Below are 140,478 nucleotides of genomic sequence, written 5' to 3'. Positions count from 1 at the left end.
ATAAGTATTTAATCTTCTCTGAGAAGCTATTAATTCTTTAGGCCAATATTTGTCCAATAACATGGCTGTCGGCTGACAGAATATTTTACTCCTAATTCATGGACTCATTTTCTCGCCCAAAATGAATTCAGTGGCATTTTTGTGATTATCAACACAACTGTCACTTTAGATATTGATAGATATAGCCTTTTATGAACTCTTCTTGATAATATTATCAAAGCGGTTTAGACATCACACAATTTAGGCCATGATTGGTTGCCAGAATTCTGTCTAGGAAAATAATCTGATTCCTTACATTTTGAATTCCCTTGTTTGTTTCAGTTTTTAATCAGACTAGGGGTGGCAAAATGGGTAGCGGGTAACGGGTAATTCCCATCTCGACCCACTACCCGCTGGGTATCGGATACCCGCTACCCGATGATAACGGGAAACGGGACGGGATTGGATAGTGTATTTTAGAGTTTTGCGGGTAATGGGTATACCCGCTATCCGCGCGGATATACTCGTTAGTCCGATAATACCAGTCTTTTAATACTTTATACAATCTTATCTCCTGACAAACAAAGCTTACCATCAAAGATTTAAAATTAATACGGTAAATAAGGGAATATTGCTATTAGGTTTTTAATTTTCTATTTTAGTTGATTAATATTAGCAATATTTAATGTCCCGAATTATTCTCTTATAAAAATTCTTTAACCTCTCTCCAAATTTTGCACGAAGAATTGAAGATTGAAGAGCAAATAAAAAAAGTAAAAATCTAAAATCATAGTGCAACAAGACAACAACAATGCAGAATTCATTCACTTAGTATAAAATTGCAATAGTAAATGACTTGCATTGATGATAATTACTAATGAAAACTTATTAGTTTTATGAACTCATATTTTGGTTTGAAGCACTTTGTGCACGATTATAGTTAGAAGCATCGGTTTCGGGTTGGGTACGGGTATCCGCAATATCGGGTATGGGATACCCAACATGGGTATCGGGTAATCCCGTTATGTTGCGGGCCGGGTATTGGGACTACAAATTTAGTCAAAATCGGGTGGGGGTACCCGACTTGTCGGGTGCGGTTACCCACGGGTTACCCGTTTCGCCACCCTAATCAAAGTAATCAGAATCCCGGAACAAGGAAAATTAGTACAACTTTCCAGGATTCAGAATCCTAACTTTTCTTAGGTACTCTCTTTCCCAGTTTTAGGATTCGTACATATTTAATGCAATATATTATTATTATTATTATTATTATTATTATTATTATTATTATTATTATTATTATTATTATTATTATTATTATTATTTATTATTATTAAATAAAATATTTTAAAATAATTTAAATTATAAATCATATTTAATTTCAGTATAATAAATAACTATAATTAAATTTATCGTAATTATAACTGTATTATTATAATATTTATATATAATCGTTATTATCATAATAGTAATTAATAATTTATTAAATAATTATAATATAGTTATAATATAAATGATATAATAATAATAAATAATAAATACTATTATTTTATAAATTAATGATTAATCAATAAAATCATAGTAAAATTTAAATTATAAAATTTATTTAATTATAATATCTTCAAATATAATAATAATAATAATAATAATAATAATAATAATAATAATAATAATAATAATAATATTTATTATTATAATTATTTATGATTATAATACTCCATGTAACTATAATGACATTTATATTACTATTATATATTATGATGGATGATGCATATTTAAACTATCTATCGCAATAATAAATATAATAATATAATTATTATTATTTATAATTAATAATTTATTAAAAAATTTATATTATTATTTCTTTTATAAATAAAAAATAATATAAAAAATAATAAGTACCATATATATAGTTTGGTGTTTAAATCAAATATAAAATATAAAATCTTGATATTTTCTAAACACTGGAAAGTAAAGTTATTAGGAATCATATTTCCGAGATTCATTTTTCCTGGAATCATTTTCTTTTCCAACTTTATTTTTTCGTCAACCAAACATGGTCTTATTAGTGCAATAACATTCCTAGCACTGCCAAATTTTAATTACCATGTCCAAGATATCAGGATAAATTTGGGTTACGAAAAATCAGTACCTATTAATAAGTCAAATTAATAAAATCAATATCATATGCTTAATGTTATCTACAAAGATTCAGAAATATCAATTTTCTGAGATTGCGTTTTTCGATACACTGCACCAAAGACTTATCTAAGATTGCTATTATATCACACAAATGTTTGTTAAATTTTCGAAGTAAGAAAACTTTATCACACAAATGTTTGTTACTTTTTCAAAGTAAGAAAACTTTATACGACATTGCAATTATGTAATAGGTAGTCAAAGTCTATCGCTATGAAATATCTTTCGCTCAAGGTTGTGAAATGGAACACTATTTATCTTTTGCAAGGAACCAACTGAAACACCTACTATGGTAACATGTTCCACGACCCGCCTACAAGTGGCTATAATGCAAAAGACATTGACTCCTTTGCTCTACGACATAAATACAATGTATTTAATGAATGAACAAAGACAATATGGTAATATTACTTCTTAAATCACGTTTAAGTGAGGTTGGAGTATATATTGTGTATATTTAATATTTAAAATTTTATTTTGTTAAAAATCTATTTATTAGTAATTCATTTGTTTAGCTTTTACATTCAACTTCAATTTCGTCGTGGAGTTCCCTTATTATATATAACAAAAGAGTAAGCGAAATAAGATCTTATGATTTAGAAAGAAAAAAATAATTCTATATAATGATTTAGTTCACATTTTGTAATCCATTTTTTCTCTATTTATCTGACATGCATACCAACAATCTTCCAATGAGTTCATCGTGATTCTTAAGAAATATTCTCTGTAATGTAAGTATGATGGAGTTGTGAATTTGTCATTAGTTTCATTTCAATAGTTTTTTGGGGTAAATATTCTGTTTTTCTCATCATATGAATTTTCTTTGAACTTGTTATGAAATTGTGTAATTTGACTTGACATTGATCATTTGGTTCCCTACATGATTGACAAACTCATGTTTTTATCGGTTTAATTGGTTTGTTGAGGTGCTTAATGTCGAGTTTATTGCTTGAATTGTTTATTTCCAGCCAATTATTCCATTACTTGGAGTTTTATTGTTTGTTGAGTGTTTTAGGCAAAAACAGATGAAAAGAATGTGAAAATTCGGTTGATGAAGCTTTTGAAGGCAGATAGGCCTCAAAACACTACACCCGGCTAGGTGGATTTTTTAGCTAAGAAATCCTACCCGGCCGGGTACTGTTCCGCAACTTCAAATGGCCAGAGAGGGTCCGAAAAGTGACACCCGGCCGGGTCCGTGAAGTCAGCGAGCGTTTTTGCTGTTACGATTTTCGAACGAAGAAAAGGAGAAAAGGGGATCTAGGTTTTGGCATTCTACATTCCACCGCCTACCACACACTCTACACTTCTCCAAGAACAATTTGAAGAGAGAATTGAAGATTGAAGACTACAAATCGAGAGATTGGAGTCTCTAATCCATAGAATCATTCCACAGGAGTATTTATTTGCTTTCTTTGATGTATTTGATTGAATCCATTGTTTTGGTTTTCATGAAGAACATGAGTAGCTAAATTTATTGTGGAGTTTTGGTGAAGACTACAATAGATGTTTGTGATTAATTCAAGGACTTCTTTTGATTGCTTAGCTCTTGTGATTCCTTTGTTCATTCTTGTGCCTTTTCAATTCAATTGCTTAGCTACCAATTGAGTTTGTTTACCTTTATAGTTATAATCGAGACCTATCTAGGTTTGATAAAAGAGTGAGCATCACTTTGATAATCTACACTCGAGAGAGGGGAACCTTAGTGAGGGCTTGAGTCTTTTGTTCTATGGAGTTAATCTAAACATATTAGAATGAGACTTCGATATTAAGGGTTAATCAACGGGGTGAGTACACTCGCGAGGGGGCTCAACCTAAACTAGCGACTTTCCTAATAATCCTAGAGACATAAAATGGGTAATCGAAGTTGTTGAATCAATCACAATACAATTCCATTGTAGTTGGATCCAAAACTCTACTCTCCTCTTTGTGGTATCTTTTCACTTGTGTTTATTTCCTCTCGTTTTTATTAATTACTTGTTCTTGTTATATGCTTATAGTAGTTTTAGAACAAAACCAATTCTCTTTCGATTGTCTAGATAGTAGTCGAAGTTTGTTCGTGGTACTTGAGTTGATACAATCTTGTCTCTGTGGGATACGATACTCTTGCTTGCTAATTGCTACACTAGCCCCATACACTTGCGGGTATTATTTGTGTAAGTCGGGTCAATGATTTCAAAGAATTGACGGACTTTAGCTTGTTGTTGTTTTTGAGAGCTAAACCCTAAACCCAAATCTTCTAGCCGTTCTTAATCATTCAAAGTCAAGGATTCTGAGGCATCTTAAATGTATTTGTCGTAGATGAAACTGGATATTTATCGTATCGAGGGTTTTTTTAGCTGATTTTAAAGTTGTGGGAAAATTTTTTGACCAAACTTCATTTTTTTTTTCAATTTCACTTTGAAAATAATTATATGAAACATAATGCCATGTCATAATTATTTTGTATATGTTCAAAAATATTTAGATAATATATATTGTTGGTATTATGGAGAATAATGTACCATTTCTAATAATAGAAATTAGTGAAATCTATATGCAGATGTATTATTTTTTTCTATCAAGCACAATATTGGTTTGTCAAATTCACAAGAATCAATTAAACAAGAAAAAGACGAAAAAAAGAAGAAAGTTCTGTATACCCAATTTTTAATTCATTTTTTATTTTATTTATCATTGTAATCATCAACTTTTATGTTAATATCAACAATTAAACATGCTATTATGAACTTCAACTAGATGAGAGGCAAGATGTACTATTGAAATAAACGTATGATTTGATTGTAGATTTCTCTTAAGTTGAGTATTATTTGGTGTATCAATTTATGTATAGAGCAAAATCAAATTTTTATTTCTTTAAACCATGCAATTAATGAGTACCATTTTTTAATACCTCAAAAGTAAATGTTCATGCAAGTTAAGAATTAGAGACTATGTAAATCTAATCATGTTTGAATTAGAGACAATGTAAATCCAATCTTGTTAAGAGCTGAGTTTTGCAAAGTTGGACATATCCATGCGGCATATGAGTTCTTGTAAGATTAAAATTTGATTGGAAGCCCAAAGTTAAACTTATAAAGTGATTTTCTCATTAAACATAAAATATTAGCAGTTTAATTATACTAAAAGTTCAATCTTAAATTTATGATCTAAAAAAAAAGTGCGAGTAACATTGGACGGAGGAAGCATGAGATTCTATTATACAGTACATAACTTTAAGTATAAGATTTGATGCATAGATAAGCTAGACTATTACGACCATTGAAATAGTGTAACCACCGGTGAAATCTCATTATTCCAACTCACCGGACAAGTAACACCATTAATCCTGCAAAATAAGTACAATATGACATCATTAGTAAAATAAATCATCATATACTCTGAAAACATATGTGGATTAGAGTAAATTTTAATACTAAATTCAACAAAATTCAATACTCTTTTGTGGATTACAACAAATTTGTCAACAAAGTTCCACAATAAATTACCCTAAGGGTGTGTTTGGTAGAATTGATGAGGTTTTACAAAGTTTACAGATAAAAGCTTTTCCCATATTGTGGGATAGTCTTTTCCAGATTGTACATTATTTGGTACAAATTGCCCACATTAAGAAAACTCATTAACATGTGTTTGGTACAAGCCTTTGTACAAATTGCCACATGTGTAAAATGATAGAAAATGGCAATGCTGACCCTAAATTCAATAGTGAAATGTCCATCTGCCTTTGTTCATACTTCATCCGAAAAAAATGGCGGCTACAGCCTTCTCTTTCGCGCCATCGCTTCTCTCGACCTCCATGATCGGCGGTGAGCAAATGGATCAATATAAGCTCCAATATTGCTCGTTACAATCATGGCAACACATTCTTCTCGTCCTCCTTCATCACCTCCACTAGGCTGTCGAGTACCTTGTGGTTCACCTCCAAAAGGGCCTATCTGGAGGCGGGTGTGGAACTCCTTCAAATTGCCATCGACTGCAGCCTCCGGTCCTGCACAACTACTCGTTGCAGCAGACGGGAACGACACCTCCCCTAGCACTCCCCCCCCCCCTCGCGTCTTGATCAACAGCCCACAATCCTGAAGATTCAAGTTACCGCATCAAGATCATTTGCATCCGAAGCTTCCCCTCGTATTTCTCCGTCACACACAAATCTGTCAATTGAATCAATAAAGAAGAGATCCTCACAACTACCTGACCCACAACATCAAAACACACAAGCAGAAAAGAAAACAAGAATCTGAGAAAGTTTCTACCTTTGTTCTTTGCACAAAACAATAGTGTCTGAGAAAGTTTCTCTCCTCATCACCCCTTGAATACTGCAATTCCTAACTTTCTCTCTCGCAGTCGTATTGCTGCTATCTCCTGCCATGTGTTTGAAGAAAGGGATGATAACATTTCTGCTTCACAAGTAGCATTGTTGGTCAAAGAAGAGGAAATCGCAAAGATGGAAGAGGAACTGATGAAGAAGACTAATGTAGCTGCTAATGCTGAATCATAACTCTGTTTCAAGTCCGGCTCCTGGATGAAGCAAACAAAGTTGTGGAAAAGTAAGCACTTGAGCTCCAGCAACTTCAGATAGCTTAAAAAGATCTTTTGTTGGAAAAACAACTCGTTGCTGAGCTACAGACAACGTTAGTTAAAGGGAGGTCAGCTTTGAAACAAGCAGTTTCAGAACTCTCAGCTCTCTGCGAAGCAAAATCCTCTCCAAAATTCTGGTGCAAATCCTCTCCAAAGCACAACACTTCACTGAAGAAGAAAATCACATTAATCAACACTAAGCACACACTACTTGGATAATTCTTAACCAAACAATGAGTCAATATGTAGTTGAAACTAATTAGAACGTTAAGACATCAAGTTACAAATCCAAAATTCTCAAATTTGATCGATTTATTTTCAGATATAACATTCACCACAATGATTCCAATTTCTGATCATCAATTGATTCACAAATCCATGTGCATGTTTCAGAAATTAAACAAAAATTCAAAAGAGAGAGAGGGAGAGGACCTCTGATTCCGAGCAACGAGGTTGAGCAGCGCGAAGAGAGCAACCTCCTGTGCAGCGAGCGGCCGTGAGCTATGGAGTATCGAAACAAGTGGCGGACTTGGAATTCGAGCTGGACGACTTCCTCCGATCTTTCGCCGCCTTGATTTTCGCTCTGAGATCTCCAATCTTCCGCCTCCGCACCGTCTCCTCCACCATCATCTTCCGACTCCACGAATGAGTGCCATTTGGTGATGGGTATGTGCTTGTAGAGGTGGAAAACTGGCAGGGCAATTTGGGCATAAAGCTCGAAATCAGGAAGTCAGAGAATCCGAGAAAAAATTATACCACCAATTTGCTCAGATAGTGAAATGCCAGAATCACCGTTTCTATTCTTTATTTCACTGAGATCCGGAAAATTTGTGTTGGGTCCTCCGATAAAATTGAGCTCTACCAAACGGTGGAGATGAAGGGATAAGAGAGCCTTTTATGGGCTTTTATGGTCTTTCATTAGTTTTTATGGGCTATCGAACAAGCCCTAATGCTATAACCAACAATTATAAAGCCTATATATCTATATACAACAAAATTATACTCAAAATAGCAATAACAATTGAAATTAAGGTCAAATATTACCTAACAACACTTAATAGGAATGGGAGCTGCTGGAGGGTTCGATTGTGGTCGATTTTCACCAGCAGGAAAGTGAAGAAATGAAGGCAGGTTCTAGGATGTAGGGTTTCTATATCTGAAAATGAGACGTGTTAGGCTCATGCGTCATTCTCTTAGTTGGAACGTTTTAATATCTGGGTACATTTGGCAGATACTTAGCCCAACCAGGTTCATATATGGAAAAAAGTCGTCGTCCTACGCCTTCCAAATGTTTGACGAGATACGTTAGATGGGTGTCCCGATCAATATCTTTACATCTGCCCGCGCTATCAAATCTCGCATCGCTATGGGTCGTATAGATACTGTATTTCTAGTGATGGGTCTTTTCATAAAGATCGGGCATCGACCCAATACAGTGACCTTAATTGCTCTAGTTGACGTTCTCTTCAAAGCTAAAAAGGGTTCTGACACAATGTTCGTGCGGATCGTACAGTTGAGACTTATCAGCCAGATCACATCTTGATCCTTATTGTGATAGATGGGCTTTGCAAAGATGGGCAAGTCTATCAGGCGTTTGATTTGGTTAGAAGTTTAAAAATCACTCAATTGGAATCCGATGTCAGGTCGTACAATGCCTTGATTAATGGGCTGTGCAGGGCTGAAAATGTTGGGGGCGCTTTGGATCTTCAGTCAGACATGATCCGCAAGGGTGTATTACCCAATGTGGTAACTTATACCAAATTGAGTAAGGGGTTGCGTGATGCTAAATTGATGGATGATGCTTGCATTTTGTTGAAGATCTGAAGTCTGTGAATACTACGACATTAAACATACTAATTAGTGTCTACTCCAAAGATAGAAACACCGAAAAGCCCTGTATATTGTTTAAGGATATGCTGGAGTGAAAAATACCGCATTTTCGGTGTTTCCATCTTTGGAGTAGACACTGATTAATATGTTGAATATCGTGGTATTCACAAATTTCATTTTTTTCAACAAAATGCAAGCATCATCCATCAATTTAGCATCACACAACCCTTGACTCAATTCGGTATAAGTTAACACATCGGGTGATACACCCTTGCAGATATGTCTGACTGAAGATCCAAAGCGCCCCCAACATTTTCAACCTTGCACAGTCTATTAATCAAGGCATTGTACGATTTGACATCGGGTTCAAAGTTGAGTCAGATCTTATGACGTTTAACACTTTGATCAACAAATATTGCAAGAAGGGCCTATTGGATTGGACATTTCTTCTCTTTGGCAAGCTTCCTTCTCACAAATTGGCGGCCAACACAACCACTTCTACTACCCTCATATATGGACTCTTCAGCACAAACAAATAAGTGGATGCCTTGACATTTTTCAATGAAATGAGATATAAAGGAGTATGCCCTGATAGGATGACATACAACGTCATTGTGAGAAGTCTACTAAGGATACTTGAGTTGATCAAGTTTGTATCGGTCCTCGATGATATGCACCGAAGAGCAATCCATGTGGACATTTCTACTTTGTCGATGCTAGATCGATTGGGAGGAAGAAGATATGATTTGGCATCGTGGATCAAGTTTTTTTTTTTTTTTACAATCATCAAAAGATGCGATGTGATTAGAGTTCAAAATAGACTAATTACAATCATCAAAAGATGATTTCAAAATAGACTAATTACAATCATCAAAAGATGATTCAAAACGTGATATAGAAATGAAAATACCTACTTAGATAACTACTACTTAAATGAGTTACTGGGAAGTAAGAAAAACCATTAACTCAATCTTCACCCACCACCGAGCCATCATCACCTTCATCCAAAACAGGACTCCCGTCACCTTCACCCATGACCGAGTTGTCATCACCTTCATCCACGATGAAGTTGTCGTCGCCTCCAGAGCTACCATCAACCACATCCACCAAAGCTCTATGATCATCTTCATTCGCATCTTCTTCAGGACTCCCATCTACTACTTTCACCACATGACTATCATCAACATCATTCACAACAAAGCTAGCATCACTTCCAGCCACATCAACTTCATTCACCACAGAACTATCATCAACATCAGTCACAACGAAGCTACCATCAGCCCCATCCACCACAAGGTATCCATCACCTCCAGCCACCCCATGATTAGAAACAACTTCATTCACAACAAGTCCATCATTCTCACCTTCAACCAAAGCCAAAGGACCAACAATACCTTCATCAACCACAAGGTTAACCATCACTCCTCCATCAACCACAAGATCTTTATTCCCTCCTTTAACCACCACAGGAACATCATTCCCACCTTCAACCAAAGGATCTGCAATCCCTCCATCAACCAAAAGATTTGCAACCACTCCTCCATCATCAACCAAAGGATCAACATTTTCTCCATCAACCAAAGGATCGGCAATCCCTCCTTCAATCGCAATCACTCCCCCATCAACCACAAGAGGATCATCATCCCCACCTTCATCAACCACTGGAATAACAATCGCCTCATTCAAAACAGGATGTTCATTCTCTCCACCATCCACAAGAATTGCATCAACCTCAACCCCAACCAGATTAGCATTACCTTGATTGAAAGCAAGATAAGCTTGGAGTGCAGCCATGTGTTTCTGCCCCCTCCTTGGTACCGGAAACCCCCATCCGTTAAGTTGCAGCTACCACCATTTGAATAAGTGCTTCTACCTCTACGACAAAAGAAAAAACAAGAAATGCATATAACAGTTTGATTTCCTGCTTCATCCACCGTTGGATGGCTCCAGGGATGACGAACAGCCAAGGTCTCATCCCAGCCTGAAACAGGGATTATCTCTAGAAAACAAGTGGATTAAGTTGCTGAAGAAAGTGATGCATGAGGAAAGAGATTGAGTTAACATCATGAAATACAATTGACAAGAGTTACTAAATTGAAATATTGTAAGAAAATAATTGATTTTATCTTGGATTTTAATATTTTGAATATTTTTTAATAATAAAAATTTTGAAGATTTCTTTATGGATGGATGAGGCTTTTTGCTGGAGCTTCTCATCCATGATCTACTTTCTTAATTTCTTAGCTACTATTGTTAGATGCCACTAACTGTTTACAATATGGATATGTTGTTAACTATGTCGAACGGTAGTGGGTATTTGTGCTCCAAGTTATCAACGTTGCAAAAAATTTAATTATGTTTCATTAGTATGTTGATGCGTTGTTTTGGGCTGCTACTCTCATGACAAAGCCAAAAAATTTATGTTGGGGGGCCCAAAACTTAGGTATTTTTTAATGTTGGCATCGCCGAAAATTTTGTAACATAAGCAATGGGAAATTGCAAAACATATAGTAGGTGAATGATGAGAGAAAAAAATAGAGAATGAATACTAGAAATTAGAAATATATATGCCTGTTATCGTTAAAAAATAAGGTGCAAGTAAATTAGAATATAAGACTAAAAGTCGGATATATGTAAATAAAATAGCAGTGGTAGTAAAACTATTGGACATAAAAGTGCAAGAAACTAAAACAAGAATTTTTCTTTTTTGGATATATAAATTCAAGGATTTGAACTTGGGAAAATAAAAATAAAAGAAGAAAAGAACAAGTACATGGAAGTAAAAGTGTAAGAAAATAAAATGAAAAAAACTGATTTATAAGCTGAATGAATTGAGCTTTGGGAACCTATAACAAACTCCTGAATACTCTATATAAAAGTGTAAGAAAATAAAGCACGGGAAAAATTGATTTTTAGGCTCAAGAGGAGTCCAACTTGAGAACATAGAGATGTAAGAAAATTAAACTTAAACAAAGGATAAAAAAATAGATTTGGGACTAACTTAGCTTGAAACCAACTGCGCTACTCACAATCTTTTTCTTTGAAGCATGATATATATAGTAATAATTTCATTAGCTGAGGCCCTAGTAGCCCTCAATCCCCATAGTGACTTCGCCACTGGCTTCTCTAATCCTTGTGTAATGTTGATTCCACTGTATTCTGATGTGCCAGCAACAAGAATAATATCTCCATGTTCTAATTTCTCTTCCCACATTCCTTTCATTCTTTCATTATTGAACAATTGGTTTTGTTGGCTTTGGTTTAATTTAAACTAGTTAATTGGTTTTGAGATTTTTTCAATCAGGATTTTTGAACTGCTTTAATATTCTATCATGCTTTGGACAGTGACCAATCCCGGAGATCGACATTATTGTTAAATTAGAGAATATGAGAGGGATAATTGTATTTCATTGCTAGATGATTTCTTAACTACTCATGTTCCCCTAGTAGATAAGTAAGTGTCTATGCTCTATCGAATCTTTAGAGAATCCCCATCCGTGCTCTTAGCTAGGAGTACGGAAGTGGGCCCGGACCCACTTTTACTCCTTATCCTTAGCTAAGAGCACGACACCCACATCCGTGCTCTTAGCTAAGGACAAGCTCAAGGGTCCCACCATTCTATTATTCAATTTAAATAAAAACATTTCCACAATATTAAAATGCATTAAAAATTTAAAATTACATAATTAAAATCCTAAAAAATAAAAATTACATAACTAAAATCTTAAAAAATAAAAATACATAATTAAAATCCTAGAAAATAAAAAAATACATAATTAAAATCCTACAACCGCGATTGCCGGAGGGGTGATCATCGGAGCCGGACATTATGTAGTGTGGTGGGAATTTAGATGAGAGAATATGAGAAAAAAAATGAGAGAATGTAGATGATAGAATAGATGAGAGTGTGATTTTTTTTGTGTTGAAGGAAGGGTATTTATAGATGAAAATGTGAATTTTGAGGAAAAAAAATTAAAAAATAAATTAAAAGTGAGTAGAAAACGAATATAATTTTTTGGGAAGTGGGAAAATATTTTTTTTATTTAAAAATATTTTTTTAAATAAATTTCGAATTTAAAAAAAAAATAAAAATAAAAATCGAATTTAGCTAAGAGCAGCGCCGTGCAACTGGCACGGACGGACGAGCTGCAGCGGCGGACGGACGCCGCCTGCTCAGCGGCACGGACCGACGGACAGCTCTAAGAGCACCGCTGCGGATGCTCTTAAAAAATGCTCTCTACATGCATAACTGCATTACCAAGAATTTAGATATTGTGCAGGGAGGTGAAGAGAATGTGTTTATTTACAGTGGAAAATCTTAAATAAGGTTGCATTGTAGTAGTAATAACTAAATAATTAAGTTTCTGCAAATTCAACGAGCTAAATTAGTCGATTTATGAAAGAAAAAAAAAAGCAAGTAGACTAGTACACATATAGTCAAATAAAAAAAAAAAAAATAATCCCTCTCACAAACATAGCAGACATATATACAGTATTTAGACTTTAATATCAAAGCTCCAAAACCTCTACCAATGGCGAAATCGGCGTTGGTGGACCCGGTATACTCGTCGGCAATTACGCTACTGATTATAGTCATGACTTGCGTGGAGCTCTGTGACGCCGTCGCCGTCGTAGACGTCTACCGCCTCGTCCAGTACGATCTGGCTGGCGTGCCGTTTGGATCCAGACTAGCCGCCCTCAATCACCACGCCGCATCTTCTCTCTTCTCCTCATCCTCACCAGCTTCCGATCTCTCCCGCACCGTCCTAATACTCCCCCTCCGCGATTTGAATCTCACTTTCATCAGAGGTCGCTAATTCCTTCATTTCCTGCTTTCTACTTGTTTTTTACTCGATGCTCCAAGTTATGGAATTCAGAGCTTTTGTTATCGGTGAAGTTATGCGCGTTGCTGTTTTGGATACTTAAGTTGACTGAATACTTGAACAATCAAGAGGGAAAGGCTAGGCGTTATTTATGAATAAATTCGTGTTTCAGTTGAATTCATTTTTTTGTTTTCTGACTTTACTAAATCTACTTCAATTCTTCAATTCCTAAAAGACAGTGTGCTTTAGTATTGGTTGTGATAAGCTCACCAACAATTTATATCATATTACCTATTCCTTTGTTGGTACCATATCATTGCAGAATATATAGAGGAGAAGAAGAAGCCATTAGGTGGTTTATTGCTTCTACTCCCCCAGGTTTTCAATCCACAGAACATAGATAGCGAGGATGAAGCAGGTTATGATTCTTCGGCAGGCATCAACAAAGTGTTGCTTGAACTTGAACGGTTGCTTATACATGCAAACATCCCTGTGAGTGAAATAGATTATTCCCTTGATAAGCTATGCTAAGCTATAAAAAACTGATATTTAATGTACTTATGAACCCTGTGTTTATATGAGAAGGCGACGGACATTGTCTATCTTGTGCTTACTTTCTGGCTAACATGTTCATAGCTTATTTGTTATTTGATTCTACAATTGGACAAGTTAATTTCTATTTTTCAGCAATTAACTGTTAGTGTTCGTTACCGGATTATAATTTTCCCACTTTTCAGTATCCTGTGTACTTTGGTTTTGAGGATGACCATGTCAATGCTGTCCTAGCTGATGTCAAGAAGAATGATGCTACTGGTCAGCTGGCGACTGCCACAACTGGCGGGTTAGTGGATATATTTGTTTGGGATTCATTTTCAACTAATCAATTTGTAGCTGATTCCATCATAAACATGTTTCAGATACAAGCTTGTTGTTGCTGTTCCTGAACCTAAGAAAATTGTGTCTCCAACTATATCAAATATTCAGGTTCTAGTTTTCCTTCTATTTTCTATTGTGATATCTAGGATATGTGAATTTGGTGGCTAGTTCAATGTGTCTTTGAGCTCTACATCTATGAATTGATTAGCATATACACTAGGGAACCCTAACTTAACCAAAACCATGATCAAGGGTAAAGTGTTGGCTATCATTTATATGTCATTCCGCACTTTCATGTGGAACTGATATGGGACTCATATCAATCCCACCATCCATCTTTTGAACCGGATGGCACGCATTGGGTGGATAACCCAAAGTAAGGCCCACCATTCATTTGTTTCCCCTTGGGCTCACATCTTCAATGGCAACCCCCCGTGGTCACACCTTCGGGTAGGATTTCACATCATTCCATCCAATATTACATACCAAAATGGAGAACTCATGCCAAAAGACTAGCATATCAGGAGAGAGTGTTCATTTGGTCTATAAACCCTACATTTGTTCTCTTGCACAAGCGCTGTGGGATATTACTGGAGTCTGTAACAGATTTCAACTTATTTGTAAGCTTTATTCATGTTTTCAGGGTTGGCTGCCAGGATTGAGAGCTGAGGGAGATTCAACTCAACTTCCTACCATAGCTGTAGTGGCATCATATGATACATTCGGGGCTGCACCAGTAAATCTCTTTCCTACTTACATCTAATTATTGTTGGCCTGGCATCTTATTACGCATCTCAATGCTAACAGGGATTATCTGTGGGAAGTGACAGCAATGGAAGTGGTGTTGTGGCACTCCTAGAAATAGCTAGATTGTTCTCAATTTTATATTCAAATCCTAAGACAAGAGGAAGGTATAATTTACTCTTTGTTCTGACATCTGGAGGACCCTATAACTACAATGGGACTCATAAGGTGCTTATTCTTCAAAGGACTTATACACTTGGATCATTGTTATATATTCTGACATCTTACCTCTGTTATAGTGGCTTCATAGTTTGGATCAACGCTTGCGTGAGACTATTGATTATTCCATTTGCTTGAATAGCATTGGTTCAATCCGCGATGAGTTATATATCCATGTGTCCAAGCCTCCAGAGAATGCCTACATTAAACAAATCTTTGAGGTAAATCCCTAAGAAAAAGACAGGATTGTCTTCAGACAGCTGTTTATTCCTCAAGTGCTTCCTGCAGTGTTTACAAATGGACTGTTGCAGGGTTTCTCTAGTGTGTCTAAAGAACTTGGGCTTAAAGTTGGGCTGAAGCACAAGAAGATTAATATTTCTAATCCTCGGGTAGGTAACATTAGATCCAAAATGTGAGATTTTGAATCTGCTTACTTCTTGTCCTTTGTTGCACTATAGAATTTCATAAATGGTGTAGTTCCTCACCATTTCTAAGGTACTATAAATGTTATAAGACTGTTATATGTGCATTATATTTTTACTAGTGTTTAATTTATTAGGACAATGATCTAAAAATTAGTTTATAGTAGTATTTTAAGATAAAGTATGATTCTTCTTTTTGTCATGGCTGCTTGAGGATTCCTGAAATTGTGGTATGGCCGTTCATATCACTTGCGCCTTTAGAACTCTTATGTTTTTTGGTATAGTGGGTCTATATTAGTTATTCTGTGCTATCTTATGAGTTAAACTGATATGTTTTAGTGAGCAGTATTACACTAGAGGCTCGTTTTCATCTGTAAAAGACGAAATATTTCTCTGATATGTTTCATTGTTTTACTCTATTCATCAAGTTTTGAGGTTTTATATGCTCAAGATGTATATGACTCTAGGTTGCATGGGAGCATGAACAATTTTCGAGACTGAGAGTAACTGCAGCAACACTGTCTGAGCTTTCTGTCGCACCTGATTTTTTAGAAAGTGCTGGAAGTCTGTCAGATAGCAGGTTGTAACTCGAGGAATGAGACTCACTTATTTTTCTTTTGAATTTGAAACTCTTTTCTTTCTTATATGAATCATTCTTTAGTCAACCCTTGTCACCTCTGCAGGCAATTTGTTGATGAAGATTCAATAACCAGAAGTGCAAAATTAGTTGCTGAAACTCTTGCTGTAAGACCTCAGAGCCAGTTTTTTCTTAAATTTCATTTTAACATGGAGGTGATTATATTATATTATTAGTTTTCTAACAAAAGTTTCTCTCATAAACAGAGGCATATTTATGGCCAAGAGGGGAAAAACATTGATATATTTGCAGATGATAGTAGCTTATCTGTAAATCCTTCTTATATACGTTCATGGTTACAATTCTTGTCAACAACACCTCGAGTGGCTCCGTTTCTTTCCAAGAATGATCCTCTTATCATGGCACTGAAAAAGGTATCTCTATCTAATCTAATTTAAGTCCAATCCTTGTCAAATACTATACAGGAGCTGTTTTTTCTGTTATTCCTGTACTATCTGGAATGAGATTCATATTGACGAGGTATTCAGGCCTTGTGATGAGCTAATGTTTCTAATCAGATTTGTTTCAATAGGTAATCAGAACTAGTGGTATATAGTTCTTCTACTTCAAAGAGCAGTTCATTGTTACATTGTTCCTTCCCAGATTGTAGTTTGTACTTTGTTGGTAGTGTCCTTTGTAATTGGAAATGATCTCACGTGATCAATATTTTGAGATTTTCCCACTTTTAACTGGTCAAAATTTTCACTGATAGGAACTGGAAGATCACACTGCTGATGTGAGAGTGCAACATGAAGTACTTGATGGGATGTTTACTTTTTATGACTCAACAAGCGGCAGATTACACATCTATCAGGTCCAAACCTAAAATTCTGAAATCTGATTTGATCTGCCGGCCAGTTTGGAAATTTGTTCTCTAGATTCTTTTTCTTCTATTCTCTTTAGGCTATGTCATCAATCCTAGATTGATTGTTAATGCCAGCAAAAGAACATTTGTTGCCATCTCTGTGTCCCTAATTTGATATAAGACCATTGTATTTTACCTTGCGTAGAAATTAATCCTTCAGTGAAATCAACACAGACCCTAACCACTCTCCTCGTTGCAGGTCGCAAGTGTGACATTTGACTTACTTCTGCTTCTGGTTCTCGGGTCTTACCTTATTACTCTATTCAGTTTTTTGGTTATAACTACAAGGGTAGGCCACCCTCTTCATTCTCCACCCAAATTTTATGAAATCTTTATAGTGGAAGACATCTGATACAAAAAGGACTCAAATCTGACATGAATTTAACAATGATAAGAAATGAGGATTCTGTGTCTTAAATTTGGAATCTTGATTTGATTTTATATATTTCCACAGGGTCTAGATGATCTGATAAGCCTATTTCGTCGGCCCACCTCCCGCAGAGTCAAGACAGCCTAACTCTCAGAGCACTTGGTTAGATTCATTAATGCGGCATCATATAGATCTTGGATGGGAGCTGCAGTGCTCAATCCCATGGTTGGCATTTTGGGTCAATTCAGCCCTCCCTCGTACCCTAAAGGGGATAGACTAATGTAGAAAAAATTTTGTTTAAAGCATCATACTTAACAGAGCTCACCACGTAATTGTATGCTGAGTATTTTGTTTAGACTAGTTTGATGTTGATGGAGCTGACAATTTTCCTGCTTATTCTTCTTTTCAGAATTTTTAAGTGAATTTACTTTAACCCATTACAAGCACCAAATTATCTGTGTCTTACAAATATTCCAGTTTTATGGCTTCAACTCAACATAGGCGAAATTGATTTCTGGTGCTAAGAAAGGTAATAACCATAATGTGAAAAATGAAACAATATACTATTGAGGAAGTGACGAAATATAAATCAACTATGAGTTAATGCAAACTCTATACAAGGATTGCATAGGAACATTTATGGTTCGTAGAAAACTACATAATGAACAATGACTTGTACAATTTCCACCTAATGAGGATTAAGGCAGGATATGGAAACTTGACCAGCAACCTCTGATGACTTATCACGATTGTTGGTTTGCACTAAGCATTGCTCGGTAAACCATGTCGATGAATTGATTGTCCTGCGAGTAAAATTATAAGACCATGAGCATAAGAATAATACCAATGTTATTTTTATAACAATGCAAAAATCACATATTTTGATGCACAGTTTAAGATTTTACGAATTGTAATACATACCTGAACAAGCAATTGAAGTGCATCCCGAACTTTTTCTCTGCTGATAGGTGGCCCATAATTTGGTGTAGGAGCAGTTGGAGTGAGTGATGGTGGGGGTGTTGGTGGCGGAAATGGCTGAAGTAATGGTGCACCATATGGTCTCTGTAGATTTCCTGGAGTATTTAATGGAGGTGCAGTTGGAATTGCTGATGATACGGGTGGTAAAGCCAGTCCAGCAGAGGAAGGAGGAGGCCCAAAAAAAGTCGATGGTTTCACAAGATCAGCTGAACGCTGTGCTGTGGTACGTTCTGTGTTTTCAAGAATGGACATTTTAGGGGTAGAAGCAGATAAATTAGATGGTGGTTGAGCAGTTGTCAAAGTTGGCAGAGAAACAATCTGTGGATGGGATGCAGGAATAACAGTTGCAGAGGGGTTGAAAGGTTGTCCAGACATTGTTGTATTTGGAGCAGCTCCTATGTTCAAAGCATTCTGCAAATTTATAATTTCCACATTCAAATTTATCCCAATATGTTTCACAACATGAATAATTTCAATAGCCATTGGATAAGCAATTACTAATACAGAAACAAATAAATAATTAGAGCATTAGTCTCTACATTAAATGCAGACTTAACTCTATTTTCATATCATATCACTGCAGAGTGATTCTTGATCCTAAGTTAGGTTGACCAAAGAAAGCACAATAATCTAAAGGGAAATTGGAAATCCCAGCAGCAATGTATTTCACCTTTCCCTAACTCAGCTACACCACATCGATAAGTTTATGGATACTAACAAAAGGAAAATCTGTATAAAATGCTTACTCATCAAGTCTAACCTTCTACGTAATACTTAAAAGTCAAAACTCAGCAAACATCATGAATTTAAAAGGACAAAAAAACGTACACTGAAGAAGTTCATAAAAGAAGGATCATCAGAAACCTCTGTTGCATTAGCAATGGAAGATGTTGGCTCTAGGGGACCATCCATTACTGCCAGTGTTGGAACTGCTTCTAGTTCTTCAAATTCACTGAGAAGATAAAAAAGTAGAATTAAGGAGGGATTTTCAGCATAGAAATCCACTGTATTTGTTAGTTGAAATTAATAAGCTAAACCTAACAGCATGATTGATTGTTGTGAGATGAGACTATGAGAGCTGTCTGACTGATCATGATGTAGCCAAGGTATAACTCAAATCTCACAATATCAACTTAGTGAATTCACGTCAATGAGAATTAAATAGATACAAACTAGAATTACCTTTTCACAGAAGATACTTTGGACTTTGTAGGCACCTTAGAATATGCATTAAGTATCCTAGAAAAAGGAAACAGGGCATTAACATGATGAAGCAGACATAGATAAGAAAAAGAAGTATCAAGCCTACTCTATAAATGATTACAAAAGATCTCAAGAGCACTGGACGGTCTGAAAAGGGAAAGATGTGAAGGAAAGGTTAATTAGTTTTTACAAGTATACAACTAAGCTTTAGGAATGTCCATTTGATGCATGCTTTGTTTTATTATCAAATCTAAACGATGGAAAGGTCATCCTAAGCACTGGGCAACATGAGCCCAGATAACTTTGTAGTTTTTCCTGACAAAACACAACGCAGCAACACTACAATGTATTTCTCATGCAAATGAATAAACAAAATGCAAACCTTCCACAGTAAAGAGCCAACAAAATTTGAAAAGACATCTTCCAATAAGATGTTCCTAAATCAATACCTCGTCTAATACTTTCTCATTTTGTCCATGTAAATTACTTAACTATCCAAACAACTGTAGGCAGAATAAAAGCTATTGTTTCAATACCATTAAGAAAGTACACGCATGAACGCATGAGACTTAGTGCCACTGAACTCCAAGTTAGTGATGAGGCATTATCACAAGACAATTCATAATCACCATACAACTACAAACAAACAATTAGACTGATTTCCAAGACAACCACATAGCACCCCCGGTAATATAAGCAATTAAGTATATAACCTGATTAAACCTTTACAAATTAGCACCTTGACCACACTCTGATGGACCTACACACTAACAGGTGCAAACAAAAATAATAGTAAAAATATTTGACCCCACACCTGCTAAATAGATTTGCAACCTCTTCACATTCCCGGGCATTGTAAAACCATATCCCATTAACTTCTTGCGAAGCATTTCGGTATAAGAGATATGGAACCTGGACTTCATACTCAAAATCTCCCAAGAGATTCTCCACCAAATTATCTGCTTGAAACAGCAAATACATTATACATGCCTTAAATATCCAAAGACAGTAATGACATGCTCAAAACAATTGCATATTTTATTAAAGATTATTTAGAAGAACTGTATAGGGCCAGTGAATCTCCCATTTACTTATGCCTAGCATGAAATTGAGAGCTCTTATAAAGAAAAACCAAACGGTCATGCCAAGAGATTAGGGTCTATATTCATAGTAGTCCAATTTATTATTCATTCAAAAAGTTGGCAATATCTAAGCATACAAATCTAAAAGCAAGATTAAAGATAATTTTGGAAGAGTGGAACCCAAAAACCCCCCATCAGTACCCCAAGTAATTAAACAGAACGAAAGGAAATGAGTGACTAACCAGTATTTCGGCGGTTCATTACTATAAACTGGAACCTTGGCTGGGTATTCCTGAACAAAGAAAAACCTCAGATATCAGATCACGCAGAAATAAATTCACAAAATTCCCCAGCCAACATCGAAAAGAGGAGTAAAGCAATGAAAGCCTGACCTTTTGACGACAAAAAGCGAGCCTTCCACATCCTTTCGACTCTGCCAACCAATATCCAGAATCAACAAAATTAACAACACAAAACCCCTAAACTGAATTGCCGGTGGAGTGATGTGTTACCCATTGGCTAGTGTCGATGTTGAATTCGTAGAAGGTGACGTGGGCAGCGGTGATGAGAATCTCCTCAACGAATGGATCGATCCGCTGCAGCACCGTGAGATTGAGGACTTTGGTGGTCTTCTCGTCGAGATTGGGCATCAATTTCCCGTTCTGCGACATCGTTTCAGGCTCTATCTCACTCCTCACCGTCTGTAGAGAGAGAGCCCCCAAATAAAATCAATTTTAAGCACAGCACAAAATAGTTTATCTCAACTCGCCGCGAGCCCTCCGGCTTTGCTTTAATTATGTCGGGCTAGGGGCATATTTGTTATTCCTCACATCGTTCATTCCTCTGTAAATCCTAGTTTTGTGGTGTTGAATTAATTTTATACAAATTGTGAGTGATAAATTAGGGCATATTAATTTTAGAGTGAATTACATTTTTAGGCTCTATATTTTCAGCGACAAACATTTGCGGTCCCTATACTTACAAAATATTATTTGTGGTCTCCATACTATACCAATTGCTCGTTTCAGGTGCTTTTTCACTTTTTGACCAAATTTTAGGACAAAACACCCCCAAAAGTCTAAAGAACATTTTTGTACACTCACCTCCAAAAATAGGTACTTATTTTGATATTTATGTTAATTTAGATACTTTAACTGTGATTTACATTTTATTCAAATATTTTTTGTTTGGATTGGTTATAGTATAAAATATATGCGTAGTTTTAATCTTGGATTTTAACTTAATAAATTCGATTTATCATAAAGCACATATTCTATTTCATCAAACTAAGATGAATCAATTAAAATGAAATTTATAAAAAAAATGATTCACATTTTAAAAATATTTAGAAATCTTTAAAATATTGTGGCTTTTAAGCACAACTAATTTAATAATATATTAATATTTCAAAAGTATAGAGTAATAGCAATTAAAAATAACATTATATTGGTGTTTTTTTATTGCCTACTAGGTTGCTTCTTCCTGAAGCTCAAAATCTTTTTAATTTTTGTCGGTTACTCTCACAGATTCAGCCCTTCTCATTCATTCAACAATGACCATTTACTCTCCTGTAGAATTTCTACAAGGGCTAAACATAATTTGTAAAATTTGAAAAAAAATTGAAGAAGAAAAACTGGAAAAAATAAAATAAAATTGGGTAGGCGCTTAAGCCACACCCTTCTTTTTTGCTAGTTCTGCTCATAACCAATCCAAACAAAAATTATTCGAATAAAACACAAATCATAGTTAAAGTACCCAAACTAACATAAATATCAAAATAAATACCTACTTTTAGAGTGTACAAAAATGCCCTATAGGTTTTTGGGGGCGTTTTTGTCCAAAAATATGGTCAAAAAGTGAAAAAGCACCTGAAATGAGCAAGTGGTATAGTATGGTGACCGCAAATGATATTTTGTAAGTGTAGGGACTGCAAATGTTCGTCGCTGAAAGTATAGAGCCTAAAAATGTAATTCACTCTTAATTTTATACAAATCGCGTGTGAAATAAATTAGGGCGCATCTACCCGAAAAGAGTTAAGGTGAAATTTGACATTTAACAAGAATTAGATAGAAAAAAATTGCAAAATAGATAATTAGGCCATGTTTGGTTGACGGGAAAGTAAAGTTGGCAAGGAAAATGAGGTTCATTGATATCCAAACTAATGGCACAACTGACCACAATCTAGATTGTGACTAAACGTATGAGGTTCTGTGTTAATGGATTATGGAGTCTACGTCCTAAAATCTAAAGATTCAAAAGTTTTTATTTTTAAAGGATAACCTAAAATAAATATAGTTTCTTACTCCCTCCGTTCTATAGGAGTGGACGCGTTTCTTTTTAGCATGGAATTTAAGAAAAATTGTGTTAAGTGGGTTAGGTAAAGGAATAATAAATTAGAAAATGAAAAAAGTAGAAAGATAAAGATAGAATAAAGTAAGAGAGAGTAAATTAATGGGTTGTCTTTTACTAAAAATGAAAATGACTCTACTATTATGTAACATACCAAGATGACAAAATGACTCTACTACTATGAAACGGAGATAGTAGTATTTAAATTAAATGGCTAGGTCCTTGGACCAATGTAGGGCTGCCACTGGCACCAGTATCTAAAATCACCACAATCTATAGATTCTAAACCATTTCCACATAAACATAATAAAATACTAGGCCTCAAGAACAACGTACATGACTCTTTATTAATGGCAAGAGGGTTTGTGATATGTTTGTGTCACAGTTGTTGAAAAAAAAAACAGATTCTCATATGAAAACAACATAAAAACAGAGCAGATTCAAAATTCTACAAGTTGTTGGCAAATGATATTCTTATTCCTCGTATGTAAACAATATAAAAATAAAACAGCGTCTTGACTAAGGCTCCGATAATTCTTATTTCTCGGTTGCCTTGCCTTTATTTCTACCACTACTGCTCGTTTCAATCAGGTAACAGATCATGGAATCTATGTGTCTCCAAAAAATGCTATTCGCCTCGATCACCTGCATATAGCTGAACCCCATAGACAGCAGCTGCTGCATGCTGCCATTCAGAACTGAACCGGCCGGCCCTTGATCATGACATCCTTCCTGTCTGGCATCGCTTCCTGGTGATCATGACAAATTGACAAGTCAATAGGGTTTACATGTTCAACTTCTGGCAAAGAATTCAATAATTGTCATAGGCTTCTCAGTATAATCGTGGTAATGTAATCACTCACTTGCTGCAGAAGACGAGGGCTCAACTCCAGAAGTTGAAGACTCCATAGGACCTACTTGTTGCTTGAACTTGTAATCGGCTAAATACTCTGCCCTTGAAGCTTCCATCACCATGCGTTCAATTTCTTTCTCAGTCAGCTTAAGGTCCTCCGAGTAGAAGCGCCCCTTAGCAAGAAGTGCCTACAAAATGGAACAAATCTATTAGTACTATTAAGTTTTGGAGTACAGGGGATTAATAAATACTACTTACATTATCGATTTGTTGATCCCGTTGAGCTTTAATTGCTGCTTTTACCTTACCCTTATCAATGTCCATATGTCAAATTAACCCAAATATGGCGAGGGTGAGAACTTTGGACATGGCATATGAAGGAATGTTCATACACAGATACACTTACCCCTTGAAGGGAGCTAAATCCAAGCCTAACACCAATGGTTAGCCTATGTGGATCAATAAGAGAGTTGTTGTGATTTCCGTGGTGGTAGCTTATGTTAGGATTGGTATACTAAAAAGCATATTTTGAGCATGTTGCACGGATAGAATTGCTTGTATATAATAAGTTCTACAATCCACTTTTAATCCAAGGCGAGAAGAAGTAATTTTATCGCATTGATGTTTGCTTGTGCATTTATAAGATGTTTCTCAAACATTAAAATGTATAAGAAGCAAACAAGTCTAATTCTTCTGAAATAGTAGACTGGTCGTGAACGACGTTCACAGAAGGTGACACAATCGGTTCTTTGTAGAAGAGAAATAGAATTTCACAACCTAGATAGGCTTTGGCTACATATCGTGAAAGGTTGCAGTGTTAGTCCGCATATTTCCTTACCTTAGGAAATAAACAACACTGGTGTGGTATAACACTGAAGGATCTAACAACTGAGATAAGTCTTTCTTGCTATTTACTGAAAGACGAGGTCTCGGTGATTGTTATTTCTTAATCATTGTTGACATAACATTGAGCATACGATATTGATTATGCACTACTTTGATTTATCAAATGGTGCGGATTTTTCGCAATCCAAGAATCCTGATATCTTGGATAGAGGTGATCAATGTCTAGATGTGCTAGTATTGTTATTGCAATGAATCGTTGATAAGGATAATTTCATGCATTGGATAAATTTTGTAATTTCCTGGGTCTAACAAGGTTTTATAAGCCAGGTGTGTAGAGAAATCGTCAGCCCCAGGAAGAAGAAAAAGATTGCCTGGAGGAAGAAGCTGGCAGGAAAAGTGAGCGGAAGAAGGAGGAGTTACTAGACTGAGGAGCATCCGATTGGAGGGCAAAATGGGAATCACAGGAACAGTCTAGAAGCTCTATCCACTATAAATAAGAGCATGCGATCAACGTGAAATCATCTCTCTCATTCCGTTCGGCTCTTAGCTTAGTTTTCCACTTTTCTCTACACACACTTGAGGGGAAACATTCTGGGGAGGGCACTTTCAGATCTAGTTGTGGTGTAACACCGTCTCTGCGGAGGCGAAGATACAATCATTTACTGTTTTTCGTTTTACATTCCGTATTTCCCCGAGTCTTCGCTGTTCAAAGCTCGGTTATGCTTTGTTATTGTTCGCTAGACACTTCGCATTTTGCTATGGATATTTCTATTTGGGTTTCAGTTATGATATTGTCTTTTTATTTGTTTGCTTTGGTGGAGATTGTTGGTTGATTTGAGTTTGGAGTTTGAATTGCTTGGAGATTGTGGTTGATCGGTTGCATCTAGTTGAATCTGTGAAGATCGGAGATGAAAATGGTGTTTTATTGTTGTGGATGGCTTGGATCCAGAGTGGATGAAGCATCCGACGTATAGATCTGTTCGCATTTGCATGGTTATGATGTTTTGAATTCTGTTTACTTGTTTGTCTCGTCTAGTAGTCATGGATCTGTGCTAGTTTTAGTCATTTTTTATGTCAATCGGTTTAATTTCGTTAGCCCATGTTTCAATCTTTATTTGCTCTATTTTTCATCGGTTGTTTCGTGATAAAAATTAGAGAAGATGATGTCGCTGTTAATTAGTCCTTAGGTTAGTTAATTTGCAGCTTATTCAGTCGTACTATGCCGTTTTGGGAAAATGGTCACCACGTTTCGCTTTTCGTCTGTCTAGGCTAGCTCAGGAAGTCGTTTACCCAGTCAAGTAATCCTTTCAATTGCTTTTAGTCATTATGCATGTCCCTGCCTAGATCTAGCTGTTAGAGTAGAATATTTCATTTACCCAGTCTAGGAATTAAAGCTCAACCCCAAAAATTGCGTGCCAGCAGCCAAAAATAGTTTCCAGGTCTTCGAACATGTTTTCTTACACATCTGTCTCTGTGGATTCGATTCCTACTTCATTGTACTAATCTTTTTAGCTATAGCGGGTTGAGGGTTTTGAAGGGCGAAGGAAGTGATTGTGTGCCCAACGACAAGTTACCCAAGATTCTCTGAGTTCCTAGACCCGGTGTCTAGTGGATTCTCTGGATCGGGAGATTTTATTTTAAACACATCTCGCTTACTCTTCGACTCACTCTTCAAATGGCGTCGTTGCCTGAGATGGATGGCGTAGTTTGTTTACGTGTTTGAAGATTTGGTGTATATAGTTTTAATTTCTGTTATTTAATATTTTCTTGACAGTTTATGAGCAAGGGCTCACGATTTGGGAACTGGAGTAACCCGTCTGGGTCGAGGGACGTTCAAGTCAGGTGGCAGGTTAAGGAATCAACATCCACAGTCACCACCAGATCAGGGTTTACGACAGTAGATCGATTTCCATTGGAATCAGAAAGTGAGAAGGAGTGGAACTCGTTGGGAGGAGAGGACCCGAAGTCGTCTACAGAAACAGAGCACTCTGAAACTGAGGAGGAGGAAGACATAGATATGGCACACCTGGAGGATCCCGACCTGGAGATAGGTTCACTCACCGCGCATCTGGACGGTGAACCCGCCCATGCCATAGTTTCGAACCAGCGTCAGAGGTCTATTGATATTAAGACAAATGTGTTGGGTGTTTTACCTACACTCTCTGGACGGAGGAATGAATGTCCTTACGAAATTCTGAACGAGTTCAGTAAGCTGTGCAGCATCCAAAAGCGACCCAACGATGCCACTGAGGAGGACTACCGCCTGCGTGCAATCCCATTTGCCCTTAAAGGGGAGGCTAATACTTGGCTGCTGAGGCTTCCACCTGACTCGATCAACACATGGAAGGATTTCAAACTAGAATTCCTAGACTATTTCTTCCCGTCCAACAAAACAAATGCCCTAAAGAAGGAGATTCAGGAATGCAAGCAGGATTACGATGAGTCCTTGAGTCAGTACTTGTCTCGTTTTAAGGGCCTGCTCGACGCCTGTCCCAATCATAGGATGATGGAGGCTGAGACTTTTTACTTGTTCTATGAAGGAGCTAATCCTGAGTCTAAGGACTTAATGAATTCCTCGAGCGGGGGGAATTTTACTAAGAACAAGGCAAGTGAAGCACGAGAGATTTTGGGAAGGCTGATTGACGCCAAGAAGGCATACGACCACCCACGTATCATGAGGAGAGGTTTAGCTAACGCAATTAAGGAACAAGAAGGAGAAGGAGTTGGGGACAGGATAGATTGGTTGGAGAAGGCACTTCTGAGTGCAATTGAGAAAAAGAATTCCCCGACCTAGCAGGAGAAATAGAAACCGCCAGGTTCAGAGGAAAATCAACTCCAGCTCTATTATGGTCCACCGCCCGATGGAGAGTTCCAAGCCCAGGTGAATGCAGTGGGGAATTGGAATCAAAATAATCAGAATACAAGCTAGAATAAGTGGAAGATTAAGGAGGCACCATGGAGAGACAACCCTTGTTTTAGGTGGGCAGATGGAAACCAACAGCTCCAGCTACAGTACCCAGGTCCAGCAGAGGTCCAGCAGAACTGGCCTAACCGTAGTCAGGACGGACCTCAGTATAATTCAAACTGGTCAGGGAAAAATCAGGAAGGGCCAAACAACTGGGGTTATCGCAATCAAGGGGATCAGCCCAGTTGGAACAACAGGAACCAGGGTAATCAAGGGAGTTCTTATGTACCACCTGAAGAGGCCTTATGAGATCTTCCTTTCTTTTCGGGTTTTCGTATGCAAATTGGAGTGCATCCAACTGATCAGGAAGAGATTCCCGACTCAGCTGAGTCGTTGGTACGATAATCGGGACCTGGCTTCAAACAAGTTTCCTCAACCCACTTCTACTGGCTAGTATAATGGAGGTAAGGGTCGAATCCCACGAGGATGGACACGTTTTGATAAATGTGGTGACTTTCCTGGGTGTTATGGTTAGCTACCACGCTTGGGTTGAGATTTTACCTAGACAGGAAATAAAGGTGGTACTCTACTGACTAGTAGGCGAGAAAATAACAGACATGTGGGAGTGTTCGTGAAAATAGGGGACAAGGTGTACCAGAGGCGTATGAAAAGTAGACAGTTACTAAAAGAGGAAAATTAGACAACAAGGTATATCTGATGGCTGGGGGGCTTTCTGACAGATTTGGGCAGTACATCTGAAAAGTAGGGAACAAAAGCAAAAGTAACTTAAAAGTAAAAGTGGTCCAAACTAAAGTTGATTTTGACATTTTCTTCTTCACCAAGTATTAACAGAATTCAGATAAACACAAACACCATGACTGAACTTCAGATTCACAAATTCAAACTTAAGATCCATCAATTTAAATGCTCAAAGTTAAATTAAACAGTGAAACTGCAACTTAACTTCTACTGACTGACATGCAAGGCAGTAATCACAACGCAGAAAAGAACTCATGCACGAAAACTTGATTAAACACAGCTACCACTTTGAATCAACAACTCCCGATAAGAAAACACTTAGAAATTGAAAGCAATAACTAAATCTAACTTTCCTAGGCAGAATGAAGCAAACTCGAACCAAAGCGACATGCGAAATAAAAACTTCATAACGTGAATGTTGGAAAATAACAAGGTACTTCAAAAGTGCAACAGCGATGAGTGTTTGCAAATAACCAACGATGAAAACAAGTAAACTTTAAACTAAGAAAGCGATTAAGATTGTTCGTGCCACTCCGGGCGATGATACTACTACACTACTACGTTAACTGGCTGGAACGGCGGACTGATGACTTCTCCGGCAGACTCTTGGACGTCAAGTGACCATGGCTGTGGCGAGGAACGAGAGGTAGGATAATGCTAAAGGATTGATCTTCTAGAGAGAATTCTACTAAGTGTGATTGTCGAACTCCTTTTTCCTCTCTCTCCAAGTGGCTTCTTTTATAGGGAGGCTTGCCCTTGCTTTTAGCGTAGACTTCTCCTGCATTTTGACCTTCTTGCCCTCGTCAATGATCATCCCAGCTATCCTCCTTCTCCATCTCGAGCCTTTTATCTGGCATGCATCCTGGTCAGTATCGCACCCTTCTGACTCCCTTTTCACTTGCGTCACCTGAATCGTCTCTTACTGACTTGGATCCTTCAATCCTGCACACTTAAGCAACTGTTTTGCAGATAATACGTGCATTTCACTACATACTGACCAGTAACCAAGGCTTAGAATACGACTTATCACCACCACACCAGAGGAACGCCACTGGAAACAATCAAAATTTCCAGCATACACACCAGGGAAACCAAGGGTCAGGGAGCCAGTTCGGCAACAATCAAGGAGGTCAAGGAAATTATCGCCCAAATCAGGGGAGTGGACCGAGCCATAATTAGGGGTCAAGTTCAAATCAATTGAACTATAAGCCTCCGAGGAATCTGGATGATATGGTACACGACCTAGTCAGCTCTCAACAACACATGCAGAACAATATGCAGGTAAACAATGATGTGGTACACAAAATTCAAGATGCACAACAAGAGCATAAGTCTGCTATGGATATGTTAGCCAAGCAAATGTCGCAATTGGCCACTTCGTTGAATGAGATGAGGGGACACGAGGGAAGGATACCAGCTTCAGTGAAACCACCTGACCGGGCAAATATCAGTCAGATCACTCTAAGGTGGTCCAGTAATGAGAGAAGATGAGAGTACACCTCCTATGACAAGCCGGGGAGACGGAAAACTGACCATCGATAAAGGGGATGTTGAGATAAGGGACACCAGAGTAGAAGATGGACTTCAAAAGGGTGATCTGGAGAAACCACTACCTCGTATGGCTGATCCATTTTTCTTAGACCCAGAGCCTGGAGTGGAGATTGAGGAAGGAAGGAAAGAAGTCGGAGAATCATCCGTCCTGGGTCCAGCAGGAACGTTGAAGCGCATGAAGCCATTTCCTCACCGAGCGGAAGCTAAGAAGAAGAGGGATGACACGGAGGACTTCATGGAAATCTTCGGCAAACTGGAAATCAACCTGCCCTTCCTACAAGCTTTGAAGCTACCTACATTCAGTAAATTCATTAAGGAGTTCATAGCGGGGAAAACCAAGCCCGACGGGAAGATAGTAATTGGAGAAAATGTGTCGGCTGTGATACAGAAGAGGAGAATATCATCAAAATGCACAGAGCCAGGTATGTTCACTTTGCCCATTTCTCTGGGTGACATAAAAATTGAGCATGTGATGTGTGATCTAGGAGCCTCGATAAATGTGTTACCACTTTCGAAATATAAGAAGTTGATAGGGGTAAGTCTGGTTGATACGAAAATAGTAATTCAGTTAGCCGATAGAACATGCATTTCACTCGAAGGTGTACTGTAGAATGTGATAGTAAAAGTGCATGATTTCTTGTACCCAGCTGATTTCCATGTAATAAAAATGAGTGATAATGAATCTGCTGAGTCTAGCGGAATGCTTTTAGGAAGGCCATTCTTACGCACCGCTAAGACTATTATTGATGTGTTTGACAGTACTATATGCCTAGACTACCATGGGGAGAAATACACCTTTAACATTGATGAAGCTGTGAAAAAACCATTGGATGTGGAAAATTTGCATGTTGTTGATGTTATTAACCCCCTGGTCCAGAAGTACCTTGAGACCGAATTAATGCAGGAACAGTTTAACAATTCGGAGCTGAGTCAGTCTGTTGACAAGGAGGTAGCAGGATGGTGTGAAACCCTATTAACTCGAAACCTGACAGACGAACAGATCAATGAAGCGATCATGGCATTTTGCCACCAACCACTGTCATTCGAATCTACGGGGTCTGTTCAAGTGAGGGGCCCAGACGAGGGAACTGACTTGGGTGAAATGGCAACAGGAGGTCTGGAGAAAAACCCCCTGCCCCAGGAAGCTATCACACCAAAGAAGGAGTTGAAGAAACTACCTGAGACCCTAAAGTATGCCTACCTTGGGGAAGATCAAACATTCCCAGTGATAATCAACAGCCAGTTGACAGCGGAACAGGAGAATGATCTACTGGAAGTAATCCGGAGGAACAAGAAGGCCATAGGGTGGACGCTCTCCAACCTGGTGGGAATCAACCCCGACCTTTGCATGCACCACATCCGACTGGAAGAGGGGCCAAAGGCTCGTAGAGACCCGCAGCGTAAGCTAAACCCAAATATAAGGGAAGAGGTTCTGAAGGAAGTTTTGAAGCTGCTATCCTTGGGGATTATTTACTCCATTCCAGACAACGAATGGGTCAGCCCAGTTCACATGGTGCCAAAGAAGTCGGGAATGTAAGTTATTGAAAATGACAAGAATGAGTTGGTACCTACTAGATTGGTGACTGGATGGAGGATGTGCATTGATTACCGGAAGTATAATGAAGCCACCAAAAAGGATCACTTTCATTTACCTTTCATTGACCAGATGTTGGAAAGATTGGCTGGAAAACAATATTTTTGCTTCCTAGACGGATACAGTGGATAGTTCCAGATATATGTGGATCCTGAAGACCAGGAGAAGACAATCTTTACCTGTCCGTTTGGCACTTATGCGTATAGAAGAATGTCGTTTGGATTATGCAATGCACCGGGCACATTCCAGCGTTGTATGATGAGCATCTTCTCAGATTTTTGGAGGTGTGTATTGAGATCTTTATGGACGATTTCACGGTGTATGGAAATTCTTTCGATGCGTGCTTGGCCAATTTGGATCTGGTATTGAGAAGGTCGAATTTAGTCCTAAACTTCGAGAAATGCCATTTCATGGTACCAGAAGGAATAGTCCTAGGTCATGTGGTTTCTGAAAGAGGGATTCAAGTGGATAAAGCCAAGGTAGATGTGATCTCGAAGCTACCCTACCCCACAAATCATAAGGAAGTTAGAGGGTTCCTGGGTCATGCAGGGTTTTATAGGAGATTCATCAAGGATTTCGCAAAAATTGCTCAGCCACTTACACATCTTTTGCACAATGATGTGGAGTTTGATTTTGATGAAGGCTGCAAGAAGGCTTTCCAATTGTTGAATGATAGACTTATCTCTGCCCCGATAATCAGGGCACCTGATTGGAACTACCCTTTTGAGGTGATGTGCGATGCAAGTGATTTTGCGGTAGGAGCGGTTCTAGGCCAGAAGATCGACGGGAAGAGCTATGTCATTTTCTATGCCTCGAAGACCCTAAACTAGGCTCAAATGAATTATGATACCACAGAAAAAGAGATGAATATGAAGGCGTCGGCCTGTGAAGAAGAACGGAAACTGCAGCTATAGGAATTGGAGGAACTAAGACTGGAGGCATTCAACTCGGCCATGTGGTATAAAGAAAGAACAAAGTTCTGGCACGATAAGAGCCTCCGGGTCAAGAAACTTCGAGTAGGGCAGAAAGTACTTTTTTTTCAATCTCGGCTGAAGCTAATGCCTGGCAAGTTAAAATCCAAGTGGATAGGGCCATACACAATCGTTGGCCTTCGAGCAAATGGAGCAGTAGAGATTCAAGGAAGCGCCCCAAACTCAGTTCCTTTCCTAGTCAATGGGCACAGGGTGAAGGTATACAGAGATAATACAGATCTGCATGTGGTAGAAGAGACGTCACTACATGCATCTGCTATTATTTCTTAAATTGGTCAGGCAAGTGGATATCCTCAATGAATTCCTAGGTCAGGTAAAATGGTAACGGAAGTTTATTTGTACACTGACCCAGGAAATCTTGAGGATACTCATTTGCTATGTAAATAGTTTAGTTGCTTTCTAATACAAGAAATACAAACAAATTTAAAATTTTTAATCTTCCAAAAACATTTTTTTCGAAGCACCAAACTCTCTGGGGAAATTGTTTTGTCACTCATGATCTCCGATACGGGAATTTGGTATTTCATTTCATTTGTTTTGTGAGTTGCTAGGGGAAGGAAGAGTTTTTGCAAACAGGAGGGAATACGTTCTTTTTTTTGGAATTTCAAATTCTCCTTTTCGAGGAACGTACTATTGCTTGCATAATATCGCAACCGTTCGCAAATCAGGAACCAACCGGTCACTTCTCTCTCTACTCTCACAAATTATCTCTCTTTCTCAATAATTTTTCCCCAAAATTGTTTCAAACCCTAACCAAATCTACCCAGAAACTGTGAGTTTTGCAGAAACACCATGAAGAAAGCACAAGATACCACCGTGAAGAAGGGAGACCCCGCCGCCAAACCACCGTCCGGCAAGTCGTCCAGACAACCGCCGGCTCAGCCGATTTTCTCTGCGCTCGATATACGCTCAGAGTGGAACCCGACTTCTGTTCCAGACTCCTCTGCCGTCAAAAATCCCGAGGAGGAAGCATTCTTAAAAGAGTTGGAGGAGAAGTTCGAAAGTAAAGAGGAGGCTGAGAGACTTTTCTCCCAATTTTCGATGTTCCGCCAACAACCGCAGGCGATTCCTGAAGAATCAGCGGCGCAACCACCGAGTTCAAACCCAGAGGGTTCCAAAACCCTAGATTCGACACTTGCAGAAACTAGGCCGAGCCCAGACATTGTAGAACAGGGAAAGGGTGGCAGAGGAAGCGAAGAGGAAAGCGTCAATGGTTTTGCAGACGAAATCGACAAGATGACAGTAGAGCACTCTGTGGATGAAGCCATGAGGAGAGGTAACACATCTACATTACATTCTGTGGGAGGGGGAAACCCATGTTGCTAAGTTTGTGGAGGGGGAAACCCTTGTTTCTAAAATTGTAGAGGGGGAGACCCCGATTTTTTATATCGAGGAGGGAACCCCGTTTGATTTTGAGGGGGCAACCCCGACTTGTTTGCTGAGGGGAAAACCCCAATTGTGTCTGAGGGAGAAATCCCTAACAAACCTGAGGAGGAGACTCCGAATAAATCTACGGGGGAAACCCAATTATGTGTGCTGAGGGAGAAATCCCTGGGAATTCTGGAGGGGATGAGATCCCCGTTACTGCTTCAGGACAGAGGCCCAAGGAGGACGGGCCGTTAGAAGTTGTAGATCTGGACACCGTGCCAGAGGACTCGCCGGTTAATTTGAGGGAATCAAGGAGAATGGCTATGAGAAGTGTTTTGGACGAGGTCGATGAAGGAGAGCGAGATGGGGGATCAGGCTTCCTGGCCCCAGGAGTGACAAGCGTGCAGGAGGGAGAAACTCCGTCTGAGGAGGAGGTGGACGCCGCAAAGGAGCGTCGAGTGGCCAGGGAGCGCAAGAGGAAAGGGAAGAAAGCTGTTATCCCTCGGCCTAGGAAATCACAGAGGCTCATCTCAGTCAGGGAGTCTCCCCGCACGCTACCCAAGGCTTCTGGACCGGGAAATGTGGACAGCGAGACGGAGGAAGAGTCAGAGGGAGAGGAAGAAGTCCCTAATTATGAGCGAGAGGAGATCTGGATCACGAAGAAGCTTTTGGGAACTATGGCTAAGTTCAATGACTCCAGGAGGGCACAAACGCATAAGGATCGAAGTGCAGTGGGAAAGCTAGCCAAATCAGGAAAGCGATATCACAGAGACTCTCTGAGACAGATCGAGTCAGATGAGGAATTCCTTGGTCATATCAAGGAAATAGGTTTCGAGTGGCTACTTAACCACAATGAACAGGAGGTGCCAGTGGAAGCAGCCAGGAAATTTTTCTCTACCTTTCGTTTCAAGACAACTACCGATCCGGATGCGAACTCCATCTCTTTCCGTCTTTTTACCATCGAATATACAATGAGTTTAAGGGAATGGTATCTCAGAATGGGGCTATTTACAAATGCTGAGGATGACGAGGGCATTTGGGATGATAGAGTATACGGGCCACCAAGAGACACCCCTGGATTCTCGCCACAAACAGCTTGGGAGTATTTAACACACGCAAGGAGTGTGACTTTTAAAACCAGTGTGTCGAAGAGGATCCACATCACTGACCATCTTCTCCAATTTGCCCAGAAATTTATTGGTTACAATTTGATGGGCACGGCCAGTTCCAGCATCACCACCACCGAGCTCTACTTTACATGGTGCATGTCCAAATGCATCAAAGTTCACCTTGGGTATTGGTTAGCCCAGGCCTTCTATCAGATGACGGCCAACCCTTCCCGCCACATGTACACCTGCCACCTTCTAGGCGCTTACATGAGCGCAACTTCGTGATGAAAATTGGGAAGGCAGAGCCGAGTGTTACAATGTACTGAGGTATGTTTGTTTGTAGGGTATCCCGAACAAAAGGCTATGAATTCTATAGTCTACGAGATAAGAAGGTATTTGTTAGCACAAATGCTAAGTTCTTAGAAGAAGACTATGTGATGAATCATAAGCCCAGCAGTGAAGTAGCTCTTGAGGAACTAAGAGATACTTCAGTTTCCACAAGCAAAGATCCAATAACACAAGTACAATCTATACCTGAGATATCAACTTCTGTACCACAAATTGTAGAGCCTCGTCGTAGTGGGAGGGTTCCTCGTGAACCAGAAAGGTACATTGGTTTGGGTGAGTCTTCTGACTTAGACCCGGACGACAATGTATTAGACCCATGGAACTTCAAAGAGGCGATGGCAGATTCAGATAGTCATTCCTGGAAAGAAGGAATGGATTCTGAACTACAATCAATGATAGACAAAGACGTTTATGATTTGTTAGTCCTACCTGAAGGTTGTACTGCCATTGGGAGCAAATGGATTTACAAACGTAAACGAGGACCTGACGGACGAGTTAAAGTCTTCAAAGCAAGACTAGTAGCTAAGGGTTATACCCAGAGAGAAGGTATCGATTACGATGAGACCTTTTCGCCAGTAGCTATGCTCAAGTCAATCCGAATTCTTTTGTCTATTGCAGCCTACATGGATTGGGAGGTATGGCAGATGGACGTCAAGACAGCTTTCCTAAATGGAAGTCTTGAGGAGACCATCTACATGGAACAACCCGAGGGATATGTAGTCAAGGGCAAAGAACACATGGTGTGGAAGCTTAAGAAGGCCATTTATGGCCTCAAGCAAGCATCTCGATCATGGAACATGTGTTTTGACCAAACTGTTAAGTCTTTTGGCTTTGAGCAGTGCCCAGATGAGAGCTGCGTGTACAAGAAAGTTGAAGGTAAGAATGTAGTGTTTATGGTACTCTACGTAGATGACATACTGTTGATTGGAAACAGTAAGAAAATGTTGTCAGATGTGAGAGATTGGCTATCAAGTCAATTTGAGATGAAAGATATGGGAGAAGCTGGACACATCCTAGGCATTAAAGTTCTTAGGAACCGCCAGAAAAGGATGTTGTGCCTATCTCAAGAATCTTACATCGATACGATAGTTAAGCGTTTTAGCATGCAAGATTCCAAGAAAGGTTTTCTACCTTTTAGCCATGGAATCACTCTGTCTCAGGATATGTGTCCCAAAACACCTATTGAGATAGAAGCTATGAGAAGGACCCCTTATGCATCAGCAGTTGGGAGTCTCATGTATGTTATGTTATGCACAAGGCCCGATATTTGCTTTGCCGTTGGCATGGTAGCAAGGTATCAGTCTAACCCTGGTCAAGGACACTGGATTGCGGTAAAGAAAATACTCAAGTATCTAAGAAGAACTAAGGAGTATTCTCTAGTTTACCAGGCATCCGAGATGTATCCTTTGGGTTACACTGATTCAGATTTTCAGTCTGATCGGGATTCGAGGAAATCAACCTCTGGATATGTGTTTACATTAGGAGGTGGAGCCGTAATTTGGAAGAGTGTGAAGCAGAAATGCATCGCGGACTCTACCATGGAAGCTGAATATGTGGCAGCATCAGAAGCCGCAAAGGAAGCAGTATGGTTCAGAAACTTTCTTACTGATTTGAATGTGATTCCGAGTATGCCCAAGAGCATCACTGTTTATTGTGACAACTCTGGTGCTGTGGCAAACTCAAGGGAACCACGTGCCCACAAGGCAAGCAAACACATAGAGAGGAAATATCACATCATTCGTGATATAGTGCGGAGAGGAGACATTGAAGTGGTCAAGATCGCATCAGAAAACAACATGGCAGATCCATTGACAAAGGCACTTCCAGCCAGGACGTTTGAACGTCATGTGAAAGGATTAGGTGTTCGACTGACCTAGACCCGCTTTCAGTATAAGTGGGAGGATTTTGCAGTTTTGGTATACTCGAAAGCTGTTTTTGAGTATAAGTGGGAGATTGTTTGAGTTTAGTATACTGGAAAAGCATCTTTCGTATGCTTGTATATGTAATAACTCTTCTATCCATTTTTACCATTTAATGAGAAAGAATATTTTGTTACAATGTGTTTTGCTTATGGGTTACTTATGTATTTATGAGATGTTGAAATATGTTTTCCATTTAAATACATAGTTTAAGCAAAATGAGTCTAAGTCTTCTGCACAGTAGACGAGTTGTGAGCGGCGTTCACAGTAGGTAACTTGTCGGTTCTTGCAGTAAGAAAAATGTTTCACAACCTAGATAGACTTTGACTACCTATCGTGAAAGGTTGCGACGTCAGTCCGAAAATTTTCTTACCTAAGGAAATGAACGACGTCGGTGTGGTATAGCACTGAAAGGATCAAACAGTGAGATAAGTCTTTCTTGGCTATTTACTGAAAGACGAGGTCTCGGTGATTGTCATTTCTTAATCATTGTTGACATAACATTGAGCATACGATATTAATTGAAAACGACTTTGACTTATCAAATGGTGAGGGTATTTCGTTGCCCAAGAATCCTGATAGATTGGGTAGTGATCATTAATGTCTAAGTGGTGCTAGTATTGTTATTGCAATGAATCGTGTGCTGGGAGAGGTCAGTCTGATAATATCCTCAAGAGGTGTTTAGAAAAAGGTTTTATTATTCAGAAAACTGGCCAGTTGGAATTTATTCCATGAATAATAAATAATGTTTCTAAACTAGACCACTCTTGGAAAAAGAAATTAATTAATAAAAGTCAGATAGCAGACTTGATATTAATTAATGGATATTTATATCTTTAACACAGGAAATGATTTAATTAAAGAGGAAGTCCCGGAATACTCGTAATTTCGGTTTGGACGGGCAGTCAATATTATATCTATAGTGGATGATAATAATATTTAAGTTTGGGCTTGAATTAAATTAGTTTTAATTTAATTAGTGAAAGCCTGAATTGTGGCCCAATCCAATCCTCCATAGATCCCTGGTCTGGCCCAAAATAATTAACTTAATATAAAAGGGAGAAGAAGAGAAGACAGAATTAATTCTACCGATATTTTTAGTTCTCTGCAATCTCAAATATCGATTTCTAGGGTTCTTCTACCTTAGAGATTTCTGTCTCCAATTCTTCTCCGGCTTTTGAGGATTTGACAAGCTTTGCCCACACAAAGGTCAATTCCAAGTTAAAGGGAACAGATCAGAAGATCCGTGGTAGAGATCGATTGAAGAAGGAGTTCGAATTCAATTGCTTGAATTCATACGGTAAATCGTTCTATGTAATTGCATATATATTCAGTATGATCTTGATTATATGCTTATGAACATGTTTCTAGTTTACAATCAGATAAAAGCATGTTTAGATGTAAATCATTCAATCAAACTAAATAGATTTCCGCTGCAAAACCAACACTAAGTGTGAGAAGTTTTTCTTTGTTATTTGTTTTGATTGTGTGCACCAACTCCCTTAGTTTCCCTCTTCACCAAGACAGCTTGGAGACAAGTTGGAGTGAAGTGGGAGGGGGTAGGAGAGTTAGTGCAATGTGTGCTCAGCATGTGTTAGGTCTAGGAGTTAGTCAATTTTTTTAGGTTATGTGTTTTAAGCAAGAATTAGCAAGGATAATAAGGCAAGATTCCCTTAGGGAGAGTAATTGAAAATAGGATACATTACAACTTTGATGCCTTTTTCCTTGATAAGCAAAAATCGGTTTGGAAGAAGTGAGGAAGATAGAAGATGCCTTAGCAGACCTAGTTGTGAAACCCCATAAACGTCAGTGAGGTATAAGTCTTAACATTGAGTGCTAACAATCTAAAAGGGGAACTGCCACCCGATGCTTAGGGAGAAGAATATAGAAGGGAGAATAAAAGAAAAAATATATATATCTGGAGGGATAAGCTGGACAAAGTCCAGGGGAGGAAAAAAATAATATTAATAATAATATATTCTGGAGGTATAAGCTAAACGAAGTCCAGGAATAGGAGGTATAAGCTGGACGAAGTCCAGAGAAAAATATATATATATATATATATATATATATATATATATATATGTGTGTGTGTGTGTGTGTGTGTGTGTGTGTGTGTGTGTGTGGGATCAAATACTAACTAAGTTACGGTAATAACTAATAACTAATATCAATTTTGTATGTTAAAAACATCAACACAAAGACATAAATTTATCAAGCTTCTTGTGTTGATAAAATTATATTTTTGTGTTGACATTTTAAATTTACATGTTGTATTGATATAATTATGTCTTTGTGTTGATAATTTTAACATACAATATTGAAAGTTATTAGTTATTATTGTAAATTAGTTAGCACACTAACACAACCCTATGTATATATATATATATAGGGATGTATTCATATACTTTTCCCATCTTTTGTTCTTTTTCCTTCTTAATCTTGGCAATTCAATTTAAAGATCTAATGGCTAAAAATAGATCCTGATTAATATTATTTTATTCCTTAATAAAATCGATAAGGGCCTTTATGGTATAGGATTATGATTCTGTTATGGTAGTTTCCATGATTTCCTCCCTTAATCTTCAACGAAAATACGTTTTAAAATTACAGAAATCTTTCTGGTCTTTCACCGTTTATTCTCCCATCATTCTCCATTGCAGACTTTCGTTGTCATACAATTCCTGGCGAATTTTTTTTTGGTTTTTTCTTCTCGTTCTCTCGATTTCTCTTTTATTATCGTTTGCGGCTTCTTCAACAATGGAAGAAGGTAATCTAATTTGCTTTTATGTTGATGATTAAACTGTTTAGAGAACTTGAAAACCGTTTGGGTGGACTTGTCGTTCATTGCTAAAAGGTTTTCTTTGTTGATTATTATCCTTTTTTTCTTATTTTTGATATTAGGGTTTTATTTACGTTTTGTCTTGTTTGATTATTTTGCCCACGTTTTTATTTTTTCCCAAAGGGTTTAGCAATCATTCGGGCTAGGGTGTAGTACGTAGTTAGTGCCACAACCGATTCCAAATTGAACAATTGTAGCTAAGGTCTCAGTGGGTTTAGATATGGACGCGGCTAGGGAGTATTTTTTTAACAGATAAACGTAATGTACATATAATACTGTGTAATGGTAATTATTGACTAATTAATGCACGATTTCTTATGTGTAATGTATCTGTTTGCTGAAATCCGTTTGTGGGGAGTTTTAGGTTATTGCACTAAGGTTTTCTTAGACTATTTGTTTATTGTTTTTATACAATATCAGGGTTTAGTTGACGAGTTGTCCTGTTTGCTTGTTTGGCTCATGTTTCAGTTATTCCCCAAGGGTTTAGCAATCCTTGGGGCTAGGGTGTACTACGTATTTAGTACCACAACCGTCTCCAAAGTGAGCGAGTTTGGATATAGTCTCAGCTAGGGTTTAGATATCGACGCGGCTAGGGAGTAGTTTTAACAGATAAACATAATGTACATATATTACTGTGCAATGGTAATTATTGACTGATTAATGCGCGATTTTTTTGTTTGTGCTTTTATACAATGGTGGTTGTACCTGAATGTTCTCCAGAATTGAAGCCCGTAGTTGGTCAGAAGTTCCAATCACTAGATTTTGCTTCTGCGTTTTACGATGTATATGTCCGTGATGAGATGGGCCATCACAAATCTAGAAATTGCCCACTACTTAAAGAGATGGCGAACGAGAAAGAGCTTCGTAAGGGCAAGAGGAAATGTTGATGTATTTTGTACCTAAAAAACTTTATTAGTTTTGGTTTTCGGTTTAGTCTTAGTATTCATTTCATTGTCTTAGTGTTATTAATCCTACCACTGTCAACAGTTTATGCATAATAATGTTACATTTTTAGTCTGTTAATGTAAATTATTAGTAACGAAGTTGTACATTATTGTTTACAAGCAATTAACTTTCTGTACGTAATTATTCGAGTACAGTTCATTATTAGACACATTTTGTACATTACACATAATAACATTACATTATTAAACTGTTGACGTACATTATTGTACGCAATGACTTAACTTGGTGTACATTATAATTCTGGGACAGTTCATTAATAAGCACATCCAGTACATTATCCATTTAATTTCATCCATTATACAATTTCTATTCTTTTTGTTTTACATTAATAGTAAAATTCAGTTAAGGTCTTCTACATTATTTTCTTCATTTTTTCACATTATTAAGCAGTACATTGACATTACTCGGTTCATTACATGCATTATATGTTTTGTGTCTATGACATCATACACTAGTACCAAAATATGCTTATATTAGCAAGAAGTTCCGCATACTATGTATGGTTCAAAACAGACCAAGCAACAAGTCGCCTTTTTTCCCTACCAACATGAGTTATCAAAAAAAAAACCCATAAATGTTTAAAGTAATATAAATAGCGTATCCAATGATTATCCATACGATCACTCCAGCGCCGAAACCCAGTTCATGCACGGCTTCCTTCTGCCGTGGAGTTAGGTTTTTTAAACAGGTAAGGAACTTGGTTGTGGTCCGTCGACAGTAGAGGTGGTCGACTTTCTTTCCCCTTGGCTTCCTAACCTCTGCGTCTTCACGAGAGGTACTAGTCTCGGCCCTTTGCTGCTCAGCCAACCTCTCCCTGAACATTCTAGTATCGCAAGTGGAAGAACATCATCCATCGTTTCGTCAATGTCTAACCTAGGCTGCTTCGCTGCTGCCCAAAAATCAATAATGTATTGCATTAATGCACGATACAAACTGTATAATGTACAAAAGAAAGCACATAATGCACCAATGAATATTACATTCTATCAACCATTGACATTTTATAAAACCGATGCATTTAAAGTAAAACAATAAACATAATGTAGACCACTCCCTACAATAATGTACAAATGCAGCAAATAATGTACAAACTGAATAATGCATAGTATTATCCAAATAATGTAAATAGTAGATGCTGTCTATTTCCTGCTACTAATCCATATATAGAATGAAGAAATAATGCATCAATTCCATTGAAATCATCCATTTAGATTACACACAACCAACAAATAATGATTTCTCTCATTGTGCACCAATCGTTTCATATGCACACCAATTCATGAAACACACAACAGTGACAATAATGCATCCTTTATCCATGGATACAGAGTTACAATGCACGATTTCTCATCAATAATGTAGCAAACACAACGAAAAATGCATCAGAACATGAGAAACAATTATTAAACCTTCTGACTGTGTTGGTTGACTTTTGAATGGTCTTCCTCGCTTCATCATTGATGTTTTGCAGTACACAGCAACGAAATCAGTTCAATTCCTACATCCAGTTAGACCAAAATAAGAGATATTACACAATAATCAACCAAATCGTCAATAATGGAAAGAATCGACCACACACTTAACACAAATTCGAAAATTGCAAGAAACCAAAACAAACATAATCGGACATTTACCACATACAACTCAACAATAAACTATAAAATTAACTAATTGACCGAACCCTAGTTCACACGCATACGATTTCATTTTTTTACCCAAAAAATTGATCCAAAAAATTCGTGCATTATTCGAAGAACGAAGTCAATCAATGACTATGCGGTCCAGAAATTGTCAAAAATCGACGCTTACAAGTGTTTTTACCCAAAAATCGAAACATCAAAAATCGAAACTTTAGAAACACGCCTGGTTGTCGAATGCGACGATCACCTTACTTTGGCGGACGAAACCCTCTTTTTGGAGATGACCGGTGATTTTTAATGGACGATTGCATTACTTCAGCGGATGGAGCCCTCGATTTGGAGATGACCGATGATTCTACCATGTTGTTACGGCGACAGACGATGGCGGAAGTTTCTTCTCGACATCAATTTGGGGCGGCTAGGGTTTTTTGTGGAGAGAAGAATTGAGGGAACGTGATTGATGAGAGAGAGTAGAATGATGGAATGAGAATGGTATGTCAATTAGTTTTTCCAATAAATCCCATAATTATTGTAATCCAGTGTCTTTTTACTCTTATACCCTCATAATGCACAAAATATGACCAATAATGCAACACGGGTTCAGTTCTTAATCTTGATCTTGACCGTCCAAATCTCTAATCTAATGCTTGATATTATGAAGGAAATAGTATCTAAAGGGGTAAAAGGAGTTTAATGTTCCCCTATATATATATATATATATATATATATATATATATATATATATATATATATATATATATATATATATATATATATGAGTAGTGATAAAATGCAAACTTATATATTTTACAAACTCAAAACTCTTCAACACAGCTTCAACACAGTTTCAATACAATATCAACACAGTGTAAAATTTCAAGATTTTAATGTCAACACAGTATCAACACAACATCAATCATTGACTACCATTGAAATTCTGTTGACATTATCCTGTTGAAGCTTTTTTGTGATCTGTTGACATTTTTCAATGGTCCAGATCATAGTTTTGAGTTTGTACAATACTTAGAGTTTTCATTTGATCACATCCCTATATATATATATATATATATATATATATATATATATTCATCACCCGAAAGAGAAAGAAAGGAGGTTAGAAGGAGAAATTTTCATCACCCGAAGCATCGGTGGCAGAAAATAACTTAGAGCGTTTGATCCTAACATCCCTGGTGAGGAATGAGTGATCGAGCGAATTCAACAACTGGTGAAGCTAATGGCTATCTGGACAAACAGACATGCCGACTAGGTGGAAGAAGGGAAGGGGAGGATTTGGAGAGTGTAGACTATTGGATTGACCTTAAACTTGTGGGGACAGATGCTTAAAAATCTGAACTAATTCATGCCTATGTGTTTTATTCTATTAAGTGTTTGTTTCTTTTGTATGTCTGTCTAGGTCTAGGAGTTTTTTTTTAGTGTGTCGGTCAGGGAATAACCATGCATTATTTGTCTTATTTCTCTTTTTCTTGTCTTTATACTTGAGGACAAGTATGGTTTAAGTGTGAGTAGTTTGATAAGGCTAATTTCATGCATTGGTTATAGGATAAATTTTGTAATTTCCTGGGTCTAACAAGGTTTTATAAGCCAGGTGTGTAGAGAAATCGTCAGCCCCAGGAAGAAGACAAAGATTGCCTGGAGGAAGAAGCTGGCAGGAAAAGTGAGCGGAAGAAGGAGGAGTTACTAGACTGAGGAGCATCCGATTGGAGGGCAAAATGGGAATCACAGGAACAGTCTAGAAGCTCTATCCACTATAAATAAGAGCATGCGATCAACGTGAAATCATCTCTCTCATTCCGTTCGGCTCTTAGCTTAGTTTTCCACTTTTCTCTACACACACTTGAGGGGAAACATTCTGGGGAGGGCACTTTCAGATCTAGTTGTGGTGTAACACCGTCTCTGCGGAGGCGAAGATACAATCATTTACTGTTTTTCGTTTTACATTCCGTATTTCCCCGAGTCTTCGCTGTTCAAAGCTCGGTTATGCTTTGTTATTGTTCGCTAGACACTTCGCATTTTGCTATGGATATTTCTATTTGGGTTTCAGTTATGATATTGTCTTTTTATTTGTTTGCTTTGGTGGAGATTGTTGGTTGATTTGAGTTTGGAGTTTGAATTGCTTGGAGATTGTGGTTGATCGGTTGCATCTAGTTGAATCTGTGAAGATCGGAGATGAAAATGGTGTTTTATTGTTGTGGATGGCTTGGATCCGGAGTGGATGAAGCATCCGACGTATAGATCTGTTCGCATTTGCATGGTTATGATGTTTTGAATTCTGTTTACTTGTTTGTCTCGTCTAGTAGTCATGGATCTGTGCTAGTTTTAGTCGTTTTTTATGTCCATCGGTTTAATTTCGTTAGCCCATGTTTCAATCTTTATTTGCTCTGTTTTTCATCGGTTGTTTCGTGATAAAAATTAGAGAAGATGATGTCGCTGTTAGTTAGTCCTTAGGTTAGTTAATTTGCAGCTTTTTCAGTCGTACTATGCCGTTTTGGGGAAATGGTCCCCACGTTTCGCTTTTCGTCTGTCTAGGCTAGCTCAGGAAGTCGTTTACCCAGTTAAGTAATCCTTTTAATTGCTTTTAGTCATTATTCATGTCCCTGCCTAGATCTAGCTGTTAGAGTAGAATATTTCATTTACCCAGTCTAGGAATTAAAGCTCAACCCCAAAAATTGCGTGGCAGCAGCCAAAAATAGTTTCCAGGTCTTTGAACATGTTTTCTTACACATCTGTCTCTGTGGATTCGATCTTTGCTTCCCTGTACTAATCTCTTTAGCTATAGCGGGTTGAGGGTTTTGAAGGGCGAAGGAAGTGATTTTGAACTAGACAACTCTTGGAAAAAGATATTAATTAATTAAAGTCAAATAGCAGACTTAAATTAATTAATGGATATATATATCTTAAACACGGGAAATAATAAATTAAAGAGGTAAAGCTCGGGATTACTCGTAATTTGGGATTGGACGGGCAGTCAATATTATTATTCTATAGTGGATGATAATAATATTCTTTTTGGGCTTATATTAAATTGGGTCTTAATTTAATTAGTAAGAGACCAACAGGTTTGGCCCAAGTCCAACCTCCATGGATCTCTAATCTGGCCCATAATAACTCTATATAAAAGGAGAATAAATAGAAGACTAATTCAATTGATTTTAATCATAAAATTTGGTGCTCCCTCTTTGGGAGTGGACGAAAAATCTGTTTTTCACGTGACCGATATTCTGTCTTCTTTCTAGTCAAGTCCTTTTGATTCTAACAAGCTTTTCTGATCAGATTCTGAGTTCGGGATACAGATTAAAAGGTTCGTGGTTGAGTACGTAGAACATCACGTGGAGAAGACGCAAGCAATCGATGATTCTTTGGAGAATCAGATCGGTAATTCTAAACCGTAGAAATTCATGAATTAGGGTTTTGATTCCTTATTTGTGAATTATATGTGTTCTAGCATGCAATTCAATGTTTAGCATGTGATCAATTAATCCCATAATATGTCAAATAGATCCATATGTATGATTTATTTGTGAATGCATGACTTCCGTTGTGCAAGGGGTACCAAAACCCAGCAGCTTAGCTGTATCGGAGGCGTGTAAGTATTATAATTTCCATGGAATATATTGATAGGTTCTACATCACATAAATAGTGATTTAATTAGCAGACTGACAAGAGAAGGGATTTCATTATAACATAGAAAATCCGACTCAATAATCATCATATGCAAATACTACACTTGTGCTGCAAGAATGTATATGTAGGCCGGCATTTTTTATAGAGCCTGAATCTCCACATTATTTCTATAGACCTGCAAAAGAAGAAAAAACAACCATAAGTTATGAAGAATCACAACCACTCAAACTCGGGTCCTCTTTTACGCTGTTCGTTTTCATTGGAGTTGAGTAAAAAAATTATTAATATATACACAAGAAACAAAATGACTTGGTTCCTTACCATTTCAAATAATAACCTAAAAAGCAAGTTCCTCCTCAATAGAGACTCATGTAATCCCTATGTTCTAGCAACTTGCTCATGCTTAAAAAACGAAGGACAAGTAGGGACTTTGTTAAGTAAAATTGTCTATATTGACTTCAAATTTTAGAATAACAAACCAACATATCCTTCCTCTTTCTCCTTTCCTTGGCTTTTCATGGTTTTCTGTTGCGCATCTAAGGCCTGTCTTCCTCCATTGTCTCAACCAATTTTTGTAAATAAAAAAATGGATGTTACAGTTAATAGAAAAGTAGTATACAAAATTAATTTTGAGTGGCAGAACCTAGGCCCCGATTCACTCTTTTCCCAGTCACACACTCCAACTCTACTAGCACTTCTCCCACCCCCACCGATCACCTCCTGACCTCCTCCCAGCTCCCTCTGCACAAGCACCGCAAATTATAGCCTATCAGCCACCTGTTCGACGAAATGTCACTCACGTGACGTCATCCGGTACATAAATGAAAAGGGATAAGTTAAGTGAAATGACGTCGTTTTAAGGCTCAAAATACGATGCCGTTTCACTACTTGCCTTTCATGCCACATCGATATCTCGGCGTGTCAAGTCAGCTTAAATTTCATCCAATTCGGACAGATGGGACAATTGCGAATTTTCTAAACTTCGTGATTTGTCATTCAGAACAAACTTCGTAATTTTTCAGAAAATTACCCATTTAGATTTTTATTATTAGTGAGTGAAAATATTAGGACTTGGAACTTAACTTTTTCATATACTCCATTGTATATGAGCAAGTTCTGCCGCTACTAGTACTAGTAGCTATTTGTGAGGAAGAAACTTGCACAAATGTACCTTATCTCTTCTCTTCCTCTTGCAATAGGAAGTAAAACCTTCTGTTATGAACCGTGAGAAATGATCTCTTTCCCGCTCCTACAACTAAAGAATTGACATCATATAGTTAATGCATGAACATGGCATCTGGAAAAGATGCCTGGGAAATTAAACCTTTTCTTATGATAGAAAAAAAAAGTAATTATAAAATATTATATATAAGGTATATAAGCTTGTAACCTAAGTATTTTTTTTCTTTTTCTTACTTTACTTTCTCTTACTTTATTTTGTCTACTTTATTCATTCTCTACTTTTTTCTCTCTCTTATTTTTTTTATCTATTTAGTTATCACACTCAATATCCATTTCTTAAACTCCGTGCCAAAAAGTTCAGCCTCAATTATGAGGGAACAGAGGGAGTACTTTGTAGTCCTTTCATCCTACACCATAAGCGAGCCACTTCTTTTGACACAAGATTTATAGCTTATTTATTATGAAACATCCCAAAAAAAAAATGTGACTCAATGAAGCGGAAAGAGTATTTTATTTTTTAGAATTATTTTTCTGGATATGAAGTGGAGTACTGCTTTTTATTAAGACTAGAATAGGACTCTTAATTTTGTCTATATAAATAGAGTTTCTCTGTAATTGTAAATTAACCCATGAATTATATAGAGAAATTAGTGATTTGGTATTGTTTCCCATTTCCATGTAGATATATATCTTGCTTTATTAAACTGTATAAAAGATTTTTGCAATAATAACTTTTATATTTGTAATTGTCTGTATTTTTTTAAGATAGAAATAAAATTACTCTACAGTCTACCTAAGTAATTTATGTTTCAACATATCTTCATTTTCAAAATTATTGACAACTGTATATCGATTTGATTCTAAAACTTGTATTCAAATTCATATTCAAATTCAATTACAAACCAGCCGACCACTTCGATAAAATTGCGAGATTTTATATTTGTATCTTAATCCATACTAAAATAAATTACACCTAAACCAACATTAAAAAATGATTAAAAAGAGATTTTAACTCATACTATTAAAAATGATTACACCTAAAGCAGCCAACATTTAAAAATGCCTCCTCTGTCTAATGCACCAGTATCAAGCACGGACTAAGAGCTAGTTTCATAACAGCTAATTTTGCAAGTTGTAAAATTCAACAGATATACCTATGAAGATTTTATTAACTCACCTTGTCATTTATCTATCCAATTTCTATTTTATGGTTCCACTCCTCAATGACAAAACTCAACTGGCAATTAAATTAACACTATCTACATAGAACAAAACAAATTGTAAATTTCACACAACAAAATTCTGACTTTCTTGCAAGCATATATCACAAAACATTTGTATTAATTCAAAAACAAAAAACAAGTATAACCATAAGAGTTAGATGGCCTCAAGGGCCAACTTTCCGACCATTTTAGCCATGGGAACAGGGCATTTTGTGACCATGTCCAACTTAGTAGGAGCTGAAGCATGTCCAAAGAGTGACAACCCCAACGTAACAAGCTCACCAAGAGAGAGTCTTGAGGAAAGAAAACCATGCCACAAGTGAGGATCAAGCTCAAAGAAAGCATCAAAAAAGCTCCTAGTCCCATTCAAATCAAGCTTCAACAATGTCTCCATCCCAAAATTGTAGAATTCCCTCTGACACCTCCTCTCCAGAGGCCACAGCCCATCCCAAGCCCTCTGATAAAGGGCAGTTCCTCGGATCATCCTGGTGGAGCCGAGGCACTCAGCAATGGCCCTCGCAACCAGAGGGGCGAGCGCCATTGTCTGAGCAACCGTGTAGCCAGTTGCAGGATGCACAACCCCGGAGTTGCCCCCAATTGCCATCACACTCTGGGGCATCCGCGGGAGGGGCCCTCCCATCGGGATCAAGCACTTCTCATCCTCAATCACGGCCCTCACATGTATCCCCAACTGCCTCAGCCTCGCCACCATCCTACTCTTCACCTCTGCATACGACAGCACCGGCCTGCTCACCAGCGACGTCTCCTCAAGAAACACCAACTTGGAATCAAAAGGCATCGCATACAAGAAAGTCGGGAGTTTTGAATTGCTAGCGCGTAGCTGCGGCTCGTTTCCAAGATGAGAGTCCCTCCAATCCATCAACACCATCTTGTCCAAATCAAAGGGGTGTTCATCAACCTCAGCCAAGATGCCATGAGCAATCTGAAACCCGGGATTCCTCAGCTTGTCATACTCGGTAAAAGTACTACCAAAACCACTAGCATCGACAATCAAACTAGCCCTCAATTCAGTGCCATCGTCACACAAAACTGACGACTCAAACTCCTCGTGATTCACCTGCCAAACCTTGGCCGTGTGGAATCTCACACCATGTGTTGCACAATCAGACAACAACCTCAATTTCAAGTCTTTCCTATTGACTCTGCCATAAGCACGGTCCAAATACTTGGTTTTTCGTTCATCGATGTGAACACAAGTCATAGGCCACTTTGCATCCAAACAATCCTCTAATCCCAAGCTCTCAAACTCATCAATCCACACACCGTAATTGTTTGGCCACATGGAAAGAGGGGAAGGGTCGAGGCAGCATACCTTGATCCCGCGGCGGGAAACTTGCTCGGCTAGGCGGAGACCGGCCGGACCGGCGCCGATGACGATGACATCGAATTGGGGGCGATCAGCTTGGTTGAACCAGGGAATGTCGAAATCCAAAGACTCCGGTTTTGATTGGGGCTCCAGATCAAGAAAGCTGTTGAATTTGCTGCTTTGAGCGATTTGGCGATCTTTTGTGCGAAGGGTGTGAGGAATTGGATGCCAAGTCGGAGTCTTTGCTGGAAATGAACATGGGTTTGAAGTGGAGAGCAAGGGAGATGGGGTGAGCTTGAGAAGAGATGCCATTAGAGAGAGAGATGAGATGTCAGGCAAATGAAAAAGGTTCCTCGCCTAAAATCTAAATGCAACAGAATCACAAGAAATGAATGCTGCCAAAATGAACAGAAAGGATCCCACAAATTGACTAAAATTTGGGTTAAAATGGATTCTTAAGTTTGGCTATCCAACGAAATGGTGGGCCATCTTCTATACACCAACCCACATTTAATTATAATAAACATTGTATGCTTCGTCGGTATTTAGTGAACAAATGATGTAGCGATTAGGATCTCAAGTTTTTTATTCTGTGACTATAAATAAATTATATAAATAGCATACAAGGTTATTTGTAAATTCTTTTTTTAAACTAAAACACCCAACTTTAAAGAATCGTTTGCATTGTTGCCGTTTTTTTTTTTCAATATTGAAGAGTAGTTACTCGAATTCAATTCAATATGGGGAAATGAAATTGAAAATTGTTAGTCTCCATAGATACTTGGGAATCGTATATAATTTTGGAATCTACCCATTTAATATGATATTTATGTCACATGTATGACTTTTTTATATGAGTAGAGCTTAATAGGCACATTAGCCCGTCATAATATTAAAAAATTATTAAAATTGTGCATAATTAATGCCAAATCATTGAAATTTATGCGGCCTAAGAGTAACAATTTTTTAAAAACTAATATGCCCTCAATTCTAAAATAGTTATGTAGAATATCTATTTAGTACTTAGTAGTAGTATCTATTTGTATCCGACCAATAATCCTTCTCCATTTTTTATATGATGGGAAAATTAATAGAACCAACTCAAAGGCACGATGAAAAAAAAAAAGACTTTCTCCTAATCATTTTCCAATGCCGGCATTTGAAAAACATTGAACCATACACTTTCGTTGTGTAATTTAATTATTTTGATCAATTTTAACTATACTAATCTTTAATTATTAGTATAAGATTATTTAGTTACCAAACGTGCACTTATTTCTAATCAAACACGTATTTTAATAATTCGAAATGAGGTACTAAAAATTATTCAAATTATTTAATATGTATTGCAAAGTTAATTTTGAAGTCATAAAAAATATGCTCCTGATATTTCATTTCTATTACTCCATTAGTGATTATTTATGTTTAGCTTCCCCTTCACTTGTTTAAACTAATTTAAATTGTAAAATAACTTGGAATAAAATACATATAAATATAACAATATATTGATACAAACACAATTCAATTTTAATTATACTACATATTAATTTATGGTTTAGTTATAGTGAATAATATAGTTATAACCAAAACACATACTAAAATATAATATTAATAATAAGTCAAAATAATTCAGATTTTGATTATTTATTAAATTTTAAATTTTATAACTATTCTTCAATATAAAATATATTTAACCTTGGTATTATATCACAACATACTCACTACTAAGGAAATGTAATGCCACGTGATATCTAAAAATATCTAAAAAGTAATTTTACTTAAACCATTTACATAATTTTTGAGCATGTGTGTCACCAATTTTTTGCAATAGCTTCATATCTGACATTGTTATGTAGAAAAGCAAAAAAATTGAATTTGAGTTTGAAGTATGCTTGGAGAAATTTTCTACAACAACAGTAAGATTTGGTGTAAGATTAGAGATGGTCTAAGTTTAAAAACATAATAAATATATAAGTTATAATTTTATAAGTTCAAAAAAACTCACAAGGTATAAAATGATGTCTGAACAAGTTTTAAAATATTTTGAAAATAAATAAATTGTAGGAGTATGAAATAATATGATTAATAATTTTATAAGTGTGAGACATTATATTTATAGATATTAAAAAGCGTGACACATTAAACTTCTACAAAATTGCAAGGAAGTGTTATAGTTATAAACAAATTCTCAATTTGAGTACTTATGTCCCACAAAATTAAATAATCTTTTATAATCTGTTTAGAGGTGGGATTCAATATCTACTAACAATATTTAATTTTTTTTTTCTTTTTACCTTTCTGTTACCTTATCAATTGTACATTAAAAATTGTGTCCAACTAAAAGTGCATACTCTTGTGGGGTATGTAGGGTGACTATTATATAAAGAAACTTTCCTTTTTTTTCAATTTACTATTCTTTGTTGAATTATGCTGCAATTAATTTGAACTTAAGTTAACTGGATTAATCCCAAATGATAATTACGAAAAATAATTTTATAATTATAATCAATTTTAAGGGAAATTGGTCTCTAAAACCATGAACTTTGTCCACAATTTGGTATTTCCCATGAACTTTGAAATTGGTATATAATATCACGAACTTTGCATTTTGTTTGGTATTTCCCAAACTCACTCAAATAAGATATTTTCATCAAAAATCTTATTTAACATAGGCAACCGTGATATGTTTTATAATATTTGAAACTACTTTTTAAGTTCATAACATGTAGCATAAAAAGTCACGTTGAAAACCACGTTGATTTAATTGTGTCAAGTATAATAAAAGCCTCGTAAGTTAGTCAAATATAGTAATAAACATGCCATGGGAAATACCAAACAAAATGCAAAGTTCGTGATATTATATACCAATTTCAAAGTTCATGGGAAATACCAAATTTTGGGCAAAGTTCATGGTTTTAGAGACCAATTTCCCCAATTTTAACTATACTACTACTACTATTTAATTCTATCAACAGAACTTTTTGTAATTAAAGACATGCAATGCAGTAAGCCGCAACAATCATTTAATCTGCCCATAATTAGATAAATGCTATTAATTTATTAATTAAAATTTTAATTTTAACTAATTCTTGGTTCAAAATACAGTTATTCATAATAACATAAGTTACAAATATTATAATTAATAAAATTATTATTTTAATATTTTCAAAGAAGATTATTTCAATATTAAAAATATAATATCATATTTTGATATTATCAATTAATTATGTATATATATGCATAATATTGTAATATTATTTCATATATAAAAATAATTATTAATTATATGTATACTGATTAGTGTATACATTGTAGTATTATGTCACTGTTACTAGAAGTATATTCTATACCGTACATACAAATATTGTTTTGTTTTATATTCATTTATTAAGTTACTAAAAAAATTGGACAAAATGAATTTTGATTTTTAAGCAAATTAGTGGAGTATAAAATTAATGAGTCCTTAATTTTTATTAATTCCATCTTTCTTTCACTCGATTATTTTTTTACTATTCTCTTATTAAGTAAATTGATATTCATTTAAATTTTATAATTAATTTAATAATCATGAAATTTAATAAATTTTATATTTAAGTGAACAATTTGATATTCAAATGGTAGATCCATACATAGTTGAAATAATTGGATGTTTTATTGATTTTATATTGAACTGATAATTTCAATTAACCTTAAAGTTGTTTGAAAAAGTACAACTTTTAAAAATAAAATTAAAAACACTATTATTAAGATTATATAATAAAGTATAATATAAATAGAAATAAAGGAATAGTAGTAGTAAAAAAAATAGAGTAACAAATTACGTCTAAAAAAGAATGAAATAAGTGAATTAAAAAGAAGTTACAATTAAAGAGAAAGGGTAATATTGCCAAATGAATTAAGCATTAAATGAGATAAATATTTTATTAATATCTAAAAACACCTATATTTACGGAAGCCAGCCACATTATGGTCACATAGACTTATCTTTTTTTATATTTCTCATTCACTACATCGACTGAAATTTGGAGTCTCTAATATGGATACTTTTTAATTAAATAGTACTATATTTAAATATTATAGCTTTCAAAATTTATTATCATATTGGAGATATTCAAAAAAATTATTTTCATATGATATTTGTAATTATTTATAAATTTATTGATATCTAACTTTATTAAGATTTAACTTTTAGTTCAATAATATCAGGTCAGACAATTGATTTAATCGGCCCAAACAATTGAACCGTGGAGCAATAGCATTGTTGATTTGCTTACCAAACCAATTTTTAAAAAGTTGTTTAAAACTATAGGAATAGATTTATCCGCTATGAATTTTAAAATAGATGTTGCATTAAATAAACAAGAGAAGATATAATAAACACGCCGCACTATCCATTAAAACCTCATGAGGCTCAACTAGACGAATAGTCAATTCAAATTTTAGTGTATGATCTGATGATAATTCATTATTATAATAATAAGAGTAAGTTTTCAAAAATACATAAACATGATACAAACGCAAAGGCCTACCTACTAATGTAAACCGTTGGATTGTCTTTCTGAAAGCTAAAATTCTGAAACCACAGTTTGCTACGGTGTTTTGCTCAAAAGCTTTCTATTTTGATTTTTTTTTATTACTAACTATACCCAGTAACAAATCTTCCACCCAATATTCAAGCATGCTCTCTCTACCTACAGTCTATAAGCATTGCCTATGCAAACATGCACTTGTCCATCTTCATCTATAGCTGACATTAAAAATTAGCTGCATATAAAACTCCCCTATAAAATTATTTGCACATACAATTGAAAGCCTTATATTTCAAACGTTAAAACACATGCATAGCTGATTCCCCAATTATGAAACTCCGCTAAGATATATTTCAACAAGTTCAGTTCCACCATATTCACAAACATGTAGACCTTTTACACTTCATTATGTTCTCTGTTATTTTATAAATACACGCAGCTGAAACGGAAAGAAAAAGGCCACCATTTTATGTAGACACGTGAAAGAGGAAGTAAACTGCATCACTGATATTACCATGCTTGTGCATCACACCACTTTACAGCCACAGCAGCAGAAATCAATTAAAATTATCTGGAAACGGCAGTTTCCATTTGCATTCCGACAGAAGCAATCATAAGGCACATGGAGTTTTTGCTGCCATGGTTTGGATATCAAACAGGAGCACCCAATGTAGAACACAACTGTTCATTTTGATCGGCAAGAAGGTAAAGTGATGCCTCCACATGCAACCGCAATTATGAAGTATAGAAGCAGAACAATCAAACACGTCAGCAAGGCCCTGTGAAGCACACAAGATTTTGAGTCAATAGCCATTGGCCACAGAGTTCAACGATCAATGATACATTTCCAATTTGCTTTTAAACAATTTTAACAATTCAGTCTGCACCTAAAACCTAAAAAAGAAGCGTGTAAATTTTTCAGATGATGGCACCGCAAACTTACAATAGCTTGGCATTCTTCATCCATAGAGCTCTACGAAGGCGCTTTGATTGTTTCCTGAAGTGGAATGCACTATCTTGCATTGTTGCTGTTTTGTCAACAAGAAGTTCAATCTTGTCACCTCTCTCTAGAATCTTCTCAATGTTGTCCACTGTGATTGTACGTACCTGAACCAAAATTAAGGTGTCATGTAAAGAAGTGCAAGAACAAGGATGAGGAGGACTGACGTACGGAACAGAACTAGAAGCATATAAGAATATATCTGTGTCGAACTGGCACATTGTATCGAACTGGGTTCACAAAATTAAGGTGCCATGAGAAGAAGTGCAATAACACGGATGAGGAAGATAAACATGCAGAACTTGAAGCATATAAGAGCTCTTTGGATTCATACGTATATAAATAGAAGCATAATGGAACTTCTCTGAATTCATATATCACTCCTAGAATCCTAGATCACAAACTATTAATATTGGATGACCATAGAAAAAATGCAAACAACATGGTATAGAAAAGAAATTGGGTTATCATTTAGACTAGATAAGTATAGAAGATTAGAAGCTAAATTTCAAACAGCTTGGACATCTGTTTATGTATATTTGACAAGTATTTAGAAATTTTGTGGATCTACCTTGACTACTCCAGCTAATTGTTCTGGATGAACTAACACTTATTTCCCATTAAGAACTTAAAAGAATGAAATCATTTTGCATTGACAACAGACATCTATAGAATTTATACATTCAACCACAAACTATCTAGAAAATGATCGATGAAGAAAGATAAAAAATTGAAGACATAAGTGTAAAAAGAAAACAAAGAAACAAAAACCAATGGTGTTGCTAAACAACTATTAGAAATGGGCCACTCACCCCTTAAAAGGCCTTATAAGGAGGAGGGTTATCCATACTTATATAGATGAGCTAGGATCATCACCAAGTCGATGTGGGACAAGATTTAAGAGTTTTATTAACAACTTTCCACATATAGGCACAAGTACATTTTTTTGCAGAAAAGGAGGAAAAATCGTACTCCATCACAAATATTGTTCTTCCCTAACTGTTTTTTCAGCTAGCAATATAAATTACTTACTGATTCTATATTATGCAGTACAAGATCAAAAAAATCAAATCCATAGCTGGGAAGGAATTAGCAGCAAAGCTACTATCTTTTGAAGCAATTTTATCAATCCAAAAACATCGTAATACCATCACCCATTTTTCTCCATGGCAGGTAGTAGAAATAAGGGCACATAATCATAATTGACTTGAAACAAGGACAACTGGAATATCCAAGTCAAAACAGAACACACTTCAGGACATATCTATCAGAATATACTAGGTGTAGACATATGAATCAAAACCTAAACCTGAATACTTAACGCAGTTAACATTCATAACAAAAATGCAGCTGGCTTTTCTACAACATATTCAAAACACACAAACACCTCATTTACATGGCAATTCAATAACGAAATACAGATACAGAATCTTTGCATATTTTCTTTTATTTATGAAGATAAATACTTGCCTCACTAACTTCTGCTCTAACACGGTTGAGCGTATCCGCACTCGGATTACTGGAGAAAAACTCCATTTGCTGGTGCAACACTCTTGAGAATTCATCATTCATAGCATATGCAGGCGCATAAGGAGCCACTCTCCCATAATTCTTCATAAACCTCATGTGAATATCCTCCAAATATGAGAACGGTATCCTTCCTGGATCAAAGCATTACAATAAGCAACCACCTCTCAAATTAACACAGAATTATAGATGCACATAAACCTCCTCATCACTCCATCGCATACTAAAAATTCAACTAATTCAACGCATCAATTTCATTGATCTACATACAGAAAATCATATAGCCCTGTGCAAATCTACAATACGTCATGACCTAGTGTAGTTCACAAAATTCAGCATCTACAAAACCTTAAAATCGATATGGAAGCCTAATTCACGACCTTAGCAGAGCCAGCGGCGCATTAAACTATGAACCAAAAAAAAAAATCACTCGATTTAGAAACAGAGGCTTACTCCCGAAGGTGTCGTTGGCCATACAGAGAAACGTGATGCCATCAGAGCGGAGGATGTGGAAGATGTAGCGATCCTGAGAGAAGCACAGCCGCGACTCGGCCGAATCGGTCTCGCTGAGCTTCTCGAGTATCCGCCGTACCACAGCGCCAGTGTTCCCCGTCACAGCGCTGAACTCCGCCAGCACCGTCGTCCCACGAGCTACCACGCCATACAGAATCGCCATCGCCAAATTCCGACGGAACTCTTAAGTTACGCGTTACTCTACTGATTGCTGCGCTCCGACGCAGAAGCGATGAGGATTTCGATCGAGTCAAAAGAGGAAGAAGGTGCGGAGGGTTTGATACAGTTACAGAGGGCTGTGACGGAGAAATTTTGTTATTTTATTATTTAGATTTAAGATTTTAACCACATTGATTTATGCCATATTTGTAATGAAAAATAATCACTTAAATAAAATGATTAAGCCCGATACAATAAACAATAGGATTGGATAATATTGATGGGCCTCAGTGAAAAGCCCAACAATTCTATTTATTAGCAATACGAACTTTCATTTCCAGTATAATTTGTGAAAAGGTAATTCAAATTTAATGAAGTACATGTAGTTTTAATATATATATAATTAAAATATATAAATATATATTGTCGTTATGGGTCATATTCTAATGCTTATAGCACCCTAATCCAAAATCAAGACCAAATCTCAAAATCCTTAGATTTTAAAATGAGTAGATGAGATTAAATGTTACGAATCTAAATAAATAGTGGATAAAATATCAACAAAAGGGTAATATCGTCATTATGTTATCATATGATAATTTTCTTGAATGTTTTTTATATCAACATAAGAATATCAACACTAGTACAAGAAAATATCAACACATATTTATTGAGATTTTTACATGGTTTTATTGAGATTTTTTGATGTATTTGTTGATAAAAATCTGGTTATCAACATTTACGAAAACTAAAATAAAAAAATATCAAATTTCATCATTCGAACGTCGTCGGAACATATGCAATTGAAATCTCGTTGGGATCCTTATAAAATTATCTTTAATTTGATATATTTTTTAGCGAAAAAATAATTTAAATCGAGAGAGTTACGTAAATTTAAAGTTTTAAGATGATTTTAATGAGAGGGAATTGACATTAATACCCTCTAATTTTATTTATTAATTTTCTTAATTAAAAATATAATCCATGTGGCATTATTTCAACCACTAGATCTTCTAATCTAATGGCTAAAATTTAGTCTTAGTTTGGGATTGCTAATTAGTTAACAATTGATCACTCCCCTTGTCGTTATATACCGGATATGCGGTATATATCCGATGTTAGGTACATACCTCATTTTCGGTATACACCGTATGTTCGATATATCGCGGAATACGAAAATCTATACATTTATCGTATCAAAATCTAACGTTGAGGTATCATACTATAAAAAAAATTGTGGTTACCAAAAATTTGATATTTTTTTTTTTTTTTTTTTGGTAAGGTAAGTGAATATTTCATTATTTTTACCCAGTTGTATTCAAGACCGTGGATTCCCTAATACTCTAGCTAATTTTTGTCTTCGAATTATGATCGGAATTTGTTTCATTGCTTTCAATATCATGGTTTTTGTGGTACTATTTAGAGTGTTATGTTTCTCAAAAAGTTGGAAATATGTAAACCTTATTTTTATTTGTTCCATATCCATATAAACAAATATAGATAGCACTTTCCCTTTCATAGTTGAATTATTATTTTTTATTTGTGATGTTTGTAATAGTTTAATAGTCCCTATGTTTATAAAAAATAGTCTAATTTTGCTATTTTGGAATGTCTATAAAAATATTTCCTCCATTCCTAAATAATATGCAAATTGGGTTCGGCATGAGTTTTAACGCAAAATTGATAAAGTAAGAGAAAAGTAATTAAAGTATTATTAATGGGAAATAAGTCTCATCTCATTAGAGAGAAAAGAATTTTCAAAATTGGTGTATTTTCTTGTGGGACTAACTAAAAAGGAAAGAGTGCATATTCTTGTGAGACGAAAGGAGTAGTTCCATTTCTATAAATGGAAAGTCTTTGTCTCATACTTTACTCACTCTTTCTCCTCTCTCGTATACTTTATCTACTTTTTCTTTATATCTCTCTTACTTAATTTACTTTTTCTCCCAATATCTCTTACTCTACAAAATTTTGGTGATAGTTTTTTTTACATAGATAGAGTTTGGATGACAAATTTTCGGATGAACAAAATGTTGGATGTTGGTGGTAATACTTTTATGTAAAAAGATTGAGCTTTTATAAAATAGAAATCCAACTTTAAAATACTCCTCCATATCTAATAATTTAATGTCTTAACCTACTTTATTCCCATCTATTTTACATACTAACAGCATCCCCATCCGTGCTCTTAGCTAAGAGTACGGAAGTAGGTCCGGACCCACTTTTACTCCTTATCCTTAGCTAAGAGCACAACATCCACATTCGTGCTCTTAGCTAAGGACAAGCTCAAGGGTCCCACCATTCTATTATTTAATTTAAATAAAAACATTTCTACAATATTAAATTGCATTAAAAATTAAAAATTACATAATTAAAATCCCAAAAAATAAAAATTACATAATTAAAATCTTAAAAAATAAAAATACATAATTAAAATCCTAGAAAATAAAAAAATGCATAATTAAAATCCTACAAATTAAAAATTACACACGTGGAAGACTAGTCCTCTGTCCCCAATTGCCTCTTGAGACCCCGGATCATTTGCTCATGTGTTGCAAGTTGATCCGGAGTCATCTTAGACGTATCGTCCAAATAGAGTTGACCCAAGAGGGTCCACAACGTGTTGTTCGGGGGTGGAGGAGGCATAAAGGGAGCGGGGGCGGGGGCGGATGGAGTCGAGGCGCGGCGGCGGGTGGTCGCCTTCTTCTTTCCTTGCGGACGGCGGGAACTGCTCGGGCCAGCGTCGGGGCTACCCAAGTTAGTTCCGGCAAGTTGGGTAGCCACATCATCGAAGGCGCCGTCGGATAGGGCTACCGACCTCGACCGTTTGCTGGAGGAGCTGGAGGAGGATGCTACTATGTTGCCTCTATACTTCGGATGTAGTCGCCCCTCCTGCCAACAATCGAGGTACTTGAACGCTTTGAACTCCATGCGTTGGTAGGTCGCCAAGGCGGCAGTGATGATGTGGAGCTCGCTCGTGCCGCTCCCCGCCGACCGTTCTTCCTGGAGGTAATACCCCTGGAACTTACCGATTGTCTCGTTGCATCTGAAGAGGCAATTGCGCACCATACTATCATTGCGATAGATGGTTCCCCCGGGCCAAGTTTCATTGTAAAGACGAGTGATGCGCCACCAATACGTTTCTCCGGTTTGGTTCGTGCCAACTTCCGGATCTTCGGAGACTGTCAAGTAGGCTTTGAACATCGCCATCATCTCACCTGGAGTGTACGGGGTGCGGGTGCCACGAACAGGAGGAGAAGGAGTAGGAGTAGAGCTGTCGCTCCCTCCCGATCCGTTCGGGTGCCCACCCGACCCGGAGGCGTTTTGGCCGTGCACCGGGTACGGACGGTAGCCACCCGGAGCTTGCGAACCTTAGGTTTGAGGAGGGGCCGTAAATTGCATTTCCGGACTAGGGAATGAGTCGAAGTCGAACCAATCGTGGTTCCAACCGCGATTGCCGAAGGGGTGATCGCCGGAGCCGGACATTGTGTAGTGTGGTGGGAATTTAGATGAGAGAATATGAGAAAAAAGATGAGAGAATGTAGATGATAGAATAGATGAGAATGTGATTTTTTTGTGTTGAAGTGGGGGTATTTATAGATGAAAATGTGAATTTTGGGGAAAAAAATTTGAAAAATAAATTAAAAGTGGGTAGAAAACGGATATAATTTTTTGGGAAGTGGGAAAATATTTTTTTTTATTTAAAAACATTTTTTTAAATAAATTTTGAATTTAAAAAAATAAATAAATAAAAAAGCGAATCTACCAACGGCTATGTCGTTGGCCAATAAGAAGACGTCACGTAGGGCTGCTCAGCGGCACGGACGGATGGACGCCGTTTTGAGCACCGCTGTGGATACTCTAAACATCTCATTCTTAAATTTCGTGTTGAATTTACACACTAAGGCTGTGTTTGGTAGCTATGTTTCGCCTAGTTAAGAAAATAATTTGGGTTTATTTGTGTGTTTGGTAGTTATGTTACCAAACATAGTAGCCCTGTTTTGTATCCGGCCCGCACAAAGCCCAACCAAAATCATATGTTTTAATCATATTTGTAACTACCCAAAATCCTATGTTATTTATCATGGAAGCCTAGTTAATTGAGCAAAATACAATTATACCCATCAAAATGTATAATCCTAAATCAAAACTACGCAGACACCATTCTCTCTTCACAACAATAGCGATAGAGAATTCTTCCTCAATCTGCCTCCCTCCACTTCTTCCGGCGACTCGAATTCTTCCGGCGACTCAAAAGCTTTCGACGACTACATCTCTCCCGTCGGCAGGAATTTCTGAATCAAGGTTAGGATTTTTGTATAAACAATAATGGACAGCCACTGCATCAACAGTTTCTTCATTCCTAAAACTAACTAAACCAAAGAGCATTTGAATACATAAAGCCTACACTGCATTTGAATACATAAATCAGCAAATTAAATTGGAGAAGAATTTCTGAACAAATAATTAATGTTCAACAAGTTTAAAGCAGTATTTCAATACATAATATTGCATAGTTTGATGACGTGAAGCTATAAATCCAATTAACGCAGGGGTTTGTGATTTGGAAGCAGTAAATCGATAATTTAAAAAATGAAATAAGCCATACTTGTTTTAGACACATATGAACAAAATAACGAAGGGTTTGTGAAATGGAAGAAGCAATCTATAAAACTGCTTAGGGGAGCATTAAATCGACAATTGAAAAATGAAATTAGCACACTTGTTTTAGACGGAAATGAGAAAACTCACCGGGTTCTTTGTGATTAAGAATGAACGATATAATACTGCTCAGAAGCAAAGAACTTGTGGTGATAATCTGGGAGCGGCTAGGGAAACATGGGATAGTTTAGTAATTAAATTATATTAATGAGGATAATTTTGGCAATCATAATTTTAATCCTTGCTTATGACTTGTTGTACCAAAGACTACAATAAGATAACTCAAAATTATCTTAATCTACCAAACACCCAATATATGTAAATTAACTAATCGAAACTATGATTACTATCATAATGGTATCATGTGTAGTCGAAACATGACATAGCTACCGAACAAGCCCTAAATATCTCATTCTTAAATTCTTGAACGATTTGAACATTAAATATTCTTATACATTAAACATTAAAAAAAAATTATCTACATAAACTAATAATTCTTTTAATGTTATATTCTTTACTATAATTGTTAATTATAATTATATAATTTTATCATTCTCTAAATTTTAATAATACTTTACTTGTCACTAATATTTTTATTTCCATATAAAGTTCATTATTTACTATAAATAATTATTTTTATAGTATATATTTAATTTATATACTCTATTAATATTAATGAATATTCTTATCTAAAACTAAGTAATGATTCGTATTTAATTATAATATTATTTTATCACATAAATATTTTTGAATTAATATGAACTTTATTTATTTTAACAAATGAAATATTAGTTTTTTTATCCACACTAATTAATAATTTATATATTTGATATTTACTGAATTTATATTATTATATAGAACTAATTATCTATAAGGTTTAATGTTTTGTGATATATTATTAAGTGTATTTTATAATTTACTAAATTTAATAATCCATCCGTTCTTTTATAGTTGAGTCATTTTTCTATTTCGAAAAGTTCCTTCATAGTTGAGGCATTTCCATATATAGTAACATTTTTCTCTTTCTTAGTTTACTCTAGCTCTTACTTTATTATCTCTACTGTATTCACTTTTTACTTTATTCTCTCTCTTAATATTTTATCTATTTGTTTAACACACTCAACATCCCTTCTTAAACCCCCTGCCGAAAAGTTTAACCCCAACTGTGAGGGAACAGAGAGAGTATATTTTTTGTATTATACTCCCTCCGTCCCATAAAAATAAGTGCAATGGGTATGACACGAGAATTTAAAAAAAATGGTAAAATAAGAGAGAGGAGAAGAATGGTAGTTGAAATAGTGTTAGTGGATAGTGGGACCTATATTATTAAATTGATATAATTTTCCAAAAATGGAATGCACTTTTTTGTGTGGGACAGACAAAAATGGAAAGTGCACATATTTTATGGGACGAAGAGAGTATATATTTAATTATGTATATTTGTAACAGTAAAATGGTTCAACTAATTGGTTTAGAACATCTCCAATGCCGGCTAGCCGATTCGCGTCGCTAGCCGAACCATTGCAGCAGGCCAACCCGAAATCGGCGAAAAAAGCGGCGTGGGCTAACCGATCGCGATGCGCTGGCCGCCATTGTGGCGTGCCGATCGGCCAGCGCTATTTTTTAATTTTTTTTAAAAAAAATTTTGATGTATTTTTTAAATGTATTTTTTTATGCATTTTTTTTATTTATTGCATTTTTAATGTACTTTTTTATGAATTTTTTTTAATTATGTAATTTTTAAATAGGCACACAGACGACAGGCTAGACCCAATACAAAATTAAGACCCCCGTTCGGCTAGCGGCAAACTATAACGGATTCAAGGCATACTAACATTTTTTAATGTATTTTTTTAATAAATTAGTGAGGAGTAGAGTGAGGCGGTGGCTCGTGTGTGGAAGTCCCGATTTTTTTTTCTTATGTAATTTTTTTGATTTTTAGTTAATGTACTTTTTTTATTTAAATAAAATTAACGAATTTTTCCCGTATATATGTCGTAAATTTAATTCCGTAATTTAATCGTAATTTTAATTCCGCAATTTAATCGTAATTTTAATTCCGTAAATGTAGTATTTTTTGAATTATTTTTATTGCGGCTGGCCTAAATCTGATGTGACAGATGGATTTTTAGTGCTGCTGACGTGGCAGGGAGAGAGAGTGACTGGCCTATGGCTAGCCTATTTGCATTGGAGATGCTCTTAATTGATCCAACCGGTTGAACTATAAACCAGTAGATTTATCGTTTTGCTTGCCGGTCCAGTTTTTAAAACATTGGTTTTTACGACGATGCGTTGCCCAATTAGACGATGTGTTGCCCAATTATTGGAACAGATGGAATGATAAATTGACTTTAAAAACCTAGTCTATACAAGTCTATATAGCGACAGCTGTACTACAGAAAATGACAAATGGATTCTTTAGTGCGATTTAATATGCAATCTTCAACAAATATTTTTCTTTTTAAAATTAAAAACAAATTAGTGTTGACCGAATGCAACATAAAGCCAATTACTTATTGTAATGAGAAATGCTGAATAAACGGTAGTTGGTTAACTGACAATTACTACTACATTGTAATCTTATTCCAACAATCCTCTAATATTTAATACCATAGCAGGGTTTAGTCAAACCAATTTATATCACTAAACACTTCAATCTATACTCCATTTCATTAAACCTCAACTCATCTCCACAGCGGCCACACTAGTAGGCCGGCGATCAAACGCCCTTGAGCTCCCTGATACAACGTAAACCCGACACAAACACATTTCGTGCCTCAACTGTAAATAAAAATAATATTGTTTGCATTAGTGTTGTAGACAAAAATATAATATGAAAAAAATAAATCTTTCAAAAATTTGGTGATATTAAGCGCTAATGCCCATAAAAAAATGAGTAAGGGAAGAGTTGATACCATGGGCATGGAAGTAGTGAGATCTTCTTTAATAGCTCTATATTCATTCATTTTCCACTTAGTCTTTCTTCCGGTGGGCGCCTTCCCCTTGTAGAACACCATGCTCTTCTTCACGCCGATCACCTTGTTCTCCGACGAGTACACATAGCTCGGCGACCCTGTCGCTTTCCAGTAGCCGGAGGCGGTGGTGCGGCTGGGACGCCCCCCACGCACCTCCCTCTCCTGTCGTGGCATGAAGAAGAACCACTGCTCCATGTCACCATGGCATAGCTCCCCGCAATGTGCTGCAAAATTAACAATAGTACAATTTTTTTAAAAAAAATAACGAAATGTTGCGATGATGTCATTGAATTAAATGTACATGGGAGTTGCCACGGATCAAGGCGGTAGATGTCGAGGATTGGTATGACGCGGTGAATGTTGCTGGTTTCATCATCTTCTAATTTGAGCTTGTGGTGAAGATAGAATGAGATGAGCTCTTCTTCTGTTGGGAAAAATCGAAATCCTGTGGCCAATTCTTCCATATTTGTGTTTTATTTTTTATTTTTTTTGCTGATTTGGTATGTTGGGAGTTGCCTGTATGAGAATGAGATGGTTATTAAATAGGTGAGATTATTACCGTGTTAAATTGGAAAATAAGGTGATAGTGAATCTTGCCACGCGGTGTGGGAGAGAAAATATAGATACTGCTGTCCCATCATATTTTTAGATTTAAATTTGCAAGAATTTGGTTTTGGTAAATAATGAATCGGTCAACTGAAGAAGTTATTACTGCTGTACCCTCTAAACGATGGGGAAAATGCCTTAACCGCTAAAAAAATGTTTTACTGCAACAGCCAATATCAATGACAGGCCTTCAAACTGGGTACCCGCGGATACCCGATCCAAAAATTTCAGGTACCCGATCCCGAATTTCCCAAAATCTAATACCCGATACCCGATCCGAAAATAATTTCGGGTACCCAAATACCCGACTCGGATATCCAGTCCCAAAAAATCGGGTATCCAGTCCCGATTGTGGATTTTTAAAATATTTTTTAAAGAAAATTAACTACAAAATTTTAGAAATATAAACTTTTAGTTTGAATTTAATACAAACTTGAAGTAGTTCGAGTTTTAAGATGAAAAAAAAACTACTACAAATTATTAGAAATAAAAAAATTCATAAGTTATAATTTCATAATATAACAATAAAACGATTTCATTTTGGACAAATAAACTTAATTATATTTTGAATATTGATCTAAACGACGTTAACTTATTCAAAATGTATTTTTATTGTCTTACTATCACACTTGATTTTGTCATATTAATTTCAGTTTTAATCATCATAGGACAGATGCCAAAGGTTGAAAAATTACTACTCCGCATTTTTATTCTAATTCGGAAGGTTATGAATTAATCAGAAGACAATAAAAAAAAAATACTTAAATGACAACTATTACTTTATAAATCATGTTGCTTATTACAATATTATTGAGATGAGAAATTATAGGAGTCTGTATCAATATAGTCAAGCAGAAATTCAAATTTACATTTTTTCAAATAATAATAAAATAGATACATAATTTTTTAAATTTAAAAGAAATTAAAAAAAATCGGATAATTCGGATAATTTGGATATACCCGATCGGATATCGGGTTACCCGATACCCAATAATCCAAAAATCCTATACCCGAACCCGATCCCGAAACTCGAAAAATCGGGTATCGGGTATCCAATTACCTGATATTTCGGGTTTGGATATCGGGTATCCAATTCCCGATATCCATTTCGACACCCCTAATCAATGTTATTTATTTGGAATATTGGCATATAATATCACGAAACTTTTAAAAAATTGGATTTTTCCCATAAACTTTAAAATTGGCAAATAATATCACAAACTTTACCCCTAGTTTGTTTTTTCCCACCAATGAAAAAATTCTCACAAATAATATTATGATACGAATTTGTTTTCGTAATTTCTCGACAACAATTTTGAGAGCTTCAAGTTTTTCAATCTTTGAAGATAGTTTTTCTTGAAGCACACCCTACAAAATTGTTCTTCAATCTATTAAAATAACATGAATTTTTTCATTCATGGGAAAAAACAAACTGGGGGTAAAGTTCGTGATATTATTTGTCAATTTTAAAGTTCGTGAGAAAAACCCAACTTTTTGAAAGTTTCGTGATATTACATGCCAATGTCCCTATTTATTTTTATGGAATATTGGTCTCTAAAATTATAAATTTTGATCAAATTCTGGTATTTATCATAAATTTGAAAATTGGACTAAAATATCACAAACTTTACTTTCCGTCTGTTATTTTCAAAACTGATCCAAATAAGATATTTTCGGTAAAAACTTAATCTACGTCGGCAACCACGCAACGTTTATGATATTTTATATACCACTTATTAAGTCCGTGACAAGTAGGATAAAAAACCACGTAGAAAGATACATTAATTTAGTTGTGCCACGTATGATTAAAAAAAAAGGCACATACATTAGTAGGATATGAAGATTGATGACCAAAATATGTAAAGTTTGTAATATTTTAAATCAATTTCAAAATTTGTTAATGCCAAAATTTAGCCAAAGCTTATAATTTTAAAGATCAATACACTATTTATTTTTTGTATGATTGAATTTTTTGCCAACAGTTATATACTAGTTATATATATAAAAAACAATAGGGCTATATTTGTTGCATAATTTTTTGTCAAATTCTCATCAAAATTATACTACTCAATATTAAATCAACAAATATCCATTTATCAAAGTTTCTTTCATCCGGGTAATATTTTTTCCTTATTTTCATTAGACGATGTTTTTAAGCGATGAAAAAGATGAACTGATGTGCTAAGGAATGTATGTAGTGCATATATATATATATATATATTAAGGGATATTGGCATCTAATATCACGAAATTTTCAAAAGATTAGATTTTTCTCACGAATTTTAAAATTGGCAAATAATATCACGAACTTTACCTCCAGTTTGTTTTTTCCCATGAATAAAAAAATTCCCCCAAATAATATTATGATACGGATTTGTTTTCGTAATTTCTCGACAACAATTTTGAGAGCTTCAAGTTTTTCAATCTTTGAAGATAGTTTTTCTTGAAGCATACGCTCTAAAATTGTTCTTTAATCTATTAAAATAACATGAATTTTTTTATTTGTGGGAAAAAAACAAACTGAGGGTAAAGTTCGTGATATTATTTGTCAATTTTAAAGTTCGTGAGAAAAATCCAACTTTTTGAAAGTTTTGTCATATTAGAGGTCAATATCTCATATATTAAACATATGTAAACTTTTCTTTATAATATCACTTTTTCAATGGGTTTAGAGTTTAGACTAATTGTCACTTTCTATTTGCGAAGAAAATAAGTACACGACGAAACACACAAACACAGCATTTATGTTAATTAATTGTATATTTAATTAGACTTTTTTCAGATCCAGTAGTTGGACTGTTGGACTTATAAAACGAGAATTGATTATCCAAGGTTACTAATTAGTCATCATTGCAGGATAAGTTTAGTTCAAAATCCACTCGTTTGTAGCTACTTAATCGATTGTCAACCATTATGGTTGAACTTGGTGAGGTCCGCAATGACGAGTACATCACATAATCGCAAAATTTGATTTAGAGAAGCATGCAATTTACGTAAACCTAAGGGATCATTTATTTATCGAGAAAATTATGTTATTGGGAATTATAATTCTTGGGAATAAAATCTAAGAAATGGAGTATGATTTATGATAAATTAAATTTTTATGTTTGGAAATATTATGAAAAAATTAAGGATTTTAAACTTATATTAATTTATTAAACTTAATTAATTGATTGACATAATAATTGAATTAACTAATTAACATAATAATAGAAATAAGATTTTTCAATTTAAAAATAAATTAATAAAATACAAATTAAATTAGTCGAACTATAACTTTTATATTATTTTAAAATTTGGTTAATAAGTTACCGATCGATAATCATACGGTATTGTGATTCATAATTTTAATATTTACATTAATATTTATTTAATAATTTATCAATTGATGATAAATAATAAATATAGTAACTATTATTACAATTATAGTTACAGTTATTTATTTTTATTATCACTATTAAGTAGTATCAAAAAAATTAAATTATAGATTTTCTTAATTAATAGTGGTAGTAATTTATAACAAATTAATAATAATAATAATAATAATAATAATTTTTATTCAGTATTCATAATTATTATAATTACATTTTTTTATCTTAATAAATTATTAAAACAATAATAACAATTAAATTCCGCATATGATCATGATGTCAATATAGTATACTAAATATATCAACATAAGGATATGTATGTCAATATAATTTAATATTAACATTACATATGTATTATATTAATTTATTATGCTTGAATTATTGATATCAACTGTATCGTCGAAATATGTGAAAACGACTCAATATGCAATTAGGATATCATTTTCGGATGATTACCTTTAGTTTAATACTCCATGTGTTAAGTGAATTTTTTAAATCGAGATAGTTATATGAATTCAAAATTTTAAGATATTTTTAGTATGCCTTGAATCTGTATAGTTTGCCGCTAGCCAAACGGAGGGTTCGATGCTATGCTACGTTTCTATTTTAGGCCCTAATTGTCTTATTGGGCTTAGCCCGTCGTCTGTGTACCTATTTATATAGAAGTAGGGCGCAACTCTTTAATTCGAAAAACAATCTGAAAACAATATGTTCTCCGTTTTCTATCCGTGGACGTAGCCAACACAACGTTTGTTAACCACGTAAATCTTTGTCTATTTACGTTTCTGTTTGTCTTGATTACACAATTGTTTTATTCTGTTATAACATTTTTTAAGACAAAGAAAATGGTTAGTAATTACTAATGAGTTCTTAGTTGACATTCATTTATAGAAAATACAATGCCCAAAATCAACAAAAAATGGTGAGCAAGAGAGTTCCACAAATAACCAAAACCGGCAACAACCAACAAGCAAAATACAAGAAACCATAATTTAATAACAAAACCAACAAGCCGACAACCAAGAAACCATAACTAGAATGTAAAAAAAACAACTAACAAAAAAGACCAAACATAGGTGAATGCTTGACTAACGACTAATTGTCAATTGTCTCGGTGAGGATGAGAAGTTTGAACACCATCATTTCATCCAATATTTTAAACATCATAAAAGCCTTCTCTTTTCTCAGCTCTTAATTCGGGTGAAGCTCTTGAAATATTATCGTACAGCAGCAGATGTCCCAAATAGACCATTAAATAATGCAAAACATAGAGGTATAAATTTTTTGTCAAGATTTTGAAAAGGCTTTTCAAGCCAACTTAAAAAGCAAGCCAGTTAACATTCATATCTCTGCAATAATATTTTGTTCTTCGTTTTGATACTCTGGGGAATAGCTACGTAGATAGTAAATATTTTAGGTTGAAATTATCCAAATAGTTAAAGATCATGTTAAATTATTTAGTTTTGGATAGCTAAATTATAACTAATTAGTTAGTATTTTTTTAGGTGTATATATTAGATCAGGGGTGTGGTCAATTGCTAACTTTCTTAAGTTGCTAACTTGTTAACCCATCAACGCAATGTATTAAAAATGTCAACACATGATTTTATTGAACTTCAATATAATGTGTTGATATTATGTGTTGACATTTTAATGTCACCGTATTGACTTTTTAATACACTGCATTGATGAGTTAGCAGAGTTAGCAACTTAAATAGGTAGCAATATAACGCACACGATCAGATCAATTATGTAAATAACTTAATTTTTTGTTTGATAAAATATTAATTTGTATTTATGTTTTAATTGTGAATGGATAATATTAATTAATAGAAAATCAATAATTACCAAATTATTACCTATGAATATGAGAGAAGGATTTTCTTTATTTAGAAGTTAAAATATTAAAATTGCTGCTCCACAATTCGCTTTAGATGAGGGTAAATGTTTGAGTTAGGTAATCTAGTTTTATTTAGTGCTTAATTATTTAATTGAAGATAATTAGGTAAACTATTTATTTAAAGTCGTGTTTTTGTAGATTTGAACTCAAGATCTTGGTCTTGGAATTAACCACTTTACTAATAGGTCAACTCACATAATAACTCTTTCTCTTCGCTGTATTTCCTAAATAAACATGTTCAACTTTGTGGTTGATTAGGTTCACTAATTAACTTGTTATAGATTAAAAACTCTTTTAGTTTAGTAATTTTATATTCATACTTACTGATGACTGGACGACTTGATCGGTTGATCCAACATATCATGTATATTAACATGCACTGAATACCAAAATTACGTAAATAAATCTTTATATAGATTAAATAATAAAAGATGTGCATTTCAAAATATGAAGAATAGAAAATAAGTGCTATGATGTGATTGTATTTAATTTTAATTATTTGAATATTATAGTTTAATTTTTATAATATTGTTTATATTTAAATAGTATATTATTTTTAAAAGTTCTTTTTTTCAATTTTAAAATTTAAAATCTTAGCTGGAGTGCTGGACGTCCAAATAATTTACCGTTAAATATATACCGTCTTCGTTCTAATTCAAAACATCAAGAAATAAAAAAAACACATACGAATATTAAGTCAAGTAGTCAATAGAAAGAGTCATGCTGCAGTCTATAGATAAGTTAAAGAGTCATGTATATAACTTCAATATTGGTTCATAAAATTAATAAGAAAAATTTAAAAAAAAAAGGAAATTGAATGCCACAACTATAATAAAACCAATTGAAAAGAGGGATAATAAGACGCGACTTATTCAACGACGACAGTCATAAAGTACACCTTTCGTTGCATAAAGTACATGCTCCACACTATTGCTTGTGATTCATTATTGTGGCTCCCATTTTCTCATAGAATTGATAATTGTTTGTTCAGAGACTAACATGCATGAAATAAGATGTTTTCCATTTACCGACATCATAATCCTACATATCACACAAGCCACACCATATCACACGTACGTACTACCACTTCTTCAAATCCTTGACTATTGGTTGAAATAAAGATAACTTGCCAATTAAGATTGTAGAAGGAATGTAATAATAGTAGTCTTCGTCCTAAGTTATTTACATTGTATTTTATTTTAGGTCATTCCATTTTACCACTTTGGATTATCCACAATTAAAGAACCATGTACTTTTTTCATGACTCAATAGACTCCACTTTCCACTAATTTTTACACATATAATCCATTATAAAACTAATAGGAGTATTAAAAATGGATCCAATTATTTACTTTTCTTCACAAAATTAAACAATTTCTTAAAATCTATGTCAAGTCAAAATGACTATTTAAATGATGGACGAAGTGACTATTAACACTGAGGATACACAAATGAATGGTTTGATCACTTGATGGATGCGAGTGATATGGGATAACGTAGGATTGAATTATTTGGATTATTATTGTTGAATATTTGTGGACCTTTGCATATTGGACTTACATATTAATTAATTGGGTTGGCCCTAATCCAATTAATATCTGAGCCCAAGTTAAGTGTAACCGGCCCAATGCGTTGCAGGCCCGTTACTTACCTGATTGTCCCGATGGCCGCCACGTAAGCAGCTCCACGCGGATCCTGAGCCTCTACCATTGGATCTGGAGTGTGTTTGTTAAGTGAGAGGCTGACCTCTCACTTCTCTCATTCTGCTAAAACGCTAGACTTTTTTTTTTCTCTCTCTCTCTCTTCGAACGCGCTCTGACTTCTCTCTAGGTTTCCGGCGTCTCTAGCCGGAGTTTTTCTTCAAGCTTGTGTTTCCACCGATGATTCTCAGTTTTTAAGAGATCTATCGGTTTAGTTTGAGTGTTAGGAAACTTCTTCGGTTTCCTTCTCAAACCCTAGGGTTCGGTCTTCTTTCTTCTTTCTGTGACCGATCTCCTGAGCTTGGAGGTGGTGTGCGAGGGTTTCTTGAGTGCGTGACTGTGTTCTGAGAGACCTGTGGTGATTCGCGTGTTGAGGAGGCTTACTGTGGTGGTAACCGGTGAAACCTAGGGTTTCTGGTGTCCTTGTTCAGTGATTCTCTCTTGTGACGGTTGGTTGTAGCTTTGGGGAGGTTCTTGGCCCGTTGTAGTCGCCTATTGCGACCTGAGCCATATTCCAGTGCTTGTAACCGTGACTTGTGCAGTTTCTTTGTGTTTTAGATCCTTCGGGATCATTTCTTGTGTTACTAACAACGCTTCTTTAAGTGTGCAGGATTATTGAAGAAGATGAAGACTCAAGTTCTGTGTTGCACTTGAATTTAGTCTAGGATTCTTCAATTGTAACCTCTTGTACAAGATTAGTGTGTAATTTTAGTATCACTCTTGTATTGGCTTGTACCTCTGAGATTAGCCATCTCAGACCCAATTAATAAAAAGAGGTCCCGGTAATTAGTGAATCCTAAGTGATCTGATCCCTACCATTATTATAATTTTGTATTTGTAATGATTGATTATTGTAGGATGAAGTGTGGGATTATAACTTAAACACAAATGATATAGTTTTTTTCTTCTTATTATTATACAAAAAATGCACAAAATTAAATATAAAAACATCAATTACTATAGTTTTAATGGGTATGTTTGAAATATGATATTGTAGATTGAAGTTTGATAAAAAAAAAATAAAATCAACCCAATTTTAAGGTCGTAAAATAAATCTGATATCACGTCCCTAATAGTGTAAGTTAAATATTTAATTAAATTAAATTATTGATTTTAATCATGCCTTATTAGTTATTAATTCAACTAAAAGCGTCCAAATTATAGGACACTCAATGTAGCATGTCATTTCATTGTAAATGTGTATAATCTGGGCCTTATTTATTTTCAGTAGGAGAAGCAGCATTTGAATTAGCAGTTTATTTGGGCCTCTCCAAAAGAGTATACTTCAATACCCGGCAATTTGGCCCATACTATGTAAAAAACTAGATATAAATAAAACTTCCACTATAGTCTATCCCTTATAATTTGTAACTATTTGATTCGACACAGATTTTAAGAAATGTAATAGAAAATAGGTTTTAAAAGTTAATGACATGTGGGTAGTACTTTTATATAGTTTTATAATAAAATGTGGATGAGAATAAGTTAGTAGAATATGGAGTTCACTACCAAAAATGATAAAAGTGAAAGGTGATAAATTTTTAGGGACAAACGAAAATGGAAATAAGTGATAAATTTTCAGGGACGGAGGAAGTACATCGTAATGTTATTTGTGGTTTAGTCCGGAGTGGACATTAAAGTAAATCGAACCCTTCTATGATTTTCGTTTTATTTTATTTTTTTCTGAAACTTGGGTTGTAATTTTTACTATATAATTATAAATAACCATTGAACTACAATTTTCAATTTTCTATTTATTTTTATCTTAATTTTACTAATTTGTCATTAGCCACAATTTAAAGCTAAGGTTGGAGATAATATCGAGAAACAACATAAAAAATTGTAGTAGAAGAAAGAATTGAAGAAGCAAACCACTTTATAAAAGCAGCTACAAACGTCCTACCAGCACAGAAACTTATTGATCATATCTATAACACACAATTAAACACACTCAAGCACTTAAACAATCAAACATATGAAAACAACAAACAAACCTGTGTTTCCTTGTCTTAATTATGACAAACACACTAATAATAGTAATTAATTAAGGAATCCCAATTATTGGGATAAATGGGACGTAATAGCTAGATGGTGCTAGACCCCACTCTCTTGGCAAGGGCACATCCACAGTCTTGGAGGAATCAAATCCATTGTCTTTGCCTCCACACCTCCCCTTTGCAGGGCATGCTTTGTAGAAGGTGAGGGGTGTGGCGGTAGTGAAATGGCCTCCCTTTTCCTTGGCACTGGTAATTGCAACGACGGAGTCCTTATTAGATATGTAGAGCTGGTGGGGCCCTCCCATGATCTTGGCCATGCAGTTGGAGGGAGTTGCGGTGGCCGTCTCTGTCCCGTCCGATGGAAGGTCCGTCGTGAAGACGCCGTCTTCCTCGGTGTAGGCCATGGCCAGCTTCTTCACTTTGTCACATTTCACCAAAACTTGAAGTCCTAGTTAATTAGACCAAGAGAGAAAAATAATTACTAAAATGTATGGTTAGTTAATTAACAATAACATAGTTGGTGTTGTCATGTGAAATATAAGAAGTCGCACATCAATCAAGTATAATGACCGTTTTAGTATATTTGTGCCCACTTTAAGCACTTTTTTTATGATGATAGGAATTAGGAGTGTGATAGTAGTAAATTTCATTGTTTATAGAAAACGAAATAAAAATAGATGAACGAATGAATATTAGCAGAAAATTAATGAAGAACCTGAGAGATCGGAGTTGAGAGGGCAGTCGAGACAACGGACCGAGCCCTGGAGGGGTTGAGGTTTGACGAGAGCAACAGCGAGGAAGAATGTGAGTAGAAAAGCAAAAGCTGGAGTGATCGACATTGTTGAAGGAGAAGTGTTATAATGTGAGTAGTAAACAGAAGTGGAAATAGGGTTCATATAAATATAGGAAAGCACACTAAATGAAGGGGCCAAGTGCATGAGTAGGTTGTTGATATCAATAAATATATGCAGTACACCACAACCAGTCATTCCCTTCCCCAATTTATTGTACCATCCATTTTTTCAACTCTCCTGTGCATATCATGTGTGTTGCTTTTTCTTTCTAATTTCACTTCAAATTACATAACACTCTATTTTTCTCCCATCTATTTTCATATACACACATGCAACATCCACTAAAAATTACTCCTTATTGCATATAATTACAAATTATGCATGCATAAACATGTTAAATTCCGTAGAATAAACGAATAATTCACCACCAATGGCATTTTCTTAAATATGAAATCTATTATGTTTATGCTTATGCATGCATATACATTAGTAATACAAAATGTTTGATGCCTACATGAATTATAAAAAATGTTTTATTCGTGTTTAATTTAATACATTTTGTCATATGTGTTTGGATACCGTTAACTCTTTACTTACATGTTGTACAAAACATGAAACAATAATGAAATTTTTTGGTACTAATATAAAGTAATGAAAAACTTTTTGTACAAACTTGAAACAATAGTAAAGCGTTTTGTACTATACATAGACAAATTAAGAGTTAACGATATCCAAACAAAAATAACGGAACATACGAAAATAAATATGAATGAAATTTATAATTAAACTTTAAACATTTTGTATCAATATGAAACAAATGTGAAATACACTAAATTATTATCATGGTTAATATTTACATGCATAGGTAGCTCGATTTATCGTCGAAATTCGATTGTTATCTTTCAAGGTTTATTTTAAACTTTATTGATGTACATATATATGCTGGTAATGTGTACATGAAGGTAGTGGGAGTGATTAATTGCTAACTGATCATTTAATTGCTAAGTACAACTAATTTAAGGCCATAGGATTTTAGAAAACGTGTGGTCTACAATTTGTCACGTGTAATTTTTATTTTTATTAATTAAATCGAAAAAGATAAAAAAAAAACTCCAAATTAGGGTTTTGGATGAAAATGTCAATATAGTGTTCCGAAAATATCAACTCAATGCTTTGAGAATGTCAACACAATGCTTTAAGAATGTTAACCCGTTGCTTATATTGACATTCTACCTGTATTATATTGACATATTTTATATAGTATGTTGACATTTCTGCTTGTACGAAAAAATTAAAAAAATTTGAATTTTTTTTTTCAAATTTTGACGTCGGAACATATGCATGTATGATATCGTTGGAATCCTTATGAAATTATCTTTAATTTGATATATGTTATATGAATTTAAAGTTTTGGGATTTCTTTTAAAAGTTAGTTATAACTAAACATGTAGTTAATTGACATTAATACCCCTATTGATATTTTTTGGAACTAATCCTATGGTCTTATTGACATTTTTCGTATTGACATTTAGAGATTAATGCTCTAAGCCCTTAATTTAAATATCTAATGGTTATTATTTAGTTAACACTCCCCTAAAATAGTACTCCCTCCGTTTCGCCATAGTTGAGGCGAAACTTTTCGGCACGGAGTTTTAAAAAGGAATATTGGGTGTGTTAAATAAATAGATAAAAAAGTAAGAGAAAGATAAAGGTAGAGAGAATAAAATATAAAGTGAATAAAGTAGAGAGAATAAAGTAAGAGAGAGTAAAGTAAGAAAGATAAAAAAAAGTTAATACCAAATATAGAAATGACTCAACTATGAAGAAACTTTTCAAAATGAAAAAATGACTCAATTATGAAGAAACGGAGGGAGTAATATCTACTCCTATCTAACATTGCGTGGTTTTCATGAGTTTTAGTTACTCCATTATTTATTTCCACGAATATTGCTTTGCACTACATGTCTACGTACAATTTCGTTTGCGAATTATGAGTCATGACTGTTGACGTTATTTGAATTCAATAGGTAGTAAAGTGAAAGGAGAAAAAACGTTACATTTATGATTTATCAACCCCCTTTAATTGGGTTTTGATTACTATTCACCCCAATTTTTATTATTTGATGTACTGTGTTCTTTGAATTTATTATATATAAAACAGTAACTACTTGTACTGGACCCATAACACGTCTAGCAAACACCAAATCTTTTCTAAATTAAAACCAATCCTATACACGTTGATTTTCAGTCGTTTTCGATTACTTCATTAAATAAAAATGCAACAACAATAGCGATTTTATTAAGTGCACTTAATGTGCCGAAATTAGCAGTGACAAAAAACATAAAAGGAAATAAACTTTTTGCGAAAAAATAGTTATTTGTTTGATTAAAGATCAATAAAATAATATGGTTGTCCAATTATAATTATTTGATTTGATGAATATCGATATGAATTTTCCAACAATTTCAACAGTCAATGAATGTTCATAAACCCCAACGCCATACCCTGTCCATCACGCCATAACTTTTTTTACTCAGAGGTTGATGCAGTAATTATTATATACGAGATTTATAAAAAAAAAATTGATAGTATGAATTTCACAATGATATTCACACAAAATGCTATAGTAATTTTTTTTTAATTAGAAAAATGCTTGTGAGACTAACAATTCCAGTGTTTTTTATTCAGTCTGGAATTAAAACAAAAATGTAGATAAGAGCTCACAATTATGCTCACTAACAATTCTCACTATCAAACTTGTGACACTCAGATTCGATTCGATTAAATTTGTTAACAAAACTAGGTTGCAGAAGATCCACCTAATGGCATTAAAGTGACTATCTGGTAAAACAAATAATGTGTAAGAAGATGGACCATGGGATTTCCAAGTTCCAACAACCTAGATTTATCAGTGTAATTTTTCATCAGAGATCCTTCAAATCCAGCATTGCATTAAATTCTTTGGTAGTTGGCCACCTATTTTATCTTCCAGGACACCATTCATTTCATCTTCTTGTCTTCTTCAAAGATAAGAGAAGGCCAAGTAACACGACACCAAAATTCGATTTTGTAAATTAAATCTGTGTAAGAAATGAATGTCGTTACCTACACATAAATGTCTGTAGCACAGTACTTGCATCAGCTCAAGACCATCAAGGATTTTGTATTATTTGTCTCATAATTCTATATATTGAAATTGAACCCCTATTGTATAAAACACTGCCTCAGAAACTTATGCGCCCTACACGGGTATTTATCGAACACGAACAGAAACACAATCAGCAATGAAGCAGAAGAGTGAAATTGATACAAAGTTAAACACTTACATTTTCATTGCCACGTCGGTCCAGAAAGGATGTCTAGTTCCAGCTGGGAAATGCCAACCATCTTAGATATATGTTGCCTTCATCCTTGGAAACTAAATTGAAGTGGCAGTTTTTCTAGCTGAAACTTCTATCTTGCTAATTAGTGCTTTCAAACTCACCAAACTATTAATGAGTACTATAGAAGTAAATAGGATCAGAATGAAAGCTAAATCTATGTTCAGATTAAAAAAGTAGAGACAGTTAAATATGTGCTCTGTTGCAACCTGAAATAGTGAAAGTTCAAACACTGGGCTCTGTTGCAACCTGAAATAGTGAAAGTTCAAACACTGGTAAAGTCTTGAATTCAACACTTGAATCGAGTAAGAGTTGTAGAGGGTCATTTCTAACCACACCACCACTACTCTGCTCATCATGAAACAAGGTGTGATTCTCTAATTGAGCAGCGAAAACTAATTGGGCTCCTCTCCTGTTAAAACAATTATTAAATCAAACATACCAAGCCCACATTTGGACAATTTCTTTCAATGCATTCATTGTGATTTCAACTCAAACCAAAGATTATGGCTCATTTAATAAAGTAGATTGATCATACAGTGACTAGCAATCACATATACAATTAGAAGTACTTCACTTATGTACGAAGCTCGAATATCGGTCACATACCATTCAAGGGAATTTTTGTCAAGCTTACCACTAAAAGAATATAGCTCAAGTTTTAGTTTTTGAATTGACATCATACCAACAAAAAACAATTCTTTCCAGTTATAAGATATATCCAATAACAATCAACAATTTCTAGCAAGTCAATGTAGTTCTGCTAAATTTATACTGATTAACCTTAGACTATTGAGATATCTGATAAATCTGTCTCATTGATATGAAACAAAGGCCAAGACAGCAGGGCAGATATTATTTTCTTGCTTTCTATTGTTTTTTTTTGTGCAAGATTGCTGATCTGGCCAAGTTGCTACCATATGTATTTTTCAGCTCAACCCAAAACTATGGGAATCATCATTAGCAAAACACCTTATCTGTTCCCTGATGGCGTCTGTGGGTACTAGTGGAGAAGGATTGTCGACTTATTTGTTATGCAGAGTAGACGGGAAATAATCAAAGTAAAAAGGAGAGGAAAAACAGAGTTTAATAGTAATCTTATCTGTGCTTTCCAGTTGCAGAAAGCAATCAAGGCCTATAAAATTTCAGCAACAATTACAAATAAACGTGCAATCTCCTCAGGCCTAACCATGGTCCACAAGTATCAACAACTTCTTAAGGCAAATTAAGACAAGTCTATTGTATAATTTGTATTGCTTCCCTGTCTAATAAAACATGGTCGCTGAAATCATAATTAAGACCAAATTTTGGTATTTTCCTTGGAACTTAAAAAATGGTAAAAAAAACGTGAGTTATGACCTTGTAGCCAATTTCCATGCTTATTATTACAGCCAAATCGAAACTAACGTGACAAATTAAATCTTACGTGCCAATTCATTCTATCAAAAAGACGTTGTTTTGTATATTAAAATAGAAAAAGAATCCAACCAACCCTCCCTCCTCCACCTCACCCTTCTTTCTCTCTCTCCTACTTCTCTCATCCCTTCTTGCACTCCTACATCTCTCGTCCCTTCTTGCAATCCTACAGACACCAACAACAGCAACGTCCCTTCTTGCAATCCTACAGACACCAACAACAGCAACGCAATGATGAGCATGAGCCCTAGCATAGCTCCACCTCACAAGCCATCACTTTCCCTCTCTCCCAAAACCCACTATAATCCGGTGGTTAAGCTCTCCATCGCTGCCAACCTTTGCCAGCAACTGTCTCGCCGTGGCTGTAGATGTTAGTGTTTCACGATAGTCTTTCTACCAAAATAATGTCTGATTTCAACACAAACACAATGAAAGCATAAATCAGTGCTGCAAATTCCGGAATGGTCTGACCTTCAAATTAACCATAGCTACCAAATGCCATCTAATTTTCCACTTAAGCATGATCCCACTCTTCCTTGTCACCACTCTCCTCTTCTTCCTCATCACACTGCAATTCAAAACTACCCCTCCCTGCTTGCACCGATCACCAAATGCTCCCCAACACTACAGTGTCTGATGACCTATTCAATTACTCAACTCACCATTTCTGCTTCTTTGGCGGAAATCCATCTCTCTCACGTCCGTTCCTCATCCTCATTCTGCTGCTACAGTTCTACATCTTAGTGATAACCGCCCAAGATCGCTTCTCCATAGTAAGAAACTGGCTACACGGTCAATTTTCGTGATTTTTTTGGCCACATTTTTAGATTGTGAGAGATACCAAGAATTCGGTCATAATTTGTAATTTTAGTGACCAATAGCCCAGAAATCATCAATGATTTGGCATACCTCTACAATGTTTACTCATTAGACAACAAGGCGATTTGCACTTTTTATCCTAATTTTATGGAGAAGAATTGTTTTACTACCAGAAAGAAATAAACATGGATAGGGTGGGTGCCCCTAAACGAAAGGTCCACCGGCAAACTTAAAAAATCATAAGTCCCATCAGTATAAAACTCATGCATGTCTATGGAAACCATGCAGGACACAGTGTTGTTATAGTCGATGATTCAAGAAAATCAGGAAATAAGTCGTGATACCATCAGTATTTATCACTTTTAATTCGACAGATTAAACCTTCAACCAGCTGGACAAGACAAACTTCTTCTATAGGCACAGAACAATAAAACAAACTGAGCAAATTATTGAAATAAACAAACTTAACCTTTCATCAAGAAACAAGTTCAGTTTTCAAGCAAAACATGTAGCAATTGAGTAAGTAAACAAACAAAAAAAGGCCTGCAATGTTAGTGATGAAACATGATTCCAAAGTATAGTGTAATTAAGAGAATTAAATTAACAAAAAAAACATTATTTTTCCACGGGAAAGGATATATATGCATCTAAAAAGTGAGTTGAAGATGGGTAGTATGTACAAGTGAGCCCTAATTATATACAATGAAATCACATGATCCACTTTCAACTAATGAACCAATCAATCAATGAAACCAGTCTTTCGCCAAATAGCATTGCGCACCTGCCGGAGATCCCTCCCTTTCAAAGTCCGTCCAGTCCCCTCCAGCACTGAGCACGCAAGCATCGGCGAATCCCTAGAATTCACCACTTCGTGCGGCGGTAATCTAACTCTGCCATCGTCTTCCTCCTCTCCATCAGAAACGGCGTCGTCCAGCTCATCCGCCCTCCTCCGCAACGCCTCCGGCATCACCGGAATGTTCACCGGCGCCGATTGATGGTAAACCCTCACCCTATCCACTTGCGGCGGCGGCGGCCGTGGAATCATCATCCGAGACGAGGGCGCAATCGAGGCCTTGTGGTTGAAGACGGGGTGGACGTCGTGTTCGGATCTGGATCGGATCTTGATGGTGCCGTTGAGAGCCGACAGGATGCCGTAGTGGTTCCGATGAGTTGGCGGAGGAGGCGAAGAATAGCCCGACGGAGTGCTAAAGATATCGTGCTCGGAGAGCTCAATAGGCGGCGCGGAGGAGGGGGATTGGGGTTGAAGCACCCCGAGGAATCTCTCGGCCGGCTTGTGGTGGCGGCGGAAGGGTGTGGCGCCGCCAATTGGTTCCATTGCAGCGGTTGTGGAATTGGGGGCAGGGCAGGGCAGTATAATTATGTTCCAGGGGGGAATCCGCTGTGTCAGAACTCACCACTATGTTCCGTACGGTCGGTAATTACTGGTTGATTAAAGTCAAAGAATGGAATAATTCTACCACCTATGTATAATCACTCCATTTATGTTATCACAAATTTAAAAGATACTACTCCCTATGAAATATGGAATAGTCAATAGTCATGCATGGAAAGAATAATTATTTCCAATCACTAATTATGGAAAATTCATGCATGAAAAGAATTAATTATGGCTAATTTTCATTAATTAAAAATTAATTAACACAAAATGCACAATTTTGGCGCCGTGCACCACAGTGGGCGTCGCCACCGCACTGGCAACGCTCCCACGGAGTCTCCTGTCGTCGGCTCTGCCCCTCCCACCTACAATGCACAGTAAGTAGTGAATAACTTTTTTTTTTTTTTTTTTATATCTAAAATGATCATGAAATATTTATTACAGATTTTTTAATAGATAAATCTAATACACTTTAATTTAATTATGAATTTATTAAATTACTTTTATTAGTATTATGGAATATGGAATATTCATGCATGGAAAGAATAATTATTTCCAATCACTAATTGAGACTATGACGTGGAGATGATGCATCTCGGCCAGTTTTACATGTTAAAGAATTAGGCATAATAATTGATGATATTCCTATTCTTGGTCTTTCCTTATGTTCTTTCCATCTCAGTAGGTTGAAAACTACATTTGCAAACTTTTGATTGAATACATGTGTGTTCACACTTCACACTCCTTAGTCTGAACTTGCTAAGTTGCATGTGTTCTTTATGTAAAAGCTATTTTCTCCATTACATTTAAAATGACCATTTTATTGAATGATGCAAACAAACTAAAAAATGGTTGAGTATTTTAATCATGAGAAGATATAAACCTTTTTACTACGCTACAGTAAATAACAAGAATGAACATTACAGACTAAAATGATAAAGTAGTTATCTTGAAAGAGACGTATGGAGTACTTATTAGTTTAGATAATATACCTACATCTTGATTGAAAGATTTAATTTGAGGTCTAAGCTTGCCGAATCAGGGGTGAACAACGACAACAATAAGCATGAATTTCGACAATCGTGAATCACATGTGATGGAATGAGAGCAAGAAACACTACATCGATACTCAAATACTAAATTCGACAAATTGAAGGACGAAATTGAATCCCAGATGGAGGCATGGGCTTATAATGAACAGCGGTGTCAGTGAACGTTGTTGGGGATACATTGAAGATATTCATTTTCGAGAATCTCATAGGATAATTTCTGTAAATTTATCAAGAATAATTCCAAATAATATCTAATTTTAGAACGCAAATCGACATTATATTAGGTGCAGTTCTATTACATCTAGTATTTTACTACTTTATTAATATTGGCTCCGAGTATGAAGCTATTGGGATTTATATGTAACAGATCATCAAACGAATACAACAGAGAGCGCAGCACAGTACAGGGTTTAAGGACAGAAATAAAAATAATAGCTCCATTTATTCCACAATAAAAATCAACAAACACACTAGTTTGAACTGGTTCTATCCGTGCAAGCCAGCTTTGAGTTTCTGAATGGTGGCAACATCAGTCTTGAACGACAGAGCCAAAACAGTGTCATCAATGGTGGTGTTAAACAGAGTGTTTGGCAGCGAAACAGTTCCCGCATTCGCACTCCCGAAGGCGGAGATGGCTACGGCCGGATTCTTCGCGTCTGCGTTGTACTGGAAGTGCACCAGTCCTTTCGGAAACACGAAAACATCCCCTTGCTGAAGGTTCTGCGTGTACAGCTTGTTGGTGGAGTCGACGAACCCCACCTCCAGGGAGCCCTGCACGAGGAAGAGGAGCTCAGCCGACCGCGGGTGCGTGTGGACCGGGTTCACCGTGCCCGAGGGGTACATCAGCACCGCGTAGGAGACGCTTTGCCCGTTCAGCGCGGGGAACTGCTCCATGCCGGCCTTGAACACCTTGAATGTCGGAGGGAATGGGGCTGTCACAAGGGGCCGGAACCCGGTGAAGGTGAAGAATCCCCCGTCGGCCGGGGGTGGCGTGTTTAGTGGGAGGATGAAGTCGGTGAGGATGTCGGGATCCCCTGCCGTGGAGCTCTGGATGAGGGCAAGGGCAAGGGCAGCTATGATCAGGAGGATGTTTTTATTCATTGTTGTTTGTTTTGTGTTTCCAAGTTTTGGTTGTTAATTTTGTGTATATTGGTTAGATGAAATAGTAGATTTTATATGTGTGAGGATGAACTTGTGCTATCCGCCGTGGAGATGAATGTGACAAAAATTAGTATTGAGATTATTACAATGTGGAGAGATGGCCTCGGCCAGTCGATGTATTGTGTTTGTAAGAGATTAATTTTGGCATGTGATTTTAAATTATTAATTCTTGAAATTTTTATTTTTTGCTGTTGTCTCCTGACGATGTTTGTAACGTTCAAATATCAAAACAAGTTCAAACTGAAGCCAGTCCAATCAGAGCATTGCTCTCAACGGAGGATTTATAAAACAAATTAAAAGGTACACTACATATCTGAAATCTCAATGGGTTCATTGTGTTGTCAACATTAGCATTCCGAGGGCACCACGCCCTCAGTGTCGCTAGCAGTCGTTGGATCGGGCTGCCCGGTGTCTCGGAAGTTATAGAGGCTGTCCCAGATGAGGGAGCATTGAGTAATCCGGATGGTGTGCTTTCGCTAATAAGAAAATATACACAGTATTTTAGAAGCTACAGTTGAGTGAGATTAGTAAGTAGTATATATGCCTCTATTGCAACATTGTATCTGTGACTCAGTGGCAGATCCAGGTGGGGGCAGTCGCCCCCACCATGCGACTAATTTTCTCTTATCCCGGATGTATATTTTCCACATCCGCCCCCACCGTTGCCTCCGACGTCGGCCTGTTGACCGAAAAAAATAACCATTATCGCCTTATTCATTTACTAAATTAGAATCATCTTGGTATTTAATCTTTCTTGTGTCAATTAGGTCATCGACTTACTTGCACAAGAGATGGAAAATCGTTTCTATGAGGCATCCGCATCCACATACTTGCTAAGTTGTATGGCATGCCTTGATCCAAAAAATGATTTCGCTGCTTTTAATGTTAATAAGCTTGTTTATCTTGCTACTCTTTACCCAAAGGACTTCACATCGACTGAACATACTCAATTGTTTAAACAACTTGAAAATTTTGTTGATGTTGTGAGAAGAGATGCACGATTGAATGGTATTGAAGATTTGGGTACCCTATCTCAGAAGATTGTTGAACCAAGAAAGATAAAGTTTTTTCGTTGGTTATCGTCTGATTGAGTTGGTATTGATTTTACCCGTAGTGACTGCATCTGTTGAAAGAGTATTTTCAGCAATGAAATTTGTCAAGACTGACTTGCGGAATAGGATGGGAGATGAGTGGTTGAATGACAGTTTGGTAGTATACAATGAAAGATCCATTTTTGCTAGTGTTTCTAATGAAAGAATCTTGAAACGTTTTCAAGATATGGATACCCGTAGAAATCAGTTGTCTCGGTTAACAGATGCTAGAGTTACTTGAATTGTAATAGACTTTCATCTTGCTAAAAAAACAAAACATATTGAAGTATTATATTTAATATTTTACTATTTTATTATTTTATTCCGCCCCCACCATTTTTTAATCCTAGATCCGCCACTGTTGTGACTGTTGTTGGTCCTTACGTAGAAGATAGGTGGCATTATGCTTGGATAGAATTGGCCGGAAACTGATATAGAGGGATTTTGTTCCGTGCCTTCTCCACTCCATACATGAATATTTACGATGACATCCGATATATATTAATAATACTACTAGCTAGTTAAATTAATAGATATGAAATTGGACGTGAAAATGTAGCAGAAACATCATACCAAAGCACCTCGACTCGTGTTGTTGCAGCCTGCACCGCAGCTTGAGCTCTGCTTTCTCATTATTATTTCTACATCCAACAGAACTGATGCTCTTGAGACGAAAAATTTGTATGATCTAATAGCCTAGAACATAATCTAAGCATGCACTTATTTTACTACTTATGTTCTATAATTAAGAGTTTTCTTTTATCATTTTCATCTATTCCATAATAATAGTCTTCTTTCATTTGAATTTTAAATAAAAATACACTTCGCATCCCACCAACTGATTTATATATTATTATAAAATTGATAATTATATTACAACTAATACTACTACCACTTACTCGTCATTTTAACTAACTTAAAGTTATTCAATGCAAAAGAAAATCATAGCTTATCAAAATATGTTCTTTGTTTCAAGAATTTCTTAGGAAGTATAGTCCTCTTTTCTTAAGAAATACAACCATATTATTAGGTGGCAAATTATATATTTCTTAATTCCAGTATATCAAGATATTTTTGGAAGGGAGCTAAATATATCTAGATTTAATGATAAAAAGACACTGTTAAAAAATGCAAGTATAACAATATGAGCTTGATGCCGACATCTGTCTCCAAGATCAGTGGAATCAAGCAGAAAGGTTGATTCTTTATCGTGGAGAAAGATGATATTCCCACAGAAAGTAAGCTCAAAATATAAATCTTGTGATGGAATCGATGCACGCAACCTGTCTGTGCAAAGTCCTAGGTGAATACCGCATCCACTTTAACTGTACAGTTTCTGTTCTCACTGCATCAATTAACTAGAACGTATGGACAATTTTAACCCTCCCTACTCCGTATAGAGTGAAAATGATGAAAGGAGACGATTTGTTCTGAAAATAAGGGTATAAATGAGAAGTTTATGAAATTCTAAAATATGACACTGATTCCAGGATAAAATTCAGTTTTCAAATGGGAGACTTGTTCAGAACCTAATGCATAATCATCATCATCTATTTTTTCATTTTTTTCAATCATCATTCATTTTGTTATGTGTTGTGGACTTGTAGTGGATGTGGCCTTTCCAAATCGTATAGGTTGATGTAGAGAAACCCTAGCTAGGCTAGTTGTGGTTGAGTCTATTTAGTACACCTGGCAAAAACTAAAAAAGAGTGTAGATCACCTTGAATTCATACTTGTCAACCACTTGTCAGTGTTTCTAAAGGCCGGAAATTGTTTAAACATATTTTCTGAAGATTTTTATTTTGGATAAGCATCAACTTTCAGTATTAACTACATTAAATTAATTTAAACATACTACTAGCATTCACTAGCTAGATTCGTGGGGAGCTATGGTCGAAAATCGAGTATATATATTAATACATCTAAAAGCAAAAGACAATTAGCTAAAAATATGCGTCCATCAATTCATGTTATCGAGTTTGAATAACAATTTGATTCTATTTCATTTTAGATTCAAATTTGAGAGTGGAGGATCATGGGAGGCAAGCATGTTCAAAAAATTAAATGCAAAATGAGCAGAAAGATGTGTATAATTGTAGTCAGTAATACACCATCTTATTAATATAAATACTCCATAAAAGAGGCAAAATTGAAAAACAGTTGCATATCTTAATTTGTACTAGAAACTATGGTTGATTATGGTTTCCCTGATGAGTTGAGTGGACATGTCGATGGTGTCCCTGAAAGTGCAGCTGCAGACGGCCATGTTGACGGCATGCATGCAGATGCAGGAATGCTAACCTGTTTAAGAATGAACCTCCCATCTTCCCTACACGACTTGAACCACACTCCCGGCTTCCCGTTCCGCCCTATACTAGAAATAGGCTCGCCTCGCCCCGTTCATTCCTCTCTCCATCTATATAACATACATCGTCGTGGCTCCTCAACGTCGTCCAAGCTCTCGAATCCTAATCTCTCCGTGCATAGGGAGAGACTGTCGGAGGAGAAGCTTTTCTTATGGATGTATTGAGAAGAAGGGGTTTCCTTGAAATGCACTGAGTCATCGATATTCTTGTGCTTCAACGGCGAAAGGTCTTCTAGAATGTTCGGACTCTCCCACAATGGCTTCTCCAAGATGTGCTCTATTCCACCGCAGGCTGCCATGCTTTGATACTTTATCTTCTCTCTTCTCTCTCTGTTTTGATTTATATGTTCAACAACTATAAGGTGTGCACAAGAAGGGCATGAGATTGTTGGTGATAAAGTGATTAAATTGACGTTGGAAACAGGATAGGTTCCTTTTCGGATTCTTTAGTGCTCACAACTAATCAAATTCACCATCACCATCTTATCTTCTTTTTTTTTTCTCAACAAAAAATACACTCATTTTTCTAGAAGCTACATCACATGTACTAATATACGCCCTCTCTCCCCTATAAATCCAGAAATTGGTTATTAGTTGTTAGCTTTCTTGCAATTTCCTAATCGCATGACTTGTCCGAAGATTGATTGTGATTGGTTTAGGAAGATAAGCCTGCACACCATTATCACCTCATGATGTTGCTATAAATTTACCAACTTTGGCATGATTTAAACTTGCAGGAAACTGGTATATTTGAAGAGGACCTTTAAACTGCATTACAAGATTTGCATATTATGTAATAATAAAATAATTAGATCTCAGCTTTGGAAATGAAGAAAATATTGGGAATATTCGTGGATAATCCTTCTTGGCTGTTACATGGAGTATATTTTTGGAAAATGATGGCACCAAAAACCAAACCCATTTAATTAAATTTTGCGTGATGTAGCAAAAGTATTTTTAAAGCAAATGGGAGATGTGGATTGCTCTCGGAGAATTGCCAGCAATTAACAGCTAGTGGCTTGGATTGTGGACCAGAATCAAGTAATAGTATTTTTCACACTGGGCACCTTTTGCTTCTAGTCAAGGAACACACATTTCAATTGCGGTTAAAATAGTTAATTTCTACTAACAATAGATACATGGAACAAGTGAAAATCAAAGGGAAGTGTACTAAACAGAAAGACACACATATGACATAACCACAGAGGAGAAAGATTTGAGAATCTAAGTCATGAGATGTTATAGAAACCACCTTCCCTTTCGTTCAACGCCATGCTTCGCATCTTTCCTTTATCGAATTTATCTGGCTCAGATTGCTGGCGCCCTTGCTCAGGTAGTCGGTTTTGCTGGCTGCAGCTTGCTGCTGGATGTTGACGTTGTTCCTTGATTTGGGTGCCGTCTGGCTAGAGTTGTTCGATTGGCTTGGTTTGCTCGCCTTCTTCTCTTCAAGCTGATCCTCTACGACGTTTACTGCAGCACCTGCTTTGTGTTCTTGGGCAGGAGTTTCACAAGACTCACTTCCATCAGATTCTTCACCACACGTTGAGTAGCTGAAATAGTCCTCATCCATTGTGTTTCCGATTTTGTTGGATCTGGGACAACGCTTTGAACGTGCATCATCCGTAACAAAGGCCACGCTCTTCTCTTTATATGACTCGGGAGGGTTTTCATGACCAATCGGATGGCCATTGTCGTCAGAAGGCTTCGTGTGGGGCGTGGAGGCGTGCTGGACGACACGGTCGCCTCTTTCTCGTAGAGTCTTCTCAATAAGAGTCTTGAGGAAGTTCATAACTTGTACAGCATACATCAATGCCGTCAATGGATCGACCATCTGCTTGAGAAAACACCAAGAATGTTACAAATACGCCACCAGATATGAATTAAGATGAATCTTGACCCATGAGATAGTCTTGATATTTGCAGTAGTTGAAAATCAGTATGAAGTGATCACCTGAGTCATGTTGGGGGCAAACACCATTGCGATGTTGCGTGAGTTCATCTTGTTCCGAAGCTCCTCTTGGACGACGTCGGCCATTAGGTTGATCGACCAGTCCAACAGAGCAGCTTCAGTCGGGGGTAGAAGCCTGGCTAGTTCATCGCAGGCCTCTTCTGACTGGCATTGCATCACTTGCTCGGGAGAAAGAGAATCCAATACCCCACGGGGGAGTTCCCGGAACCAAGCCTGCAAGGATCAGATGAAGCATAAGCCTAACACAAGCCAGAAAATAAATTCACTCTACAACATGACACTTCCAGCATACGAATGAGAAACTTTTAACATTTCTACTCTTCTTGCATTCATGAAAGATCATGCTGCTCTAATTCCAACCAACAAGAATCGAAGAAACAAAATCAATCAAGAGGCACCGTCTTCTAGGTAAAGTTAGGTACCTTGATCAAGCCAGCCAAACAGTGCACGTCGATGCCTTCAGGGATAACTCCTCGATTTAATTGGTCCCTAACATACTCCTCTTGGCTGTTTCCTGCAGTTATTCTGAAAATTCCTTCAGCCTGCACATAGGTTCATCGAATAAGAAAGAAGGGCGGTCGTATACATTATAGATACAACCATCAAACTAATTTTTGCCAGCATTTACTCAAGTCGTTGGTGGATAAATACTCTATGAGGTCATTCAATGAAGTACTCATAAACACCAACTGAAACGCAACGGACGCACCTGCAAGCCACCTTGGGAATACATATGCCTCTGCAGAAGCAAGAGGATAGTTGGAATGCTGTTGCCTCGTGGATCATAAGACAGCTGCATTGATTCGGTAGAAACTCCAAAAACAGTGGCACTATCAATGGATTTTTTTACCACAGGAAACTCATTAAGTGTGGATTTCCACAAAAAAACATAGTTTCAAGTGGAACGTAGAGAAAGTGAAGCAACAAGTCGACTAGAATCCATAGGTAGCAGACAGAAGAGAGCATGGTTAAGAATAGAAATAGAGTGTTTTTTTCGAGAAAGTGATAATTTGCTAAATAGAGCATAGGTTTGCATTAAAGGCGACAGGAAGAATGACAACAGCAATCAAACAGTGAAATTACAAAGTCTTTAATTGAACTTTTATACGAAGCTCAAATTGCATATTCTATCGCGATACTTCAAATTTAATTCATTACAATTCCATGCAATAATGAAATATCTAATCTAGCTGTAGATACATTTAATGAACTGCATTATGAGGATTTGTCCATATAATTTATGTATCTTTTCCAACAGCATTGCATACATTCAACAAACTTATTGAGATGGTGACTGTCGCACAACAGACTGCCTTAAAAGGTAAGAAGCAAGACCACCTCTCAAGCTCATTAGGTAGTTTAGAAATAAATGAGACCTAAATGTTGGAAAGTACTTTCAACAGATACATCAATAGTTCCTAGAATAGAAGAACGCTAACCAACCACACACCGATTAATTAAGCAAATCAACTCAACTTCATGAAACCACCCAAAACCAAACTCTATGCAGGGAAGAATGGAATAATCTTTTTTGCCAATATCACCAAAGAGCACAAGCCTATATGGTCCAATTTTTTAGAATACAATATCACAGAGAACTACTCCACAAAGCAACCTCTCATCAAACTTTACATGTCAAATCATAAATCAAGAACTCAAAAAGAACCTTATCATCTTATCACATACTACAAATCAAGCATCCAATTTAAGAAATGGTTATCACACATTGAATTCAACACGAACATAACTGGAAAAAAAAACTATTGGATTCAAGAAAAAGAAGAACCGAACCTTATCCATTACGACCAATCCATCATATAGAAATGGAACCAAACATCAAGATTCAAGATAAGAGACAATTATCACACCTTCACACAAGCATAATTAAAAAATCCACACAAAATTCAAGGGAGGTAAGGACCTCTTATCATATCATATAGTGCCAAGACATCAAGAAAAGAAAAGATCAACATCATTCCGATTCAAGAACATTAAAAACACTATCATATCACATTGGTAGAATCCACACATCAAGATAAGAAAAGATTATCACACATTGACACAAGCAAGATCGGCCTAAGAATGTACCTAGCACTAGGAGCCCTCCTTGGAACCTCAGGCTCAAACTCAACAGGCAAGCCCAAGAAGCCATCAAACCTATCAAAGGTGACATGGTTAACATGCTGCACATCGGTAGGCCAACCTATCTCCATAACCCCACCCCCACCGCTGGAGAAATTGTCTCTGTCCGTTTTGCAAGCCATCCGAAACCTCTTCCTAATGAGGGTCAGCAGGAGTGCTAGAAGAGACAATTGATCTCTCCTATCTTTCTCTCTCACTTTTATTTCTGCCTCCTCTCTCTCTAACTCGTCAGCATATGCCTCCTCTTCCCCAGCATACAACGTGGCATTGTGGGTGGGCGTAGATATTGAAGTGGGGGAGGAGGAAGAAGGGGAATGGAACACCTCTGTCATGGCAACAAGAGTTGAATAGATCAACTAAAAATTGAATCTTTTCAGAAACCCTCTCGTTTTTTTTTTAATTCAAGCAATCGAGTGCTTGCGGTTATTGCAGAATCTACAGGTGGCGGGATTGGATTAAAGAAAGTTTGGGTCTTGGTGGGAATTGGGGGTGAGTTTGGAGGGAAAAAAATTGTTATTTATTTATTTATTATTTAATGTGCAGAGTGGAGTGAGTGGAGTTGGATTGAAGTAATGGTAAAGAAAATGAAGAAGACGTGGGAATCATGAACTGATTTATTTATTCAGCTGGCTGTTTCTGGTTACACTGTTTTTTTTGCAGATGGTTATTGGGATAAGCATTCAAGTGGAAAAAGTATAGAGGGAAAATGAAATTGTGTGGTCTCACCTTGGTGGTTTGGTTTTGGGTGGTGGGGAGGGTAACTGTAAGTAAAGGAGAAGCATATCTTCATAAGTAGAGGTAAGCTGGTTTTTTATGGTCTTAATTAATTATGGGATGAATTTTTTAAGTTATTGGATTTTTCAAATACAAAAAAATTATGGAGTACTAGTATTTTGAAAACTAACAAAATTTATGTCAAAAGTAGTAGTAGTAGTAGTAGTATAACTTATGAATACACCGTTACTCATATTTTAATGGCTCTTTGTTTTGTAGTTAAGTCAAAGTCTGTTAAACCACTCACATTAGTCAATAAATGTTTAATAAGTAGGATTTTAAAATGCGAAATTTTGTACACTTGTTTTATTCGCAACTGGCAATAATTTTTATTATATTTAAATATCAAACAATTTCTTTAACTCAGAATAAATGTTGGTTTATAAAATATAATTAACATATTCTTCCTAAAATAAATTAAATTAACTAATAATACTAGTCAATCTGAAATTATTCTATCTAAACCCTGACATTGTGAGAATTATGCAATTGGTGACGATAGCTGGAATTCTTAATTAGTTAGTACGTTTCTTTCAACAATAATAAATTAATTAGATTATAATGATTTTATCAATACAATATGATATGAAAAAATATTAGTGCATTAGTTAAGGAGCAGAAAGACAAGTGATATGCATCTCACATTCTCAAAGATAATAGTCAACTAATATCAAATTCGCCGCTTTTTTTTTTTGCTTCTATTCTACCAACAAATAAAATCTGATAAGTGGAGTATCAAATAGTTAATGCTCGCTTAAAATATCGAATATTGGGCATTTGATAATCTTACTATTGATTGTGTTTCGTTGGCGAATATTTGATCAATTCATTTCTAAGTGTTTCGTTATCAAATATTGTAGGCATGAATCTATTGGGCTGGTTGATTGTGATCTTGGTAACGCCCAATTTTTTTATTTTGTTCCCACATGTCAGCCCCATATTGACAATTCAGCAGGCCCAATTGCTGATGAGTTCGTGTATATATTAAGGTGGTGTTCGATTTTAAAGATAAAATAATAGTATAATATTAAGATATAATTATTTTAGCCATAGAGAGTAACTATGACTAATTATTGAATTGTGAGATTGAATCTCTCGAACTAAACACATTATAAATTTAATTTTGGGATACAATCTTGCAAACTGAACACGCTAAGTAGAATATATTATAACATTGGTATGGACAATTTTGAAATTATGGCAAATTCATTAACGCGAACCTTCAAAGCATATCCTTTCTGTTTCGGTGTTTTGTTCTTTTATGCTACTAATATGCATCAAATAAAAAGGGGAAGACTCAAATAAGAACATAAAGTTCATTTTCAGAGAAGATGTGTGGCACTGCCAACATTGAGGCCGCGACATGTGACAATACATACCGCCAAAGCTATCGTGTTGGGATGGAATTGTAATCCTCTTAGAGCCTCTCAATTTTTTATAAATTTCTAAAAATAAAACCACTTCCACTTCGCATAAATTGAGTAAAAAATTCATCGTCCCCCAAAAAAATGTCAACCGACGAGGGTTTCACTCATGCAGAAGAGGTTCTCGCCGACCCCACGCCCGGCCCGGAATCCAATCCCGACCCCGTACCCGTACCCGTCACCTCGAAAGAGCTCAAGGTTCGCTCCTTTTTTGAATTTATTAATTTTTATTTATTTGGATTTGAATTAAGTTGAAAATTAGTTTGTTTTTGTTTTTGTTGCAGGAAGAAGGAGAAGAAGCAGACAAGGGCGGTGCAGATAAACTGAAAGCGACGCTTCTGATTTCGGGAGCGGTGGTGGCGGTTATCGGCGCTATTTTTGCTATAGCCAAGAAGATCAAAGAGGCTTGATTTAATTTCATGATGTTTCTACTTATTTTTGTGTTTTTCAATTCGTAATTGTGTTAATGGGCTGTACATTGATGAAGCTCTCCTACTACAATAAAATCGTCATGCTCTCAATCCTGTTTTTTTAATTTCCCTTTCAATTTTTATCTTAGTCGACCAGATTTATTTATGTTTGCTTCTTTTTTCCATTTCGTTTCCGTTTTCAACAAAATGAGTATGTGCGACAATGGACACATGGATATGGATGTCCATTTTAAGGCATAGAATTCGTATAAGATATAAAAACTAAACGATTAATGCAGCCATATCGTGAGTGTTCTTAAAATAATCTACCTTTTCAGCAATATGTGCTAAAATTTTATTTCTTGTGCTCTATGCCTATATGTAGTTCCATGAACACCATTTCATCATTTATAAGATCTAATTTGTAGAAGATTATTTATGATATGATATTAAAGTAAATGGCTGCCTCAAAACTTAAATAAAGATGGAAACCAGATCGTAGTCCCATGTCTTGGAAATATAATTAGAAATGTTAATTTTTATGCCACTGAACTAAAGATTCGTTCATAAAATATGTTATTCTAAAAATGAATATTGTGAAATAAATGTCTGATACAAAATAAATGTGCTAAATTGTTAATAGTGCACATATTATTAAGGATTCGTTTGGTACGTAGATAGAATTACTTAAATAGCTAAAAATCATACTATTAAATTATTTTAATTTTAGATAGCTAAATTATTACTACTAGACAATCTTTAGTATATTAAATTAATTATGTAATTCATTTAATTTCTTACTCTCTTTGTCCCACAATTAATACTCTTATTTTGTCATTTCCATCCGTTTGCTTTTATTATAAATAATAAGTAGGCCTCATATTCCATCAATTTATTTCACTCACATTTTATTATAAAACTAATGTATATAAATGAGATCTATATTTCACTAATTTATTCAACACTTTTTTAAAATTTCTTAAAATACGTGATCAAACCAAATATGACTCATATTGTGCTACTGATGAAGTATTTGGTATATAGATTTCTATTTATATTTTTAAATTGCAAATGAAAAATATTATTTCAATAAAAAAAAAACTTAAACCACCAAATTATCAACACTTGAAATATCAGAATTTTGTTTGCACGGCTACTCATGGTTGAATCAAAGCAAATATTGGTAATTAAAAATGGCAGACGAAAATAAAATTGAAATGGGAGATGGGAAATAAAGTACTCCAGTGGGGAAGCAAAAGGCCCGCAATTTTGGAAAGATTCCAAATTTTCAGTGAAGGCATAATTGAACAAATAGTGTAGCAAATTATTTGAAACTACGTCGTTTCTGGGCACAGCAGAAGTGAACACCTCTGCTTTGACTTTAAAGAATAAGGATTGAAAGTCTAAACCTTCTATTCTCTCTATCGCCTCTACCCCTTCCCTTCCGCGGCGGCGCATCGGCCATTCTTCAGAGAGCACGGTTTGTGCGATTTTCTGATTCAATTTTATGCATCTTTCACTCGTTCCAACCCCTATTCGTTCGCGGCTTGTCATTCCAATTTTACTTGTTGAATGCTTGCGTTTTCCGTTGTGTTTCAATTCATGTTTCCGATTCTGAATGCCGACATAATTTACCGTTTCTTCCAAAAGTTGAATTCGTTTCCGTTTGTATTTTGTGATTAGGAGCTCTAGTGTGAGCTTTCTAAGCATTTCACCATGGGCGGTAAAGATGCCAAGATATCTAAGGATGCCAAGAGTTCTAAAGACGCAACTAGCTCTGCCGCCAGTGAGTACTGTGAAATTATATTGCGAATCTCCATTACTACTCTGCTCAAAATCTCAAATTGTAAGTAATTTATGCAGAGGGGAAGAAGAAGGAAGTGAAGAAAGAGACTGGATTGGGTCTCTCTTATAAGAAGGATGACAACTTCGGAGAATGGTACTCTGAGGTACGACCGTACGAGTATGGCAACATTCTAGTTTAGTGCATCTGCGTTGCTGTACTGTTGGATTTCTGATGTTGGTTCATATATGAAACACAAAACGTTTGATTCTTTTACATAGGGAAGACAATAAAAGGAAACTTTCGTAGCATAGACTGTGTCTTGTATTTGATTATTTCTGTCATGTTGCTTGTGCTCTATAAGTATGCCTTTTATTGTATGATTTGGCCATTAGTTTTCATGGCATAGATTAGAAAACTTGGACTCAAAAGTGATCTGAATTCCTATTGCTTTGAGTTTGGTACAGGTTGTGGTTAATGGGGAAATGATTGAATACTATGACATATCAGGCTGTTACATTCTGCGACCATGGGCAATGTCAATTTGGGAGATTATGCATGTAAGTCTTACATGATCCTCCTCACAAATTTAAATGAAGGTCATAGTTATGTTGGTATCTTGAGTGACAGGATTCACTGAGTAGTCAGTACGCTGCCATATTCATTTAATTTCTCTCATGTTCAACATGACATCCAATGTCTAATTTTCTTTCTAAATATTACTATGCAGAACTTCTTTGATGCTGAGATCAAGAAAATGAATATTAAGAATTGTTACTTCCCTCTGTTTGTCTCATCGACTGTCCTACAGAAAGAGAAGGACCATATAGAGGGGTTTGCTCCAGAGGTAAGAAAACTTCAATTTTGATTCTTCATGAGACCAAACCTTTTCTCTTGTATATTTGGGTATGTTGTAAACGTATGCACTTTTCAGTTCAGTGTACTATTTGGAACAATATATAATGTGGCCATTACCAATGACTAACAGACTGCTCATTCCTGGTTTGGTACTAAATAGTTATTAGCAGTCCACATAATAAAATTTGTTCATGAGTGATTTGTGTGGTTGGTTCACCATCAGTTACAGTATGTTATATCTATTGCTTAATTGTCTCCAGGTTGCATGGGTTACTAAGTCAGGAGAGTCTGAGCTAGAAGTGCCCATTGCTATCCGTCCAACTAGTGAAACGGTCATGTACCCATATTTCTCCAAGTGGATTAGGGGGCACCGTGACTTACCTCTGAGACTTAACCAGTGGTGTAATGTTGTTAGATGGGAATTCAGCAATCCTACACCATTTATCAGGTGCTTACAGTCTTGCATTATAACATGGTTGGATTTTTTTCTTCGTTGTTGGTGTGATGGTTTGCTGGTTACTTTTAGAACTCTACTCTATGTTACTATGTACATCACATTTGGGATTTTAAACTTCTTCTCTGTAGGCTTAAATGGGATTTTAAACTTCTTTTTTTGTAGGCTTAAATGAGATAATGTTAATTTTGTAAGAATTCTCACAGCTCCTACCCTATAATGGGCAATGATTTTGTTGAAAGCTGCCTTTTCATCAGAATATTTAAGATATATTGTGATTTTGTAGGAGTCGTGAATTTCTTTGGCAAGAAGGACATACTGCTTTTGCAACAAAGGAGGAAGCAGATGGCGAGGTAATTTATGGCTTGCTGGATGTCTAGTACTTTCTGATAAATGCAACGGTTACACCATGAAGTGAGTATTTGAAAATAGTACTCCCTCCGTCCCGGAGTATTAGACTCACTTCTTTTGGGCACATGATTTAAGGAATTGATATTTAAATAGTTAAAGTGGAGAGAGTAAAGTATGAGAGATGGAAAAAGTAGGGGAGAGAAGAGAGAAAAAAGTAGGTGGAGAATAAAATAAGATAGATGCTTTTTGCTAAAAAAGGAAATGAGTCTAATATGTTGGGACATCCCAAAAGGGAAAGTTGGTCAAAATACCTTGGGACGGAGGGAGTACTATACAAGATCCATGAACCATAGGAATATATATTTTTAATATTATTAAGTGTGAGCTATGATGCCATACTTATATTGTCTCAGGCATAATGTTTCAGTAGGTTGTGGAAATACTTTCTCATGTCATTGTCTCATCTGAGAGATAGCACTGTTTGTATAGGAAGTAATTTATGGCTTGATAGTGTTGCTTGTTTGATACATGAAGTGTAGTTCCCAATCCATTGCTCTGCATTGTTTGTTCTGATAACTGATTCTTAAGCCCAGTGCACTTTCTGGTGTTTTAAGTTTTTTCTCCTGTAAATCACATGGGAGTCAGTCAACACTTTCATTATGACGCAGATGGAAATAATGGGAACAAAGGGTGGATTCATGAAGTTTTTTTAACTCTAAATCATACCCCGTTGGGGTCTTTCCTGTTACACCTATTTTATAGTTCATGTATACATTTGAATAATGATAAAAAGTTCTTTATTCTTGTTTTACTTGATTTGTCTTCATTGAATTATGTCTTCTGGTTGAGAAGATTTGGGTTCTTTTCATGATGTAGCTCTTCTTTGGTTGTCTATTGGTCAGGTGCTTGACATTTTGGAACTATATAGACGCATTTATGAAGAGTTCTTGGCTGTTCCAGTTATTAAGGGCAAGAAAAGTGAGCATGAGAAGTTTGCTGGTGGACTTTATACTACTACTGTTGAGGTCATTATATGTTGTTATTGGATATTACCCTTCCATAATTAAGTTTCAAATTATGCTTGAAGGAGACTTCCCTATTATTTCTGAGTGGTGGCTACCCTTCATGACAGGCATTTGTCCCAAATACTGGCCGGGGTGTGCAAGGGGCAACTTCACACTGTCTGGGTCAAAACTTTGCAAAAATGTTTGAGATTAATTTTGAGAATGAGAAAGGAGAAAGGGCTATGGTCTGGCAGAATTCCTGGGCTTACACTACGAGAACGGTAAATGATCTGATGATTTGTAGTTTTCTTATAATAACAAGGGCGCGCATTTTTCAGTTGTTATGTTCTTGTCATAGTGAGTCTATGCTTGTATACACAAGTCTAATGTCTTCTGTCTTGTCTCATTGACATGGCTCATGATGTGTCTAAAGCATATAACTAATGCTGGTGACCTTCTGCTAGAGGAGCAATTTTTAAAATTCCCCCATCTGCTTCTGCACATATCTTCTCCTAAATAGCTTATATAGAATTTGAGTCTGAAACTGAAATAATGTGGTTTTTACAGAGAAATATTTGGAGATAGATATTAGAATACCATTAATTGGATTGTAAATAAAATGGGTTGTTGTTTCTGCACACAAACTCCTCAAGAAAGTAGTGCCTGATATGAAAAATAAGAGTTTGACAATGGAGGCTTAGATGGAGGAAATTTTGGTTTTGAATTTTTGGGATTTGAGTTTCTACACTTTGTATTCTTACATCGATTACATTGCATATTCAATTTATACTGCAGAGTGGATTTAAGTTTTCATTGCCAGATTGCTCTTGTCCCTCACCCATTTCGCTGTGATGAATTTATGACACAGATTGGGGTGATGATAATGGTTCACGGGGATGATAAAGGCTTGGTGCTACCTCCTAAAGTAGCATCTCTCCAAGTAATTGTAGTCCCTGTGCCTTACAAGGATGCAGACACTAAGGGTATATTTGATGCATGCACATCCACCGTAAAATCCTTGAATGAAGCAGGATTTCGTGCCGAGGCTGATGTTAGAGATAACTATTCTCCTGGATGGAAATATTCTCATTGGGAAATGAAAGGCGTTCCTCTAAGAATTGAAATAGGACCCAAGGACTTAGCAAACAACACGGTACGAAGAGGCCACATCTTGCACTTGTTTTTTGTTTGTATTGCTGTTTTGTCCCTCCTACTAGCCTCCTAATAGTTCATGCTAAGTATAAGCCATACGCCATTTTGTTCTGTTGATGTTCGTTCATACTTTATGGATTTCTCATCTAATCAGGTCCGTGCGGTCCGACGGGATAATTCATCTAAAAATGATGTTCCCATGGCTGATTTGGTCGAGCAAGTTAAAGTGATGCTTGATAATATCCAACAAAGTCTTTTTGATGCTGCCAAGCAAAGACGGGATACCTGCATCCAAACTGTATATAACTGGGAAGAATTTGCAGAAGCACTTTCCAAGAAGAAGATGATTCTGGCCCCATGGTGTGATGAGGAGGTATGATGCGTTACTTTAACGGCGCACAGATGGTGCTACTTCTATATGACCTACATTCATTGTTTTTCTTGCTTCAGGAGGTGGAGAGGGATGTGAAGATGCGCACAAAGGGAGAAATGGGTGCGGCCAAGTCTCTCTGTTCTCCATTCGAACAGCCTGAACTCCCTGAAGGTACTATACTATTCTCATAAGATAAACTGATACTCGTTTAAAGGGGATCTGCGTGGTTAATCTTGTACATAGTCAACACATTAAACCTGATTCCTTTAATTTTGTATTGTTTTTCTTATGCAGGTACCTTGTGCTTCGCATCCGGTAAGCCTGCTAAAAAGTGGACCTACTGGGGAAGAAGTTACTGATTCTATCTGTAACACACATTATCTTCAAACTGGTTGTCAACAAGGATAAGGCAATTTGGTTTTAAGTTGATTTTGGAACACACCTTCGAATATAGCATACAAGTTTTGTTATTTATTCAGATCTTTTGTCGGAAAAAATTGATTGATTAAACTTTGTTCGCTGTATGGATGAAGATTAGTAGACTTCAAAAGTTGCTCCACACTGTTTTTGTCATGTTTGGGGTTGTTTGATATCTACGATATTTATTTGGAAGACATACTCTTTCACTGTTTGTGTGCGTGTGATGTGTATTGATTATTTCCTCTACCCCATTAATTGACACTAATTTTATTTTTTCGTCCGTCCTCAATTAATTGGTACCTTTATTTTTTGCTCTTATATATTTGGTTATGAATCCCATACTCTACTCGTATTTTATTATAAAATTAATAGTATCTTTTTAAGTTAATTACTACTCCGAAAGACGTTAGAATTCAAAGGAATTTTTTCTCAAATTTTACACGAGAAGTTCAGTGCAATAATTAAGGAAGGAATTTTTCATTTACTTAATTTTTTTGTGAGACCAAATAAGCATTGTAATCCTTTTACAAGTTGAATGTATATAGTATGATCATATTTTCAAGGATACAAATGTTAGAAGTTAGTGAACCTCAATTCAAAAATAATGTTCCATTTAAGCAGATTGCTAATCGATTAAATTTTTTGTAGTAGAGATGTAAAAGTGTTCTAATTCACGTGTCTTTTATGTGTAATTTCAAATTTGTAGTCTCGAAACTTATGTGAGTTTTTATTGGTATAATATATATGGATATTGTTAGATAGTATTTGTCATTTTAGAAGTTGATAAGCAATATTGAAATGGGCCTTAATAGATGGGCGTGCAGAATTAGGGCCTATCAGCTCAGATAAACAACAAAGAAAAAGGTACTCCTTAGTGGTGAAAAATGGGCGTTTCTGTTGGTTGCTGCTCACTGCCAATTCCTGAGAACAGCTACCCCTGCCCTTTCCATCTCAGCCTCCGTCGACCCCCACTCCTCTTAATGTAAAGTTTACTTTATTGCCTTCATTTGTGTGTGTACTATGTATTTTTCGTTTGATTTTTTTGGAAAATCATCAAGTATCTCCAAATGGTGTATTAAGTGTTGCTATGTGTATCGGTATTAAGGGTTATGAACGCGTTCAACATGACCAAGCAGTATTTTCTTTTCCTGTTTTTTCTGATTTTTTCTAATGCCTTTATTCTGTTTTTTGTGGATGAGTTGAAATGATCTACCTGATTGAAGTATAGATTAAACTTTTCAAGAGTTCTCAGTGTGGTGTACTAGTCTTGAAATTCAGGGTTCTCCATTTTCGCTGAGTAATTGGAGTTTTTTTTACTGAAGTCCTTTTTCGAATTTAGGGATGTTGGTGATTTGGGAAATTTTAATGGAAAAGGATTAAAGAATTTGGTTGCTTTAGGAAAGACTTTAGGCTTCTCACTCATTCCATCTTGGATTGTTTGCTCTAATCATTGTGCAATGCCCAAATTAAGTAAACTATTGTGATTTGTGAAGATGCATTTGATTTTTTATGTAATCTTGAAAAGTGCACCGTCAAATTGGTGATTTAGAATTTTAGCAAGGATGTTACCAGCCTTGGAGTAATTAAAGAATGACGTATGCCTGCCCTGCCTAGTTGCTTCTTCTTAACTTCTCTTTGAATATTCCTAGATGTTGTGTTTATAGATCTTTAATGGTTGATTGAATTACAGAAAAAAAGGAGTAGTGTCGAACGGGTCAGGACAACCTGAAAGTATTTCAGATGGAAGCTGGTCAGATTGATGTTGATGGTAGTGTTGAGATTGTGACTGGGACATCTTACACGCCTCCAGCCCCTCCAGCTCAGGAGGTCAAGGGCACCAATCAGGAATCACAAGAGAAAGATAAATCTTCAAGTAATATATACTCTTCTTGGCAGTTCATGAGTTTTATGTATAATTTTTTGATGAGTTGCCATGGAACTCTACTAGATATAGTATATGAGAAATGTTATTTGATAATTGTTATGGAATTTTCTTCCTAGCTTTTTTAAAATTCTTAATGGAGTAGTATTTTCTTGATAACAGTTCAAGACTCAAATTCTGATAATGATCTAGATTCTCATGTTCATTGGTGGTTTTCCAGGTGTCTCAAACTGTTATGTCTTTAAGAGCCAACTGCAAGAATATTGTCAGAAAATGGGATTAGTCACTCCAGTTTATGAAACTATCAAGGAAGGCCCTTCTCACGAGCCTATTTTTAAATCAGCTGTTGTTGTGAACAATGTTAGATATGATTCTCTGCCTGGATTTTTCAACCGGAAGGCAGCAGAGCAGTCAGCTGCTGAAGTTGCTCTCATAGAGCTCGCCAAATCCAACAATGTTAATTGCGGGATCTCCCAACCTGTGGTAATTGTCTTATATTGCTTTGTTGCAAATTATAAACATGTTTATATAAAATGGATGATTTGTTGTCTGGTTCCTTTATATTTTTGTAGCCTGCTTGACTTAACTTTTGATTTTATTTCAGCATGAGACGGGCTTGTGCAAGAACTTGTTGCAAGAATATGCTCAAAAGATGAACTATGCCATTCCTGTGTATGACTGCCGTAAGGAAGAGAGAGAAGGCAAAGTGCCCATGTATTCCTGCATTGTTGAAATTGGGAGTATCAAGTATATTGGAGCTTCAGCAGGCACAAAGAAAGAGGCTGAAATAAAAGCTGCCAGGACGGCCTTGCTAGCCATTCAGACTGCAGTGCCCGTCGCCGAAGATCACACCACGGGAAACACCATTTACACCGTTATCCCACACAAAAAGAAGGCATCTGATCTTACAATCAACAGTCAGGAGACTAAAGCATCCCTGAAGCCAAAGAAAGGTCGGATCAAGAAGCAGTATCGGAAGAAGAGGCGGCCTGGGATGAAAGACGATGCTGCTGGAGGTACAGCTCATATGGAGGTCAGTGCAGATGGCCAGGCTGGAGTCGGGTCAACTTCTACAGATGCTGGGAGCTCTGAGACAAATGCTGCTTTTGTTGTTGGAGTTGATACAATTGGACAGGGAGGATTGCAAGTGGATGCAGCTTATAATGTTGACAGTCAAGGCAAAATGAGTGGTGGATTGGATATGCATGAGGAAAGGCAAAGACAAGAGCAGCCGCTTGGTGTCAGCTCCCATGGAGATTCTGGGATGAATACATGCAGTACACACGATGGACATCTGGAAAATGCTGGAGTTCCAGTGACGGATGCTAACTGATTAAGAGAGCTTCTAACCTATGATGTGGATTGCCACCATTGGTGATAGATTTTCATATTTGTCAATTAGGTACTTACTACTATGGAGGGATATGCCCATGAAAACTTGTATCAAAGATCTATTAGGCCATGGATTGAACTTTAGCTTAATCATGGCAGCCTGTATTTTGAATCTTTGATGTCTCTTAGAAATTGTAACAAATTAACTCAGACTTATTCATGTGATTTGCATCAAACAGGCTGTGCACTTTCAGTGACATTTTGAATGGTGAAAAGATTGTATAAAGATCCAAATAGCTTGTGAGTAGCTCTGTTTGCAATCTAACGATACTTGTATTTGGCTCAGCAGAAGATGGTTCATGTTCTATCATCCATGCTGATATTCCAGACCGGCAACTATCATGAATACAGAGATGAGACAGACTGCGCCAGTGTGTACCAGAACACGAGTGGCATAAACGATGGCTGAGCTTGCAGAGGACCAGCATATCTGAACTGTGTGGATTTGGCAATGCAGAAGTTGAGGAACTTGACTCCCAGGGTGACGAGGCACTCGTTCACACTTCTTCTCACAGTTTCTGCAAATGGTGTTATGTAAGCACAATATCATCAGTCTTGATTCATTCTAATTTCTACATTTGTTGAAAATCAAACTATTTACAAATCTTGATCACTTTGGAAACACAAAGTAACATGAATTTGAAGTATACCTTGTGATAATTCAGCAAAAAATGCTGCTAAATTGAGTGCTAGAAGGAACCCAACAAGAACAACAACGTTGTGCCAAGAACTTCTCATTCTCTTCATCTTTTCACAATCAGACTCCAATGAAAATAGCTCCATTGATTATCACTCTTGAATCTTGATAGATTTTTTTTTGTCCTTTTTCTGTAGCAGTGGTTTGTGTGTTAATGAATGAGACTATTTATAGATGGTGGCTTGAGTTGTTGATGATCGAAGCTTGCCCTGGAATTATGACAAAATGTCAACTAGTTCTGTTAAATGATTATGATATTATTGGTATCAATAATAAATATTGCATGTATGCATATAAAAATACTTAGTTCTTGTGCTGCAAGAAGTGGAGTCAACTGTAGGTACAAACATATACTTGGGGGAACGATTCAACTTAATTTCTTCGGTGATTGATCCATTCTCATAACATCATTTGACCTTGGCAGTCATTTGATATAATCTACCTGACCTGAAAGACAGTTGATATAATCTGTGATTGTTGGATACAGTTTTAATAAAATCAATACTACTAAAAATAAAAAAGCTAAAGAATTATTTGTAAATAAAGCATTAATTTGGTTAATCGTAAAAATTAGTCAATTTTTGGTTAATCTCGCGATTTTCAAATAGCGTCAATAATATCATAATTTTAGCGTTTTTTTTCAATTGTTCTGCTGATTTGGACTTGGGGTAAATAGTGTATGATATGGACGCCAAAATACATTAGCTCAATCTTATATTCTTACATACTTAAATCCATGACTTTAACCATAAAAAATAAAAAATAGTCTTATTTTTCATTTTGTGGTATCGTTAAAAATAGTCTCATATAAAAATAAAAAACTTCTCTCATACACGTTATTAACACTCAAGGGCGGATCCAGGAACTCAATATCGTGGGGTCGAACTCGAATCAAACAACAAAAATAATAATAAAATAAATTTTTTAATAAAAAAAATATTAATTTATTTAGGCCCAATGAGTTTTTTTTTTTAATTTGAGAACGACATACTCCCTCCATCCCATAAAAATATGGAAATATTCCATATGATATAACACGAGAATTAAGACAAAATTGATAAAGTAAAAAAGATGAATAGAAGGGTAGTTAAAGTAGTGTTAGTAGATAGTGAGATCCCATTATTATTAGGGGCTTCTTGGTATGAATGAAATGTGATTCTTATTTCCATTCTATTCATTTGCTTAGTGTGATGGAATGAATGATTGAATGGATAAAAATGTAAAAGAAATCCAAGGAAATTGACATTTCATTCCTATCTTCATTTCATCTCATTCCACTCTCATTCCATTCCATCATACCAAGCATGCTTTAAGGGTTAGTGTTTTAATAGTAGTATAAGTTGTAAATAACTTAATGTATATGAGTAATAAATTGTGATAACTTTCTATAAATGGAAATGCCTATATTTTTATAGTAGTAAAAACAAAAAATGAAAAAGTGCACATATTTTTATGGGACGGAGGGAGTATAGTTTTTTTTTTTTACCAAAATTTAGAAAGTATAAAAACAATGTTTGAAATGTTAAATTATAGAACTAAATTTTTTAAAAAATCAAAAAATGATACTTATATTATCATCATTAAATTCAAGTACTGTGCTGAGTTTTAATAAGATAACTTATTAAAATATAATATACAAATCATTCAAAATCTTATTAAGCTTAAATAGATATCAAAATAATTACTTTACTACGTATATTTGAAATAAACAAATAAAGAGTAAATTCTGAGATTAATTTAAAATTAGAATTAATTATCTAATAGAAAGTGCCAGCTAAGCTATTTAAATTTACCTAGTAAATAGAGTACATGGAAAAAAAAATTTAAATTAAATGACTTCTAATTATTGCTTCTCCATTCTAGTCTCTCTCCCACGATGACCATAAACAGAAAAAAGCTTCTTCTTCCCCTCTCTTCATTCACGGTGACTACATTCACTGTGCCGCCTCCATATTCCAGACGTAGTCATCGCCTCACCGCTCATCTCTTGCTCAGTCTCGTTGCCATCTCTCTCTGCGTGGAATAGGTGGGGATTCATGGATGTCGTAGGGCAATGGCGGATCCAGGATATAAAACTCATGGGGTTGGACATAGTGAAAAATATATTACTATATATTTATTTAAATAATTATTATTTTAAAAAGTAAAAATATTTAAATGGAGTAATGTTTTGAAAAAAAAAACACATTAAAATTTAAGTAATACTATTATTTTTTATTATACACTTTAGTTGATTCTTACTAATATCCATATCACAAATTTATGTGAGTTCGGATTGTTTGTATTCTAAAGTATTTTTAAATTTGTGATACGTCATGTAATTTACGAATACTATCGTGTTGATTAACTTTTTTGCCAAAGTACATAGTACTAATATGCAAATACAGAAGACCAATCCTAATAAAATAGAGAAGGGATGACTTAAATTGTACTCCTTTCATCCCACAAGAATATGCACTCTTTCTTTTTTAGTCCGTCCCACCAGAATATACACTTTTTAATTTTGAAAAATCTCTTCTCTCTAATAAGGTGGGACTCATTCTCCACTAACAATACTTTAGTTACTTTTTCTCTCTACATCTCTTACCAATTTTACATTTAAACTCGTGCTGTCTCCAAAGTGCATATTATTTGGGGACGGAGTAAGTAATAAAAAAACTACTCATGTAATAAAATTTGTATTCAATACTTATATTGTATTTTTTGATAACTTAAATAGACTAAATATCCGTAACACCAAATTTGAAAATTGATAAAAATTAAAATACTATGTACATAAATAATGAATATATTTATTCAGTTGTGATGATTTTCATAAAAAATAATTCGATTCAAAAAATTAACTTAATTTGTGGAAGCCCAAATCCCCACATCTTGGCCCAAATCTCAAAAATGAAGACCGAATGAATCTCAAAACACAACGCATTTTCTTCCCCAAACTTCTCTTCTGCAAAAATTCTCACTTCTCCTCTTTCTTTCTTCCAAATTTCTTATCGAAATCTTATCAATTTTTTATTTACGATAATGATGTATATGTATATCTCTTCTCTTCTTTGTTTTCTCTAATTTTTAGTTTTATTGTCTTATCTGCTTCGGTTATGTGGAGAAGGCTACCGTGGGGTCGGAGGCAGGGTTTTTGAGAGTCGGTACGCTGAGTAGTGGTATTTTCCGGTGGTATTCATGGACCCATGGTGGGGTCGGCCGACCCCGCCCGACCCCACCTGGATACGCCGATGTCGTAGGGTCGGAGGCAGCTTTCCGATGGCACTCCGGGGGAGGTGGTGGGGTCCGCCGCTGCTCTATCAACTTTTTTCTTGCTCTCTCATTATTTTAAAATTTTTCTTTAAAACTCGTTTCTACCACTCATGTGACTATTTTTTATGCACGAAAGAAAGGATTATAAATATGCATAAAGGTAATGGATTTTGTCTTCCACATTATATATATACTCTCTCTGTTCTTTATTAATTGCATCATTTTTCCACTTCTGAACGTTTTAAATTAGTTAAGACATTTTTATTTTTGGCAAAAATAAAACTCTCTTCTATTTTATTCTTTTTATTTTATTAATACTATTTTATGATTTTAATATACTATACATTAATTTGTTAAGCTTTACGCCGAAAAGAAATGATCAAAGTTGGAGAGAGTAAAAATGATTCCAAATATAAATAAGTGGGATAATTGATCAAAGTTCCATGTTTTGATTTATAAGTGGGACAATATACTATACATCTCTTTAGAATTGAATTCACTACTCTTGTATATTTATATAGCCTGAGAAAACACATCAATTTGGGGATTATATGTATCCCAATCCAAAGATAAAAAGTAATTGAAAAACGTGGAAATGGCGTCCTACTCCGGCGACAACAAACCATCAGCCCCGCCCGCACCCGACCCGGAAGAGCCCCGGGTCGCCTACCCGTACCAACCGCCCAATTCCTCACCCTATGCTCCGATCAGCGGCTCCTTCGGGTCGGGTTCGTCTCCCCAAGGATACGGCTATTACCACCCTCCTCCCACCACCAACGTTTACAGCTCGTTTCCGCCGGGCACCCACCCCGATGTGATCCGGAGCTTCCAGATGGTGGATACCAACCAAAACGGTTACATTGAGGAGAAGGAGCTCCAACAAGCGCTCTCTTGGAATTACCAGCGATTCAGCCCCAATACTCTCCGTTTGCTTATTTTTCTCTTCCGAGATCCCCGAGAATCCTCTTCCATAATTGGTTGCTTCTTTCTCTTTCATTTTGGAATTTTGATTTCTAGTATTGCTGAGTTGTGTAAATTGTTTGAGTTAGGGTTTTGTGTGAAAATTGGGGGATTGCTTTTTTCATCATGTATTGGTTCTTGGTAAAACTTGCAGGACCGAAAGAGTTTGCTGCTATTTGGAGTTGCCTTGGCCAATGGCGGGTGAGTACAAGTATAATGATAAATCTACTGAAATTAGTATTTGTAGGATATAGTTTTGTTATGGAATGATCGCAATTAATAAAAATGTAGTCTTGATAGATACTGTTTGTTTAACCAAGTAAAGCAACAAGGTTCTCAATAATGGAATGAGAAATGCTAGCATTACCTATTGTGTGCGTATGATTCAATAACCGTGATAGTGTGTTGTTATTTTTACTTCACTTTACTGCTTCCATATCTGTTCTTGAACTTTTATTCATTTTCAGGATTGAATGTTTCCTACCGACTAAATATGTTTTTGTGGCATGCACAAACCTTTTATAGCTACCTAGTTCTGATGATCATATGTGTATGTTCAATATAAATTTGGGAATAGTTGTAGGTGTAATTAGAAAATACTGTATTTGTTTCGTTGCATATCAGATGAATGACTCTGAATTCAAGCTTGATCTATTTTTGTCTAATCGTTTCTAGCGTATAGGTGCAACTAAAAGAGTTAAGTTTCCGAAATGTATTTTATTTACTTTCGAGTCTAAAAATGCACTTGCTAGAACCACCAATATATACATGTGAGCTGCATTTGAGCAAATAGAGAATTAGATATATTGCTGATTTACACATGATTTCTTCATTCAATAAGATATCCTCTGTAACCAGGGAATTTGGAAATAGTGGCATTCACAATTTGATGAATTGTTTAGTAAGCAACCATGGGAAATAGATGAGACTAATGGTCAAATATATTTATATCGACATCTGAGCTTAACCATATCTGCAGATGTCTAACTGTTAATAAAATTACCATTGGACATTTTTTCCTTGGAATCCCCTGGGGTGTGTGAAGGAGTGAGCTGTTTGATGCAATTGTTGACTTCTCTCCATTATTTTAGGCAATTTTTGAAAGATTTGATCGAGATAGGAGTGGTAAAATTGATGCTATGGAACTTAGGGATGCCCTATATAGTCTTGGATATGCAGTGCCACCTTCTGTTCTTCAAGTCTTGATTTCCAGATACGATGATGGCAGCAGGCGTCCGGTAGAGCTAAGTTTTGACAGCTTTGTTGAGTAAGCTCATACTTTTCTTATAAACATACGAAACTATTGGTTTTGTTCCTATTATTTCATCTGGAGCTTAATTGGTTTCTCTTTTTTTTTTTGGTTCAGGGGTGGGATGATTGTAAAGGTGAACAACAATTTCAACGGATCTTCTAACCTTCACATACTCATTGTTTGATTTTCTCTTCAATCTCGAACATGAGATGCCATTCTAAATCGTATTTGAAACCATTTTCAGGGTTTGACAGAAAAATTCAAGGAGAAAGACACGCGTTACACGGGATCAGCGACGCTAACTTACGAGACCTTCATGACCATGATCATCCCTTTCCTCGTTGCAGATTAGTATCTCCATCTCCCCACTACTCTTGATTTTGGTTTTGCATAGAACTGTATAGCTTATTTTGTTTTCTGCTAGAGCTTTGTACATGTATAAGAGAGCAAACTATTGTCTTTACACTTCCATGAGTTATTTTCTTTGAAATTTGTGTTTGGTATAGATTTGTGTTTGCTTGCATATTTTCTTCTTATTTTTTATAAAAAAAATGGTTAACAAGTAATTTGAAACCTGATCTGTTGATACTGTAGTGTTTATTAAATGTTAAGATACTGCCTCAGATCACATCATTAAATGTTTCATTGATGTAACGGAAACCAATTTGCATAAGGACATAGTTTTTTTAATCATCTTTTTGAAGCTCATACCTAAACCTTTGTCTCCCATTCACATTAATGGAGCAGTTACAGCTACTTTCAATTGCATCATAAATACAAGTGACATGTAGATTAGAGGGCATGTTAAGATATACTTTAGTCGGATTCGTTTATTGCAAAGATCGGATTGTAAACGAGCATTAAACGTTCAAGCACAAAACACTGCTACTTTCTTTGTTGGCCCTTGCTAATGTTCAGTTTTCAGCAGCAGCCAAAAGATTTATGGGTGAAAAATGTTGGGATGATAATCAATCAGTTTTTGATTGATGTTAACAAAAATGAACAAAAATACCGAAGCCACAATGTTACTATATATACCTAAACCATCATTTAGTCACAAAGATGACTTTTATTTCTCAGTTTCTATGAATGAATTAGCTGTTGAATAAAACTGTATCTGAATCATATAGTATACAAACAAGTCTTGTATGCCCTTGTATAGTGACAATTCTTTTCAGCTTGTAGTTTTCACCTGCAAAAGCGGAAAATTCAGTCTTCGGAGGCTTCGGTATTTTCCGCCGAACACACCAAATCATAAATATGATTATTATTATTAAGAAGGTTTATTACTGAATCAACTATCCGAACATGCACCCCTATTTTGGTTTGGCAAAACCGACCAAATAACCGAATACACACCCCTAATTATTAAATCACATGTCACGATCCAACTCGGGCTCAAGACGTATGCGAAGAAGAAAAGTAGAGCATCCAAAGATACTCCACAGTCAAGTTGATGCAACATATTCCATTTGAATAAAAGTAGAAAGAGATGATAAAAACACCCAAAATGTGAACCCTAGGTGGGATCACTACTAGAATAGAAACAAAACAGGAACAAATGTGATTGAGGCCCCTTTCAAGATGCAACATCATATGGACTTTTCTAGTGAAAGAGAGGAACCTATCACACTAATATGCATTATTAAATTCAGGATGACAATTGACAGAGACCCCTTATCTACTAAACAATAATGCCAACCAATCTTATCTTATCAAATCACTTAGGTCATCAACAAATTTCATTGTGGTTCATCATATTCTTATCATCTGCATTATTTTCATCTACATTTCCACAGACTTGTATTACTTGAAGGTAATACAAGAACACAATCTTCATTACCTCAGAATTTAATCCAACCCAAAGGATTTTTTCGAAAGCCTCATTGTTCTCTCCATCATCTTCAAACTTGTGATAGGTCCCTTCTTGCTATAGAAAACGCCGAAATAATGCAACGGAAATGAGCAATAAGTACAAGAAATGCATCCCCTGCAAGCAAGAAACAACCAATCAGTCCAAACATGTCATCCATAGCATCATGTACAATACTATACATAAATGTAACTGAATCTAAACTCACATTTCTCTTGGAAGATGAATATTCCATACGAGGAAGGTAGCCTTGGAGTCCAACATTGTACACTGGAGTGCCATCCGGGTAAAACAACCCGTAGTTTCGTTCAGAGACAGGCCCAGGCTTCAAATCCTCATTAAACAGTGCGAACACATAGATGTCGACTGGCACTGATGGCTTAGCCGGGGTGCCTTGATTCTGCTGTATCAGTTTGAGCAAGTTACCGTTATACAGTCTAGCATTCTCCGGGGTAGCCCCTACCTCGTCTGCATCCCCTTTAGACGGCCATCCCGTCTCAGAGACTTTAACCTGTATGTCATTATGCCCCATTGCTTTGATAGCTGCATAAACAGCATCAATCTGTGCAAACAACATGTTGTCATAGTGCAAGTTGGTGTTGGTGTCTATCATTCCCGGGCTAGGCTGGAAAAGCGCGTAGCTAAGTGAGATCTCGTCAGGGCTGTCCTTATAAGCAAAGAAGGGGTAAGCATTTATGAGGAAGGGTGAGTGAGTCTGTGTGTGGAAATTGAGAATGCTTTGGATGTAGTCTGCAAGATCCTCTCTGAATGCACCTGCAGAGGGCGGGAACGAGCTGCTCAAGATCCCGAATGAGTGGGCCGTTGTCACGTATATCTCCTTGTTTAGTCCAAGATTGGTGACAGCAGCATTCACTGACTGCATAGCTGGGAGGAGGTACGACATGAGCTGTGTATTGTTGCCCGTGAGGACCTCGTTACCAACGGTGATGCACTTGATCTTCGTCTGGGATGTGTAGGGCTTCACGTGCTGCTCGACCCAGGCCTGAGCCTGGGCTTGATCGGACATCTTTTGTAGGTACTCGTTGCCTAGCCCGATCACAAACTCTACTTCTGTGTTGGCGAATGCTGACAGCACAGTTGGATCCGCGTCATACAGCTTCACTCTGCTTATGTTGAGAGAGCTCAGGAGGAAGGCCACGCGTGATGGGGCAGGGAGATTGTTCGCAATCTGGCCGTAGTTTATTCCCACTCCGAGACCTCTGATGCTAACAAATGAATCTAACACACACACACACACCCCATCAACTTAGCAAGATTTATTGGTAAATTTAGCAATAGAATGAATCTAACAGTGAGAGAGACAAATAAGTATATTGATCTGATGATAGGAAAATGAATGATTAAAGACTGTCAACTTTGAAACATTTTATTGATAGACTTAGCAAATGGAATGAATCTAAGAGATGTAGAGAGCCTAAGTAGCAATATACTACTAATATTGATGACATGAAAAAGAAATGCAGAAAAACTGTCTACTTTGCAAGAGTTTGTTGCTTAATATGGCAATTAGAAATGCTAGCAATGAATCAAATATACTATCACCAAACAGAAAGTTGCGAAATTAATATCAGCAAACAAAATATATATCAATCACATTAGAATAATGGAAAATAAATCCGTTCTCACTTTTCACCAAGTATCTACTGTCACAACACACTCAATAAATAAACAAAGTAGTAGTAGTATTTTATTTCTAAGATTTGAAAACAAACACACCCTGCTGAATCACTTAAAACATCAAAATCCAAGAATTTAATTCCTCTATTCTTTCTGTTTTCATCATCGTCAATAAAATAAAAATACATCACATGCAAAAACTTATAGATTCAAGATTTCAACAAACTGGAACTAAAAATCCCATATTGAAATGAGAAAAACCTGAAAAAATGAGGAGGAGAAGAACCCTGCAAAGGGTGGCCATAGCCGTATGCCAACTCTCTGAAAATCTGCCACGACACTGCTTTGTTGTTTGATGTCTGTATATATATAATTTATAAGCAGTATAAAAAGAATAAATTAGATTTCACACAGCCAATGTGTGAAAATTTGCTTTCAAATTAAAATGAAAGAAAGCTGCATAGTTGACAAGATTTTTTTTTGAACATGTTTTCCAGTTGTTTATTTCCACGTAAGAGAACTGGACTCATCTGTTTCTGTAATGAAATCTGATTCCAATTTTCTTTTTTCCAACTTTTTGAAGTCTTAATCATAATTGTATGATGAGATAAATTTTTGCACCTGTAAACAGTTGGGCAGATTGAAAGAGCCGAAGGTAGGTGCGGATTCCCGGAAATACCCCTAAATCAAGAATCCACTTTTTTATTTCTTTTTTTCGATTTGGTCCCTTTTTCTAGATTTTATTGTAAAATAAAAAATAATTCTTTAGCATATGCGGTGAGTAGCTAGCTAGTAGCAAGCGAGCAATACCAAAAAAAATTTAAATTCGTATTGAAAAAAAAGTCTACTTTAAATGGCTAGAAATCTCAAAATTGGTAGTAGTATATTTCATCTTAACTTAAACTAATATTTATAAATTATAATTGAACTAGTAGCCATTTTTTCCATGATTTGGAGTCAAATATCTAGTAATAAATCTACTCGTTTAGGTGTATGCCCATAGTATATATGTGAATTTATATTATATGAAACCTTGAGATTAAAGAATCTCAATTACAGAGTAGTATTATTATTTTGGTATGCATATACGGATAGCTGAAGATAATATTTTAGTGATAGACAAGAGGATTTTGCAGTACATAATTTTGTCATACCACTCAATTAAGACACGGTTCTGAAATGGTGGTCTTTATTCTATACATAGAGAATCTACAAACTTACAATTAATGTTGATTGAAGCCTATAATCCTCCATCAAATTTGTCTGTAAGAGTTCGTTTGTTGACTTATGCATATCTCATTTTTGTTCTTTTTTTTGGGAGGAGGGGTTTGCCACCCCAGTCCCCATATAGATGCTGATGAGAGAATTTGAGCATACAGAAGTAAATACACCCACACCTATAAAGTTCGATTTTCTCTTATCATCACAAAAAGACGGCAATAAAATAAAATGCAAATATAGGAAACTTTTACAGCCCCTTTATTCTTATTCTTCTTACATCCCTACAAAAAAAGGATGCCTAAAGTTCATTGGAATTTCTAAACTTCATATTCTTTTGCTTATTTGATTCAAGTTGTATATTTAGATTCTAGGATAAGTTGTTTCTGAATTGGGCCTCTAGATTTTGGCCCATAAAAAATTTCTAATTTATATATCATATCGAGACTCTGGAATTTGCTCAAGTATCTATTTATCTTTCAGATTTCCAGCCGTTTACACCAACTCATGAATTTTGAACACCAACTTCTTTTGTTTTTGTTTTAGAATATATTCAATCTAACGAATCTCCAAACTATACAAACTAGTATTACTAATTTGTCTACTTTTGTAATGGACTATATCTATGTCTAGTGAACACGCCCTTATCTATTTCCAACATAAAAATAGGCACAACAATAAAAAAGAGTTTGCTAACAGAAATTGATCGACAAATCACGATTGGATATTCAACACTACAGCCAGAGAGCATAGTTTCTCTTTTAAATGTCTTGATATCAAAGAGATGATAATTATCAATACAGATCACTTTCCTTGTGTGTGTGAATCACACAGTCTGAAGTCGGGTAGGAAACGCAGGTCAGCAGGTAGCCTTCCTGCATCTGTTTGTCATCAAGAAACGAGCCATCGGACTGGTCAACAGTCCCCGACACCATTTTCCCAGCACAGGTGGAGCAGGCTCCGGCCCTGCACGAGTATGGGAGTTCAACTCCAGCTGACTCAGCAGAGTCAAGGATGTAGCAATCATCAGGTGCGTCAAACTCGCACTCAGCACCGTCTGGTCCAATCAATTTCACCTTGTACACAGCCATGGCAGTAGCTTTGTAGTCAGCCTTTGCCTTCAGGCCAAAGATTCTAGAGGTGCTCTGTAGAGAACCCAAAGAGGATGGGATCTTGATGAAGGCGCTCGTGGTTTGACATCGAGGCACACTTCCAAAGATTGAAACGGTGGGAAGCCTTGCAGTTGCCATGCTATAGTCTCCTGCAAAAGACACTTTTTCAACTCATTGATGCCAGGTGAAATCAAAACTAGAGAGAAAATGCATCAAGGCCGGTAAGGCAGTCTCATATCGCGTTAGCTATGTCAAGATAGGATTAATCAACAAAACTGAAAGTACAATACCAAAATTAAATGCATTCTTTCCATAATCAATTCAATTCTATGCAATCTCCCTAAAGTACAATATAGTATTTGCCAGTTGCGGATGGCCACAGTGGCGGAAGCCACATTTGGTCATCCATTTTAATGCAACGAAGCATTAGATGTTCGGAGCATTATGAAAAGAGCGAGAAAATAGTGCGATGCCCTTCACTCGAAGCTCCAATACAAGATGATTAGCTAATCCAATCTCAAAAGGCATCTTATTCCTACCATACACACGAGTCCTACTTTCACCAAAAATCAAACACACAAGAAGACTGTAAAAGTTTGTACAGCTTACAATCTAAACACGTGTCAAAGACTCAAAGGCTCCAAACTTGCAAAAATCTAAGAAACTTCAAATGTCAACTCCATTGCCAATAATTCACACCACAACCTCTCCAATGCTTTACACTAAAGATGTAGTGAAACACTCTCTACAGCATAATTCATTTAAAATAGCCTCTAATTACGCAGTCATCAGTAAATCAGGCATTAAGGCGACAAAAACTCAATTCACAATCTGAGAAAAACTCCTACGATTCTGCATAGATATGCTAATCAAAATCAGCTCAATCTACCAACAACCAATAATCAGTCCGAAAGAGGAAAAAAAAAGTCGAATTCCAGAGCCAAACACATCGCAATCACACAAACATCAGGCAAAAATCGTAAATCTAATAAAGCACAAAACAAACAATAAATTTAAATCTTCAAAACCAAATAGCAACACACAGGATTCCAAGATCCATGCGTGATCGGAATTGTTTACTGAAATTAAGAAGTGGAGGCAGAGATAAACAGGAGTATGAAAAGTAGGAAGCAGTTTGAAACCTGAAGCTGTGAAGTGAGAGAGAAAAGCGCAGGGTATGGGATCGATGTTTGGTGCAGGCGCAGTAGATATACTCCTTTGAGCGATAGTCAGGTGCCACCAACCTGCTTATTACTTATTAGCTCAGCTCCTTGGTGGAATATTAGGAGTATTCCTTATTCTGAATTTCCTCATACAATTTCTTAGGAATAATTTGTGGAAGTGGGATTCATTTTAGAATTCCTTACATCCCACATAATAACTAAAGCATCAATAAGGGAGTTAATTTATTTTTGTTATAAATAAATAATAAGTATATCTCATATCCAATAAATCTTTCCACTCATATTTTTTATATCATTAAAATGTAAAAATGAGATTCAAATCCCACTATTTTTTTCTACCATTTTTCTTAAATATATTCTATTATAAATTAATACTTATATTATTTTTTTATCCACTTCTTTTTCACTTTTCTTTAAAATTCTTAAAACTCACACCAAAGTCAAATTAAATATAGATTCACCACTTTGTTACTTGAAATTAAATTGCACTCCCTTTGTCTCACTATAAGTGAGTCGTTTCTTTTTGGCCGTTGTTTTGATAAAATGATACTACATGTCTACATCCGTCCCATAATAAGAGTTACACTTTATTTTTACCATAAATGATAAGTAGGTCTTACATTTCACTAACTCACTTCACTCACATTTTATTATAAAATCAATATAAAAAATTGGGTTTCATATTTCACTAACTTTTTCAACCCACTATTCTTTACATTTCTTAAAACTCGTACCACAATAGGAGTAACTCTTATTGTGTTGTAGAGGAGTACTAAAGTGGAGAGAGAGTAAAGTAAGAAAAAGAATAATATAGAAAATAATTGTATTAATATTATTCTCTTGTTTACTTTACTTTCACATCACTCTAACTATTTATTATTTATTAGTATTATTTTTGCAAAACAACGTCCGAATAGAAATTGATCACTCATAATGGGATGAAGGGACTATATTTTAGGTTGGAATATAAAGTCTCGAACAAAAATGGATCTACATCATATTTCCTCTGTCCTTGAAAAATATGAACTACGTTGTATTTCTTTATTAGTTCATCTCTGAGAATTACTATATAAACTTTTTATATTTTGGAACAGTTAAACAACACATTATCTCTACACATCATGATATTTATAATTTATACCATTACACTTCATTCCTTTTTTTTTTTTTTCTATTGATGTGGAACTCACTACTTACACAGTTACACTTCCCTTTTATCTCTATTTCTTACTTTACCAATTATACATTAAAACTTCCCCTTTATCTCTATTTCTTACTTCATCAATTATACATTAAAACTCACGTCAATCCACTCTTTCTCTTGCTTTACCAATTTCTCATTAAAACTCATATTATCAACAAACAGAACTACTATTTGTTTTGGATTATGGACACAGGAAATATATCATACAAAAAACTTATACGGGCATATAACATTCCATTTTCTCATAGTATTAATCAAAATAATTGTTTAGATCTCAACAAAGCAAAAGTAAGATAAGTTAACAGTTGATCAAAACAAGTAGACTAATAAATCCAAGGAACATATTATGAGCAATAATCTGGAGATAAACAATTACTACTACAAAAGAGTATCAATAATAAACCCTTGTTCAATTTCACAAAAAAAAAAAAGCCCAAAAAATTCCCGTTCCTGGGAAGTTTAGAATAGGTTCTTCTGCTCACACAACTTGACTTTCTTCGATAAACAATAAACTTCTTAGAAGATACGTTGTGGCTTTCCCATGGTACTCTTCAAGAACAAGCACCTCACCTGATACCATCACAAAATAAAAAATTATCACATGCGAATTACTACTATCAACAAAAACATGGAAATGGGACTTACATTTTGCCAATTCTTTTTCAAAAGGGAAACAAGGAAGTTGACACTCATTTGCACGTTCTGGAAGATCTGTTTCTCTTCCATGTCAAGGTTACCCACAGCAACACCCATGCAGAGCACCTTCTTCAACTGGAACTTAATTGTGGCCTTTGTCTCGTTCACCTTGGCTTCAAGAGACTCCTGGTGTGTAACAAGAGTAGGGAATTTGCCTGAATCATAATAATCAAAATAATTAACCACAATAATAGCATTCAAACACCTCCCTAAAAATGAGGATATAGATATGTTGAAAATAAAATTAATACAAATTTATGAGCTTATAACTGTGTTCAGATATCAATATTTTGTATCAGACCTATCACAACTGTTCAAGTCAAAAATAAACATACAAAGGAATGAGCATCACTTTAAATTTATAAACTTATGCTGGGCAATGATTTCCAATAAGAAACAGATTAAGGCACCAGATTCAATCAAATTTACACATACAACTATACTCTCGTAAGTAGGACATGCATCGGTCACAGATTAGGTACTTGCCTGCCTTGTTAAGACCAGGTCCCAGGAGACGTGGAATCTGCTTAATAACAGCTTCTGAGGCCAAGAAAGCATGGTACCTCTTTGCTAGCTTCTTCACCAATTTCTTGTTTTTATTCAACTTCTTCAGTGCTTCGACATCCATGGATGCAAGGCCAATCTTCTCTGCCTGAGAAACAATAACAAATCACATCAAAAACAGTGTTAATGAGATATAATTATAGATACAGAATTATAGAGAAACCCATATCAAACTTCCAAGGTAGGAAATTAATCATTTTAGACAAAGTTAGATTTACTAATAAAAACTAATAGTAGCATCGATATTGGGTTGCCTATTGATAATAAAACACCAATATAGAGACAATACATAAACATCATTGATAGATAAACACACAAATACCTTTTATCACATAACAAAACAAACCAAAGCAAACGCAATAGCTAGCAAAATATATAGATAAACTTCCATACCTCCTCCACATGCTGTGCGTCTCCAAGCATGCAGATCTTCATCTTAGGCCTCGGGATATGGGGCAACCTGACAGATCCACTGAAACGCTTGTCCTTTTGGGGGTCATAGTTCTTGAGTCCAATCTGAAGCTCAATGGTCTCTGTGAAGTTGCGCTTCTTTTCCTTAGAATCTGTAACAATCACAGTGATGGCTTCCCTCAACGCCTCACTCTGAAGCTTACTGCAATTACAATGACAGAGAACATCAGCATATTGTTACAACACTTTTCCTATTTCTGAGGAGATAAAAAGAGGGAAGCATGGATTCATATCAACCTCTAATATGATTTTATTTAAATATATAGCTACCGGTGATAATTGTTTTAAGATGATCTACATATCATACAGCCTAAACATGAATTATAGGAGGGCTCTATCGACATGAAACTGGATAAAATCGGAAAACATTCCTAAATCAGAAGAACATCGATCGTATATCAAATTGTTAATCGAGGCTTGAACATAGCTCACTGATCGAACTAGGAGCCAAGTATCTACAGATCGAAAATCGAAAACTCAAAGATAAACCTTGAATGGAATAAAAGTTGAAATAGAAAATCTGAAAACAAAAATGGTGAATCATCTTACCTCATTGTTCACGGTCAATTAGTTTCCCGAATCACTACATGAACATAATGAAAGGGCAAAATTAACCACGGAAATTGAGCTAAGAAATGAATCAGAATGCGAAAAGGAGATACATAAAATTACAAAAAAAAAAAAAAAAAAAAAGTGATGAGAGAATGCGAACCTGAAGAGCGGTGGCTGGAATGACTGAAGAAGCGGGCGAGTGGCGCAGATTCACATAAATATTAACGCACAAACCCTAACAAGGATGCTTATTGGGCTCTTAATTACAGCCCAATCTATAGCCCATTTATGCTTGATAGTTAATACAATTCAAATTTATTTTGGTGGATCGGGTTCTTGGTAACTGAATTTTGGAAATTATTTCCTAAAAAAATTTTAGTACTGCTCTCTTCTCCACTAAAAATTGATAAACTTGTAAATGACATGAATTTAAATATGCAATTAATAAAGTGAGAAAAGAGAAAAAAATAGTTAAATGAGTTGGCATGCAAATTCGGGTATCCTATCCAAACCCGAAAATTCGAGTACCTAACCCAAAATTTCAAAATATCATACCCAAAACCTGACAGCGTACGTGAATACGGGTATCCTAATACCCGATGCAGGTACCCATACACCCGAAATTATTAAATTTCAAATTTATTCTATTTATATAAATTATATTGGGATGAGAATAGAAATTATTAAAAATAACACAATACTACTATTTATTGACTATTATTAAAAGTTTAAACTTCTAACTTTAATGCTTTAACATTCTCTAGATTATGATTCTAAATGTGATTATATAAATTTACCCTACAGGCCGTAGGCCGTATACTAAATAAAAATATTTATCACAAATACATAACGAATCGAGTATTAGTCGGGTACCCTAGTACGAGTTTCGGGTACCCTAAACCCAAAAATATCCTAACATTAACTACCCAATCCGTACCCAAACCCATACCCGAACCCATAATTTTGGGTTTCAGGTACCCAAAACCCAACGAAAACTAAATTTGCACCCCTAGAAATTAGTGTTAGTGGATTGTGGATTATTTTTTATTGGAAAACTTTCCATATTTAGATTTTGTCTAATATTATAGACGACCCAAAATGATAAAACTAGTCTATTGTTTAGGAATGAAGAAAGTACTGTACGATTTTTTTAGTGGTATACTGGTATTGACTTTGAGGATGAAAGGGGATCCTCTGTTGAGGAAATCACAACATGAAAATATTTGTACTATGATTTTTTAGAGTTTTTAAGTTAATGGATATACTCGTTCTACTCACATTGAACATGTTCATATAAACTTGAATTAACCTTTGCTAAATCATAAACAATAAGATTATATTCATACTCATTGAATTAACTCCTACAGCCGTATAGTAAGCTCTAATTCAATTTCTAATTACCAACGTACATGAATTCATTTACATCATCGGTTCAATATTCCTACAAATGCATTGTAAATATTCCTAAACCCTAAATATAAAACGACATGTAAAACAACTTATCCAGGATTCATATGTTGAACACTATACAAATCTCAAAGTTTCTTTATCTATGTTCCTCCTATTAACCAAGTTAAAGAGACTTTGACTAAAAAATGAGAATGATTGAATAATAAAACACATTGGAATAATAATTAAAAGTAAAAAAAAGCACCATTGAATAAGATCATAGATTAACATTAACACATAGAGTCCGTAAATGATACGATCATGGGTGCTGAGCCTCAGGTCACTAGTATGCCGTGAGTCTCAATAGTCTAACTTTATCATTTTGGGACGTCCAATCTACCCATTTTTTATATCTCTAACTTAACCCATTTTTTTCCTTTCTATCTCTTATTTTACCAATTTGTCATTAAAACTCGCATGGTTCACAAATGAGACTATTTTTTATGGACAAAAGGAGTATAATATATTTCTTTAATCTTTACAACGAAAAGAAATGACTGTATTATTATAGAACGGAGGGAGTACTCTTTAAGTTTTCTCTTGCAAATGCTCTGAGTAATTAAAACTAGTATTCCCTACGTCCCATAAAAATATGCGCACTTTTCATTTTCGTCCATCACATAAAAATATTACCAATATTTTCATTTATGAAATACTGTCTTTAAATAATTATTGATATATAGTATCAATTTATTTACAACTTCTACGACTATATAAATTCAATAAATACTAAAAATATGTGGGTCATACACCCTTATTATCCACTATATTATTTTCAAATTAACACTAATAATTTGTGGGTCTAAACTCTTAATATGTGGAATACTTTATATATTGTATAGTAAAATATAGTGTAATTAATTTGTGTTTTATTTCAAATTCACATATTTTGTGAGGGAGGGTGTATTACACACAGCTAGTGAAGTCCATTATTGTAAGTCATTTTAGAGAGGAAGATTGTACCCTCTCACTCCTTTTAAATTAATTACGCAAGAATGCTCTTGAAAACAAGACGATCATGAATGGGCTGAAACTGAGTTTGCATGGCGAGTCACAGAGTCGGTGAATTGTCTGACTCGGGAGCTCAACACCACCACCATATCCCCTACACGATTGCTCACACGCTTCACCACCCCAACAACTCTACTAATCATGTAAGTTCAAAACAAAAAAGATTTCATTTTTCGATTTGGGTTTTACCAAAAGTTCTGACTTTTTATTTCACAAGAAATCAACAAGGCTCACCTTTTGATTTTGGGGAGCTTGAGGAAGCCATTATTCTGCAAGGAGTTAATGACAAAAAACAACGTATGCTACTTACTCTCTTTTACTTTTCATACGTTGATTTGTGTAACCAACTCCCAAGAGAGAGAAACACGTGTCTATAGAAAGAGGGCAAAGGGGTTTCTATTTCCTGCGCAGAAATCATTCTCGGACTAGGGATTTGAATGGCGTGTGCTTCAAATTTGGAAAAAAACCATAACTGCAAAGCTAAAGGAGATTAGCTAGCTTCTAAACCAAAGTTTGAAAGCCAAAAATTTCAGAAATTTCCCTTCTTCAATTTTTATTCAGGCTGATTCTTGAAGATTTTGCTTTGATCTTTTGCAGCCTTAGACACCGAAATCAGGCCTGCAGCAACTCTGGATATGCTATGAGTTTCCAGCAGCATACCACAAGAGTACTCTATATTTACTTCTCCTTTCAATCTTTGACCAACTTTACATTTCTTCTTAATTTATTACACAATCTTTTCAAAACATAGATTTATTCATTGCTGCTGCTGCTCTCTCAATCTTTCATGAGTGTTCTTAAATGTGTTTTGGAGAGTTTTGTAATGAAAGCGATTTTGACTAAAGAATTGTGCCATTTAATACAGGGAAGCTCAAAATCAGGAGAAGGGAGTACTGATTCAGGGTCAGCTGTAAATACACTTTCCAACACCCCCGAGTCTCCTACCGACCACCGTCAGCCACCGCCGCGGCAGATGGACTCTGCCGGTGGGATTGACAGCCCAAGGATAAGTGGCTCCCACTCCCATCCAGCTGCTGCTAAAGCTAAACCAGCCCAAGAAAAGGTCTGCTACACTTTTTCCTAATTCTTGCTTGAATTTCTTCCTATAGCTCCGGAAAAAGCTCGCATCTCTATTGCTTCTATCACTCAATTCCAATTGCTGCAAGAAAGATGTTGGCAAAGGGAACTGCTCCTTCAGATTGCTGAGGGATTTTTCTGATTTTATTCTGACATATAAGGAAAAGCAGAATCTTTACAGTGTTAAGAGTATTGTATTTCTTTTTATCTTTCTTGATCTTATTGTAGCTGTGTGTCATCAATCTCCACGACTGCAGTTTAAGTCCTTGTTCATAATTGCCTACTTTTTCCCATCCCAAGAACTGTAGTTTAATATTTTTTCACAGATAGAAACAATGGAAATCATTAGTAGACATTGTTGCAGTGGTCATCACCTTGTTAAGAAAGAGCTATAAAAATGCCAGCATATAGTATCTTCTAAATAATGACCAACTTGATTTTGTTAATGAAAATTTTAAATTTTTCAAAAGATTCTACCATTGCTGACACGTTACCTTCCTCCCCCATTCCCTAAATCAGAATAGAATACTATAAAGTTCAAAATTTTGCCTTATAAAATTTGTTTGTTCTAGCTGCCACTTCTCGACTCTAGTAAAGTACTAACAATTGTCTCTCTTGAATTTATTTTTAAAAAATGCAGAAAAGAGGGCCTGGTTCTAACTCAGACGAAGTGCTTGATGCTAAGGTGATCAAAACAGCCCACATTATTCACATGCATGCATGAGCTGAAATCTGTAGCCCCACTGAATTTTATAATTTCTATAGATTTTTCTTAATTCCCAAATATGTATTCTTTGAAGATCTTGATCTTGAATTTGTATAAACTTTTTTCTTCTTACAGACATTGAGACGTTTAGCCCAAAATAGGGAAGCAGCTAGGAAGAGCAGACTTAGAAAAAAGGTAAGTTGCAGTTTTATTTGCTCCTTTCTCTTTTTTTCTTCTTAAAACCAAGATTTTGTATCTATATACATGTGTGTTTCTACAGGCCTATGTACAGCAGTTAGAATCAAGCAGGATCAGGCTTGCTCAGATGGAACAAGACCTCCAGAGGGCAAGGTCACAGGTAACAACAGGAGTAACATTTAATCTATTAGTACTAGCAACAAAGAAAAATTAAGACATCTAATGTCCTACTAATATACTCCTACTTATAAAATAAGTGAAGGCTGCCAATCCAAAAACATTAAATAATTAGTGTGTAATTTTCTATTTGATTTTCTTGACTCACTCCCTTTCTCTATTTCTCTATTACTATATTCACAGGGACTTTTCTTAGGAGGAGGTGGGGCTGCAAGTGGGAGTATTAACTCTGGTATCTCTCTACATTTCTCATTTGTGATTTGATTAAACTGCCCTATTGAAGACTTCTTCCCCTTTTCCCATGAATGTTTTAATTAATTCTTGGTGGAGTTTTGTAAAGATGTTTTTTTTAATGCTTTCATCTTTGTTCAGGGGGGAGGAGTTGGTATTTTCCATGTTAGTTAATTCTTGCATTATGGGATCTCTTAAACATAATTGACATTATTAGATCTATCTAATTTCAATCCATTTATGAACAAAAACATCAAATTTGTCTGAATCTTATATTTTCGCCTAGATTTGATGTCCAGTTATGTGGTAAGAAGAGATTTAAAGTCCATATTAGGCCTGTAAAAATTTTCAAGTAAAACAAATTTTTTTTACTTTGATTAGAAGTTTACTGCTTCTTCGAGGCCATGCTAGATTTTAATTACTGTTTCAGGGGAAAAAAAGATTTAAATCAAATAACTGTATGACCAAGTCTGCAACTTTTACCACATGGTATCAAGTGTGTCATTGACTGTGTTGTGTATATTTTTTCCCCTTCCCAGATAGCTGGTTTCTACCTACGTATATGATAATATTTGGAAATTTGGAATATTTTCAGTTCAGTCTTTTGCCTCATCTGTGCCCACAGATATTTGAATTTTGGCCATGAGCCTTTGTACATTTTGCAGAAAGGCTACTTTATAGTTATGTGGATAAACATAAAAAAGCAAAAAACAAAAAACAAAGAATGAAAGAATCATATAAATGTAACCAAAAAAAAGAAGAGAAAAAAAATATGGTAGAGTAGTAGTTAGTGGTTGAGGCTGTCCTTTTGTGCTTTCTTGAGTTGTGTCTTTACTTTGTGTTTGCAACATGCATGGACCCTATGGATTGTGTTTCACAAATCATTATGAAATAATATTATAACTTTCTTAGGTGGGGCAATATTTGATATGGAATATTCAAGATGGCTAGATAATGATCATAGGCACATGTGTGAACTCCGGACTGCATTTCAAGCTCACTTATCCGACGGTGATTTGAGGGTTATAGTTGAGGGATACATTGCTCATTATGACGAGGTCTTTCTCCTAAAAGGTGCCGCTGCCAAATCTGACGTATTCCACCTTATCACTGGAATGTGGACTACACCGGCCGAGAGGTGTTTCCTTTGGATGGGCGGTTTCCGGCCATCCGACCTCATCAAGGTTTAGTTCATCACTCATTTGTCACCATGCACATTTTTTCATTGTTTAATAATCCTTAAAATTTTCTTGATTAGCAGATGTTAATACCGCAATTAGGCCCTTTAACAGAACAGCAATTCATGGGGATTTGCAGCCTCCAGCATTCCTCACAGCAAGCAGAGGAGGCACTTTCACAAGGGTTGGAACAATTGCAGCAATCCTTAGTTGATACCATAGCTAATGGCTCTGTTAATGACAACATGCAACATATGGCCATGGCGTTAGGCAAGCTAGCCAATCTTGAAGGCTTTGTTCGGCAGGTACATATGTCCACACCTGCTTCCGTTTTTTCCGTTTAGATTGATCAAACCCTGAAATTAGATGACTTAACTATGCAAAAGTGGAATTTAGTTTTAATCCCTTATCTAAAGTAGTTTAAAAGTTGAGGTGTTGCGCTTTAAGGACACACCATGTAGTGGTTTGATGCTAAATGTGACTTTATTTAGTGAGATAAGCGATAAGTGATTAGAAAGCAGATGTCGGAAACTGATGCAACTAGAGAAAGTAGTATCATTCCCTTCCTTTTGGCTTTATATTCTGCTTTCTCTTTTAAGTGATGTCTCAACTATACAGTACTTACTTTATAGAGGGATTGGACTTACCTCGTCATGTGGAGTAAATAAATTTTATCTTCGGATCACATAAGTACATATACCTACAACCTTCTTGCATTTGCATAAACAGCATCTCAAAATTGTTGAATTTTAGGTAGCATCCCTTAACTCTTAGAAATGGCCATATTGAATAGGATCAAAAGATATGCCTAGTTAGAAATGGAAAGATTAAATACTTCCTATTCAAGAAACTGAAAGCAATGCCTTAATGAAAGTTGCTTTAGAATGATATGACAAATTAGTCCATTTCTGGTGGAACCCCCACTGATAGTTTTGATGGCTAACAAATCATAGAGGCTCATTTCTTGCAATGACAATGGCTTGTTTGCTTTTATTCCTTCATTAGGTAAACAGTTATAGCTTAAAAATGAACAAATGAGGCCTTGCTGTTGTTGACTCCATTTTCATGCAAAAACACAGGCAGATAATCTAAGGCAACAGACCCTTCATCAGCTGCACCGTTTGCTGACAATCCGGCAAGCTGCACGATGCTTCTTGGTGATAGGAGATTACTATGGCCGGCTACGAGCTCTGAGCTCCCTGTGGGCTTCAAGACCAAGAGAGTAAGACCATTTTGCATAGCAATTGGGGTTCTTGAGATATACTCTTAGTAAAATGTTTTAAATTTCAACTTTTTTGGTATTTTTTTCAGGAGTATGATTGCTGCTGCAGATGATAATTCTTGCCAAACGACGACGGATTTGCAGATGGTGCATTCTTCTCAAAATCACTTCTCAATCTTCTGATTTTTAACATTACCGGGTTTCTTGATAATTATATTAGATTAAATGTGGTGGAGCAGTGAGGTTGTTTAGGGCCACTTTTTCTTAGAAAATTCTCCTATAATTTTGATGTAGCTTTTGGTTTAATGTCTACATACTACAGTGTTCTCTTGTAAATGTATATCAATATTATGCAAATTATTTTTCCCTTCCTTTTTAAAATCACACCTATTCTCTTTGATTATGAAAAATTTACTTTGTCATAATAGCCTCTCTAGGAAAGGAGAATCGATTATGTGAGTCATGTGACAATGTCATGACTGAAAGAAAGACCATGAATTATGTTATAAATCGGTGGGAGAAGTTTTCTTTCTTATTCAATAATTCATATGATAAAGAGGCTACAAATTTATAGACTAGTATTCTATATATATGGTAAACCTAGATTTACATTAATTGCTCTACTCTAATTTATGCATAATATAATCTGGTATTAATCACACAATATTCTCCCAATATTATGCGATCTCATTCCAACACTCCCCCTCAAGCTAAGTGATGGGGTTCCCAATACTTAGCTTGCCCAGTACTTCTTGAAATGTCTTTGAATTTACTGCATTCGTCAAGATATCAGCCAGTTGATCTTCGGACTTGACATAAGGCATTTCCACCACCTTTGCTTCGAGATTCTCCTTTATGAAGTGTCTATCTACTTCCACATGCTTTGTTCTGTCATGTTGTACCGGATTTTCAGAGATACTGATAGCCGCCTTGTTGTCACAAAATAATCTACAAGGAAGGATGGGCCGGAGATCCAACTCTGTCATAAGTCTTCGTAGCCACAACACTTCTGTTAGTCCACTTTTTATTCCCCTGAACTCTGCCTCTGCACTAGAAAGAGCTACTACCTTCTGTTTCTTACTTCTCCATGTCACAAGATTACCTCCTACAAAGGTAAAGTATCCGGCTGTGGACCTTCGGTCATTCGGGTTTCCTGCCCAATCTGCATTAGTAAAACCATGTATCTCCAGGTGACCATGTTTCTCAAACATAAGCCCATGTTCGGTTGTTCCCTTCAAGTACTTGACAATTCTTAACACGGCTTCCCAATGCTCCTCTTGCGGTGAATGCATAAACTGACTTACCACTCCAACTGCATATGCAATGTCAGGTCGTGTATGGGATAGGTAGATAAGCTTACCAACTAGCCTCTGATATCTCCCCCTATCGGTCAACTTCGCGCCTTCCTTCATCTGCAATCCATGATTTTGTACCATAGGAGTATCTGTTGGTTTACAATCAATCATCCCTATCTCGGCCAGCAAGTCGAGTATATACTTTCTCTGATTTATGAAGATTCCCTTTTTCGACCTTAGCACCTCTATCCCTAAGAAGTACTTAAGGAGACCAAGATCTTTCATCTCAAACTCATGGAATAAGTTCTTCCTTAGTTCGGCTATCTCCTCCTCATCATTCCCAGTAATGATCATGTCATCCACACATATAATCAAACATGTAATCTTTCCTCCTCTCTTCTTGATGAACAAAGTATGATCTGAATTACTTTGTTCATACTCGTACTTCTTCATCACTTCTGTAAATCTCCCAAACCACGCTCGTGGTGACTGCTTCAACCCGTATAGTGTCTTCTTGAGTTGGCACACTTCTTTATCTCTGAAATCCCCTGTGAAACCAGACGGTGGTTCCATAAACACTGTCTTAGGTAACTCTCCGTGCAGAAATGCATTTGTGACATTGAACTGATGGAGCGACCAATCCTTATTAGCAGCAATCGAGAATAACACACGTACAGTATTAATCTTAGCAACCGGGGAAAATGTTTCAGCATAATCCACACCATATGTCTGGGTGTACCCTTTCGCCACGAGTCGTGCCTTGTACCTTTCTATTGTTCCATCTGGTCTTCTCTTTATCGTGAACACCCATCTGCACCCGACAGTTCTAGCTCCTTCAGGCAACTTGCTTTTGATCCATGTGTTATTCTTCCTCAGGGCTTTCATTTCAATAAGCATTGCTTCTCTCCACTTCTTATGCTTCATTGCTTCCTCGGCTGTTTGTGGGATTTCATCTTCTTCGTATAGTGCAGCCTCAAATGCACAAGCCATCTTAGTTAGATTTCCTTGCACAAAGTTTGTCACCCCATAACGGCTCTTCTTCCCTATCTTTTCAGGTGAATATCTTTTCGCGGGATCCCCCTTGTACTTCGGAAGGGAAGTAGGTATCTCCCGGTGGTTCCATCCACAGTGTTATTCTCTTCTTGGGTTTCTGTATCAACTGGGTCAGTGATAACTGTATTTTCCACAACATTCGGTTCAGGTATTACCTCGGATATCGTCGGAAGAGGAGTTGGGGGCGGATGAGTCGGTCCTTGTGGTGAGACTTGCTCGGCGGCAGTGACCACCACTGGTTCTGTTGAATCCTCAATCGGGGAGCTTGGCAATGGCACAACCAAACTTAAATAGTCCTCATAATTATTTGGACAACTCTCCCCCTGACTACTAAGGTGGGTGTGATAGAAAAATTCAGTTTCAAGAAAGTTGCAGTTCATGGTGGTAGTGATTTTTCGAGTGGAAGGTCATAGCATCTGTAACCTTTTTGGTTCACCCCGTATCCCACAAAGACGCATTTGGTTGCACACGGTGATAATTTGGTTATCTCGTGTTTTGGGATATGGGTGTAGACAGTACAGCCGAAGACTTTAGGCTGAAGGTTTAGGTGTTCGGGTATTTTGGCCTTTTTGGAGAGGGAATCAAGGGGGGTTTTCATGTTTAGTGTTTTGGTTGGGAGGCGATTAATCAGGTAAACAGATGTAGCAACAGCTTCTGGCCAAAAAAATGTAGGGACTCTGGATTCAATCATTAGGGCTCGGGTCATTTCTAGAATTGTTCGGTTCTTTCGTTCAGCCACCCCATTTTGTTCGGGTGTGTAAGCACATGAGGTTTGGTGGATTACGCCCTTGTCTTTACAAAATTGGGTCATAGCACTGTTCACAAATTCCCTCCCATTATCTGACCTAAGGGTTTGAATTGTGGTGTGAAATTGTGTTTGGACAAGTTTAAAGAAAGAGGTAAATCTATCAAAAACATCAGACTTGTGTTTCAGAAAGTAAATCCATGTCATTCTAGTGCAATCATCAATAAAAAACACAAAATATCTAAAACCATTCCCACCAACAGTGGGTGCAGGACCCCAAACATCAGAGTGTACTAAAGAAAACATAGATTTCACACGAGTATTTGTAGGCTTAAAAGACTGTCTGTGGCTCTTGGCCAAAACACAAGTTTCACATGAAAAATCAGAAGAAATAGAAAGGTTCGGGTAAAGCAATTTAAAGTAACCAGGAGAAGGGTTTCCTAGTCTTCGGTGCCAGAGCCAAGTTTCCTATTTTGTGGATCCGTGAGCCAGCATCGCACTGCCACGTTGAACTATCTCATCCACGTAATAGAGCCCTCGTTTCTTAGTGCCACGCCTAAGAATCCTCTTCGTCTGAATATCCTGTAAAATACAAAAATCGGGGTGCATCAGAAGTGTGCAATTTAGCTCCTTGGTCACGTGACTAATAGACATCAGTCTCTGAGATAAAGTAGGGACATATAAACAGTTCTTAAGCCGAAGTGTAGGAGATATTTCAATTGTTCCCGATCCTTCTACAAAAATTAATTCCCCATTTGCAGTTCTAATATAAGATTTCGTGCCCTCATCAAAATTAATAAAATCATGTCTATCCGAAGTCATGGTATCGGTTGCCCCACAATCAAATATCCAACCCTTTGAGTGTTTATCAACAACATTATGCACGTGAAATGCAGCGGAAGTCTCTAGTAGGGGTGCAAAACGATTTTCAGATACATAATTGGGGTAAGTATGCAATTTTTGAACTGTCCGGGGTCCAATTTCTAATTTCGGGGAGTCTGGGGGCTGAAACTTAAGTGAGTGGGGTCTTTTATGATAATAGCTATTTTCATGGGGTAAAAAACATAATTGTTGAGAGATTAAATTAGGGTTTGGCTTAGAGCCAAACCCGTTACCTCCTTGCGCCGTCTTCTCTGACGATTCCATTCTGCCGGCGAAATTGCCGGCCCCCCTCACATTGCCGCCGGTCGGGTGGCTCTCCTGACGTCCTCCCACTCCTTGTCCAGTCGGTTCCCTCTGGTTTCCGGTATCATTTCGCCGCGGTGGTCCTTCTCCGATGGCCAATTTTGCTTGAGAAGCCCTCGCCTTTTGGCGTTCTTCCCACCATTCCGGGTACCCCAATCTTTTGAAGCACGTCTCCCACGTATGCTTCTGTTTCCCACAGTGGGAACACCACAATTTTGAGGTGTCGGGACGCTGACTTCCCGATCGGCTGGTGGTGGAGGGGCGCGCTGGAGTGTCGCGGTTCTGTGGTCGTTGGTTTTGGGTGTTTGAGCTCTGACCGATTGCTGCGAATCCTTGTCCGATTTCAACCCCAAATGATGAATCGGCATTGCTGCCGTTGGCTTCTCCGGTGGGTGACGGCGATGCCGGTGGCATGATTCGACGTCGAGCCGCCTCCGTCTTCACCCATCTGTAGGCTGCCTCCACTGATGGGGTCGGTTCCTCCTTCAAGATGTCCCTTCGAATTGAATCATACTCCTGATTCAACCCGATCAGAAATTTGATCAATCGTTTCTCATTCGAATGTGTTCGAAACTGACTGATTCCCTTATCACAGCAATCAATCGGCTGTTTTTGGCTTCTGTTGATGCTGATCCACGGCCCGTGGATCCTCCGGTAATAGGTCTCCAGATCAAGGTTTCCCTGTTTGATGTTTATTGCCTTCTCTTCCAGGTCGTAGATGTGGTATTTGTCGGCCTTGTTCTCGAACGTCACAGCGAGACTGTCCCATAGTGCCTTGGCGGTTAGATGGTGTGCGAAATCAGCCACGATATCATTCTCGATGTTGTCAACGATCCACGAGAACACCACCAGATCGTTCTCTTCCCATTCATCGAATCCCTTGCTCCCCGGTTCTGGGGGTTCGTTCCGGATGTATGAATAGGCTCCTCGGCCTCCTATCTTCACCTTGATCAGCCTTGACCATATGGGGTAATTCTTTCCATTCAATTTGAATGCAATCGTGACGCTTTTGCTATTCTTCAAACTGGTTATTTGTTCTGGTTTGTTATCCTCTGTATCTGACATTCGAGAAATGGTATATTTGGCTATGATGAGAATTTTCTGAGCCAAGATCTTTCCTGCTTTGAGGCCATGTTATAAATCGGTGGGAGAAGTTTTCTTTCTTATTCAATAATTCATATGATACAGAGGCTACAAATTTATAGACTAGTATTCTACATATATGGTAAACCTAGATTTACATTAATTGCTCTACTCTAATTTATGCATAATATACTCTGATATTAATTCACACAATATTCTCCCAATATTATGCGATCTCATTCAAACAAATTATTATTAGAGAAATGAGGCAAAATATGTAAAATACATACTTTAAGTCATTTTAGGTTAGATAACACTAAGATAAGGGATATGGAGTATTCTAATCCTAGCAAACAGATAAAATAGTATAATGAGAAATGTTATCCTAATATATGCTTTTGCTATTGTTATTAATATTTGTTTTATTTCATACATTTAATTTCATTTTAGATTTTAAAATTATTATTGACATAATTAATTTTATAAATTAATAAATAATCAATTTTGATCAATTCTTTATGGAGTATATTTATTTGAGTTAATAGAGAAGTATTCTAGTTTTGATTTTTATATAATTTGTAAAGTTAATGATGCTAATGAAAAAAGTTTGAAGTATATACCATAACATTTTCTTTTTAAAGTTAAACAAATGGAGTACTACTTAGGTTTTATTTTTTTAATGAAAATTAAAAATTGATTATTAGTTGGAAGCTTTGCAATAATAAAGTAAAAAACAGTTTCCATAATTCTGCAGAGTTGTTTAAAATCGTCTTTTATTATTTATGTTTTGTAATTTGCTCTATAAATAGTTAGATACTCCATATATTCTGCTAAAAAATTATATACTTCGATTCTTCCTTAGTAGTTTCCAAATCTTTAATGAAAATATTGTCTATTAGTGCATTATTATTTTCGTTTACTAATTGTTGTAGTTGTTTGGTGGATTTCTTAAAGCACAAAAGACGAGCAAATAAAGGAGGAATTCATGTGGAGGTTATGAACATTTGTCTTGTACTCCATATAATTCCTTTCATTCGCTTAAAAAATTATACTATCAAATTCCCTCCTTACAAAAATACATCTTATCAGATCCAAATGAACATTTCATTTTCCAATTGCCACCTAGTGCACTTCGCAAAATTATTGAATTAGAATATGAATATTTAATTAATACAACTTCTTATTTATTTGAAAAAGTAAAAAAAGTAGTGTTGGGGCTACCTATTATGTTCTTATTTAAGCATTCTATCCTATATTATTTATTTTTAAACCGCATGAACTTAATTTTTGTAAAAAATATAGGGAAAAATTGAGCACACAATTAACTTAAAAGAGAAATATATACATGTAGTTATTTTATTCGCGTACTTAATTTATTTAATAAATATAATAATATTTTAATCGTCATTTCAAAAAGGAAAAAGAGTATTCAGTTGAAAAAATGAGAGGTTGTGGGGAAAACTATGCAATTCGTTTCAAAAAAATAAATAAATTATCTTTCCGTTCAATTAATACGTTAAACAAGAATATAGATTAATCACGTAAAAGTATGATATCTTTCTTTCTTTCTTTACTTATTTAAACATTAGTTGCGTGATAATGTAAAACTTGAGCGTATCTGATACTAATATCTTCTAATGGTATCTTGATTTAGTAAATTTGAAATTAACAATCATGATAAACGTGATAGTATTTTCTTCTATTGGGTAAGTTATACTTGTTCCATTTTATGATTTATTCGTGTTTGAAGTCATCAATACTTGTTTTAATCAACAATATTGATTATATACTGAAACTAATGATTAACAACCATTATTCAAACAGTACGAATAAAATATAAATATTAATGTTCGCAGCCTGATTATACCAAATGCAATGTAAAATATTAGCAGCGTTTCCAAATCAAACATAAACAATAATTAATGATCGAATAGAATAACTTATTTGCTAATCATTGGCGGTTAAATTATTTATTTTTGCCGACAACGGTAGACATGAACCCATGATGATATGTTGTTAACAACATAACACATAACGAATGTAACCATCATAAAGGTTTGACTTTTTTAGTATATCTTTAATTTGCATTTAAAAATAGTTCATTAACATATTTTTTCTTCTTCGTTCAAATATACGTAATATTATAGTATTAAATGCTAAAATATGCTTAGTCAAATATAGGTTAACGTGCTAGGAACAATGAAAATATTGCTTGGCAAAACTACATCTCCAAAGGGGAATAGATAATCATATGAGACTTTGTAGTTTTTCAACTAGTTGATGATATGTACAGTTCACCCTTATTCAATAGGCTTCGAAAAAGAAATAAAATTTTATGTGCGCCAGCTGAAAGAATTGAAAACTATAGTCTATATTCTATTTTTTTCATAAATAGTGTAAGTGGGAACGCGACAGATTCTTTGTGAAATAATACAAATGAAATGTAATTTATAAATGTAAACATAATATTTTTTGGTCTTGAACCATAAAACATTCTGGTAGAAATTAGTACTACTACTATAATTTATTTTAATTGAAAGTAATAGCCACAGCATAAATGGTAAACTAATTGTAATTTTCTAAAATTTGAATTCTGTGGCACATCCTATTCAGTGCTACTAATTATAATAACGGTACTAGTACTAATATTTTCAAGTGCAATAAATAATTAGTGCATCATCGCATCTAATTTTTGACTTGGATCTCTTGGTATGACAGTGCTTATTTTTTGGGCCAAGAGATATAATTTTAAGTTACTATTCCTGTGTCTAAGGTTCATCAGATATCACTGATTCAAAAATATTATTGGGCTATATAATAGAGTATTTATTTTCGGTTTTGATAAACGTGGCCTAATCCCATTAGGAACAATTTACAATGAGTTCTGTTTCCTTTTACTTTTTTTTGTTACAAAATAAAGTTATTATAAAAAAGTAAGGTTTATTGATAGAAAATGGGCCCCAGCCCAATATTTATGCACTGCGCAGTGGGCTTATAAGCAAGTGTAGGCCCAGTTAATTTAGCTTAATTATCATAGTGATGGATTTTAATGTGGGTTTGAAAACTTAAATGTTTTGATCAAATTGCCAAAAAGAGAATGATATAAGTAAGTGAATAGAAATATAGAAGAAAAAGTAGAGAATAAACTAAAGCAAGCTGAAGCCAGCTATTATAATCCATAAAACCTTAGATAGAATAGATTCTATATCAAATAATCTCTGTTTGGGATGGTTAACATCAATAACTGCAACTCCATTGACAACCAAAAGTTTTTTGAAACAAATAAATCACTACCAATTATGCAATCTACTTTACAAGATCATCACTGTTGTCATGAACAAGAATGAAAAAAATAATAAAAAAAAATCAAGCAAACTAGCATTGAGGTTTGTACATTTGAGGAGGATCTTCTCCAAGGACAAGAGACCTCAAAATGGCTTCACACACATCAGAATCATAAACCAGCAGATGCCCTCCATCCGGGACTTCATGATAACGAATCCAAGGCAGTTTTCCCGATACGTGCCTCTGCAGCTGAAAAGGCACCACCTTGTCTTCGTACCCTTGCCATATATGCACCGTGCTTTCCTTTTGAGGGTACGGATTGCACAGCTCCAACGGGTCAAAGTCCCACTTGCCAAAGGCAACCACAAAGTCACGGCGTAGGGAGTCAAACACAGCTCGGTCCCTTATCTTGCTCTGCATTGGTACAAAACACACACACACACATCATGATCTACATAGCTCAGATGATTTTCTTTTTCATGTTTATAGGTGATGATACCTGATTTAGCAATTGGTACCCTGGTGTGATCTTCAACACTTCTAAGTCCTTTCGACTGAAGAATGCAGGGTTCCTATCAAGAACAGTCGACGAAGGGAACAATTTCTGTGTCAACCACCAATACAACAATCTTGGAGCATGGCTTGCAACGAAAACAGCCCACCGAGAAAGGCCCATGCGATAGTCATCTCTTGTTAGGTCACTAGGAAGGGATGGCCATTTGTAGTTTATGTAAGGAACTACTAATGCAACACCTGCTAGCCTAAACATCACAAACAGCAAGAAATTAAAAATTGTCCTATATCTCAAACATCAAACCTAATTGGATCAAACAGAGTAACTACATCCACACTACCTGTTTGGTGTTCGTTTAAGGCAACCCCAGATGGGGTAGCACCCCAACGACACCCCAAGCACGAAGAACTTTGATCCCAGCTGCAACTTATCAGCTAGTTCTTCAATGTCAGATGCTTCACTCTTTAATGATCTCTTTGGATTGGGATCACTTTCTCCATATCCAGCCCGGTCGAACAACAGAAGACATATCTTCAACTCCTCAAGTAAATCCTAGAGGATAAAATCAGATCAGCAACCCCCTATATAACTTCTCAATTAACAACAAAAAGAGCTAATTACCCTATCACAACAGAATCAGAAGCAAATATTCAAGTTTCTGCTTTGTAAATAAACTTAATTCACCACAAGAAACCAATATTCTATCTTCACAAGAACAACAAGCTAGAATTCCAACTATGACAAACTACTATTTAACATGAACATGAAAAAAACAAAGTGCATTTACACCTAGAGCAACTTTCCTAAATCCATCATTAATTTAAAACATAATTAAAAGGGGAGAAATAACTCCACCTGAGAAGCCATGAAATTCATTTCTTTAGAGCTACCAAATCCATGAACAACAATAACTCTGTGATTGGACTTATTCATGGGGACTCCTCTCTCTGTGTAAGCCAAGAATCTGCCATCACTGAGCCTGATTCTTTTTGAGCCACAAATTTGAACATCAGTGGATGAAGATTCAGCAGTTTCAGCTGGAGGAGCAGGCAGCGTGGGCTGCTTCGACATCCCCAAACAACCCATCATCAAAATTACCACTTTCTTGAAAACCATTGCTGCCCACAAAGGCCGAAAGAAAAAAAAATGAATCTTTAACTGAAATGAATGTCTAAAAGTAGAGATATACATATGATTCAAGAATGAGATTCTTGCTCTTGGCATACCCGCACAGAGGAGACTCGATCTTCACAGATTCTTGAGTATCTGAGTTTGTCTGAAAATGCAGATAGCTACGACAATAGTTTCAACTTTGGGCCATATAAAATTGTGTATAATCGTTGTTTATCAACTATGGCTTCCAAGATTGAGGAGAAATGTGGGATGAAAGTTGAAACTCAGCTTCCAAGGAATGGTGGGCGCCCCATACCATGCTCTCTCTAGGCAATTAAATGCGTAAAGAAATGGATTAAGGGGTTAAAAATGATTGCTTGAGTGCAGCCTCAACTTCTTAGCTGCAATAAGGCTCATTGCTGTCAATAGTATTTTTTAGGAAGATCGATCAATTTGAAAATTCTGTCAATTCCTTTTGTTTTACTACTAATATTTTCATTGTAACAGATATGAATAGAGAAAAATGTCAAATAAATATTCTCTCCGTCTCGCTTTAGGAGTCCCGGTCACTTTTATACACCCGTTTTGTAAAAATCATAATACATAGTTAAAGTAGAAAAATGGTAAAGTAAGGGAGACAATAATATTATTAAGACTCTTCTCATCATTATTCTATCTTTTACTCTACCATTTTCCGACTTTAACTATTTACTATGATTTTTATAAAACGGGTGTACAAAAGTGACCGAGACTCCTAAAGTGGGACGGAGGGAGTAATTGAAATTGACCTATCTGGTAATTTCCTACATGTTGAGACTTGAGAGTAGGCGACAAACACTTTTGCCAAAATAGATTAGTTGGCTTTGTACTACTACTAATTTTACATCTATTCCTATTTATAGCTTATTTTCCATATTCATTCATCACATGGAACTCTGATTCTGCTTATTACAGTAATTTGTGAGGGGAAAATGCCAACTATGCCCATATTTTCAAAATTTCATTTAATACGAGGTTACAAACTACTCCGTGGTAAATCTTTTTAATTACTAAGTAGTAGGTAGTACTAATTACGGTTGATTGTTCATATGATAGTTTCAATATTTAGTTTTTATTAGTTTTTAATTTTAAAACTAAATTTTTTCAATTTTCCTTAATTCTGCCATTAGTGTATAACATGACATGCTCAATATATATTGTTTGATTCGAATAAAAGAAAAAAAAAACATAAATTTATTTTAATGAAACAAAATCATTTCA

At 35.9% G+C, this 140,478-nt stretch overlaps 18 protein-coding genes, 1 long non-coding RNA gene and 3 pseudogenes across 31 annotated transcripts; 7 read left to right on the top strand and 15 right to left on the bottom strand.

Annotated features, from left to right (window-relative positions):
• Positions 1-13,067: 13,067 nt before the first annotated feature.
• On the top strand, positions 13,068-17,935 carry LOC125221328 (uncharacterized). Its single transcript, XM_048123449.2, has 14 exons — positions 13,068-13,392; positions 13,729-13,898; positions 14,144-14,247; positions 14,324-14,390; positions 14,926-15,018; positions 15,090-15,254; positions 15,326-15,466; positions 15,557-15,634; positions 16,135-16,247; positions 16,351-16,411; positions 16,511-16,678; positions 17,017-17,118; positions 17,369-17,458; positions 17,624-17,935. The coding sequence occupies exons 1-14, from the start codon at positions 13,116-13,118 to the stop codon at positions 17,684-17,686; spliced, it is 1,692 nt and encodes a 563-aa protein (XP_047979406.2). The 5' UTR covers positions 13,068-13,115; the 3' UTR covers positions 17,687-17,935.
• A 148-nt stretch (positions 17,936-18,083) lies between these two features.
• Positions 18,084-21,572, bottom strand: LOC125221329 (mRNA-decapping enzyme-like protein). 2 transcript variants are annotated; one of them, XM_048123451.2, is made up of 8 exons: positions 21,315-21,572; positions 21,195-21,235; positions 21,045-21,094; positions 20,535-20,679; positions 19,700-19,756; positions 19,382-19,469; positions 18,461-18,928; positions 18,084-18,342 (listed from the first exon to the last, which is right to left on the bottom strand). In XM_048123451.2, exons 1-8 carry the CDS (start codon positions 21,471-21,473, stop codon positions 18,283-18,285), a joined length of 1,068 nt encoding a protein of 355 aa, XP_047979408.1. In that variant the 5' UTR covers positions 21,474-21,572; the 3' UTR covers positions 18,084-18,282. The 2 variants fall into 2 exon arrangements, with proteins under 2 accessions (XP_047979408.1, XP_047979407.1); XM_048123450.2 differs by having other exon boundaries at positions 19,346-19,469; positions 21,315-21,570.
• A 2,116-nt stretch (positions 21,573-23,688) lies between these two features.
• Positions 23,689-48,782, bottom strand: LOC125221557 (OVARIAN TUMOR DOMAIN-containing deubiquitinating enzyme 6-like; annotated as a pseudogene).
• Positions 36,712-37,353, top strand: LOC148933283 (secreted RxLR effector protein 161 pseudogene; annotated as a pseudogene).
• Positions 48,783-48,990: 208 nt separating the features above from the next.
• Positions 48,991-50,631, bottom strand: LOC125218309 (capsanthin/capsorubin synthase, chromoplastic-like). The gene has a single exon (XM_048119949.2). The coding sequence runs from the start codon at positions 50,528-50,530 to the stop codon at positions 49,046-49,048; it is 1,485 nt and encodes a 494-aa protein (XP_047975906.2). The 5' UTR covers positions 50,531-50,631; the 3' UTR covers positions 48,991-49,045.
• A 4,444-nt stretch (positions 50,632-55,075) lies between these two features.
• On the bottom strand, positions 55,076-58,104 carry VAMP714 (vesicle-associated membrane protein 714). Its single transcript, XM_048081847.2, has 4 exons — positions 57,728-58,104; positions 57,218-57,408; positions 55,691-55,854; positions 55,076-55,526 (listed from the first exon to the last, which is right to left on the bottom strand). The coding sequence occupies exons 1-4, from the start codon at positions 57,948-57,950 to the stop codon at positions 55,433-55,435; spliced, it is 672 nt and encodes a 223-aa protein (XP_047937804.1). The 5' UTR covers positions 57,951-58,104; the 3' UTR covers positions 55,076-55,432.
• A 7,054-nt stretch (positions 58,105-65,158) lies between these two features.
• On the bottom strand, positions 65,159-66,079 carry LOC125221219 (NAC domain-containing protein 90-like). Its single transcript, XM_048123347.2, has 3 exons — positions 65,885-66,079; positions 65,524-65,807; positions 65,159-65,389 (listed from the first exon to the last, which is right to left on the bottom strand). Exons 1-3 carry the CDS (start codon positions 66,045-66,047, stop codon positions 65,288-65,290), a joined length of 549 nt encoding a protein of 182 aa, XP_047979304.2. The 5' UTR covers positions 66,048-66,079; the 3' UTR covers positions 65,159-65,287.
• Positions 66,080-75,018: 8,939 nt separating this feature from the next.
• On the bottom strand, positions 75,019-76,034 carry LOC125219926 (uncharacterized). Its single transcript, XM_048122019.2, has 2 exons — positions 75,873-76,034; positions 75,019-75,605 (listed from the first exon to the last, which is right to left on the bottom strand). The coding sequence occupies exons 1-2, from the start codon at positions 75,994-75,996 to the stop codon at positions 75,205-75,207; spliced, it is 525 nt and encodes a 174-aa protein (XP_047977976.1). The 5' UTR covers positions 75,997-76,034; the 3' UTR covers positions 75,019-75,204.
• A 2,633-nt stretch (positions 76,035-78,667) lies between these two features.
• LOC125223624 (uncharacterized) lies at positions 78,668-82,950 on the bottom strand. Of its 9 annotated transcripts, none has more exons than XR_016134634.1 (5): positions 82,349-82,950; positions 79,666-79,744; positions 79,542-79,581; positions 79,279-79,405; positions 78,668-79,193 (listed from the first exon to the last, which is right to left on the bottom strand). XR_016134634.1 is itself a non-coding variant. In XM_089063088.1 (3 exons), exons 1-2 carry the CDS (start codon positions 82,901-82,903, stop codon positions 79,688-79,690), a joined length of 612 nt encoding a protein of 203 aa, XP_088919214.1. In that variant the 5' UTR covers positions 82,904-82,950; the 3' UTR covers positions 78,668-79,581; positions 79,666-79,687. The 9 variants fall into 9 exon arrangements, 2 of the variants coding, with proteins under 2 accessions (XP_088919214.1, XP_088919215.1); XR_016134635.1 differs by having other exon boundaries at positions 79,279-79,396; XR_016134632.1 differs by having other exon boundaries at positions 79,279-79,581.
• Positions 82,951-84,371: 1,421 nt separating this feature from the next.
• On the bottom strand, positions 84,372-85,116 carry LOC125218461 (germin-like protein 9-3). Its single transcript, XM_048120132.2, has one exon. It carries the CDS (start codon positions 85,114-85,116, stop codon positions 84,502-84,504), a length of 615 nt encoding a protein of 204 aa, XP_047976089.1. The 3' UTR covers positions 84,372-84,501.
• Positions 85,117-89,732: 4,616 nt separating this feature from the next.
• Positions 89,733-93,482, bottom strand: LOC125218325 (rho GTPase-activating protein 1-like). The gene is made up of 5 exons (XM_048119977.2): positions 92,690-93,482; positions 91,311-91,431; positions 91,024-91,143; positions 90,584-90,814; positions 89,733-90,463 (listed from the first exon to the last, which is right to left on the bottom strand). The coding sequence occupies exons 1-5, from the start codon at positions 93,073-93,075 to the stop codon at positions 89,897-89,899; spliced, it is 1,425 nt and encodes a 474-aa protein (XP_047975934.1). The 5' UTR covers positions 93,076-93,482; the 3' UTR covers positions 89,733-89,896.
• A 1,405-nt stretch (positions 93,483-94,887) lies between these two features.
• LOC148933282 (uncharacterized) lies at positions 94,888-95,462 on the top strand. The gene is made up of 2 exons (XR_016134394.1): positions 94,888-95,139; positions 95,226-95,462. It is a non-coding gene; the product is annotated as an uncharacterized LOC148933282 (long non-coding RNA).
• A 1,223-nt stretch (positions 95,463-96,685) lies between these two features.
• On the top strand, positions 96,686-101,957 carry LOC125223729 (proline--tRNA ligase, cytoplasmic-like). The gene is made up of 13 exons (XM_048127004.2): positions 96,686-96,831; positions 97,035-97,137; positions 97,215-97,300; positions 97,602-97,694; positions 97,865-97,981; positions 98,253-98,440; positions 98,733-98,799; positions 99,700-99,822; positions 99,930-100,082; positions 100,670-100,954; positions 101,108-101,326; positions 101,404-101,497; positions 101,621-101,957. Exons 2-13 carry the CDS (start codon positions 97,068-97,070, stop codon positions 101,683-101,685), a joined length of 1,560 nt encoding a protein of 519 aa, XP_047982961.1. The 5' UTR covers positions 96,686-96,831; positions 97,035-97,067; the 3' UTR covers positions 101,686-101,957.
• Positions 101,958-102,577: 620 nt separating this feature from the next.
• LOC125185180 (double-stranded RNA-binding protein 1-like) lies at positions 102,578-105,196 on the top strand. Of its 2 annotated transcripts, none has more exons than XM_048081676.2 (4): positions 102,578-102,728; positions 103,437-103,619; positions 103,849-104,111; positions 104,233-105,196. In XM_048081676.2, the coding sequence occupies exons 2-4, from the start codon at positions 103,487-103,489 to the stop codon at positions 104,959-104,961; spliced, it is 1,125 nt and encodes a 374-aa protein (XP_047937633.1). In that variant the 5' UTR covers positions 102,578-102,728; positions 103,437-103,486; the 3' UTR covers positions 104,962-105,196. The 2 variants fall into 2 exon arrangements, with proteins under 2 accessions (XP_047937633.1, XP_047937634.1); XM_048081677.2 differs by lacking the exon at positions 102,578-102,728 and adding an exon at positions 102,773-103,341.
• LOC125221220 (uncharacterized) lies at positions 105,049-105,803 on the bottom strand. Its single transcript, XM_048123348.2, has 2 exons — positions 105,671-105,803; positions 105,049-105,538 (listed from the first exon to the last, which is right to left on the bottom strand). The coding sequence occupies exons 1-2, from the start codon at positions 105,801-105,803 to the stop codon at positions 105,360-105,362; spliced, it is 312 nt and encodes a 103-aa protein (XP_047979305.1). The 3' UTR covers positions 105,049-105,359.
• A 3,631-nt stretch (positions 105,804-109,434) lies between these two features.
• On the top strand, positions 109,435-111,689 carry LOC125185663 (putative calcium-binding protein CML48). Its single transcript, XM_048082230.2, has 5 exons — positions 109,435-109,949; positions 110,087-110,133; positions 111,024-111,199; positions 111,299-111,317; positions 111,429-111,689. The coding sequence occupies exons 1-5, from the start codon at positions 109,568-109,570 to the stop codon at positions 111,534-111,536; spliced, it is 732 nt and encodes a 243-aa protein (XP_047938187.1). The 5' UTR covers positions 109,435-109,567; the 3' UTR covers positions 111,537-111,689.
• A 502-nt stretch (positions 111,690-112,191) lies between these two features.
• On the bottom strand, positions 112,192-115,271 carry LOC125224431 (glucan endo-1,3-beta-glucosidase 14-like). Of its 2 annotated transcripts, XR_007176876.2 has the most exons (4): positions 114,957-115,270; positions 113,266-114,296; positions 113,028-113,174; positions 112,192-112,376 (listed from the first exon to the last, which is right to left on the bottom strand). XR_007176876.2 is itself a non-coding variant. In XM_048127833.2 (3 exons), the coding sequence occupies exons 1-3, from the start codon at positions 114,997-114,999 to the stop codon at positions 113,115-113,117; spliced, it is 1,134 nt and encodes a 377-aa protein (XP_047983790.1). In that variant the 5' UTR covers positions 115,000-115,271; the 3' UTR covers positions 112,638-113,114. The 2 variants fall into 2 exon arrangements, 1 of the variants encoding a protein (XP_047983790.1); XM_048127833.2 differs by lacking the exon at positions 112,192-112,376 and having other exon boundaries at positions 112,638-113,174; positions 114,957-115,271.
• A 1,270-nt stretch (positions 115,272-116,541) lies between these two features.
• FD3 (ferredoxin 3) lies at positions 116,542-118,375 on the bottom strand. Its single transcript, XM_048120642.2, has 2 exons — positions 118,168-118,375; positions 116,542-117,174 (listed from the first exon to the last, which is right to left on the bottom strand). Exon 2 carries the CDS (start codon positions 117,161-117,163, stop codon positions 116,708-116,710), a length of 456 nt encoding a protein of 151 aa, XP_047976599.1. The 5' UTR covers positions 117,164-117,174; positions 118,168-118,375; the 3' UTR covers positions 116,542-116,707.
• A 1,362-nt stretch (positions 118,376-119,737) lies between these two features.
• LOC125224282 (large ribosomal subunit protein uL1y) lies at positions 119,738-121,929 on the bottom strand. Its single transcript, XM_048127658.2, has 6 exons — positions 121,857-121,929; positions 121,694-121,727; positions 121,067-121,286; positions 120,596-120,761; positions 120,059-120,264; positions 119,738-119,983 (listed from the first exon to the last, which is right to left on the bottom strand). Exons 2-6 carry the CDS (start codon positions 121,696-121,698, stop codon positions 119,930-119,932), a joined length of 651 nt encoding a protein of 216 aa, XP_047983615.1. The 5' UTR covers positions 121,699-121,727; positions 121,857-121,929; the 3' UTR covers positions 119,738-119,929.
• Positions 121,930-124,173: 2,244 nt separating this feature from the next.
• On the top strand, positions 124,174-129,326 carry LOC125218634 (transcription factor TGA9-like; annotated as a pseudogene). The gene is made up of 12 exons (XR_016134642.1): positions 124,174-124,303; positions 124,352-124,453; positions 124,754-124,823; positions 125,022-125,219; positions 125,874-125,918; positions 126,075-126,134; positions 126,220-126,297; positions 126,498-126,546; positions 127,458-127,729; positions 127,807-128,028; positions 128,803-128,945; positions 129,035-129,326. The product of XR_016134642.1 is annotated as a transcription factor TGA9-like (transcript).
• A 3,268-nt stretch (positions 129,327-132,594) lies between these two features.
• LOC148933281 (uncharacterized) lies at positions 132,595-134,288 on the bottom strand. Its single transcript, XM_089059802.1, has 2 exons — positions 133,154-134,288; positions 132,595-132,620 (listed from the first exon to the last, which is right to left on the bottom strand). The coding sequence occupies exons 1-2, from the start codon at positions 134,286-134,288 to the stop codon at positions 132,595-132,597; spliced, it is 1,161 nt and encodes a 386-aa protein (XP_088915928.1).
• Positions 134,289-137,529: 3,241 nt separating this feature from the next.
• On the bottom strand, positions 137,530-139,559 carry LOC125185375 (uncharacterized). Its single transcript, XM_048081903.2, has 5 exons — positions 139,332-139,559; positions 138,961-139,223; positions 138,446-138,657; positions 138,091-138,352; positions 137,530-138,005 (listed from the first exon to the last, which is right to left on the bottom strand). The coding sequence occupies exons 2-5, from the start codon at positions 139,219-139,221 to the stop codon at positions 137,682-137,684; spliced, it is 1,059 nt and encodes a 352-aa protein (XP_047937860.1). The 5' UTR covers positions 139,222-139,223; positions 139,332-139,559; the 3' UTR covers positions 137,530-137,681.
• Between the last annotated feature and the right edge of the window lie 919 nt (positions 139,560-140,478).

Source organism: Salvia hispanica, chromosome 1, assembly GCF_029641045.1.
Source record: "Salvia hispanica isolate PSC_SH4W2 chromosome 1, Shi_PSC_v1, whole genome shotgun sequence".
Classification (NCBI taxonomy): Eukaryota; Viridiplantae; Streptophyta; class Magnoliopsida; order Lamiales; family Lamiaceae; genus Salvia; species Salvia hispanica.
Note: the sequence above shows the minus strand (reverse complement) of the source record. Positions and strands in the feature narration are given on the sequence as shown.

Excerpts from the sequence above, each read along its gene's own strand:
- LOC125223729 (XM_048127004.2), top strand. The coding sequence starts at position 97,068 with ATGGGCGGTAAAGATGCCAAGATATCTAAGGATGCCAAGAGTTCTAAA. Across the intron at positions 100,083-100,669 it reads GGGCTTACACTACGAGAACG|ATTGGGGTGATGATAATGGT; the intron begins GTAAATGATCTG and ends TTTATGACACAG. Across the intron at positions 100,955-101,107 it reads AGGACTTAGCAAACAACACG|GTCCGTGCGGTCCGACGGGA; the intron begins GTACGAAGAGGC and ends TCATCTAATCAG.
- LOC125185663 (XM_048082230.2), top strand. The coding sequence starts at position 109,568 with ATGGCGTCCTACTCCGGCGACAACAAACCATCAGCCCCGCCCGCACCC. Across the intron at positions 109,950-110,086 it reads AGAATCCTCTTCCATAATTG|GACCGAAAGAGTTTGCTGCT; the intron begins GTTGCTTCTTTC and ends TAAAACTTGCAG. Across the intron at positions 110,134-111,023 it reads GTTGCCTTGGCCAATGGCGG|GCAATTTTTGAAAGATTTGA; the intron begins GTGAGTACAAGT and ends CCATTATTTTAG.
- LOC125218309 (XM_048119949.2), bottom strand. The coding sequence starts at position 50,530 with ATGGCATCTCTTCTCAAGCTCACCCCATCTCCCTTGCTCTCCACTTCA.
- LOC125224431 (XM_048127833.2), bottom strand. The coding sequence starts at position 114,999 with ATGGCCACCCTTTGCAGGGTTCTTCTCCTCCTCATTTTTTCAG. Across the intron at positions 114,297-114,956 it reads TCTCCTCCTCATTTTTTCAG|ATTCATTTGTTAGCATCAGA; the intron begins GTTTTTCTCATT and ends TGTGTGTGTTAG. Across the intron at positions 113,175-113,265 it reads ATTCATCTTCCAAGAGAAAT|GGGATGCATTTCTTGTACTT; the intron begins GTGAGTTTAGAT and ends TCTTGCTTGCAG.
- FD3 (XM_048120642.2), bottom strand. The coding sequence starts at position 117,163 with ATGGCAACTGCAAGGCTTCCCACCGTTTCAATCTTTGGAAGTGTGCCT.
- VAMP714 (XM_048081847.2), bottom strand. The coding sequence starts at position 57,950 with ATGGCGATTCTGTATGGCGTGGTAGCTCGTGGGACGACGGTGCTGGCG. Across the intron at positions 57,409-57,727 it reads GGCCAACGACACCTTCGGGA|GAAGGATACCGTTCTCATAT; the intron begins GTAAGCCTCTGT and ends GCTTTGATCCAG. Across the intron at positions 55,855-57,217 it reads TTAGAGCAGAAGTTAGTGAG|GTACGTACAATCACAGTGGA; the intron begins GCAAGTATTTAT and ends ATTTTGGTTCAG.
- LOC125185375 (XM_048081903.2), bottom strand. The coding sequence starts at position 139,221 with ATGGTTTTCAAGAAAGTGGTAATTTTGATGATGGGTTGTTTGGGGATG. Across the intron at positions 138,658-138,960 it reads TGAATTTCATGGCTTCTCAG|GATTTACTTGAGGAGTTGAA; the intron begins GTGGAGTTATTT and ends TTTATCCTCTAG. Across the intron at positions 138,353-138,445 it reads CTTAAACGAACACCAAACAG|GCTAGCAGGTGTTGCATTAG; the intron begins GTAGTGTGGATG and ends TGTGATGTTTAG.
- LOC125221329 (XM_048123450.2), bottom strand. The coding sequence starts at position 21,473 with ATGTCGCAGAACGGGAAATTGATGCCCAATCTCGACGAGAAGACCACC. Across the intron at positions 20,680-21,044 it reads AATGAACCGCCGAAATACTG|ATAATTTGGTGGAGAATCTC; the intron begins GTTAGTCACTCA and ends TGTTTCAAGCAG. Across the intron at positions 18,343-18,460 it reads CACTTCAATTGCTTGTTCAG|GACAATCAATTCATCGACAT; the intron begins GTATGTATTACA and ends TTTTACTCGCAG.
- LOC125224282 (XM_048127658.2), bottom strand. Across the intron at positions 120,762-121,066 it reads ACGCACAGCATGTGGAGGAG|GCAGAGAAGATTGGCCTTGC; the intron begins GTATGGAAGTTT and ends ATTGTTTCTCAG. Across the intron at positions 119,984-120,058 it reads TGAAAAAGAATTGGCAAAAT|GTGAGGTGCTTGTTCTTGAA; the intron begins GTAAGTCCCATT and ends TGATGGTATCAG.
- LOC125219926 (XM_048122019.2), bottom strand. The coding sequence starts at position 75,996 with ATGTCGATCACTCCAGCTTTTGCTTTTCTACTCACATTCTTCCTCGCT. Across the intron at positions 75,606-75,872 it reads TCTCAACTCCGATCTCTCAG|GACTTCAAGTTTTGGTGAAA; the intron begins GTTCTTCATTAA and ends CTAATTAACTAG.
- LOC125185180 (XM_048081676.2), top strand. The coding sequence starts at position 103,487 with ATGGAAGCTGGTCAGATTGATGTTGATGGTAGTGTTGAGATTGTGACT. Across the intron at positions 103,620-103,848 it reads AGAGAAAGATAAATCTTCAA|GTGTCTCAAACTGTTATGTC; the intron begins GTAATATATACT and ends GTGGTTTTCCAG. Across the intron at positions 104,112-104,232 it reads GCGGGATCTCCCAACCTGTG|CATGAGACGGGCTTGTGCAA; the intron begins GTAATTGTCTTA and ends ATTTTATTTCAG.
- LOC125218325 (XM_048119977.2), bottom strand. The coding sequence starts at position 93,075 with ATGACAGAGGTGTTCCATTCCCCTTCTTCCTCCTCCCCCACTTCAATA. Across the intron at positions 91,432-92,689 it reads AGGAGGGCTCCTAGTGCTAG|TGCCACTGTTTTTGGAGTTT; the intron begins GTACATTCTTAG and ends ATCCATTGATAG. Across the intron at positions 90,815-91,023 it reads GTTTGGCTGGCTTGATCAAG|GCTTGGTTCCGGGAACTCCC; the intron begins GTACCTAACTTT and ends TGATCCTTGCAG.
- LOC125218461 (XM_048120132.2), bottom strand. The coding sequence starts at position 85,116 with ATGAATAAAAACATCCTCCTGATCATAGCTGCCCTTGCCCTTGCCCTC.
- LOC148933281 (XM_089059802.1), bottom strand. The coding sequence starts at position 134,288 with ATGTCAGATACAGAGGATAACAAACCAGAACAAATAACCAGTTTGAAG. Across the intron at positions 132,621-133,153 it reads AGAGAAGACGGCGCAAGGAG|GATATTCAGACGAAGAGGAT; the intron begins GTAACGGGTTTG and ends TGTATTTTACAG.
- LOC125221219 (XM_048123347.2), bottom strand. The coding sequence starts at position 66,047 with ATGGAAGAATTGGCCACAGGATTTCGATTTTTCCCAACAGAAGAAGAG. Across the intron at positions 65,808-65,884 it reads TGATCCGTGGCAACTCCCAT|CACATTGCGGGGAGCTATGC; the intron begins GTACATTTAATT and ends TTAATTTTGCAG. Across the intron at positions 65,390-65,523 it reads TCACTACTTCCATGCCCATG|TTGAGGCACGAAATGTGTTT; the intron begins GTATCAACTCTT and ends TTTTATTTACAG.
- LOC125221328 (XM_048123449.2), top strand. The coding sequence starts at position 13,116 with ATGGCGAAATCGGCGTTGGTGGACCCGGTATACTCGTCGGCAATTACG. Across the intron at positions 13,899-14,143 it reads TTATACATGCAAACATCCCT|TATCCTGTGTACTTTGGTTT; the intron begins GTGAGTGAAATA and ends CCCACTTTTCAG. Across the intron at positions 15,635-16,134 it reads TTAATATTTCTAATCCTCGG|GTTGCATGGGAGCATGAACA; the intron begins GTAGGTAACATT and ends ATATGACTCTAG.
- LOC125223624 (XM_089063088.1), bottom strand. The coding sequence starts at position 82,903 with ATGGAACCAATTGGCGGCGCCACACCCTTCCGCCGCCACCACAAGCCG. Across the intron at positions 79,745-82,348 it reads AAGGGAGGGATCTCCGGCAG|GAGAGGAGCCCAATTAGTTT; the intron begins GTGCGCAATGCT and ends TTGTTTTAACAG.
- LOC125221220 (XM_048123348.2), bottom strand. The coding sequence starts at position 105,803 with ATGGAGCTATTTTCATTGGAGTCTGATTGTGAAAAGATGAAGAGAATG. Across the intron at positions 105,539-105,670 it reads TTTTGCTGAATTATCACAAG|AAACTGTGAGAAGAAGTGTG; the intron begins GTATACTTCAAA and ends CACCATTTGCAG.